This window comes from Pseudophryne corroboree, chromosome 6, assembly GCF_028390025.1.
Source record: "Pseudophryne corroboree isolate aPseCor3 chromosome 6, aPseCor3.hap2, whole genome shotgun sequence".
Taxonomy (NCBI): domain Eukaryota; kingdom Metazoa; phylum Chordata; class Amphibia; order Anura; family Myobatrachidae; genus Pseudophryne; species Pseudophryne corroboree.
The window spans coordinates 394658193-394786761 of record NC_086449.1 but is presented as its reverse complement, the minus strand read 5'-3'; the positions used below and the strand labels follow the sequence as shown (position 1 = coordinate 394786761).

General features: G+C 46.0%; 1 protein-coding gene across 1 annotated transcript; it reads left to right on the top strand.

Moving 5' to 3' along the window:
- Positions 1–40001: 40001 nt before the first annotated feature.
- On the top strand, positions 40002–118164 carry KIN (Kin17 DNA and RNA binding protein). Its single transcript, XM_063926819.1, has 13 exons — positions 40002–40220; positions 43365–43459; positions 43601–43644; positions 44499–44621; positions 45002–45183; positions 59470–59518; positions 59742–59799; positions 59880–60003; positions 84568–84618; positions 85184–85252; positions 85893–85992; positions 92113–92213; positions 117931–118164. Exons 1-13 carry the CDS (start codon positions 40107–40109, stop codon positions 117991–117993), a joined length of 1173 nt encoding a protein of 390 aa, XP_063782889.1. The 5' UTR covers positions 40002–40106; the 3' UTR covers positions 117994–118164.
- Positions 118165–128569: the final 10405 nt, after the last annotated feature.

Sequence of the window (128569 nt, the reverse complement as noted above, 5' to 3'; positions counted from 1 at the left end):
TGGCACCATGGGACCTTAATGTGGTGTTGCAGTTCCTTCAATCGGATTGGTTTGAGCCTCTACAAGAGATAGAGTTGAAGTTTCTGACTTGGAAAGTGGTGATGCTTTTGGAATTGGCATCCGCACGGCGGATGTCTGAGTTGGGGGCCTTGTCTCACAAGAGCCCTTACCTGGTCTTCCATGAAGATAGGGCAGAGTTGAGAACTCGACAACATTTTCTTCCAAAGGTGGTTACATCTGTCCACATAAACCAACCTATTGTGGTGCCAGTAGTTACTAACACGTTCACTGAGTCAAAGTCTCTAGATGTGGTAGGGCTTTGAAGATTTATGTCGCTAGAACAGCTAAGATACGGAAAACAGAGGCTCTGTTTGTCCTGTATGCTCCCAACAAGATTGGGTGTCCTGCTTCCAAGCAGACTACTGCGCGTTGGATCAGAAGTACGATTCAGCATGCTCATACTACGCCTGGATTGCCGTTACCGACGTCGGTGAAGGCCCATTCCACTAGGAAAGTGGGCTCATCCTGGGCGGCTGCCCGGGGGGTCTCGGCATTGCAACTTTTCCGAGCAGCTACTTGGTCGGGGACAAACACATTTGCAAAATTCTACAAGTTTGACACCTTGGCCGAGGAAGACCTCAAGTTCGGTCAATCGGTGCTGCAGGGTCATCCGCACTCTCCCGCCCGTACTGGAGCTTTGGTATAAACCCCATGGTCATGAAGTGGACCCCAGCATCCTCTAGGACGTATGAGAAAACAGGATTTTGACACCTACCGGTAAATCCTTTTCTCCTAGTCCGTAGAGGATGCTGGCGCCCGTCCCAGTGCATACTTTACCTGCAGTTTTTTGTTAATAGATACAGAAGTTGTGTTCTATTATTTTCAGCATGTTTGCTGTAATTGGTTCATGCCTGTTGGCGTGTGTCATGTTGAATGCCATGTTGTGCGGCATGGTTGAGGTGTGAGCTGGTATGAATCTCACCATTAGTATAAAAGTAAATCCTTTCCTCGAAATGTCCGTCTCCCTGGGCACAGTTCCTATAACTGAGGTCTGAAGGAGGGGCATAGAGGGAGGAGTCAGTTCACACCCATTGAAAAGTCTTAAGAGTGCCTATGGCTCCTGCGGTACCGTCTATACCCCATGGTCATGAAGTGGACCCCAGCATCCTCTACTGACTAGGAGAAAAGGATTTACCGGTAGGTATCAATATTCTGTTCTAAAGTAAAAAAAACTCACATACGATGTCTAATTGTGAAAAGAGGATTTTGGTACTTATCGATAAATCTATTTCTCTGAATCCACTCGGGGACACTGGAGAACTTAAACAGATGTGAAGACTGCAGGCTGGAGGTGGCACAATGAATGAATAAAAAAAAATTATTCACACCTGGCTCCTCCCCCTATCCCTCCAGTTTGAAAAATTGACGAAGAGAGGAGGGAACGTGAAAGCCTCACACTTCGTGGGAAGGAGCCCAACATATCACAACGTCAAAACAGCAACCAAGAACTGTCAAAACAGTGAAATAATATAAACTTGCTTGACCAAATTTAACAAGAACACAAAAGGCTGACAGCACCAAGGCCGTCGTCCAGTGTCCCCCGATTGAATTCAGAGAAATGGATTTATCGGTAAGTTCCAAAATCCTCTCTTCTCTCTCATCCACTCGGGGACAATGGAGAACTTAAACAGATGTGAAGACTGCAGACTGGAGGTGGCACAATGAATTAATTTTAAAAAAATATTTACACCTTGCTCCTCCCCCTATCCCTCCAGTTTGAAAAATTGACGAAGAGAGGAGGGAACATGAAAGCCTCACGCTTCGTGGGAAGGAGCCCAACATATCACAACGTCAAAACAGCAACCAAGAATTGTCAAAACAGTGAAATAATATAAACTTGCTTGACCTAATTTAACAAGAACACAAAAGGCTGACAGCCCCGAGGCGGGCGTCCAGTGTCCCCGATTGGATTCAGAGAAATGGATTTATCGATAAGTACCAAAATCCTCTTTTCTCTCTCATCCACTAGGGGACACTAGAGAACTTATACAGATGGGGACGTCCCAAAGATACTCCCATCAGCGGGAGTGCTGTCCGGAGCCTGGACAACTAAAGGACCAAAATTTGAATCTCTAGATGCAAAAGTATCAAATTTGTAAAAGCGAGTGAACGTGTGTGCTGATGACCACGTTGCAGCTCTGCAAAGTTGGGCAGCGGAAGCTCCTGTAGCCGCAGCCCAAGAAGCCCCTACTGATCTGGTGGTATGAGTACCCACTCGAAACAGAACTCTCCTACCATTTGAGATATATGCTTGCTTGATGCTCAGTCTTATCCATCTTGCTAAGGATTGTTTTGAAGCTGGCCAACCTCTACTGGGACCGTCATACAGAACAAACAAGGCCTCTGGTCTCTTAAGAGAACTAGTAATCTCATACTATATCCTGAACGTACAATTTTAAAGCTTTGACCACATCCAGTGAAACGTCCTCTAACCGCCCCTGGAATGATGGAACCACATTTGGCTGGTTTATATGAAAACCAGATACCACCTTAGGTAAGAACTCTGCCTTCATACGGAGTTCTGCACTGTCTTCATGAAAAACAAGAAAAGGGCTGTTATGTGACAGGACCCCTAATTCCGAGGCTCGTCTGGCCGATGCTAAAGCCAACAGTAAGACCATTTTCCAACACACATATTTTAGATCTACCCGCACTAGAGGTTCGAAAAGGCCAGATTTCAGGAATTCCAACACTAAATTGAGATTCCACGGAGCTGTGGGAGGATGAAAAGGAGGCTGAATTCTCAAGACTCCCTGTAAAAAGGTCTGAATCTCCTGCAGGGACGCCAGTTTTTGTTGGAAAAGAATTGAAAGCGCAGAGACCTGGACCTTCATGGATCCTAAACGTAATCCGCCATTCAACCCCGATTGGAGAAATCTCAGCAATCTAGTAGGGCAGATTTCTCCAGGGTTCGAACCCTTAGGCTGGCACCAGTCCATATAGCTCTTCCAGATCCTATGGTAGTGTGCCACCGTGACCGGTTTCCTTCCCGCTAACAAGGTAGGGATAGCTGATCTCGGGATACCCTTCTCCATTAAAATCCTGGTTTCAAGAACCACGCCGTCAAATGCAGTTGGTTCAGATCCGGATGCAGAAACAGGCCTTGTGATAGCAGATCTTCACTCTGCGGTAGCCTCCAAGGTGCGTCCACCAGAAGTTTCTTCAGATCCACATACCAACTTCTGCGAGGCCAAGATTACCCATGCTCTTTCCTGTTTCACCTTTTTTAACACTCTTGGTAGTAAGGGAAACGGTGGGAATATGTATACCAGGTCATAATTCCAGTGCACTGTCAGCACGTCCACTGCTGGATCCTGCGTCCTGGCCACATATCTTGGTAACTAATGGTTGTTCCGAGAGGCCATGAGATCTACTTGCGGTAATACCCATCTAATTACCACTGCTTCGAAGACCTGGGGGTGTAGACTCCATTCTCCTGGGTGCATATCCTGACGGCTGAGATAATCCACCTCCCAGTTGTCCACTCCTGGAATGAAGGTTGCTGACAGGACTATGTCATGTCTTTCTGTCCAGGAAAAAATCCTCGTAACTTCTCTCAAGGCCATGCAGCTCTTTGTTCCTCCCTGACGGCTTATGTATGCTGCTGCTGTTACGTTGTACGATTGCACCCTCACATGTCGATATCTTACTGGACTATCCACTTGAAGGAGTGCATTGTAGATGGCTCGTAGTTCCAGTACATTTATTGGTAAGCTGTCTCGTACGCAGACCATCTCCCTTGAAATTGATGGTTGTCTAGTACTGCACCCCATCCTGAGACTGGCATCTATTTGTAAAAATTATCCAATCCCAGATACCGAACCTTTTTCCCCTCGATAGGTACCTGTGAACTGACCTCCTTGATGTGTCGAATCTTGACCTCCGGACGAACACTCTCAATTGGATTTTGTCCAAGATAGGACCCAGGAATTTAATTCTCTGCATCGGTTGTAAATTGGATTTTTTTAAATTCACAATCCAACCATGCTGAATTAGAACTTGATGAGTGACCCGAGCATCCTTGATCAACAAGTCCTGAGACAGAGCCTTGATCAGGAGGTCATCCAGTTATGGTATTATCGTTACTCCTAACGATCTCAATTTCGCTACCATGACTGCCATGATCTTTGTGATGATTCTCGGGGCCGATGACAGGCCGAACGGCAGTTCTCTGAATTGGTAATGAGTCTTGTCCACAGCAAACCTTAAATACGCTTGGTGTGGGTACCAAATTGGGACATGGAGGTACGCATACTTTATGTCCATCGACATCATGAACTCCTGTTGTTACAGACTCGCAATAACTGACTATCGATTCCATTTTGAATCTGTAAACCATCAGGAATTGATTTAATACCTTTAAATTGAGGATTGGTCTTACTGACCCGTCTGGTTTTGGTACTACAAAAAGATTTGAATAAAAACCCGTTCCTCTCTGAGGAACCGGAACTGGTGCAATTACCTGTTAGAAGTAATTTTCGAATAGCCGTGTCAAATGCTCTCACTCTTTGAGGGCACCGAGTAAGGACTGTAGTAAAAAATTGTCTGTGAAGTTGTGTTTGAAAATCCATTCTGTAACCCTGGAAAATAATATTGTTGATCCAGACTTCTGTGGAGGTTTCGACCCAGGCTTCCTGAAACCCCAGATCGCATATATAAGAGAGCGCATAAAGGTTTTAAACAATTGTTAAAAAACTATAAAAAATATCTATTATTTCATCAACATATGCATAATATCGCTATAAAGCTGTTGAAACAATGTAGTTTTAGTACTTGCTAAAATATTGCTACAAAAGGAGTATAATTTCATGAATAAACGTGTCAGTCCATGATCTATTGACAGCTGCCACTTAATATCTAATTTGACTTCAAGATTTCTTTTGTTTTCACCTGTGTGGCTAGGATAGAACTTAATGTCCCGTACCAATATATTCTGGATTATTTGTCCACACAAGGCTGGTATTTACATATACCACTTAGACTTTAGGAATTGTAGCTTATGTTCAAATAAGAATATTAGATGCTGCAGCAATATTCTCCCTTTATCCGATTTTAATAAACAAACTTTGGACCCATTGTTGTAGACCTTTACATTAGCAGATTTAGGTTAGCGTGTGGATATATTTTCTCTCATCCACTAGCATATAAAGATGTAGCGTGTCTACCAACAAATAGAAGTGATGCCAATTAGAGCACTATGTCTCACCTCGCCGCGGCCCGGGTATTATTGTCCTTACTGGCGAAGAACGGCCCCCAACCGTGGCTGCTTGCCGCTAGATTTTCTCTGCTGCAGCCATCTGGCATCTTCTCGCTGAGGCTTGTGCAAACAGAGCGTAGTAGGTCAATATATGCGGCACCCAGCTGCGGTGGCGTGCCGCTGAAATTCCCCTACTGGAGCCGTCCGGCTTCTCCTTGCCGGCACCTATGCAACCAAGGCGTAGTGTGTCGGTAGAGTGCGGCACCCAGCGTCGGCGGCATGCCGCTGGATTTCCCCTGCTGGAGCCATCCAACGTCTCCTCACCGGAGCCCAAGCAGGCAGGGTTTGAATTTTGTGGTAGATATCAGTGATGCTAATTCACAAAACCTGCAGTGATGAGGTCTGTCCCACAGCCCAAATTAAAGGATTTGTTTCAAAGCACTATAGCAGAGTGCCCTTAACACGTTTCTCCGTTGTAATATTTTACCGGTTTCATCAGAAGGTGATGAAACCTTCCTCACCTTCTGATGAAACCGTTAAAATATAATGTAATTCCTGAAACCCCATCAACCTTGCGCCCACCTTGGGAGACCCAAGGTGAGCTGGGAGACTGTCATGCCATGGTCTTGTCGGAAGGCTTAGAGTCCTGCTTTCGGGTTATGGACTGGGAACGTCCTCTGCCTCTGTTTCCATGAGCTTGTCCACCAAAGTCTCTCCCTCTGGCACAAAATAATTAAACACTGGACCATAGTAGCTTTTTCTTACTGGTTGTGCTGTTCTAGGATACGTAGTTGGCAGAAACGTGGATTTCCCCGCCGTGGCTTGCGATATCCACTTGTCCAATTCTGGACCAAATAATACTTCCCCCACAAAGGGAATTGCTTCCACTGCCTTTTTTGAATCCGAATCCACTTGCCAATCTCTGAGCCAGAGAATCCGTCTGGCTGATATTGCCGAAATGTATGATGCTATCCTACTAGCATCCTTTGTGGCTTGGCAAATGTAAGTGGCCGACTTCCAAATATGTTCCGCTAGTCAAACTATTTCTTTCTGATTATTGTCCTCTGCAAAAGCTTGAATTATTTGTCCTGCCCAAGCGACAATAGCTTTATTGACCCATGCACCTATAATGGTAGGTCTCTGTGATGCACCTGCAGCCATGAAGATGGATTTAAGAGACGGATCCAACTTGCGATCTGATACCTCCTTAAGTGTTGTCACATTCGGTATAGGTAAGATTGTTTTTTTGACAATCTAGCAAGAGAAGCATCCACAATCAGTGGTAATTCCCATTTGGACATCACTCCCTTAGGCAAGGGGTAATTGACTGTAAACTTTGTGGGCAATTGGAAGCGTCTATCTGGCTGCTTCCATGCTTCTCCCATCTGATCCTGAAGTGTCTGTAGGAATCAGAAACACTGCCGCTGTCGGCTTCTGTGATTCAAATAGATCAAATACTTCAGGCTCGTTGATTTCCTCTTCTTTGAAATTAAGTACCTGTTTAACAGCCTCAGTAAGGGATTCTAACCCTTTTACCTCTGAATCCCCCTCCTGAGGACTTCCATCCAATATTTCCTCAACCGATTCTCTCTCCTCCTCATTTACCAAGAGACCCTCCTCCGATTTCTTCTTGCAGGACAGGAAGAGGTCTGTTTACAGATTTGCATACAGGCTTCTCCACCTGTGCTGGTGGAGTAAGCCTAATGAGGAATTCTTCCATAGTGTTCGAGAAACTGGCAGCCCATTCTAAATGTTGCTTACGGGATTCCGCCATCTCTTTAGAGATATCAGTTAGGGCATTCTTCATGACCCTGATTGACCACTGCTTCCTGGTTGAACGTCCATTCCCAAACATGGGTCGCACACCCCGGAGCTGCTCTTTTTCTCACATTTTGAACATACATATTTTTGTGGTCTTGGTTGGTGCTTTAGATGCCATATCCAACCCTCACATACACACTCCAAACAGTAGTGCTTTCGCTCTATTAGTATAAATGGAGAAAGACCGCAGGGATATGGGGAGCAATAAAATTAGGTCTTAGCCGCACAGCTACAATAGAATAAAATATTAGCAAAAGAAAAAAAAAATCTTTAAATAAAAAACTAGCCAAACGTTTACAAATCCCACACCACCAACTGTTGAGACAAGTTGATCTGTGCCAGGGTTGATACTTCTGATGCTCCCTCTTCCGCAGGACCTGTCAGCAGCGTCCCTACTAAATAATTCTTTGCAGTTTCTGAGTAGCTCCAGACCTACTCACAGATTGCGATCAGCTCAGTCCCTTTAGTTCCTGGTTTGACGTCACAAACACGCCCTGCGTTCGGCCAGCCACTCCCCCGTTTCTCCAGACACTCCCGCGTTTTTCCCTGACACGCCTGCGTTTTTTTGCAAACGCCGGGAAAACGCTCAGTTACCACCCAGAAACGCCACTTTCCTGTCAATCATTCACCGAACAGCAGTGCGACTTAAATGCGCCGCAGAATCCACAGCAAATCTGTTAAATAACTAAGTGCATGCGCCCTGTGTGCCTTGTGCATGCGCAGTTTGCAACAAATCGCAGCATAGTGAAAATCGGCAACGAGCGAACTCAGAATGACCCCCAAGGACTGATCAGCTTTCTATGGCCCTCATTCCGAGTTGTTCGCTCGTTAGCTGCTTTTAGCAGCATTGCACACGCTAAGCCACCGCCTACTGGGAGTGAATCTTAGCATAGCAGAATTGCGAACGCAAGATTAGCAGAATTGCGAATAGAAATTTCTTTGCAGTTTCTGAGTAGCTCGACACTTACTCTGCCACTGCGATCAGTTCAGTCAGTTTCGTTCCTGGTTTGACGTCACAAACACACCCAGCGTTCACCCAGACACTCCCCCGTTTCTTCAGACACTCCCGCGTTTTTCCCAGAAACGCAAGCGTTTTTTCGCACACACCCATAAAACGGCCAGTTTCCGCCCAGAAACACCCACTTCCTGGCAATCATACTCCGATCACCAGAACGATGAAATTTCTTCGTTAGGCCGTGAGTAAAAAACCAAACTCTTTTGCAAATTTACTTGGCGCAGACGCACTGCGAACGTTGCGCATGCGCAGTTTGCGACTGATCGCTCCGTTGCGAAAAAATCTTACGAGCGAACAACTCGGAATGAGGACCAATATCTTTTCATCTCACAGGTATGTGATTTCTCATTGATGATCCCTACATCTCTGTGCATTAACCCACACACACCCTCAGCTGTGTATTCAATGTATGTGATTTCTCATTGGCATCCTGAAAACTACAACTCCAATTCTGAATTCACACTAATGTATAATTTAGCAGTGTATGTAAATGTATTTGTATAATGGCCCTCATTCCGAGTCGTTCGCTCGGTAATTTTCTTCGCATCGCAGCGTTTTTCAGCTTAGTGCGCATGCGCAATGTTCGCACTGCGACTGCGCCAAGTAATTTTGCTATGAAGATAGTTTTTTTACTCACGGCTTTTTCTTCGCTCCGGCGATCGTAGTGTGATTGACAGGAAATGGGTGTTACTGGGCGGAAACACGGCGTTTTATGGGCGTGTGGATAAAAACGCTACCGTTTCCGGAAAAAACGCGGGAGTGGCTGGAGAAACGGAGGAGTGTCTGGGCGAACGCTGGGTGTGTTTATGACGTCAAACCAGGAACGACAAGCACTGAACTGATCGCAGATGCAGAGTAAGTCAGAAGCTACTCTGAAACTGCTAAGTAGTTTGTAATCGCAATATTGCGAATACATCGTTCGCAATTTTAAGAAGCTAAGATACACTCCCAGTAGGCGTAGGCTTAGCGTGAGCAACTCTGCTAAATTCGCCTTGCGAGCGATCAACTCGGAATGAGGGCCAATATTAGTACTTGCTTGTAGCTGATATTGGGCCTAATTCAGACTTGATCGCTAGCAGGCATTTTTTGCACTGCTGCACACAGATAGTCGACGCCTACAGGGGGAATGTATTTTAGCTGTGCAAGTGTGCAAACGCATGTGTAGCAGATCTAAACAAACAGATCTTATGCAGTCTCTGCACAGCCCAGGACTTACTCAGCCGCTGCGATCACTTCAGCCTGTCTGGGACCGGAATTTACGTCAGGAACCCTCCCTGCAAACACATGGACACGCCTGCGTTTTTCCAACCACTCCCAGAAAATGGTCAGTTGACACCCACAATTGGCTTCTTCCTGTCAATCTCCTTGTGAATGCCCGTGCGAATGGATTCTTCGCACAAACCCATCACTGAGCAGTAATCCGCTTTGTACCCTTGTGGCACGCCTGCGCATTGCGGTGCATACGCATGCACAGTTTAGACCTGTTCGCCCGCTGTACGAAAACGCAGTCTAGCGATCAGGTCTGAATTAGGCCCATTATCTCTTCTGAATATGTTGTTCAGTGGAGTGTAGTTTATTGAGCATACATGGACTGGTGTTTACTTAACACAGGGTAATTTTTGCCTTTGTTAATTAGACCTAGTATATGTTTGCATTGAGTTATGGGGCAGTTGTCTGAGGGGACAATTGTCTAAGTTTGGAAATATACAAAGTGAGAAAATTACAAAGTTAGGAAAATGTTAAAATAACAGTTAAACCAACAGTTGAACAAACATTGAAAAACATTGGAAACCAGGTAATTTCACCATTTAACTTGCATTTTCCTTATGCACTTACCTATCTATACTTTTATTTAAAAAAAAACACCATGTACCACAAACTGTTTTTTTTCTAATAGCGCTTCATGGTATCCTCTATAAAATGGCAACATCCTTCACTATTCCTGTAATTCATCGCCCTGTACACATTGCAGCCTCATAAATCCACTCCCCTCTTATTAACACTCATGAGCTTTTAACCTATCTGTGTACACTAACTGTAACATCCTCAACCTGTCACCATAAGAAACTATCACACACCTCCCCCAACTATACCTATCTATCTCTTCTTCTGCTCCTACTAGTTGGTGACATATCCCCAAATCCAGGTCCCATCCACATACCACACTCACATTCAGCTGATTCACAATGGAATATAAATCCAACAAACCTTATCAACATCACATGTCTCCCTCCAAGTCACTAAAATGTGCTTTATGGAATGTACGCTCTGTTTGCAACAAATTAACATCTATTCATGACCTTTTCATTTAAAAAAAATAAGATTTTACTTACCGATAAATCTATTTCTCGTAGTCCGTAGTGGATGCTGGGCCTCCGTCAGGACCATGGGGATTAGCGGCTCCGCAGGAGACAGGGCACAAAAATAAAAGCTTTAGGACTAGGTGGTGTGCACTGGCTCCTCCCCCTATGACCCTCCTCCAAGCCTCAGTTAGGATACTGTGCCCGGACGAGCGTACACAATAAGGAAGGATTTTGAATCCCGGGTAAGACTCATACCAGCCACACCAATCACACCGTACAACCTGTGATCTGAACCCAGTTAACAGTATGACAAACGTAGGAGCCTCTGAACAGACGGCTCACAACAATAACAACCCGCCCAAGATGAGCCCACCTTCCTTGTGGAATGGGCCTTGATAGATTTAGGCTGTGGCAGGCCTGCCACAGAATGTGCAAGTTGAATTGTGCTACAAATCCAACGAGCAATCGTCTGCTTAGAAGCAGGAGCACCCAGCTTGTTGGGTGCATACAGTATAAACAGCGAGTCAGATTTTCTGACTCCAGCCGTCCTTGAAATATATATTTTCAATGCCCTGACAACGTCCAGCAACTTGGAATCCTCCAAATCGCTAGTAGCCGCAGGCACCACAATAGGCTGGTTCAGGTGAAACGCTGAAACCACCTTAGGCAGAAACTGAGGACGCGTCCGCAGTTCTGCCCTGTCCGAATGGAAAATCAGATATGGGCTTTTATACGATAAAGCCGCCAATTCTGACACTCTCCTGGCTGAAGCCAGGGCCAGTAGCATGGTTACTTTCCATGTAAGATATTTCAAATCCACCGATTTGAGTGGCTCAAACCAATGGGATTTGAGAAAATCCAAAACTACATTAAGATCCCACGGAGCCACTGGGGGCACAACCGGGGGCTGTATATGTAGTACTCCTTTTACAAAAGTCTGGACTTCAGGAACTGAAGCCAATTCTTTCTGGAAGAAAATCGACAGGGCCGAAATTTGAACCTTAATGGACCCTAATTTGAGGCCCATAGACAATCCTGTTTGCAGGAAATGTAGGAATCGACCCAGTTGAAATTCCTCCGTCGGGGCCTTCCTGGCCTCACACCACGCAACATATTTTCTCCAAATGCGGTGATAATGTTGTGCAGTCACCTCCTTCCTGGCTTTTACCAGGGTAGGGATGACCTCTTCCGGAATGCCTTTTTCCCTTAGAATTCGGCGTTCAACCGCCATGCCGTCAAACGCAGCCGCGGTAAGTCTTGGAATAGACACGGTCCCTGCTGAAGCAGGTCCCGTCTTAGAGGTAGAGGCCACGGATCTTCCGTGAGCATCTCCTGAAGTTCCGGGTACCAAGTTCTTCTTGGCCAATCCGGAGCCACGAGTATCGTTCTTACTCCCCTTTGCCGTATAATTCTCAGTACTTTTGGTATGAGAGGCAGAGGAGGAAACACATACACTGACTGGAACACCCACGGTGTTACCAGAGCGTCCACAGCTATTGCCTGAGGGTCTCTTGACCTGGCGCAATACCTGTCCAGTTTTTTGTTGAGGCGGGACGCCATCATATCCACCTTTGGTTTTTCCCAACGGTTCACAATCATGTGGAAGACTTCTGGATGAAGTCCCCACTCTCCCAGGTGTAGATCGTGTCTGCTGAGGAAGTCCGCTTCCCAGTTGTCCACTCCCGGAATGAACACTGCTGACAGTGCTATCACATGATCTTCCGCCCAGCGAAGAATCCTTGCAGCTTCTGCCATTGCCCTCCTGCTTCTTGTGCCGCCCTGTCTGTTTACGTGGGCGACTGCCGTGATGTTGTCCGACTGGATCAACACCGGCTGACCCTGAAGCAGGGGTTTTGCCAGGCTTAGAGCATTGTAAATCGCTCTTAGCTCCAGTATATTTATGTGAAGAGACATCTCCAGGCTTGACCACACTCCCTGGAAGTTTCTTCCCTGTGTGACCGCTCCCCAGCCTCTCAGACTGGCATCCGTGGTCACCAGGACCCAGTCCTGTATGCCGAATCTGCGGCCCTCTAACAGATGAGCACTCTGCAACCACCACAGAAGAGACACTCTTGTCCGTGGAGACAAAGTTATCCGCTGATGCATCTGCAGATGCGATCCGGACCATTTGTCCAGCAGATCCCACTGAAAAGTTCGTGCGTGGAATCTGCCGAATGGAATCGCTTCGTAAGAAGCCACCATTTTTCCCAGGACTCTTGTGCATTGATGCACAGACACTTTTCCTGGTTTTAGGAGGTTCCTGACAAGTTCGGATAACTCCCTGGCTTTCTCCTCCGGAAGAAACACCTTTTTCTGAACCGTTCCAGAATCATTCCCAGGAACAGCAGACGTGTCGTCGGGGTCAATTGAGATTTTGGAAAATTCAGAATCCACCCGTGCTGTTGCAGCACTACTTGGGTTAGTGCTACTACGTCCTCCAGCTGTTCTCTGGACCTTGCCCTTATCAGGAGATCGTCCAAGTAAGGGATAATTAATACGCCTTTTCTTCGCAGAAGAAACATAATTTCGGCCATTACCATGGTAAAGACCCGAGGTGCCGTGGACAATCCAAACGGCAGCGTCTGAAACTGATAATGACAGTTTTGCACCACGAACCTGAGGTACCCTTGATGTGAAGGGCAAATTGGGACATGCAGGTAAGCATCCTTGATGTCCAGGGACACCATAAAGTCCCCTTCTTCCAGATTCGCTATCACTGCTCTGAGTGACTCCATCTTGAACTTGAATTTTTGTATGTACAGGTTCAAAGATTTCAGATTTAGAATAGGTCTTACCGAGCCGTCCGGCTTCGGTACCACAAATAGTGTGGAATAATACCCCTTTCCCTGTTGTAGGAGGGGTACCTTGACTATCACCTGCTGAGAATACAGCTTGTGAATGGCTTCCAATACCGTCGCCCTGTCTGAGGGAGACGTTGGCAGAGCAGACTTTAGGAACCGGCGAGGGGGAGACTTCTCGAATTCCAACCTGTAACCCTGAGATACTACCTGCAGGATCCAGGGGTCCACCTGTGAGTGAGCCCACTGTGCGCTGAAATTCTTGAGTCGACCCCCCACCGCCCCTGAGTCCGCTTGTAAAGCCCCAACGTCATGCTGAGGGCTTTGCAGAAGCCGGGGAGGGCTTCTGCTCCTGGGAGGGAGCTGCTTGGTGCACTCTCTTACCCTTTCCTTTGCCTCGGGGCAGATATGACTGTCCTTTTGCCCGCTTGTTCTTATAGGAACGAAAGGACTGCGGCTGAAAAGACGGTGTCTTTTTCTGTTGGGAGGGGACCTGAGGTAAAAAGGTGGATTTCCCGGCTGTTGCCGTGGCCACCAAATCCGATAGACCGACCCCAAATAATTCCTCCCCTTTATACGGCAATACTTCCATATGCCGTTTGGAATCCGCATCACCTGACCACTGTCGCGTCCATAAACTTCTTCTGGCAGATATGGACATCGCACTTACTCTCGATGCCAGAGTGCAAATATCCCTCTGAGCATCTCGCATATAAAGAAAAGCATCCTTTAATTGCTCTATAGTCAATAAAATACTGTCCCTATCCAGGGTATCAATATTTTCAGTCAGGGAATCCGACCAAACCACCCCAGCACTGCACATCCATGCTGAGGCGATGGCTGGTCGCAGTATAACACCAGTATGAGTGTATATACTTTTCAGGGTAGTTTCCAGCCTCCTATCAGCTGGATCCTTGAGGGCGGCCGTTTCAGGAGACGGTAACGCCACTTGTTTTGATAAGCGTGTGAGTGCCTTATCCACCCTAGGGGGTGTTTCCCAGCGCGCCCTAACCTCTGGCGGGAAAGGATATAATGCCAATAACTTCTTTGAAATTAGCAGTTTTCTATCGGGGTTAACCCACGCTTCATCACACACTTCATTCAATTCCTCTGATTCAGGAAAAACTACAGGTAGTTTTTTCAGACCCCACATAATACCCCTTTTTGTGGTACTTGCAGTATCAGAGATATGCAAAGCCTCCTTCATTGCCGTGATCATATAACGTGTGGCCCTACTGGAAAATACGTTTGTTTCTTCACCGTCGACACTAGATTCGGTGTCCGTGTCTGGGTCTGTGTCGACCGACTGAGGTAAAGGGCGTTTTACAGCCCCTGACGGTGTCTGAGACGCCTGGACAGGTACTAACTGGTTTGCCGGCCGTCTCATGTCGTCAACTGATTTTTGTAACGTGCTGACATTATCACGTAATTCCATAAACAAAGCCATCCATTCCGGTGTCGACTCCCTAGGGGGTGACATCACCATTACCGGCAATTGCTCCGCCTCCACACCAACATCGTCCTCATACATGTCGACACACACGTACCGACACACAGCAGACACACAGGGAATGCTCTTATCGAAGACAGGACCCCACTAGCCCTTTGGGGAGACAGAGGGAGAGTTTGCCAGCACACACCCAAGCGCTATAAATATATAGGAACAACCCTACAGAAGTGTTGTTTCCTTTATAGCAGCTTAATATATCAATATCGCCAAAAAAGTGCCCCCCCTCTCTGTTTTTTTACCCTGTTTCTGTAGTGCAGTGCAGGGGAGAGTCCTGGGAGCCTTCCTCGCAGCGGAGCTGTGCAGGAAAATGGCGCTGTGTGCTGAGGAGATAGGCCCCGCCCCCTATTTCGGCGGGCTCTTCTCCCGGTGTTTGTGAGACCTGGCAGGGGTTAAATACATCCATATAGCCCCAGGGGCTATATGTGATGTATTTTTAGCCAGAACAAGGTATTATCATTGCTGCCCAGGGCGCCCCCCCCCAGCGCCCTGCACCCTCAGTGACCGCTGGTGTGAAGTGTGCTGACAACAATGGCGCACAGCTGCAGTGCTGTGCGCTACCTCATGAAGACTGAAAAGTCTTCTGCCGCCGGTTTCTGGACCTCTTCACTTTTCGGCATCTGCAAGGGGGTCGGCGGCGCGGCTCCGGGACCGGACTCCATGGCTGGGCCTGTGTTCGATCCCTCTGGAGCTAATGGTGTCCAGTAGCCTAAGAAGCCAATCCATCCTGCACGCAGGTGAGTTCACTTCTTCTCCCCTAAGTCCCTCGTTGCAGTGAGCCTGTTGCCAGCAGGACTCACTGAAAATAAAAAACCTAATAACTTTTTCTAAGCAGCTCTTTAGGAGAGCCAGCTAGATTGCACCCTGCTCGGACGGGCACAAAAACCTAACTGAGGCTTGGATAAGGGTCATAGGGGGAGGAGCCAGTGCACACCACCTAGTCCTAAAGCTTTTATTTTTGTGCCCTGTCTCCTGCGGAGCCGCTAATCCCCATGGTCCTGACGGAGGCCCAGCATCCACTAGGACGTCAGAGAAAACTAAATATGTTAGCTATAACAGAAACATGACTCACACAACCAGACACGGCCTCCCCTGCAGCACTGTCACATGGTGGCCTCCACTTCACACACACACCTAGGCCTGGTAACAGTAAAGGAGGTGGGGTTGGAATATTACTGTCCAAATTTTACACACACACACACACACACACACACACACACACACACACACACACACACACACACACACCGTTTTACCACCTGTTCCTTCACTCGCATCATTTGAAGCACATTCTAATGGGATTTTCACCCCTTTCTCTCTGCGTGTTTCAGCTATCTATCGCCCACCTGGACAACCCAAAAAGTTTCTGGAAGATTTTTCTGCTTGGCTTCCTCACTTTTTATCCTCTGACATCTCCACTATCATTATAGGCGATTTTAATATCTCTATTGACAGTTCACAATCTCCCCATGCCTCCAAACTACTCTCTCTAACCTCTTCTTTTGGCCTCTCCCAATGGACTGACTCCCCCACTCATCAGGAGGGCCACTGCCTTGATCTTGTATTCACCAGACTATGCTCTGTTTCTGAACTCACTAACACTTCTTTCCCTCTCTCAGATCACAACCTTATCACCTGCATGCTCTCATCCATTACTTCAAACTCAATGTCCATGAAGTCTACCAAGCCTCCTCTAACCAGCAGAAATATTATTACTAGTAATTTTCAACAACTATCTACCTCTCTGCAACAGCTGCTCTCACAAATTTCTACATTCACCTCTCCTGAGACTGCTGTATCACACCTTAACCAAACTCTAGAAACAGCACTCTATGAAGTGGCTCAAGCTACCCATCACACTCCACATAGACTTAGATATCAACCATGGCACTCGAAATACTCAAGACACCTACAAAAACTCCCATGTAATTTAGAACGCCAGTGGCGTAAATCTCGTAGTTCAAGTGACTTTCTCACATATAAGACCGTGTACCACTCTTATCGTAATGCTCTGGATACTGCCAAACAAACATATTTCCAATTTCTCATCTCTGCTCAAGCCTCTAGCCCCAAGCGACTTTTTAATACATTTAAATCACTTCTTGTCCCTCCCTCACCCAACACACCAGCCACTATCAGCGCACAAGATCTTTCTTCCTATTTCAAGGACAAGATTGATAAGATCCGAAATGAAATGGTATGCTCTTCCACAGCCAGTGACCTGCTCAATTCCCTTCCTGAACCCTCTAACACCTTCTCATCATTTGATCCCACAAATGAAGATGAAGTATCTGCACTATTCTCATCTGCCTACTCTACTACCTCTCCCCTTGACTCTATACCCTCACAAATTAGTAAAGCTCTGTCTGCTGTGCTCATCCCAACCTTAACTAAAATCTGTAATCTCTCTCTGTCTACTGGTATCTTTCCTTCTCTGTACAAGCATGCAGTGATTACTCCCATTCTGAAAAAAACAAAATGTTGACCCTAACTCTCTCTCAAACTACCGTCCCATCTCTCAGCTTCCATGCCCCTCTAAGCTACTTGAGAGACTTGCCTACACTCACCTTATACACTTTCTTAACTCACACAGTTTACTGGACCCACATCAGTCAGGATTTCATGCCCAACACTCCACAGAGACAGCACTGACTACGGTAGTGAATGATTTGGTCACTGCTAAATCTAAAGGCCATTACTCACTACTTATTCTCCTTGATCTCTGCTGCTTTTGACACTGTTGACCACTCTCTTCTCAGACAAACACAACAATCCCTAGGTCTTCAGGACACAGCTCTTTCTTTATTCTCATCCTACCTATCTGCTCATTCCTTCAGTGTTCGGTTCTCTGATTCCACCTCCTCTTTGCTACCTCTCTCAGTTGGAGTATCGCAAGGCTCAGTCTTAGGTCCTCTGCTTTTCTCTAAACCACATCTCTTGGCAAACTAATCAACTCTTTCGGATTTCAGTACCATCTGTATGCAGATGATACTCAAATCTACCTATCCTCCCCAGATTTGTCACCATATGTATTGGGCCATATCACTGAATGCCTTTCTGCCATTTCATCTTGGATGACATCTCGCCACCTCAAACTTAATATTTCCAAAACAGAATTAATTATATTTCCACTGGCCAATAGTAGTTACCAACCTGATATATCTATCACTGTTGATAACTCAGCAATCATCCCTACCCCACAAGCTCGCTGCCTAGGTGTCATTCTTCACTCAGAACTGTCCTTTGTTCCCCACATTCAATCTGTCTCAAGATCATGTGTTACATGCATCTAAGAAATATATCCAAAATACGACCATATCTTACACAAGACACAGCAAAACCTCTAATCCATGCTCTCATTATCTCCCGCATTGATTGAGGGAAGGTCGGCCCCGATGATCTTCTCAAAGGTGGTCAGAACCGCAGAGAAGATCATCGGGGCCGACCTTCCCTCAGTCCAGGACCTGTACTTGTCCAGAGCTAAAAAGCGGGCAATGAAGATAGTAAAAGACCAGCTACACCCCGGCCACAGCATGTTTAACTTGCTTCCTTCAGGCAGGCGTTACAGGGCCGTCCCCGCCAGGTCCGCCAGAAGCCTCAAAAGTTTCTTTCCCCAATCGGTCCGCCTGCTGAACTCCTGAACATTGACTGACTAGACGTACATGTAACTCACTTGTGTTCCTACCGTATACCCTATCTGTGTGACTTTGCTTACCCCCCCACCTGCTTATCTGTTACCTACTTGGCTGTTGTAAAGCAAACCGAAGACAAATTCCTAGTATACGCAAGGATACCTGGCCAATAAACCGGATTCTGATTATTGTAATAGTCTCCTGACCGATCTTCCCAAACATAGGCTCTCACCACTACAATCCATTTTGAATGCAGCTGCGAGGCTAATCTGCCTCACTAGACGTTCATCGTCTGCAGATCTGCTCTGTCAGTCACTCCATTGGTTCCATGTGGCAGCACATACCTTCCCCGTGTTCCGCCGCCGCCGTCCCTGAGTCTAGCTGTGCCTGTAAGGGGGTGGGAGCTCTGCAGCAGTCATCCCCGCACTCCATCCGTGAGAGCCGCTGGCGCCGCCTGCTGTCTCCTGCTGCTTCAGTACAGGACTGTGGAGCGTCGCCGCAGCTGCCAGGTCACGGACCCGAGGAGAAGCTGTGAGATCCCTGGATGCTGGATTGCACCCTTCCCCCCCATGTGATTGAGACAGAGACAGACACACACATCTCCCCCCATAATGTGTAAAGAAAGGCTGAATGCTGATGTAATGTGAGGACTCTGCCTGCTTAATGTGTAAAAAGGAGGACTCTCACTGTAATGTGTTAAAAAGGGGGAGCCTGCCTAATGTGTAAAAAAAGGTGGAATCTTCTGCCTTATGTGTAAAAAGGGGACTCTGCTACTGTAATGTATAAAAAAGGGGGACTCTGTCTGCCTAATGTGTAAAAAAGGGGGACTCTGCTGCCGTAATGTGTAAAAACGGAGACTCTGCTGCCATAATGTGTAAAAGGGACTATACCTGCCATTCTGTGTAAAAGGGAGCTCTGCCTAACATAATGTGTAAAAGGGAGCTCAGAGGCCATGCCCCTTTCCCATGAAGCCATGCCCCTATATTTTTGGCACTGGCATTGACCCTGTTTTGTATATGGCGGATGCAGTTTCTTGCACACTACGCTAAAATGTCTAGTTACGGCACTGGCCAAAGGGTACATGTGGGCATTATACATAGGTGCAGCAGTATGTACTGCTAGAAATTTGGTGAGTTTTGATCAGAGATGTGCAGAAAATATAGGCAGGGGAGGTACTGCTTCACCTGTCAAACTTTAGAGTTTTGACTATAAAACTTAGAATAATACAAAAAAGATATTTCTAATATATGCTTTGTATTTTTCATATACTTTCTATTTTCAAAAGTCTGGTGTATACATCAGTATGACAGGAAAGGCTTCTGCCTCAGCTGCTTCACCTCACTGCACGCCACTGGTGTACATCCCTTAATGAGGCCCAAAGTTGCCTTGTTTTGCATGGTATTAATATTAGATTGTATCTGTTGTGAAGGTATGAGTTTACTTTTTGAGTCACAGATCAGAAATGTTGCTGCAGCACTGTCACTTGTGATGTCCAACCTCAGGATGCCGTCCAGTTAAGGCCACATCTTGACATCTATTTTTTTTTATCAATTACAAGTTTTGCCATGGGATCTAAAAAGCTTTATTTTTAAAGGTAATACATGGGACATTAAACTGCCTTCCTTGCTTAGAACTTTCTGCATCTCCAAACTGTTGATATGAGGAGGGGATGAAATAAAAAATAAGATTTTACTCACCGGTAAATCTATTTCTCGTAGTCCGTAGTGGATGCTGGGAACTCCGTAAGGACCATGGGGAATAGACGGGCTCCGCAGGAGACTGGGCACTCTAAAAGAAAGATTAGGTACTATCTGGTGTGCACTGGCTCCTCCCTCTATGCCCCTCCTCCAGACCTCAGTTAGGATACTGTGCCCGGAAGAGCTGACACAATAAGGAAGGATTTTGAATCCCGGGTAAGACTCATACCAGCCACACCAATCACACCGTATAACTCATGATACTATACCCAGTTAACAGTATGAAATATAACTGAGCCTCTCAACAGATGGCTCAACAATAACCCTTTAGTTAGGCAATAACTATATACAAGTATTGCAGACAATCCGCACTTGGGATGGGCGCCCAGCATCCACTACGGACTACGAGAAATAGATTTACCGGTGAGTAAAATCTTATTTTCTCTGACGTCCTAGTGTATGGGTGGGCAACATGCGGCCCGCGAACCGATTCTGCCTGGCCCGCTGTCCCATACCACTGTGCAATGACAAGCGGCCCGGCTGAGCCGCTTGTCATTGCGCTACGAAGCTCCGAGATGCGGCGCCGCTGAGGAAATACCCGGTCTGCTGACCGGGATTTCCTCTGTGACATCAGGCGCTGGGCGGCATAGGGGGCGGAGCCACGGCAAGAGGGCAGCGGGTAGCAGCAGCGGCTCTGCGCAGCGGATCTGGCAGAGAAGGCGGTGGATAATCTGGGCAGCAGATCTGCCACAGTGAAATAAAAACATCAAAGGTAAAGCTGCTATATGGGTCGGGGGGGGGGGGGGGGGAAGGAGGGAGGAGAGGAGGGGGAGAGAAGGAGGAGGGAGAGAGGAGAGGAGGGGGGTAGAGACTGCTGTATAGGTTCAGGGAAAGGGAAGTAGAGACTGCTTCAGGGGAGGGGGTGAAGGGGGGTAGTGACTGCTATATGGGTTCAGGGGTGGGGGAAGGGGGGTAGAGACTACTATATGGGTTTAAGGGAGAGGGGAGGTTTGAGACTGCTATGTGGGTTCAGGGAAGCGGGTGGGGGGAGCTAGTAACCAGCTGTGAATACGATTGATAACAGCATTACACAGGATGCTGTTTGTTTGTTTGTTTTCAGCAGTTTTTTATTTTTATTTTTTTATTACTGGATGTGTTTTTTAAGCCCAGTACCCACGGGCCGATTTGGGAGAGATGTGTGCTGAGCGAACCGCAGCGCGATCTGTGCTGAGCGTGCGGGGGGAGACGGGGGGGGGGGGGCGCTCACTTCACCCAGCGGGTGAAGTGAGCGACCCGCTAGATTGGCCTGCATGCAGGCCAATCTAGCAGCAGCGATAGCGATGTGCGGGGCCGCACATCGCTATCGCTGAGGGGGCTACACACGGAGCGATCATGCCGATATTCTAAGCAATCTAGTCAGATTGCTTAGAATATCGCTCCGTGAGTACCCCCCTTTAGACATTTGTATTTTGCCTGTAAAAAACTACGTATGCGGTGTAATGTATATTGTGGTGTGTGTGTTTTTATAGATATATATATATATATATATATATATATATATATATAGTACCTTATTGCCCCGGCACTCCAAATATCCACTCAGGGATATGTCTCGCTCCGGTGCCTTCCTCCGTGGAGAGCTTTGGTGAGGCCCCCCAGGATATGGCGGTCACAAACGAGGCGGCACTCAGAGGCTGTCACAAATTCTTGTAATAGTGCAAACAGAGAAATCAACGTTTCGGGGACCAGTTCCCCTTCTTCAGGATATGTGTAAACACTGCACAAAAAACATTTAAATACTTAAACGAAGTACTTACCCCCCACCTCACACCCAATCACCTGGCGTCTCCCCTGGTCTCGCCGCCGTTCTCACCGCCCGGCACCGCCGGCTGCGTCCACTTCCGCCGGAAGTGACGTTGCGGGAGTATGCCGCGTTACCATGGAGACGCTAGCTAAACTCCATAACAACAACAATACATCTGTGAACCTTGTATTACAAGCAAATGCAGTGCGGATCAAGAACTGGTTACATCTTAGTGCATATCACTATAAGGTGCTAATATCAGCTACAAACATTAAAAAAGAAACCCACGTTTAAAAACAATATTAGTGCCTTTTAAAATCCCCTACTAAAAAGTGTCAATACCACATAATAGAATTATTTCTTACTCATAATAGCGCAAGCCGCTCCTGTTCTTCCTTATCATGAACCAACTTACTAGCAAATATCTACATACTCTGCCATTGTGACATATACGGGAATTTTTGTCTTTATGTTTATGCTTGACTCCCTCACTATATTTTAACCTATTCATCTGCTGGTTCCACGGGTGCAGGGACTTTATTCACTACTAGTACCCTGACCAGCTGCGGACCTCCTACCCACTACGTAATTCCTCCCCCCTGTCCATTTTATGAACCCACTGAGATGAAAACTGTCCCACGACTAATGCTACCCAACCCCCTGGCGTCTAAAATCTACCTCCAGAGGTAGAACTAAAGAAAATTAATGAGGCCCAAATTTTCATTCAAGCCTCCAGGTTTCAGGGTTTGTAGTCTGTGAATCCACATGGACTCTAACTGTAAGAGCTTTTTACCTCTATTTCCCCCACGGGGGGATTCTGGTACGTGGTCAATAAATAGGCTTATCTTACGTACCTACCAATTTTGGCAATGAGTTTCAGCAGAAAGTGAATTTTTACAAACTGCACCGCACTTTAAAGTTAAAGGAATTTTATAGCAAACAACCTCCACAAGCCATGAAGGCCACCTTACCACAAAGAGTTTTACAATTGGGCCCCAAGTCACGGTTTGACCCGACCACACAGAATGCATCATTAAAAACATTCCACAGGATGCTGGAAACCCCTGATAAGAAGAGTGAGACACGCAGATTTCATAACCTGCAGCATGAGGAAAGAGGGGCTCTGAAGGCACTGAGTGAAAGAAAGGATATAGTGATCCGCGGAGCGGATAAGGGTGGCTCCGTGGTGATCCAAAGTACTCCTGACTACACGAATGAATGTTTGAGACTTCTCAGTGACATTAATACCTATGGTAAACTGGCAAAAGACCCTTCCCAGACTTTTAAGGCTGAACTGATTCAGCTCTTGGAGCAAGCCAAGACCGAGGGGATCATCACGGCTGATGTATTTACAAGATTGTGTCCAGATTTCCCAGTCACGCCAATTTTTTATACGATCCCCAAAATCCACAAAGACGCACAGAGGCCTCCGGGTAGACCTATCATCTCTGCCCGGGGGTCTCTGTGCGAGCCTGTGGCGATTTACCTGGATTGCTTTTTACAGCCATGTATACAGGGCACGAGCACACATCTTAAGGATTCCAGTACCCTATTAAGAAAATTTCATTCCATTGAGCTGGTACCACCTGACACAACGATGGTAACCATCGATGTTACCAGCTTATATACCTGTATCCCACACCAACAGGGGGTCAATGCAGTGAGACGGTTAATCACAGGTAACGCATTGTATACTGGGCCAGATATAGATTTCTTTATAGAGCTGCTTCAGTTCACCTTATCCCATAATTTCTTCATCTTTGATGGGCAGTTTTACATACAGCGAACGGGGTGTGCCATGGGATCTTCCGTGGCACCCTCGTTCGCTAACGCCTTCATGTGGGAGGTGGAACGTCAACTGTTTTTGGCCGAGCTAACGATATCTAACCGGTTGTTCATCTACTACCGATATATAGATGACGTATTAATCTTTTGGCGAGGCGAAGTGCAGGATTTAGTGTCCCTTATTGATAGGCACAATACATCAGACAGTCCTGCCAAATTTACGATGAGTGTGAGTCAATATGAAATGTGCTATTTAGATATCCTTATTAAGCTCCAGGAAGGCAGAATTGAAACGTGCTTATATAAGAAACCTACGGACCGTAACACGGTTTTGAGGTACGATAGTTTCCATCCAACCTCAACCATTAGGGGACTGCCTTATTCACAATTTCTGCGGGTCTGCAGGACCAACACAAATGTTGAGGTCAGAAACAAACAACTTGATGAAATGGAGGGCAGACTTCGGGACAGGGGCTTTCCCTCAAAACTGCTAAGTAAGGCCCGTCAAAAGGCCACAGCAAGAAGGAGAGAAGATACTCTCCAAACAACACCACCCAAGGATATCACCAGCAGTATCCCCTGGGTGAGTGCATATGATGTCAACAGTGGACAAGTTAAGAAAAGGATGAAAGGTTTGTGGCCGATAGTCACATCGGATCCCGATCTGACAATCTTTAAGAGTAAGCGCATTATGCCAAGCTATACCAGAGGGCGCAGTATAAAAGATCTTGTCGTCAAAACCGACATGGCCAAATTGAAAGCAGCCCCCACCCACCACTTTTTAAGTAGAAAAAACGGGTGCTTTAAATGCACGGGCTGCACGACGTGTGCGCATATGTCTCCAGGAGACAGTATTGCTCACCCGTTCTCCGGAAAAAGTTTTAAGATCAGGTGGCCCTTAACGTGTAGTACCAAGTTTGTTATATACGCTATTATATGCCCGTGTGGCCGGTACTACATAGGGAAGACCGAGTGCCAGTTTAAAGTGCGCATGGCTCAGCATAGACAAGCGATTAGGAACGCTTTGGCGACGGGCAGTGGTGAACAGCCAGTCGCCAAGCACTTTGTCGAGTTCAGACACAGCATGGCCACATTTAAACATCGAATTATTGACCACGTACCAGAATCCCCCCGTGGGGGAAATAGAGGTAAAAAGCTCTTACAGTTAGAGTCCATGTGGATTCACAGACTACAAACCCTGAAACCTGGAGGCTTGAATGAAAATTTGGGCCTCATTAATTTTCTTTAGTTCTACCTCTGGAGGTAGATTTTAGACGCCAGGGGGTTGGGTAGCATTAGTCGTGGGACAGTTTTCATCTCAGTGGGTTCATAAAATGGACAGGGGGGAGGAATTACGTAGTGGGTAGGAGGTCCGCAGCTGGTCAGGGTACTAGTAGTGAATAAAGTCCCTGCACCTGTGGAACCAGCAGATGAATAGGTTAAAATATAGTGAGGGAGTCAAGCATAAACATAAAGACAAAAATTCCCGTATATGTCACAATGGCAGAGTATGTAGATATTTGCTAGTAAGTTGGTTCATGATAAGGAAGAACAGGAGCGGCTTGCGCTATTATGAGTAAGAAATAATTCTATTATGTGGTATTGACACTTTTTAGTAGGGGATTTTAAAAGGCACTAATATTGTTTTTAAACGTGGGTTTCTTTTTTAATGTTTGTAGCTGATATTAGCACCTTATAGTGATATGCACTAAGATGTAACCAGTTCTTGATCCGCACTGCATTTGCTTGTAATACAAGGTTCACAGATGTATTGTTGTTGTTATGGAGTTTAGCTAGCGTCTCCATGGTAACGCGGCATACTCCCGCAACGTCACTTCCGGCGGAAGTGGACGCAGCCGGCGGTGCCGGGCGGTGAGAACGGCGGCGAGACCAGGGGAGACGCCAGGTGATTGGGTGTGAGGTGGGGGGTAAGTACTTCGTTTAAGTATTTAAATGTTTTTTGTGCAGTGTTTACACATATCCTGAAGAAGGGGAACTGGTCCCCGAAACGTTGATTTCTCTGTTTGCACTATTACAAGAATTTGTGACAGCCTCTGAGTGCCGCCTCGTTTGTGACCGCTATATATATATATATATATAATACTATGTTTTTATAGTTATAGTTTTTATATATATATATATATATATATATATATATATATATATAAAACTATGGGCCTAATTCAGACCTGATCGCTAGGGTGTGATTTTTGCACTGTTACGATCAGGTAGTCGCCGCCTACAGGGGGAGGGGGTAATCGCTGTGCAGGGGAGCGATCGCATGTGCAGGAGAGCTGCAGAAACAGAAGTTTGTGCAGTCTCTGCACAGCCCAGGACCTACTCTTCCAATGCGATGATCGGGGCCGGAGCTGACGTCAGAAACCCTCCCTCCAAACGCCTGGTCCCTCCTGCATTTTTCCGTGCACTCCTCTAAACCGGTCAGTTGCAACCCACAAACGGCCTCTTCCTGTCAATCACCTTGCGATCACCTGTGCGATCGCTTTGTTCGCACCATCCCATCACTGCCTGACGCTCCCCAGCGCGGCGGACCGATGTGCCTGCGCACTGCAATGCATGCGCAGTTCAGACCCGATCACCCGCTGTGCGAAAATACACAGCAGCGACCGGGTCTGAATTGGGCCCTATAACGGGTCTTATTTTGCAGCAACTGCTGACTAAGGGGCTGATTCAGACCTGATCACTGTGCTGCAAATTTTGCTGTCCTGCGTTCGGGTAGTCGCCGCCCCCAGGAGGAGTGTAAATTCACCCGTGCAAGTGTACGATCGTATGTGTACGCAGAGCTGCAAAAATCTACTTTGTGCAGTCTCTGCGCAGCCCAGGACTTACTCCTACAAATATTTGTTATTCATATTAGTCCCCACCCTTGTGTGTGGCCCTCGAACATTCACTGGAAGTGTTAAGCGGCCCCCCAGCTGAAATAATTGCCCACCCCTGTCCTAGTGGATGCTGGGAACTCCATAAGGACCATGGGGATTATACCAAAGCTCCCAAACGGGCGGGAGAGTGCGGATGACTCTGCAGCACCGAATGAGAGAACTCAAGGTCCTCCTCAGCCAGGGTATCAAATTTGTAGAATTTAGCAAACGTGTTTGCCCCTGACCAAGTAGCAGCTCGGCAAAGTTGTAAAGCCGAGACCCCTCGGGCAGCCGCCCAAGATGAGCCCACCTTCCTTGTGGAATGGGCTTTTACTGATTTAGGATGCGGCAATCCAGCCGCAGAATGCGCCAGCTGAATTGTGCTACAAATCCAGCGAGCAATAGTCTGCTTAGAAGCAGGAGCACCTATTTTGTTGGGTGCATACAGGACAAAAAGCGAGTCAGTCTTCCTGACTCCAGCCGTCCTGGAAACATAAATTTTCAAGGCCCTGACTACGTCCAGTAACTTGGAATCTTCCAAGTCCCTAGTAGCCGCAGGCACTACAATAGGTTGGTTCAAGTGAAAAGCTGATACCACCTTAGGGAGAAACTGGGGACGAGTCCTCAATTCTGCCCTATCCATATGGAAAATCAGATAAGGGCTTTTACATGACAAAGCCGCCAATTCTGACACCCGCCTGGCCGAAGCCAAGGCCAATAACATGACCACTTTCCACGTGAGATATTTCAGATCCACAGTATTAAGTGGCTCAAACCAATGTGATTTCAGAAAACTCAACACCACATTGAGATCCCAAGGTGCCACAGGAGGCACAAAAGGGGCTGAATATGAAGCACTCCTTTTACAAAAGTCTGAACTTCAGGCAGTGAAGCCAGTTCTTTCTGGAAGAAAATCGACAGAGCCGAAATTTGGACCTTAATGGAACCCAATTTTAGGCCCATAGTCACTCCCGACTGTAGGAAGTGCAGAAAACGACCCAGCTGAAATTCCTCTGTAGGGGCCTTCCTGGCCTCACACCACGCAACATATTTTCGCCAAATACGGTGATAATGGTTTGCGGTTACTTCTTTCCTGGCTTTTATCAGCGTAGGAATGACTTCCTCCGGAATGCCCTTTTCCTTTAGGATCCGGAATTCAACCGCCATGCCGGCAAACGCAGCCGCGGTAAGTCTTGGAACAGACAGGGCCCCTGCTGTAGCAGATCCTGTCTGAGCGGTAGAGGCCATGGGTCCTCTGATATCATTTCTTGAAGTTCTGGGTACCAAGCTCTTCTTGGCCAATCCGGAACCACGAGTATCGTTCTTACTCCTCGCCTTCTTATTATTCTCAGTACCTTTGGTATGAGAGGCAGAGGAGGGAACACATAAACCGACTGGTACACCCACGGTGTCACTAGAGCGTCCACAGCTATCGCCTGAGGGTCCCTTGACCTGGCGCAATATCTAGTTTTTTGTTTAGGCGGGACGCCATCATGTCCACCTGTGGCCTTTCCCAACTGTTTACCAACAGTTGGAAGACTTCTGGATGAAGTCCCCACTCTCCCGGGTGTAGGTCGTGTCTGCTGAGGAAGTCTGCTTCCCAGTTGTCCACTCCCGGAATGAACACTGCTGACAGTGCTAAGACGTGATTTTCCGCCCATCGGAGAATCCTTGTGGCTTCTGCCATCGCCATCCTGCTTCTTGTGCCGCCCTGTCGGTTTACATGGGCGACTGCCGTGATGTTGTCTGATTGGATCAGTACCGGCTGGTTTTGAAGCAGAGGCCTTGCCAGATTTAGGGCATTGTAAATGGCCCTCAGTTCCAGAATATTTATGTGTAGGGACGACTCCTGACTTGACCAAAGTCCTTGGAAATTTCTTCCCTGTGTGACTGCCCCCCCGCCTCGAAGGCTGGCATCCGTGGTTACCAGGACCCAGTCCTGTATGCCGAATCTGCGGCCCTCTTGAAGATGAGCACTCTGCAGCCACCACAGTAGAGATACCCTGGTCCTTGGAGACAGGGTTATCAGTTGATGCATCTGAAGATGCGATCCCGACCACTTGTCCAAGAGGTCCCACTGAAAGGTTCTTGCATGGAACCTGCCGAATGGAATTTTGCTTCGTAAGAAGCTACCATTTTTCCCAGGACTCGTGTGCAGTGATGCACCGATACCTGTTTTGGTTTCAGGAGGTCTCTGACTAGAGATGACAGCTCCTTGGCTTTCTCCTGCGGGAGAACACTTTTTTCTGTTCTGTGTCCAGAACCATCCCCAGGAACAGTAGGCGTGTGGTAGGAACCAGCTGTGACTTTGGAATGTATAGAATCCATCCGTGCTGTTGTAGCACTTCCCGAGATAGTGCTACTCCGACCAACAACTGCTCCTTGGACCTCGCCTTTATAAGGAGATCGTCCAAGTACGGGATAATTAAAACTCCCTTTTTTCGAAGGAGTATCATCATTTCTGCCATTACCTTGGTAAAGACCCTCGGTGCCGTGGACAGTCCAAACGGCAGTGTTTGGAATTGGTAATGGCAATCCTGTACCACAAATCTGAGGTACTCCTGGTGAGGATGGTAAATGGGGACATGTAGGTAAGCATCCTTGATGTCCAGGGATACCATGTAATCCCCCTCCTCCAGGCTTGCAATAACCGCCCTGAGCGATTCCATCTTGAACTTGAATTTTTTTATGTATGTGTTCAAGGATTTCAACTTTAAAATGGGTCTCACCGAACCGTCCGGTTTCGGTACCACAAACAGTGTGGAATAGTAACCCCGTCCTTGTTGAAGTAGGGGCACCTTGACTATCACCTGCTGGGAATACAGCTTGTGAATTGCCTCTAGCACAGCCTCCCTGCCTGAGGGAGTTGTCGGCAAGGCAGATTTGAGGAAACGGCGGGGGGGAGACGCCTCGAATTCCAGCCTGTACCCCTGAGATACTACTTGAAGGATCCAGAGATCCACCTGTGAGCGAGCCCACTGATCGCTGAAATTTTTGAGGCGGCTCCCCACCGTACCTGGCTACGCCTGTGGAGCCCCCGCGTCTTGCGGTGGACTCAGATGAAGCGGGGGAAGAATTTTGATTCTGGGAACTGGCTGACTGGTGCAGCTTTTTCCCTCTTCCCTCGTCTCTGTGCAGAAAGGAAGCGCCTTTGACCCGCTTGCTTTTCTGAAGCCGAAAGGACTGTACCTGATAATACAGTGCTTTCTTAGGCTGTGAGGAAACCTGAGGTAAAAAAATTTCTTCCCAGCTGTTGCTGTGGATACGAGGTCCCAGAGACCATCCCCAAACAATTCCTCACCCTTATAAGGCAGAATCTCCATGTGCCTTTTAAAGTCAACATCACCTGTCCACTGCCGGGTCTCTAATACCCTCCTGACAGAATGGACATTGCATTAATTCTGGACGCCAGCCGGCAAATATCCCTCTGTGCATCCCTCATATATAAGACTACGTCTTTAATATGCTCTATGTTAGCACCATATTCTCCCTGTCTAGGGTATTAATATTATCTGACAGGGTATCAGACCCTGCTGCAGCAGCACTATTCATGCTGAGGCAATTGCAGGTCTCAGTATAATACCTGAGTGTGTTATACAGACTTCAGGATAGCCTCCTGCTTTTTATCAGCAGGCTCCTTCAAAGTGGCCGTATCCTAAGACGGCAGTGCCACCTTTTATGACAAACGTGTGAGCGCCTTATCCACCCTAGGGGATATCTCCCAACGTGACCTATCCTCTGGCGGGAAAGGGTACGCCAGCAGTAATTTTTTTGAAATTACCAGTTTCTTATCGGGGGAACCCACGCTTCTTCACACACTTCATTCACTCATCTGATGGGGGAACAAAACACTGGCTGCTTTTTCTCCCCAAACATAAACCCCCTTTTATGTGGTACTTGGGTTAATGTCAGAAATGTGTAACACAATTTTTATTGCCGAGACCATGCAACGGATGTTCCTAGTGGATTGTGTATATGTCTCAACCTCGTCGACACTGGAGTCAGACTCCGTGTCGACATCTGTGTCTGCCATCTGAGGTAACGGGCGTTTTTTGAGCCCCTGATGGCCTTTGAGACGCCTGGGAAGGCGCGGGCTGAGAAGCCGGCTGTCCCACAGCTGTTACGTCATCCAGCCTTTTATGTAAGGAGTTGACACTGTCGGTTAATACCTTCCACCTATCCATCCACTCTGGTGTCGGCCCCACAGGGGGCGACATCCCATTTATCGGCATCTGCTCCGCCTCCACATAAGCCTCCTCATCAAACATGTCGACACAGCCGTACCGACACACCGCACACACACAGGGAATGCTCTGACTGAGGACAGGACCCCACACAGCCCTTTGGGGAGACAGAGAGAGAGTATGCCAGCACACACCAGAGCGCTATATAATGTAGGGATAACCACTATCACTTAGTGAATTTTCCCCAATAGCTGCTTGTATAAACAATATTGCGCCTAAATTTAGTGCCCCCCTCTCTTTTTAACCCTTTGAGCCTGAAAACTACAGGGGAGAGCCTGGGGAGCTGTCTTCCAGCTACACTGTGAAGAGAAAATGGCGCCAGTGTGCTGAGGAAGATGGCTCCGCCCCTTTTTCGGCTGACTTTTCTCCCGCTTTTTTATGGATTCTGGCAGGGGTAATTACCACATATATAGTGTTGCCATATGGGTAATTGTCTGCACTTAGTATAATATTAGGCTAATAGATGTTGTCTGAATCAAAATATAATTCATTATAAATAGGCGATGTTACCATAGTGGACAGTATACTGGATATATATATATTGTAAGGTATAACTTAAATAGGTTTGAATGTATTAGTCTTATGTTTTGAGAATTTAGTAGCATGTATTTCTGTGTGTTTTACTGCAAGATTATGGGTCATTATGTAAGAGACAGGTTTTCTCTGTGTAAGCCATATAGCCAGAATACACAATACATTGAGCATTACACAAATTCATCCCTTCCATGCCATTATTCATATCTGTATTAATCAAAGGATTAATGTCTGATCTGCTTTATACCAAGTACAATTAAATCAAAGTTTACATGATATGTAGATATATGTATACTGTATACTTGATTCACACACAGCAAATAAATAATTATAACTTGGTGGATAAAGTCAATAGGTCACCTAGCTCAGGTCTCATAATATGCAAACAGTTACTGGTATGAACAGGGTGCATTGGAATTCACAATCAAAGATCTTCATACCTTTAGAAAGTATATCAACCAGCTGGCCTATTGTCCAGTTATACTGCTGGCCAGAGGCAATGATAATATAGGATCAAACCCACTATAAACAGGTCACAATCATTTATGCTAACACCCTAGGGCCTAGGCGAAATAGATCGTTTACACATCCATACAAAGGTAGATCTCTGATGGATAAAGAAATACCAAATTTTATGATCCCAAATTCCCTACATGCTCACCACCGTGGGACGGAGTTAGCAGAGAACGTTTTATTACACTTTGGAATCTGTCAAAACCTATAATTATGTACTTCATTGGAAACTGTGGGGATATACTAGTTTTGAATTGGTAAAATATGGGATAAAAAGCAGCAGACTTTTTAGTTAGGAGTTAGAAGGAGGGAGAAGGAGGAAGGAGAAGGAGAAGGAAGGAAGTCAGTCAGGAGGAGAAGTCATGGAGAACATGCAGAAGGAATGATTCTTGGGATTGCAATCTTTAACTTGCAAGTATAAAATATGATAGTAATTGAAACTGTTTGTGAAACTTATGTCATGTTGTTTTATGTTATGTAACGAAGGAAGCATAGCATAGCTTAATATAATAATTAGTATATATATCACTACTGTGTATATCTTATTCTGTACGATTTGATCTGCCTGTAAATAAAGAATCATATAAAAAGAGCGGTAATATTCAAGCTTGAACTCTCTTTAAGGAATCTTAACTTCATAATTTCATAAGTCATATATATATAAGGACTGCATATATTTATCAGCCAATTAATTTGTAAGCCTGACATAATATATTTGCAGATATATATGATAACGCATATTAATTTAAATATATCCATATATTAATAACCATATATGTTATATTAAATATTAATATTCATAAATATGATTCCATAAATCAATATTGGCGACCACGAATGGGACTTGTTATTACTGAATCTGATTATCTGATTTATAATATTTATGAGGAGTAGCAAATGCTATAAGCTGGCTACCAAATCTGCAGAATCACGGTGGGGATGTATCTATGAAAATTTATTACCATTGTGTAATGTCAATTTTGTATTCTGTATAACCTAGGACAAATGTGTTAGTGCAATATACGTTATTCTAACTAACATAATATCTATTAGGAAGCAGCACCAATGGCTATAAGCCTGCTGGCAAAGTACAAGATCACAGTGGAATAGGTTACAAATGAGAATAAAGAATTTAAAGGCCTAGAATAGAAAATGTGCACAGTGGAAATGAGTATTTCCAAATAAATGTATAAATGTACCAGGTATTAGAGTTTAACCTTAAGACACCGGTCAATCTTAAGGAGAGGATACCTTCAGTACTAAAAACAAAGAATATATAAATTTAGCATTGTAATGTTAAATATGCAAAAAGTTGCAGCAGCATTAGGAAAAATGCGCAGAACTGCGGCTTTAGAAGCCAAACAGAAATGTAAAGAAGGATCAGGTTCACGTCTTCGTAAGGCGTGCCTGACCATTAATGCAAAAATGCATTCATTATTTAAGTCCCTTAAACAGAAAAATAAACAGAAAAAGTTTGGGGCAGAAGCAAAAAGCCTGGCAGATTGTAAGCAAACTGTCATGACCTCTCAGGAGGAGATAAAAGAAAGTACAAGGGAGAATATTGTAGATGTAGGTGAGACTCAGGACAGCATTGTCAATGTGCAGCACACAGAGTCTGCTATGGTCACACAGACCACCAGCAGAACAGCCTCTTTGGTAAATGAAGAAAGTAGCAATGTGCAGGATGTGTCTATCATCAGACAGCACATTAATGTAAAGGAGGTAGCAGCAATAGGAGATGTCCCCTATACTGTTTCTACTAAAGGGGAAGATTATTGTAACTCAGATTATGAGTATTCTGCTGAATACACTCTCAGAGTTCCCAATGTAAATGAAGAATTTGTTATGCCCTTAGGCAAAGGTGAATTGTCAGCAGATTTAAACACTGATAGCTGCAGTACAGTGCACACAGGGGTGGAGAAGTTCCCCATGGTGAAAACTCCCATGGCAACCAGAGTTGCAAACCTTGAAATGTATTCACCTGGAAACATGTTTAAAGGGAAAATCCATGAAATTAATTCAGGAATGCATGTTTACAAACAAAGTTCCCAAACTTTTGTAACCCCCACACAACACTCAGAGAAATCTAGTGATGGTGCAAATGTTTGCATGCTCTCAGAGAGACCACATGCAGAGTGTCATTCTGCAAACCACACACCAATTAACAATGACACAAAGTATCACCAGGATGAGAATCTTTTTATGCCCTGGTGCCATAACCATTTTATTACAGGTGTGGAAAGACAGAAAGCCCTGGGACCTGCAATACATATTTGGCAAAGTCTAACAAGTTTCTCTCCCCACAAGAATATTTTTCAGGAAATACAAGATGCTTCAAGACCAAGAAGCCATGCCAAGCAGCAAACGCTATGGTTGGAGACAGTCTGGGACCAGGCTGCATCACAAGGGAGTATGGTCACAAGTGAATACGGTAGTATCATTCCTTTACTTGTTAGATCCAATGTAGCCATTGTTTGCTTTGATGTTCCAACAGCCACAGTTTCCAAATTAAACCTGCATCATATCGGCAGCGACAATTGTGCTGCCATTGACACACAAGGTGACAGGAAAGATTGGCACAGGCCAGAAACAATTGTTTGTTTGTTATTCAATCTTTAAAGACACATTTGTAAATTCTGTACCTGATAACATGCAGCAGATAGGACAGAATGCATAGCACGGTATGTTAAATCACTGTATAAATATCTGTGATATTCATTGTATGTCTTTTTGTTTGATTCATAGTAATCCTGGCAACCTGTATACAGAATGGTGCAAGACTCCAAAAAGACTCTAATTTACAAGGGAAAAGGTCTTCAATAACCCTTTCATCGCTGCTGTCCAGCAAAATCTACATAGCATCCCTAAAGACTGATATATGGACAAATCCTCAAGGAGTTTTCCAGTTTCACAAGAAAGGGGAAGGTTTTCATTAACCCTTTCATCACAAGTAATCATTACTTGTCTTTCAAACTACATGTACACCCCCACAACAGTGTACAGCACATCTCATCACTGTGATTATACAGAACTGTCTCATCCCTTCATATACCTTAATCAAATATATATGTAAACATTTGTCTGATATATATATATATATATATATATATTTATATATATTTATTTTATATCATTGTATTATATACCTTGTAAATATTTTATGTTTTTTTTTTATATTACACAGTAGATACTACCTATGCTTCCTTCGTAAAAGCTTCAAAAGTAATTAAATATCTAATACTGGATGGAATTAGATTTAGTCAAAGCCATTCCTAAATGATATTTAATATCTGTTTGAAGCAAAATTGTATTCATTTATTGTATTGATAGGATGTTACTATATACACATCAAAAGCATTTTAAATAATTATTAGTCAAAATATAGGTAGGATAGAAAACGCCTTTATATGGGTTAAACTGGTATAGGGTTATTTAAGATTGAGATGTATAAATAGGTTCAAGGTAGAATAAGGAGACTTAAGACTGCATGGTAATTTATTCAGTGAGGAAATACAGAACAGAGTAGGTGTACTACTCACAGCCATTTGTGGTACTATTGCCCGAAGACAATTAAGACCTACTATTAACAAGCAAGGAAAGAAAGAAAGAAAGAAAGAAAGAAAGAAAGAAAGAAAGAAAGAAAGAAAGAAAGAAAGAAAGAAAGAAAAAAAAGACTTTCATATATGCCTGTTCTATTCAAAATCACAACCTGTTTTGTGCAAAGCAATATGGACACTGGTCACAACTGCGGCATTGGATAAACGCAAAGGAAACAGAACTGCTAAAGACTGTATAAAGACTATTACTATTACCGAGGGTCATCACAAGTACTGAGTTGCAAACTCAAGATCACAGTACGCAAAATACACAGCCCTCTGCGCCAAACAGCGAAATGGCAAGCAAAGGAGCAGCTGCTATGAAGAATTCTACTTCAACTGCCTCCATGATGCAAACGTAATACGTCTCCAATGGCAAGCAAACCACGCAGATGACATTACTCTCCCAGTAAATTGCTACAGCCAAGAACAGCAAAAATGTCCAAACGTACTGATCCAGATACAGGAAAAAGGTCTACAATTGGGCTATGGTATTCCAAATGTCTGTAGAAATTAGTTTTCCTCATGAATACTGAATAAAAATCTCAGTCTTGTCTGCTTTAGTTAAAAAGTAGAATAAGGTTAGGTAAGCTAAGAATTTTTAGAGATTTTTAAAATCATAATGGTTATTATTATTACACTTATGGTATATATTATGGTTACAACGAAAGTTATGTTTGAAGTAATATTTTGAAATGTATTTGGAAGCAATTACGCTAGTTTAATGTGTGGCCAATCACAATAATTTCTCATGGCCACAAGGGGGCGACTGTTGCCATATGGGTAATTGTCTGCACTTAGTATAATATTAGGCTAATAGATGTTGTCTGAATCAAAATATAATTCATTATAAATAGGCGATGTTACCATAGTGGACAGTATACTGTATATATATATATTGTAAGGTATAACTTAAATAGGTTTGAATGTATTAGTCTTATGTTTTGAGAATTTAGTAGCATGTATTTCTGTGTGTTTTACTGCAAGATTATGGGTCATTATGTAAGAGACAGGTTTTCTCTGTGTAAGCCATATAGCCAGAATACACAATACATTGAGCATTACACAAATTCATCCCTTCCATGCCATTATTCATATCTGTATTAATCAAAGGATTAATGTCTGATCTGCTTTATACCAAGTACAATTAAATCAAAGTTTACATGATATGTAGATATATGTATACTGTATACTTGATTCACACACAGCAAATAAATAATTATAACTTGGTGGATAAAGTCAATAGGTCACCTAGCTCAGGTCTCATAATATGCAAACAGTTACTGGTATGAACAGGGTGCATTGGAATTCACAATCAAAGATCCCCATACCTTTAGAAAGTATATCAACCAGCTGGCCTATTGTCCAGTTATACTGCTGGCCAGAGGCAATGATAATATAGGATCAAACCCACTATAAACAGGTCACAATCATTTATGCTAACACCCTAGGGCCTAGGCGAAATAGATCGTTTACACATCCATACAAAGGTAGATCTCTGATGGATAAAGAAATACCAAATTTTATGATCCCAAATTCCCTACATGCTCACCACCGTGGGACGGAGTTAGCAGAGAACGTTTTATTACACTTTGGAATCTGTCAAAACCTATAATTATGTACTTCATTGGAAACTGTGGGGATATACTAGTTTTGAATTGGTAAAATATGGGATAAAAAGCAGCAGACTTTTTAGTTAGGAGTTAGAAGGAGGGAGAAGGAGGAAGGAGAAGGAGAAGGAAGGAAGTCAGTCAGGAGGAGAAGTCATGGAGAACATGCAGAAGGAATGATTCTTGGGATTGCAATCTTTAACTTGCAAGTATAAAATATGATAGTAATTGAAACTGTTTGTGAAACTTATGTCATGTTGTTTTATGTTATGTAACGAAGGAAGCATAGCATAGCTTAATATAATAATTAGTATATATATCACTACTGTGTATATCTTATTCTGTACGATTTGATCTGCCTGTAAATAAAGAATCATATAAAAAGAGCGGTAATATTCAAGCTTGAACTCTCTTTAAGGAATCTTAACTTCATAATTTCATAAGTCATATATATATAAGGACTGCATATATTTATCAGCCAATTAATTTGTAAGCCTGACATAATATATTTGCAGATATATATGATAACGCATATTAATTTAAATATATCCATATATTAATAACCATATATGTTATATTAAATATTAATATTCATAAATATGATTCCATAAATCAATAATAGCCTCTGGGGCTATATATTGTGATTATTTTGCCAGCCAAGGTGTTTTTATTGCTGCTCAGGGCGCCCCACCCTCAGTGACCGGAGTGTGAAGTGTGTATGAGGAGCAATGGCGCACAGCTGCAGTGCTGTGCGCTACCTTGGTGAAGACTGAAGTCTTCTGCCGCCGATTTTCCGGACCATCTTCATGCTTCTGGCTCTGTAAGGCGGACGTCGGCGCGGCTCCGGGAACGAACACCAAGGACGGGTCCTGCGGTCGATCCCTCTGGAGCTAATGGTGTCCAGTAGCCTAAGAAGCCCAAGCTAGCTGCAAGCAGGTAGGTTCGCTTCTTCTCCCCTTAGTCCCTCGTTGCAGTGAGCCTGTTGCCAGCAGGTCTCACTGTAAAATAAAAAACCTAACATATACTTTCTTTCTAGGAGCTCAGGAGAGCCCCTAGTGTGCATCCAGCTCGGCCGGGCACAGAAATCCAACTGAGGTCTGGAGGAGGGGCATAGAGGGAGGAGCCAGTGCACACCAGATAGTACCTAATCTTTCTTTTAGAGTGCCCAGTCTCCTGCGGAGCCCGTCTATTCCCCATGGTCCTTACGGAGTTCCCAGCATCCACTAGGACGTCAGAGAAAAGTATTTCTCCTCAGAAGTTTGCATTGTAAAATTGTTCTCCTGTGTGACCATAAGGTTACTGAGATGGTTGAACATCAAAGGGTCTGTGACCACCACTGCATATGTGTGCGCAGATGCTGAGATTTGTAAGGCCACCGTTGAGCATCTCAGTCCATTTCCAGGTGGCCACAGCATACCTCCAAAGTGTCCCATCTGTGGGCCTTAGTGTTCCCTGCTGGGAAGAGAAGTTGGGAGGCCCCCTCTCATTCGCTAAATGCTGTGCACACGTCATCTATTCATGGGAGAGATGGACAGTGGGCATGGCCAGCAGCTTCCGAAGCACTGGACATGCTCCTACAACAGGGACGTGCGGTGAGGTAAATGGCTCAGGAAGCACTGGCTAGTACCAGAGTAATTTGAGTAGTTTTGATCAGAGATGTGCGGAAAAGATAGGCAGGGGAGGCACTGCCTCACTTACCATCGGGGACGGACTGGGGCCTCTTTCCGGCCCTGGCATACGAGAGGGGGCATGCACGTATAGCAAGGGTCGCACAGACACTGCAAATGGAGACGTGCCATATTGCTAAGCAACAGGGTACTACGGGCGGGGAACGAACCAGAAACCTGGGAGCTGCACTTGCGCGCGGCCTTCCCGGCTCTCTGTGGACCGGACCATTCCATCAGCCCATCGGCCCTGCCTGCCATAGACTTTTTACCCCAAAGTTTTGACTATAAACAACTAATTTAAATAATGCAAAAAGATATTGCTAATATATTCTTTGTATTTTTCATTTACTTTATATAGTCAAAAGTCTAACTTATACGTTAGTGGGACAGGAAAGGCTCTGCCTGACCTCACTGCCCTACAGTGATCATAAATGGAGATGTGACTCTCAGGCAAGGTATTTCCCATCAGGGCAAACGTGTGCACCTCTGGCAAGCTCAAATGTTCATCTTAAATCCAAGAGAAAGCTGGTAGGTATGGCTACAGCATTAGCATATTTTTGCATCTTCGCTGCGTACAGGATTGCAGCTATAAATGCATTAGACTTGCCATACTATTTCTTTGATTCGGGACATCTGTGATTTACACAGGCTTTGTGGATGGTTAAATTCAAGCCAGCATTTTACCTTTCAATCATTTACAGAACCCATACCCTCCAGCATTTTACATTTAAAAAAATCGGTACAAATGCGAAAAGGGGTCGTGGACACGCCCCTTTTCCTATACTTTCAATGGAAGTTTGGAGAGCCAAAATTCGGTACGGACCATAAAAAAAGAAACTGTACCTGCCAAAAAGGTACAGCTGGAGGGTATGCATAACCTGTGCAAATCAAACAGTGTTCAGGATTTAAGGGATATTACATACCCTCCAACATACACATAAAAACCGGTACAAATTAGGAAAGGGGGCGTGGCCACGAGTAAGATACTTTCAATGTAAATTTGGAGAGTCAAAAATCGGTACAATGCCCTTTTTGGTCGGTACAGACCATAAAAAAAGGTACTGTATCTGCCAAAATGTACAGTTGGAGGGTGATATATTATGGCAAGCCTAATTAGCATACACTTCTGAATCAGGCCTAAGGCTCTTTACCACATTACCTATATAGGCATAATACATAGACCTCACAGATCAATGAAGAAACGAAGAATCTTTTTAGACCGATGTAAAATAACATTAATAATAAAAATAGCAGATGCCAGTAGAAATTATATACTGCAGCGCTCTGTAACCTAATTTATATTGCCCTTTACAATGATGGCCGCCAGTATGGCAGCGCTCCACATCAATGACGCTCTTCCTGCCTGCGAGGTGACGCATGTGAGCAGCCTCTTCCGCTAGATCCTGTTGTCCGCCGGCACCGGGTGCTGCTGCTATTGCAGTCCGCCATGGGGAAGTCCGATTTCCTCAGTCCGAAGGCGATCGCCAACCGTATCAAATCGAAGGGTCTGCAGAAGCTGCGCTGGTACTGTCAGATGTGCCAGAAGCAGTGCCGGGACGAGGTGAGCAGGGGAAAGCTACAAATTTCCCAGCATGCCCTGTCAGCCTCTGACTGGGACTTGCAGTTCCACAACACTGGCGGGCCCGCAGTTATCTGTCAGCCGTGGAGGGCTACACAGAGAGAGCATGAGGCAGTGGCAGTGTAATGGGAAACACTTGCTATGTGCTGTGCTGGAGTAACCTGCTCAGCTGTCTTTATAATAACTATAATAAGTAATGTCAGTACCCTGCTTATTACCTCTTACCAAGCACTTCTGCCAGGGCCACCTTCTGTGCCAGTGTCATTGTACACAGTCCTTATGGACTGAGGGGTAGATGTGTTAACATACATGCTCCGGCTGTTAAGCGTAACGATCTGGTTCACCTCTAGTTCAACTTAACGCCAGCATGTATTAAAAACACGTTTGTCGAAGAGGGAGAGAGTTAAAGTACCTGTGTGTCGAAGTGCATTCTCACTCTTTCAGAAATCCCTTAGCGGCACCTACAGTTGTATTGGGAGAAGAAAAACTGTATTGTTCACTGTATACATGTCCATGGCTGTCGGAACGCTCAGTGCCACCGACCGTTCTTATATTTCCCCGCACATTGGCACACTATCTTAAAGATAGCATGGGTTCGTTATGATTTTCCAATGGTTGGGATCCTGGCGGTCAGCATACCAATAACGGTGTCCCGGCCACCAGAATCCTGAAAGCCCCCTAACCCTGACCTGTTCCCTACCTTACCCTCCCTTGTGGGTGCCTAACCCTCCCCGCTTGGTGCCTAACCCTAACCTCCCCTTCTATGTGACTAACCCTGAAAGAAGGATTGGGATTCCAAGCATTGGTATTTAGACGCCGGGATCCCGAGTCCTGTAGCGATTTAGACGCCAATGTTCCTGCAGCGGACGGGATTCCAGCGTCAGTGTTTCCAGCACTGGGTTTCCGTCCGTCGGGAAGCTGACTGCATCCTGATAGCAGCGCTGATAATTACAGGGGCTGCACCTTGCACACACACTACCATTGTAATACATGGGGGGAAGCAATATCCGTGCACATAATATGCGCTGATACCACTTCCCCCCTCATATCAACATGTTATACATCTACCCCTGACTTTGGGAAACTCTGAATTAGCAGGGGCTTAAGGAGAAACAATATTTATTCCACAGCACTTTACAGATAATATTTGCCCATTCATATCAGTCTCTGCCCCAGTAGAATTTACAATCTATTCAATCCAGGTAATCTCCCAGGATGTTTTCAGAGTATGGGTGGAAACCGGAGCACTCTATAAATAAATGTAATAATCCTAATATGACTTTTGGTGTAAAAATGAGTTCCATCTGATAGTGAAGCTTTGTCTTCTCTTCTCAATAAAAGGTTGTCGTCTTTCCCTCAGTTTCTATTTATTTCATGGTGAATTGGATGTAATGCGGCTAGTTTATTAGTATCAAATTGTCACTGAATTCCTGTTCTGTGGCAGGTTACTATTTGCATTTTTTTTTACCTTCCACTATGTGGCACAAATCGCTGACTTTATTTTCTAAACTTATACATAATATATAATTTGTTATATAAAATATTGTCACAAACTAATTTTGTGCATAATATTGGATGTCATTTTTATTTATCCCACACAACCTGTTCTGAAAAAAAAAGCGATGAGCCAGTGCTTGATGACCAAAGTCTTACTGCCCTATACACAAGCATTAACTTATGCAATTAAAGATAGGTGTCCATAATTGGCTTAGGCCTGCTGTGCCACCCTTTCTCTGCCCTCCAGCTGTTGAAGACCATTATGCATGAGGTGGGCAGCATGTGAGTGGTGTAGGGTTGGGCAGAAGGTTTACAGAGGAGGATGTGTAATAGTTAGCATCACTGCCTCACAGCACGGAGGTCATGGGTTCGATTCCCACCATGGCTCTGTGAGGAGTTTGTATATTCTCCCCGTACTTGCGTAGGTGTTCCTCCAGGTACTCCGGTTTCCTCCCACAATCCAAATATATACTGGTAGGTTAATTGGTTCCCTACAAAATTAACCGTAGAATGAATGTGTGTGTGTGTACATGTGGTAGGGAATATAGATTGTAAGCTCCACTGGAGCAGGGACTGATGTGAATGGCCAAGTATTCTCTGTAAAGCGCTGCGGAATATGTGTGCACTATATAAATAACTGGTAATAAATAATAAGAGGATCTCATCCTACATGTCCATTCATACCACCTGTAGTCAAGATAACCTTGTGTGTAGTCCAGAGGTTCTCAAACGCTGTGCTTAAGGCACCCCAACGGTCCAGGTTTTAAATATATCCATGGCTCAGCACAGATGGTTAAATCAACTTGACTACGGTATTCATTTATTCACCTGTGGCCAAGCATGAATAAAACCTGGACTGTTGGGCTGCCTTGAGGACCACGTTTGAAAACTTCTGGTGTAGTCAGTGAATTGCAAAGTAATCATGTATTAGTAGTTGCTGTTATAGGCCCTACACACATGCCGATAGCACTGCACGATATGAACGATCTCGTTCATTAATGAACGAGATAACGTTCATATCGTGCAGTGTGGAGTCACCAGCGATGAACGATGCGCGGCCCCGCGCTCGTTCATCGCTGGTGACATGTCGGCTGTGCATGCAGGCCAATATGGACGAGATCGTCCATATTTGCCTGCACGTCTATGGAGCCGGGTGACGGGGGGAGTGAAGAAACTTCACTAACCCCCGTCACTGCCCCTCCGCCGCCGGGTCGGCCGTATCGGCCGTCGGGCACCTCGGCGGCACATCGCCTAATGTGTAGGGCGCCTAAGAGATGTCTTGTGCAGAAGAGCTGAGAATTGGACAGTTTTGTCTCGGTTGCTCCAATGAGATGAATGAGTTGTCACATGCTCCCGGATGAGTGAAGCGCTCAGTGCTGCCACACACCGGTCATGTGACCAGTAGCAACAGGAATGCAAACTGCTGGGACACTTATTAGGATTGTATAACTATTGCATTCTGGTGCCAGAATGTACATATTAAATGTTCATTGATTTGTGTATTTATGATCGCTTATGTGACATACCTGATTAACATATTATAAATACAAAGCTCAGAATAATAATAATTTTCTCAGTAAAGGAATTAAAGACCTTGACTTATGGGTTTTTTTTTCTTCTTTTTGTAAGAATGGCTTCAAATGTCACTGCATGTCAGAGTCCCACCAGAGACAGCTGCTGCTGGCTTCTGAGAATCCACAGCAGTTTATGGATTATTTCTCTGAGTGAGTATCCACATTGGTAATATGATAATTGATAACTGGATGCTTCATATGCACAGTACAGCCTCTTGAATCTGCCTTCCCATGCCATGTAATATTTAGGCTTTATTCCGTATTTCTTTTCTTTTTTTATTCTTCCTATAGTGAATTCCGCACTGAGTTTTTGGAACTTCTGAGAAGACGGTTTGGTGAGTAGAGCTAAAGTTTTCTAAAAGTTTGTTACTTTTTAAAGTGGAAAGCTAATCTCAGTTTTGCAAAAAATGTACATTTTCAGAGATACATATGCTTCAATCTGTGGCTGTGTATGAATGTATAATCTCCAACATGTTTATACTTGGAAAAAAATGCTCTCTTTAATGTGTTTGCACAATTCGCTGAATATTACCTGCTGCTTAACATACTGGTTCCCTTACTAATAGCATTTTCTGTTAAAACAAAATTGGCTGAAGAACTTTTGGAGTCTTCTACATTTACCGCTGGCATTTCAGGCATCCAAGCTTATTAATACAATGATGCCCATTCTCCTTTACATTAAAGAAAGATGCCAATATTTATTAACATAAATAATTATTCAAGATGCTGAAAAACCAAACCCCCCCAAAAAAAAATTCAAAAAAATAATAAAATAAAATAAAAATAAAATATAATAATAAAAAAAAAATATACAAGTTCTAAATTTTAAATACACAAATGGCTGTCTCTAAAAATAAAGTCTGAAACCCTGTTTACCAGTATAGGCTTTTAATAAAAATAGGACTCTGGATACAAGTTTACTTAGGTTTACTTAGGGTTACTTAGGTTTTGTTTCCTCTTCATTACTGGACTTAAACATTTTCTAATTTCTATGGTCTTTGCATATGTCATGTTCCTTTATATTTCATTGTTTTCATTGAACATTCTTTATAAAAAAAAAAACCCCAAAAAACTGCTTCATATTTCTTTTCATTTATCAGTTAGTTCTGCTGTAATGCTTGGTGTGTTAGGATACAATGTAGTTCAAAATATATATTTTTGCTTTAAAACTATATTTCTTTGTCCCAAGGAACTAAGAGGGTGCACAATAACATTGTCTACAATGAGTACATCAGTCACAGAGAACACATACATATGAACGCTACACAGTGGGAGACGCTAACAGACTTTACAAAGTGGCTGGGCAGAGAAGGTAAGTAACTTGTACTGTCACTGTTTTTCTTTGTTTTTTACATTCAACCCGCCCCGATCTGAGAATCCCCCATGAAATATATTTATATGGTTATGTATAACAGACATATTGGTATACCTATTGAATAGGAATAATCCATAAAGGCATACTGTAGCATAGTGAGTTAAAAATTCAGAATTTGGCATATTGCCTAGTTTTTGGTTGAATATGAAGGCTTTTCTCCATTCCATGTGGAGTGTCTTCCCACTATTTGCAGAAAACGATCTAATACCACTTTGGCCCACTTCTGTGTGGGACTCTTCTCTGCTTCTTGAACTTTGCATTGCTTATCATTAAGCTGTACAGTATAATAAAGATTATTACTTTTTATGTCTCCTTAGGTATGTGTAAAGTGGATGAAACCCCAAAAGGCTGGTACGTTCAGTACATAGACCGGGATCCAGAAACCATCCAGAGGCAGCAGGAACAAGAGAAAAAGAAGAAGCAAGATCTTGATGATGAGGAAAGGACTTTCAAATTTATCGAGGAGCAAGTTAAAAGGGGCAAAGGTGAAAAAGAACAGGTGTGTTTACTCCAGCAAGATGTAATAATCTCTTACATTGTTGTAGCTTCAGGTTCAGTGCTGCACTCAACTACAATCTTCTGATACAGTATATATATATATATATTTCTCTATCGTCCTAGTGGATGCTGGGGTTCCTGAAAGGACCATGGGGAATAGCGGCTCCGCAGGAGACAGGGCACAAAAGTAAAGCTTTCCGATCAGGTGGTGTGCACTGGCTCCTCCCCCTATGACCCTCCTCCAAGCCAGTTAGATTTTTGTGCCCGGCCGAGAAGGGTGCAATCTAGGTGGCTCTCCTAAAGAGCTGCTTAGAAAAGTTTAGCTTAGGTTTTTTATTTTACAGTGAGTCCTGCTGGCAACAGGATCACTGCAACGAGGGACTTAGGGGAGAAGAAGTGAACTCACCTGCGTGCAGGATGGATTGGCTTCTTGGCTACTGGACATCAGCTCCAGAGGGACGATCACAGGTACAGCCTGGATGGTCACCGGAGCCTTGCCGCCGGCCCCCTTGCAGATGCTGAAGTAAGAAGAGGTCCAGAATCGGCGGCAGAAGACTCCTCAGTCTTCTAAAGGTAGCGCACAGCACTGCAGCTGTGCGCCATTTTCCTCTCAGCACACTTCACACGGCAGTCACTGAGGGTGCAGGGCGCTGGGAGGGGGGCGCCCTGGGAGGCAAATGAATACCTATTTTGGCTAAAAATACCTCACATATAGCCTCCGGAGGCTATATGGAGATATTTAACCCCTGCCAGAATCCGTTAAGAGCGGGAGACGAGGCCGCCGAAAAAGGGGCGGGGCCTATCTCCTCAGCACACAGCGCCATTTTCCCTCACAGAAAGGCTGGAGGGAAGGCTCCCAGGCTCTCCCCTGCACTGCACTACAGAAACAGGGTTAAAACAGAGAGGGGGGGCACTAATTTGGCGTTAGAAATATATAAAAAAGATGCTATAAGGGAAAACACTTATATAAGGTTGTCCCTATATAATTATAGCGTTTTTGGTGTGTGCTGGTAAACTCTCCCTCTGTCTCTCCAAAGGGCTAGTGGGTCCTGTCCTCTATCAGAGCATTCCCTGTGTGTGTGCTGTGTGTCGGTACGTGTGTGTCGACATGTATGAGGACGATGTTGGTGAGGAGGCGGAGCAATTGCCTGTAATGGTGATGTCACTCTCTAGGGAGTCGACACCGGAATGGATGGCTTATTTAGGGAATTACGTGATAATGTCAACACGCTGCAAGGTCGGTTGACGACATGAGACGGCCGACAAACAATTAGTACCGGTCCAGACGTCTCAAAAACACCGTCAGGGGTTTTAAAACGCCCGTTTACTTTAGTCGGTCGACACAGACACAGACAGGGACACTGAATCCAGTGTCGACGGTGAATAAACAAACGTATTCCTTATTAGGGCCACACGTTAAATTCAATGAAGGAGGTGTTTCATATTTCTGATACTACAAGTACCACAAAAGAGGGTATTATGTGGGATGTGAAAAAACTACCGTAGTTTTTCCTGAATCAGATAAATTAAATAAAGTGTGTGATGATGCGTGGGTTCCCCCCGATAGAAAATTATGGGCGGTATACCCTTTCCCGCCAGAAGTTAGGGCGCGTTGGGAAACACCCCTTAGGGTGGATAAGGCGCTCACACGCTTATCAAAACAAGTGGCGGTACCGTCTATAGATAGGGCCGTCCTCAAGGACCAGCTGACAGGAGGCTGGAAAATATCATAAAAAGTATATACACACATACTGGTGTTATACTGCGACCAGCGATCGCCTCAGCCTGGATGTGCAGAGCTGGGGTGGCTTGGTCGGATTCCCTGACTAAAAATATTGATACCCTTGACAGGGACAGTATTTTATTGACTATAGAGCATTTAAAGGATGCATTTCTATATATGCGAGATGCACAGAGGGATATTTGCACTCTGGCATCAAGAGTAAATGCGATGTCCATATCTGCCAGAAGATGTTATGGACACGACAGTGGTCAGGTGATGCAGATTCCAAACGGCACAAAGGTGTATTGCCGTATAAAGGAAGAGGAGTTATTTGGGGTCGGTCCATCGGACCTGGTGGCCACGGCAACTGCTGGAAAATCCGCCGTTTTTACCCTAAGTCACATCTCTGCAGAAAAAGACACCGTCTTTTCAGCCTCAGTCCTTTCGTCCCTATAAGATCATATCTGCCCAGGGATAGAGGAAAGGGAAGAAGACTGCAGCAGGCAGCCCATTCCCAGGAACAGAAGCGTTCCACCGCTTCTGACAAGTTCTCAGCATGGCGCTGAGACCGTACAGGACCCCTGGATCCTACAAGTAGTATCCCAGGGGTACAGATTGGAATGTCGAGACGTTTCCCCTTCGCAGGCTCCTGAAGTCTGCTTTACCAAGGTCTCCCTCCGACAAGGAGGCAGTATGGGAAAAAATTCACAAGCTGTATTCCCAGCAGGTGATAATTAAATTACCCCTCCTACTACAAGAAAAGGGGTATTATTCCACACTATATTGTGGTACTGAAGCCAGAAGGCTAGGTGAGACTTATTCTAAAAATTTTTTTGAACACTTACAAAGGTTCAAATCAAGATGGAGTCACTCAGAGCAGTGATAACGAACCAGGAAGAAGGGGACTATATAGTGTCCCGGGACATCAGGGATGCTTACCTCTATGTCCCAAATTTGCCCTTCTCACTAAGGGTACCTCAGGTTCGTGGTGCAGAACTGTCACTATCAGTTTCAGACGCTGCCGTTTGGATTGTCCACGGCACCCCGGGTCTTTACCAAGGTAATGGCCGAAATGATGATTCTTCTTCGAAGAAAAGGCGTCTTAATTATCCCTTACTTGGACGATCTCCTGATAAGGGCATAGTCCAGGGAACAGTTGGAGGTCGGAGTAGCACTATCTCGGATACTGCTACAACAGCACGGGTGGATTCTAAATATTCCAAAATCGCAGCTGATCCCGACGACACGTCTGCTGTGCCTAGGGATGATTCTGGACACAGTCCAGAAAAAGGTGTTTCTCCCGGAAGAGAAAGCCAGGGAGTTATCCGAGCTAGTCAGGAACCTCCTAAAAACAGTGCATCATTGCACAAGGGTCCTGGTAAAAATGGTGGCTTCCTACGAAGCAATTCCATTCGGCAGATTTCACGCAAGAACTTTTCAGTGGGATCTGCTGGACAAATGGTCCGGATCGCATCTTCAGATGCATCAGCGGATAACCCTATATCCAAGGACAAGGGTGTCTCTCCTGTGGTGGTTATAGAGTGCTCATCTTCTAGAGGGCCGCAGATTCGGCATTCAGGATTGGATGCTGGTGACCACGGAGCCCAGCCCGAGAGGCTGGGGAGCAGTCACACAAGGAAAAAATTTCCAGGGAGTGTGATCAAGTCTGGAGACTTTTCTCCACATAAATATACTGGAGCTAAGGGTAAATTTATAATGCTCTAAGCTTAGCAAGACCTCTGCTTCAAGGTCAGCCGGTATTGATCCAGTGGGAAAAACATCACGGCAGTCGCCCACGTAAACAGACAGGGCGACACAAGAAGCAGGAGGGCAATGGCAAAAACTGCAAGGACTTTTCGCTGGGCGGAAAATCATGTGATAGCACTGTCAGCAGTGTTTCATCCCGGGAATGGAAACTGGGAAGCAGACTTCCTCAGCAGGCACGACCTCCACCCGGGAGAGTGGAAGTTTTTTCCACATGATTGTAAACCGTTGGGAAATACCAAAGGTGGACATGATGGCGTCCCGTCTGAACAAAAAACGGGACAGGTATTGCGCCAGGTCAAGAGACCCTCAGGCAATAGCTGTGGACGTTCTGGTAACACCGTGGGTGTACCAGTCGGTGTATGTGTTCCCTCCTCTGCTTCTCATACCTAAGGTGCTGAGAATTATAAGACGTAGAGGAGTAAGAACTATACTCATGGCTCCGGATTGGCCAAGAAGGACTTGGTACCCGGAACTTCAAGAGATGCTTACAGAGGTCTTATGGCCTCTGCCGCTAAGAAGGGACTTGCTTCAGCAAGTACCATGTCTGTTCCAAGACTTACCGCAGCTGCGTTTGTCGGCATGGCGGTGGAAAGCCGGATCCTAAGGGAAAAAGGCATTCCGGAAGAGGTCATTCCTACCCTGGTCAAAGCCAGAAAGGAGGTGACCGCACAACATTATCACCACATGTGGCGAAAATATGTTGCGTGGTGTGAGGCCAGGAAGGCCCCACAAAGAAATTTCAACTCGGTCGTTTCCTGCATTTCCTGCAAACAGGAGTGTCTATGGGCCTCAAATTGGGGTCCATTAAGGTTCAAATTTCGGCCCTGTCGATTTTCTTCCAGAAAGAATTGGCTTCAGTTCCTGAAGTCCAGAAGTTTGTCAAGGGAGTATTGCATATACAACCCCCTTTTGTGCCTCCAGTGGCACTGTGGGATCTCAACGTAGTTCTGGGATTCCTCAAATCACATTGGTTTAAAACCAGTCAAATCTGTGGATTTGAAGCATCTCACATGAAAAGTGACCATGCTCTTGGCCCTGGCCTGGACCAGGCGAGTGTCAAATTGGTGGTTTTTTCTCAAAAAAGCCCATATCTGTTTGTCCATTCGGACAGGGCAGAGCTGCGGACTCGTCCCCAGTTCTCTCCCTAAGGTGGTGTCAGTGTTTCACCTGAACCAGCTTATTGTGGTGCCTTGCACCTACTAGGGACTTGGAGGACTCCAAGTTGCTAGATGTTGTCAGGGCCCTGAAAATATGTTCCAGGACGGCTGGAGTCAGGAAAACTGACTTGCTGTTATCCTGTATGCACCCAACAAACTGGGTGCTCTTGCTTCTAAGCAGACTATTGCTAGTTGGATGTGTAATACAATTCAGCTTGCACATTCTGTGGCAGGCCTGCCACAGCCAAAATATGTAAATGCCCATTCCACAAGGAAGGTGGGCTCATCTTGGGCGGCTGCCCGAGGGGTCTCGGCTTTACAACTTTGCCGAGCAGCTACTTGGTCAGGGGCAAACACGTTTGCTAAATTCTACAAATTTGATACCCTGGCTAAGGAGGACCTGGAGTTCTCTCATTCGGTGCTGCAGAGTCATCCGCACTCTCCCGCCCGTTTGGGAGCTTTGGTATAATCCCCATGGTCCTTTCAGGAACCCCAGCATCCACTAGGACGATAGAGAAAATAAGAATTTACTTACCGATAATTCTATTTCTCGGAGTCCGTAGTGGATGCTGGGCGCCCATCCCAAGTGCGGATTATCTGCAATACTTGTACATAGTTACAAAAATCGGGTTATTATTGTTGTGAGCCATCTTTTCAGAGGCTCCGCTGTTATCATACTGTTAACTGGGTTTAGATCACAAGTTGTACGGTGTGATTGGTGTGGCTGGTATGAGTCTTACCCGGGATTCAAAATTCCTCCCTTATTGTGTACGCTCGTCCGGGCACAGTACCTAACTGGCTTGGAGGAGGGTCATAGGGGGAGGAGCCAGTGCACACCACCTGATCGGAAAGCTTTACTTTTGTGCCCTGTCTCCTGCGGAGCCGCTATTCCCCATGGTCCTTTCAGGAACCCCAGCATCCACTACGGACTCCGAGAAATAGAATTATCGGTAAGTAAATTCTTATTATATTAGAAATTCTTTATTTTCAGGAAAAGGTTTGTCAGAGCAAATCAGTCACATAACAAATACAATATAAATGCAAACGTGTACTATACAGTAGAAAAAATATAAAGACTTGAGAACACATAGTACGGTCCTCCAAAGTACATATCCAGAAAAAAACAAAAAATCAATAACGTACATGCGTCTTAAGAGAACAAATAAAATAAGAAGCATCAAGTTCTAACAAATACAAAAGTAAGCAGAAAAACCATTGAGAAGTGGAAAAAAAGGAAATGAGGGGAAACAGAGAACAAAGAAGGTAGAAGAAAGAGAGGGAGAAATCCACTCGGCTGAAGGGAACCAACATGAGGGTTGTTTAATCAATAGCTGACACCACCAATATTACACAACCAATCGCAAGGAGGACAAGGAAAGAAGCAATAGGATCCCAAAATTGAACTAAAGACATGGTAAACCACGTCCTGTACTACAGATGAGGTGACTCAGGAACTATAGCCAGAAAGGACGGCGATCGTTTAAAGTCCAACCAGCTGAACCACAAAGCCACATATACCGTGTCTTTCGAGTATGGAATAATATATTTAGTCCATGGACATATAAAAATCCATGCGTAGGCACCAGTCCCACACAGTAGGGGGAGACGACGAGCGCCAACATACTGGGACAACTGCTCGCAGCATTGTTCATGTGTCTTGGTAAAGACTTCTTATATTTAGAGAGTTGTATATCAGTGTGGGAAAGTAACCAAAAATCAGGGCCCGAAGGGACAGGGAGACCCAAAACCTCAGCAGCAATTTTTTGTAGTCCCTTCCAAAAAGGGGTTATCCACGAACAGTCCTACCAAATGTGCTGCATGAACCCTAGTTCCAGGCTGCATCTCCAACACATTGGAGACACCCCAGGGCAATATTTATGTACAACAGTGGGGCAACGGTACCAACGAGATAATAGTTTAAATTGGTTCTCCACCACATCCATGCTGGTTGAGCATGCACTGGTCACTTGGTATACCTTAGTCCAGTTGACTTCCAGCCCCTTAAGTAGGAAATCCTTGTCCCATTGCTCTTGATAAGTCGGACTAGAGGGTAGGATTGCTGAGAGAAGAATTTGGTATATGGAGGAAATAGTATGAGTTGGGGATTGCGATTGCACACAAAGTTTCTCAAACATGGTCAGTTCTTTGTCCCATACACCTGATTTCCCCAAAGAGTAAATAAAGTGGCGGACCTGTACATAAAAACCAATAATCCGACTTATGTAGATCTGTGTCCGCCAACAATGTCTCAAATGATTTAAGACAACCTCCCTGTATAAAATTATAAATCCTAGTAACCCCCGCTGATTTCCAAGGAGCAGCAGCCTTCTCTACAGTACCTGGTATAAATGCGGGATTATGGGCAACAGGGATCAACTGGGCTATTGGTGACGCGATCTTCATTTTCTCTTGCAACCTCCTCCACAACAATAACGTAGGACCTACAGTTGGGTGGTCAGTAGACCTCACTTTTGATAACCAGGGTACCAGATTCAAATGGGAGTTGGTGGAGAGTGATTCAATTGAGACCCACTGTTTATCACATGAATTTCTCGTCCATTCCAATACCCTACTTAGCATAGATGCTTGGTAGTATGCCGAGAACATCGGCGATTGCCTACCCCCTTGGGATTTACGTCTAAAGAGAGTCTGATGTTTGAACCTAGGTTTCCTCCCTCCCCACATGTAATCACGTAAAGTATTGTGCAAAGCGGAGAGAAATCGTGGTGGGAGGAGTATTGGGATCGTATTGGAACAAATAAAGAAACCTAGGAAGGACATTCATTTTGACAACATTAATCCGACTCAACCATGAGATCCTCTCTGGAAACCACCGGGACAGGTTGCCCTTTATCTTCTTAAGCATTGGGGCAAAGTTTAGATCAAATAGTTTAGGAAGTTGGTTGGGAATCTGAATCCCTGAATATTGGAGATGTGAAGAGGTCCACTTAAAGGGGAATGATTTGGAAGGAATCTCAACCATCTCATCCGGTGCGGTGATGTTCAGGGCCACAGACTTGGAGTAGTTAATCTTAAAATTCGAGAGAGTATTAAAACGATGGAATATCCTCATCAAATTTGGCAGGGAGATCGTTGGATTAGTGATGGACGCCAGCAGGTCGTCAGCGAAAAGGCTCAATTTATAAACCTGCGGCCCTAATATCACGGCCGAGATATCTGAATTAGCCCTAATTGCCTTTGCCAGTGCTTCCATACAAAGGACAAAGATCACCAGCGAGAGAGGGCAGCCTTGTCTTGTACCATTCGTAATATGCACTACTTTGGACAAGATACCATTAATTCATACCTGCGCTGAGGGTGCTTTGTATAGAGCCAGTGTCCTACTCATGAAAGTCTCCCCCAAACCCAGTCTCCGCAACACTCCCTCCATAAAGTCCCAATCAATCCTGTCAAAGCGCTTTTCCGGCTTCTGTTGACAAAATGACCAAAGGGATATTATTATTAGTAGACGCGTAAGAAATCAAATCAATAACCTTAATTGTATTATCACTAGCCTCACGACCCGGAACAAAGCCTACTTGATCAGAGTGGATGAGGCCAGGGAGGAGAGGTTTCAAGCGGCCAGCTATCAACTTGGCATAAAGTTTAATGTTCACGTTTAGCAGAGAAAGAGACCTATAACTTGCCGCTATACAGGGGTCCTTACCCTCTTTGGGGATCACCGTAATATGTGCAGAGAGAGATTGGTTGGAGAACTGCACCTGGGGAGAAACCGCATTACACGCCCTCAGCAGCAGGGGGACCAATTGGTCCTGGAAAGCCTTATAGTAAGCTATAGGGAAGCCGTCGGGACCCGGACTTTTCCCTTTGGGGGAAGTCTAAATAGCCTCTCTCAGTTCATCTTCAGTGAATGGGGAATCAAGAGCCTGTGACACAGCTTCCGGAAGAGAGGGGAAATCAACATCCTCAAGGAACTGCAAGATGTCAGCCTTATGAGCCCAAGAGAGCGAGTCTGTGCAGTTCCGAGTAAGATTATAAAGTTCAGAGTAATACTCATGGAAAACGGAGGCAATCCCCTCGTTAGTAGCACGAATAGTCCCAGAGGAATCCTTCATTTTTTGTATGTACGTTAAGGTTCTCTGTGCTCGGAGGGATCTTGCCAACATCTTTCCAGGCTAAAAGAGGTATATCTGCACCTATACGCCCTATTGACCCCATCATTAAGCAAGGAATTTATGGACGTTCTGGCAGTTTGTAATTGAACAAAAACATCTGAATCTCCAGAGGTTTTATGGGCCAGCTCTAGAGTTTTGATTTTAGTCAAAAGGGCGTCTCTGCACTCTAGTTTCTGCTTCTTAAGAAACGTTCCAGATTGGATGCATCGGCCACAGAAAACACATTTGTGGGCTTCCCAGATCGTAATTGGAGAGACATCGGCCGTGACATTGGACGCCACATAATCTTCTATGAAGCTCAATAGTTGAGTTCTGCAGTGAGAGTCTGTCAGGAGTTGTTCGTTTAACCTCCAACGCCACTGCCGAGGCCTCGCGTAGGCATTGTGCAAAGTAACCGTAATAGGAGTGTGATCGGAACCCGTAATCTGTCCAATGGTTGCCTCAAGCAATACATCCAAATGGGAATGAGCAGTACACAAATAATCAATGTGAATACGACCCATGTGGGGGGGGGGGGGGATTTATAATCCCTCTCTGCAGGATGTAATAACCTCCCATGAGTCAACTAATTGAAACTCATGTAGAATTTCCCTAAATCTTCTCGCTTCCCGGTATGAGGCTCGAGGAGCCCCAGAGGACGTGTCCAAGAGCGGTTCAAGGGCCCAGTTGAAATCCCCACCAACTACCAGTATGCCCTCAATATGAGACTCAAATTCCAGGAATTTACGTAAAAATCGAGACTGACCAGTGTTAGGCACATACAAGTTGACAAAAGTATAACGTTGTGATGCAATGATTACCTTCACCAGCATACCCCTTCCATCACCAATCGAGACCTCTTGTACATCGGAAAGCTGCAGAAATTTGGAAAAGAGAATAGCTACCCCCCGAGCCTTAGCCCCGGAAAAATGATTGAAAAACCCAGTAGGGTAATAGCGAGAAGACAAATGTGGAGCATGTCCCTTTTTAAAATGAGTCTCCTGAAGAAAGAATAGATATAGCCTATCTGTGTTGTAGGGTATGTAACAAACGTGAACGTTTCTCTGGCACAATAAGACCCTTGACATTGTTTGATAATAATTTTAAGTTAGCCATTAGAAAACCATGTAAGGACGTAACACATTAAGAGGGCATCCCTCCTAGGCCGAGTGGAGAGAAAAGTAAAAAGGAGGGCAGAGAAAAGAGTAGGAGAGATAATCAGACAGGAAAGCAACCAGGAAACATAAAGAAGAACAAGCGTAGTCCGCCAAGACAGAGTCTTGGACGGAGCAGACCCTGTAGAGGGTGCTAGGAAAACCCCTAATGGGTCCATAGGCACCATATATACAACAGGGAAGAAAATTGGGGAGTTCAGGGGGGAAAACATGTGTTGCGACATCTAAGCAGACCCTAACAATAAATGGGTCTGGAGATAACCTTTAGAGAGTATATCAAGCAATACAAATATCAGTAGGTCTATGTAAGAGTGACCGACTAACTGTTAATAAACCGGGCTGTTGTCCGAACTGGGAACGATAACTATTATCCTGTGACTGCAAGGGGAGGAGGAGAGAGGGAGAGAAGAAGAGACTAAGCTATCACCGTGCAAAATGTAGTACTATAGATAGAGGTATACTAGGCAAAGACCTAATTGGAAAAAGAATGAGAGTACTAGAAACCCAAAGATAACATCCATAGAACACATCTATATGAATACAAACAGACCTCCCAATAATAGGAAGGGCGAAATACAAAAAAACAGCAAAGATACAAAGCGAAGTAGAATAAGTCCTTCTCAGAAGACATCAGAGGTTTCCTTAGCCAAAGAATTTCTTCTCCTCCTCCTACTCCTTGAGGTGTGATCCGTTTGCCATCTCTCCCGCCGAGGTTGAGGCAGTGCGGATGAGAGAGGAAGGTCCAACCAATTTGGCAGGGCAACTGGGGGAAGGCCCAAGGCTGTACAAAATGATGGGACATCCGCGGTCATCTGCACTGTGTGAGTTACGCCGTCATGAGAAACGAGAACGCTCAAGGGGTATCCCCACCGGATTTTGAGATTCTTCTTGCGTAGCTCCTCAATCGGGACGAAGCAGCCTTCGTTGTTGCAAAGTATGCCAAGAGAGGTCCTGGAATATTTGGATGGAGTTCCCATTAAAATCAATATCCCCAGCTCGGCGTGCATGTTGCACAATTCTTTCTTTAACGGTGAAGAAGTGTAAGCGACAAATAATGTCCCTGGGACGTTCCGATGGTAAGCCCTTGGGACGTAGAGCTCTGTGAGCACGATCAAACTTAATATCTTCGTTCGGGTCCGACCCCACAACTCGTTAAAATTTTTCCGTAAGGGCGTCCACTATGCCGTCCTGTGGGACGTCCTCAGGTACACCTCTGACCCTCAAGTTATTGCGACGCCCTCTATTATCCAGGTCATCGAGTTTCATTTGCATATCAATCAATAAGCCATTCTGTCGATCAATCATTGTATCAACATAAGATAATTTAGAGACAACCGCGCCCTTGTGTTCTTCAAGAGAGACCACATGGTGACCCACCTGAGTTAGGTCGGCTTGGAGAGAGTCCATCCGAATCTTGACCGCTTCCTGAATCCTCTGCTCAAGAGATTGTAAGTCATGTTGTAAGTCTCGCCTAGTAGGAAGGGTACGGAGATGGTTCAGTATTTCGGTGATCTCCAGACTCACCAATTGAGATTGTGGATGGAGAATGGACCTCCGGGGTATGGGCATCCTCCGAGATGTCGGAGGCCATTATAGGCGACGTATGCGTCAAAGGAGTAAGTGCAGTAGGCGAGGAGGTTCCGAACAGGCTTTGAAATGCAGTGGTAGATTTAGACTGGACTGGAGTGGCCGCAGAGGATGTACTAGCACGTCGCCTCGGCATATGGATAGCAGAAGAGAACTCTCACATATCACCAGATGTTATCACATTAAAGGCTTGTACAAGAGTAAAAGGATGTCACTCATCACGACCCCCCTTTCCCCCTAAATCATAGACATATTCACATAGCAGCAGGCATCTTGAGGCTCAGTGGATACACTAAGGAGCAGTTGCTCACTCGGCAGACGGGAGCATCAGAGAAGCAGGAAAGGTGTTTCAAGACAAAAGCAGTGGGGCCCCTGTGAGAGCAAAGTACCCTGCCCTGTTTCCTCAGAAAGAGCACCATACAGCAAACCACATCCAATAGCACATAGATATAGCAAGAACTGTGTGGCAGAACAAAGCTGGGCTTTCCCGCAGTAGGCACTGTGTCTATATGGTGAGCTTGCTAGTAAAAGGTAGTCCTGTGACACGCATATAAACAGGTCTCGATTTCCCAACTTGATGGCAGCAACTGGATACCACTATGCCACAGGCCCACCAAGATTGACTGCAGCAGTGGGGGCAGCTGAATCAGAGCTCTAAGGCTTAGACACTGAGACACCCGTTCCAGGAGTAACAGTACCTCATTAGTGCAGGAGGCACAGTGCTCAGCACCCACTGGAACCACTATATACTGCCGGCGGACAGCAACCTGTGGGGCTCCAGATATGTCCGCACTCCTGCTATGACATAGTTGGTGCCAGCACGTAAGAATCCCAGTGAAGCCAGGCACAGGGGCTCCAGAGGAAGCGGCAGGGATCCCATCACCTCACGGCAGCCGCCAGCGGCACCAGGACCCCAGCCGCGGCAAAAGCTATCACACTGCTCAGCCGCAGGAGGGACCTGCGCTGAGCGACAATGACTCACCGCCGGGCTGTCATTGGAGGAATCCCTGCAGAGCCGTCCGTCAAGGCAGCGGTAAGAGGAGGACGGGAGCCGCGACGGGAGAAGGACGGGAGCCGCAGTGAGAAAGGGCCAGGGCGGATAGGGACCACTTCCGGGAGATGCGTCTGACTCCAGATCCCGGGCTGTAACATGGCAGCGGAGCTCTTCCCGCCCGTGGTCAGTGCTGATTAGAAGTGCTCGTTTAGAGGAATGGTAGGACCCAGGAGATAGGTGAGTGCAGGGCTGCTCAAGGGGAATTACAGCGCTGCGTATAGAAGGGGAGGTAGCCAAGTCTGGATACCTGCGGAAATATAGCCCCCGGCTTCTGTACAGTGTGCAGGCCTCAACCCTCAAGGAGGCTGGAGGCCCCCTCCGGCTCCGAGACTATGCACACTTGGTCCTGGCAGGACAATAGGCTGGGTGTGAAGGAAGCCGGGTGTCGGCAGAAGAAGGCCAATTTAAAGCTTTAAATAAAACAATAACCCGGAGCTCTACCCAGGCACGTGTTCTCTGCTTGCCTGCTAGGCCACGCCCCCTGATACAGTATATTTAAAAATACAAATGAGTTAACATTACGGGAAGCTGACATTCTTATTTTCAAAGTGTATCTTAAAATTGTGTTACTTGTCATCCCTCCTCCCAAGCATGATTCAAGATAAAAATCTAACGTCCTCCTGCTTTACTGATGTTTCTTACTCATTGGACATGATAATTACATTATGGAGATGTCCATTCTACTAATTCTTTATTACGCCTTATTAGCAGAATGGTTTGTGTGCCTGCTTTTGTGATGATTCGATATCAACCCATACGTTAAAACTAATTTGATGGATTAAAGTGTTTTTGAAAATGTACAATTGTTGTTTTGTTTATATTTTTAACTTACATTTTAGTGACTTTATTGGTCTTTATAGTTCAATTTGAATAAATTTGAGGGTGTTTTGTGAACTTCATGTGTCATAGTCCTTGTAAACACTGGTCATAGGTTTGTCCTCTGTCTCTAAACTCCTTAACCTCACATCATCACTTGGTCTCTCCCAGTGTACCTCCTGACCCTCCCATGTGAGTGGGCCCTCACTTAATCTTGTCTTCACTCACCGTTGTGACATTTCTGACTACTCCAACTCCCCATTCCCCCTCTCTGCCATCACCTGCTCTCTTTTAACTTATCCATCTTCGCTTCTCCAGCTCTACCTTCCAATGCTACCATCACTAATTGAGGCCATCGACACAGTTTCCTTATCCTCCCTGTTCGACTCGCTTCTCTACCCTATTCTCTCTCTCATGCCCTGATCAAGCCACTTCCCTATACAATGCCTCCATTTGCTCTTGACTCTGTTGCTCCAGCGATCAGAATGATTATACAGAAATGAAGCTGGCCACACATGCTTACCTGCTCTCAGCAGTTTTAGTCAGTAGGCCATAATGTAAGTAAAGGATTATATTCCTGTGCCTTATGACATGTATATTGTGAAAATGAACTTGCGGATCAACACCTCAACCCTGGCATTCCCAATTCACCAGATATCTTCATAAATGTTCACGTACCACAGAGCGTCAGTGGAAGAAATTACTCTGTAAGGCAGACTCCCTCCATTTAAAATGATGCTTTCCTCCTACATTGTTACCCTTTCCCTCTCGAAGTAGTCGTACATCAAGAACCTCATCTCTTTGTCACTGTCATCTCCCTTCTCTGTGTGCCACGACTCCCCCTCTTCACTCTCTGCCCTTGACTTTACCACCTATTTATTTCTAATTTACAGGACACTCCTGTCTACACAGAATTAAGCAGAGAAAATGAGGAAGAGAAAGGTATGATTTTTCTATGTGGTCTATGTACATGCCTCAATGTTTCACACTTGCCAGAATTAAATGATTCTACAGAAATGAAGCTGGCCACACATGCTTACCTGCTCTCAGCAGTTTTAGTCAGAAGGCCATAATGTAAGTAAAGGATTATATTCCTGTGCCTTTTGACATGTATTGTGAAAATGAACCTGGTAATTTCCTACATTTTTCTTTTCGTTTTCTGTAGTTACATTTAATTTGGGCAAAGGTGCAAGTACATCAGTGCCAGCTTCTTCAAAGTCCGGGTGAGTTATTCTTGCAGATGCTGTGCTAATTTAAATGTGATGTACGTGGCATGCTGATTTACACTCCATTCCTCCTCTAGTTCACTTGCATCCAATGCACTAAAATCTGCTGCCATGACTGGGCCGGTAAAGAGAAAGGAACCCACTCCGAGCCAACCTAAAGAGAAGAAGAAGAAGAAATCTGCACTCGATGAAATAATGGAGGTGGGATTTAGGGGCTTTTTTAGCAAACTGTGTTAAAACTCGTGAATGTTAAAACTCATTGCAGATGTTAAATGATGCTCCAGCCAATCATCTCCTAACTGTCATGTATTTGAAAAATGACAGTTGTGAGCTGATTGGCTTGAGCACCATTTGTCATGTGCCGCAAGTTTTATCAATCGCAATTAATTTTAATACTCGATAGAAGGGCCGCTACGTAGTTAAAATAAAGTGACTCCCAGTCTATTATTTAGGCACAAGTATGTATTCGATCAATAAGTAAAATATATATTTTTTATACTTAGAACAACATGATGTACAGTACATATGACGTAATTAAAAGTACCTGAATGCACATCAATGTGTTACACAGAAATTACTTCATTTTAATATCTTTATTGGTGACGTTGCAAATGGCATTAAATGGAAAGTATGCCTTTTTGCAGATGAAACAAAGGTGTGCAAGAGGGTAGACACACCAGGAGGGGTAAAACAAATGATTGAGGATCTAGGTAGACTAGAGGAATGGTCAAGAGTGTGACAATGGCGGTTTAATGCCAAAAAAATAAAAAATCATTCACTTGGGTCTCAAAAATCCAAAGGATAAATATAATATTAATGGCACTATACTGGAAACTACTGAGGAGGAAAGGGATCTAGGAGTCACTATTTCAGGTGACTAAAAGGCAGGTAAGCAATGTAACAAAGCAGTGAGGAAGGCAAGTCAGATGCTTGGCTGCACTGGGAGAGGAATCAGCAGCAGAAAGAAAGAAGTAATAATGCCACTGTATAGGTCATCGGTACGACCTCATCTACTGTGTTCAGTTCTGGAAGGCTTATCTGCAAAAGGATATTAATACATTTGAGCAGGGATGGGGAACCTTTGGCCCTCCAGCTGTTGTTGAACTACACATCCCAGCATGCCCTGCAACAGTTTTAGTATGTGTAGTTCAACAATAGCTAGAGGGCTGAAGGTTCCCCATCCCTGCATTAGAGAATGTACAAAGAAGGGCAACTAAAATGGTGCATGGCCTACATCCTAAAACATACCCAGAAGACTAAAACATTTCAATATGTATAGTTTGGAGCAGAGAAGGGAAAGGGAGACATGATAGAAACGTTCAAATATATCAAGGGTTTTAACAAAGTCCAGGAGGGAAACATTCTCCATATGAAGAGAAGCAATAGGACACAAGGACATGCACTGAGACTGGAGGGGAGGAGGTTCATGGGAAATTTGAGGAAAAATTACTTCACAGATAGGGTAGTGCAAAAATAAAATATACAAACTCTTTATTTTTAAAATGTATATAAACAGAAAAAACCCACATTCAATAAATACATTGGAGTCAATATACATAAACACCGCTATCCATATTTATATGAAAACTAATATATCTATTTCATATTGCCCTTTATTACAACGGAAAATGTCTATTAAAGTGTCCAAGAAATCCTCATGGATAAAGCTGTTGTAAATTTATAATCGTTACTTTCCAGTAGTAGTTGATACTTAAAGTTCCTTCTTGTGGATAAACAGCAACAATTGTAACCACCGCCTCTATTTCTCTGACGTCCTAGTGGATGCTGGGAACTCCGTAAGGTCCATGGGGAATAGCGGGCTCCGAAGGAGGCTGGGCACTCTAGAAAGATTTATGACTACCTGGTGTGCACTGGCTCCTCCCACTATGACCCTCCTCCAAGCCCCAGTTAGATTTTGTGCCCGGCCGAGGTTGGATGCACACTAGGGGCTCTCCTGAGCCTTTAGAAAGAAAGTATAGAAATTAGGTTTTTTATTTTCAGTGAGACCTGCTGGCAACAGGCTCACTGCAGCGAGGGACTAAGGGGAGAAGAAGCGAACCTGCCTGCTTGCAGCCAGCTTGGGCTTCTTAGGCTACTGGACACCATTAGCTCCAGAGGGATCGACCGCAGGCCCAGCCTTGGTGTTCGGTCCCGGAGCCGCGCCGCCGTCCCCCTTACAGAGCCAGAAGCAAGAAGAGATCCGGAAAATCGGCGGCAGAAGACATCAGTCTTCACCAAGGTAGCGCACAGCACTGCAGCTGTGCGCCATTGCTCCTCACACACACTTCACACTCCGGTCACTGAGGGTGCAGGGCGCTGGGGGGGGGCGTCCTGAGAAGCAATAATAACACCTTGGCTGGCAAAAATACCACAATATATAGCCCCAGAGGCTATATATGTGGAAAATACCCCTGCCAGAATATAGGAAAAAGCGGGAGAATAGTCCGGAAAAGGGGCGGAGCTATCTCCTTCAGCACACTGGCGCCATTTTTCCCTCACAGCTCCGCTGGAAGGAAGCTCCCTGGCTCTCCCCTGCAGTCTACACTACAGAAAAGGGTAAAAAAGAGAGGGGGGGCACTAAATTTAGGCGCAGTATACATTTATATAAAAAAAGCAGCTATAGGGGACATAACTCAGTTAGTCCCTGCATTATATAGCGCTCTGGTGTGTGCTGGCATACTCTCACTGTCCCCCCAAAGGGCTTTTGTGGGTCCTGTCCTCTGTTGGAGCATTCCCTGTGTGTGTGCAGTGTGTCGGTACGGCTGTGTCGACATGTTTGATGAGGATAATGATGTGGAGACGGAGCAGATGCCTTTAGAAGGGATGTCACCCCCTGCGGGGCAGACACCTGAGTGGATGAGCTTATGGAAAGAAATGAGTGCACGTATAGACTCCTTACATAAGAAATTTGACGACCTGCCAAATGTGGGACAGCCGACTTCTCAGCTCGTGCCTGTCCAGGCGTCTCACAGGTCATCAGGGGCTCTAAAACGCCCGCTACCTCAGACCGCAGACCCAGATGTCGACACTGATACTGACACCAGTGTCGACGACGATGAGTCTAACCTGATGCCCACTAAGGCCATTCACTGCATGATTGAGGCAATGAAAGAGGTGTTACACATTTCTGATATAAATACAGGTACCACTAAAAAGGGTATTATGTTTGGGGAGAAAAAACTACCCGTAGTTTTTCCCCCATCAGATGAATTAAATGAAGTGTGTGAAGAAGCGTGGGCTTTCCCTGATAAAAAATTGGTAATTCCTAAGAAGGTACTAATGGCGTTCCCTTTCCCGCCAGAGGATAGGTCACGTTGGGAAACACCTCCTAGGGTGGATAAAGCGCTCACACGTTTGTCTAAAAAGGTGGCACTACCGTCTCCGGATACGGCCGCCCTCAAGGAACCTGCTGATAGAAAGCAGGAGGCGATCCTGAAGTCTGTATACACACACTCAGGCATTATACTTAGGCCAGCTATTGCGTCAGCATGGATGTGCAGTGCTGCCGCTGCGTGGTCAGATAAACTGTCAGAAAATATTGACACACTAGACAGACACGATCCTGCTAACCATAGACCATATCAAAGACTCAGTCTTATATATGAGAGATGCACAGAGGGAAATCTGCCGGCTGGCATCTAAAGTAAGTGCATTGTCCATTTCTCTAACGTCCTAAGTGGATGCTGGGGACTCCGTAAGGACCATGGGGAATAGCGGCTCCGCAGGAGACCGGGCACAAAAGTAAAGCTTTAGAACTACCTGGTGTGCACTGGCTCCTCCCCCTATGACCCTCCTCCAAGCCTCAGTTAGATTTTTGTGCCCGAACGAGAAGGGTGCACACTAGGTGGCTCTCCTGAGCTGCTTAGTGAAAAGTTTAGTTTTAGGTTTTTTATTTTCAGTGAGACCTGCTGGCAACAGGCTCACTGCATCGAGGGACTAAGGGGAGAAGAAGCGAACTCACCTGCGTGCAGAGTGGATTGGGCTTCTTAGGCTACTGGACATTAGCTCCAGAGGGACGATCACAGGCCCAGCCATGGATGGGTCCCAGAGCCGCGCCGCCGGCCCCCTTACAGAGCCAGAAGACAGAAGAGGTCCGGAAAATCGGCGGCAGAAGACGTCCTGTCTTCAACAAGGTAGCGCACAGCACTGCAGCTGTGCGCCATTGCTCTCAGCACACTTCACACTCCGGTCACTGAGGGTGCAGGGCGCTGGGGGGGGGGCGCCCTGAGACGCAATAAAAACACCTTGGATGGCAAAAAATGCATCACATATAGCTCCTGGGCTATATGGATGAATTTAACCCCTGCCAGAATACATAGAAAAACGGGAGATAAGGCCACCGATAAGGGGGCGGAGCCTATCTCCTCAGCACACTGGCGCCATTTTCCCTCACAGCTCCGTTGGAGGGAAGCTCCCTGGCTCTCCCCTGCAGTCACTACACTACAGAAAGGGTTAAAAAAGAGAGGGGGGGCACTAATTACGCGCAGTATTAAAGATACAGCAGCTATAAGGGGAAAAACACTTATATAAGGTTATCCCTGTGTGTGTGTATATATATATATATATATATATATATATATATATATATATATATATATATATATATATATATATATATATATATAGCGCTCTGGTGTGTGCTGGCAAACTCTCCCTCTGTCTCCCCAAAGGGCTAGTGGGGTCCTGTCCTCTATCAGAGCATTCCCTGTGTGTGTGCTGTATGTCGGTACGTTTGTGTCGACATGTATGAGGAGAAAAATGATGTGGAGACGGAGCAGATTGCCTGTAATAGTGATGTCACCCCCTAGGGGGTCGACACCTGAGTGGATGAACTGTTGGAAGGAATTACGTAACAGTGTCAGCTCTGTATAAAAGACAGTGGTTGACATGAGACAGCCGGCTACTCAGCTTGTGCCTGTCCAGACGTCTCATAGGCCGTCAGGGGCTCTAAAGCGCCCTTTACCTCAGATGGCAGATATAGACGCCGGCACGGATACTGACTCCAGTGTCGACGGTGAAGAGACAAATGTGACTTCCAGTAGGGCCACACGTTACATGATTGAGGCAATGAAAAATGTTTTACACATTTCTGATAATACGAGTACCACCAAAAAGGGGTATTATGTTCGGTGAGGAAAAACTACCTGTAGTTTTCCTGAATCTGAGAATTTAAATGAGGTGTGTGATGATGCGTGGTTTTCCCCCGATAACAACTGATAATTTCTAAAATGTTATTGGCATTATATCCTTTCCCGCCAGAGGTTAGGGGGCGTTGGGAAACACCCCCTAGGGTGGATAAAGCGCTCACACGCTTGTAAGAACAAGGGCTCTACACTCTCCTGAGATGGCCGCCCTTAAGGATCCTGCTGATAGAAAGCAGGAGGGCATCCTAAAAGGTATTTACACACATACTGGTGTTATACTGCGACCAGCAATCGCCTCAGCCTGGATGTGCAGTGCTGGGTTGGCGTGGTCGGATTCCCTGACTGAAAATATTGATACCCTAGATAGGGACAGTATATTATTGCCTATAGAGCATTTAAAAGATGCATTTCTATATATGCGTGATGCACAGCGGAATATTTGCCGACTGGCATCAAGTCTAAGTGCGTTGTCCATTTCTACCAGTAGAGGGTTATGGACACGACAGTGGTCAGGTGATGCGGATTCCAAACGGCATTTGGAAGTATTGCCTTATTAAGGGGAGGAGTTATTTGGGGTCGGTCTTTTAGACCTGGTGGCCACGGCAACAGCTGGGAAATCCACGTTTGTACCCCAGGTCGCCTCTCAACATGAGAAGACGCCGTATTATCAGGCGCAGTCTTTTCGTGGGCAAGCGGGCAAAAGGTTCCTCATTTCTGCCCCGTGACAGAGGGAGAGGAAAAAGGCTGCAGAAATCAGCCAGTTCCCAGGAACAGAAACCCTCTCCCGCCTCTGCCAAGCCCTCAGTATGACGCTGGGGCTTTACAAGCAGAATCAGGCACGGTGGGGGCCCGTCTCAATGAATTTCAGCGCGCAGTGGGCTCACTCGCAAGTAGACCCCTGGATCCTTCAGGTGATATCTCAAGGGTAAAAATTGGAATTCGAGACGTTTCCTAAAGTCGGCTTTACCGATGTCTCCTTCTGACAGGGAGACAGTTTTGGAAGCCATTCACAAGCTGTATTCCCAGCAGGTGATAATCAAGGTACCCCTCCTGCAACAGGGAACGGGGTATTATTCCACACTGTTGTGGTACCGAAGCCGGACGGCTCGGTGAGACCGATTCTAAATCTAAAATCTTTGAACACTTACATACAGAGGTTCAAATTCAAGATTGAGTCACTCAGAGCAGTGATTACGAACCTGGAAGAAGAGGACTACATGATGTCTCGGGACATCAAGGATGCTTACCTTCATGTCCCAATTTACCCTTCTCACCAAGGGTACCTCAGGTTTATGGTACAGAACTGTCACTATCGGTTTCAGACGCTGCCGTATGAATGGTCCACGGCACCCCGGGTTTTTACCAAGGTAATGGCCGAAATGATGATACTCCTTCGAAGGAAGGGAATTTTAGTTATCCCTTACTTGGACGATTCCCTGATAAGGGTAAGATCCAGGGAACAGTTGGAGGTCGGTGTAGCACTATCTCAGGTAGTGTTGCGGCAGCACGATTGGATTCTCAATATTCCAAAATCGCAGCTGATTCCGACGACTCGTCTTCTGTTCTTAGGGATGATCCTGGACACAGTTCAGAAAAAGGTGTTTCTCCCGGAGGAGAAAGTCAGGGAGTTATCCGAGCTAGTCGGGAACCTCCTATAACCGAGCCAAGTCTCAGTACATCAATGAGATGGTTCTGGGAAAAATGGTGGCTTCCTATGAAGCAATCCCATGCGGCAGATTCCACGCAAGAACTTTCCAGTGGGACCTGCTGGACAAATGGTCTGGGTCGCATCTTCAGATGCATCAGCGGATAACCCTGTCACCAAGCACAAGGGTGTCTCTCCTGTGGTGGTTGCAGAGTGCTCATCTTCTAGAGGGCCGCACATTCAGGACTGGGTCCTGGTGACCACGGGTGCCAGCCTGCGAGGCTGGGGAGCAGTCACACAGGGAAGGAATTTCCAGAGCTTATGGTCAAGCCTGGAGACATCACTTCACATAAATATCCTGAAGCTAAGGGCCATTTACAATGCTCTAAGCTCAGCAAGACCTCTGCTTCAAGGTCACCCGGAGTTGATCCATTCGGACAACATCACGGCAGTCACCCACGTAAACAGACAGGGTGACACAAGAAGCAGAAGGGCAATGGCAGAAGCTGCAAGGATTCTTCGCTGGGCGGAAAATCATGTGATAGCACTGTCAGCAGTATTCATTCCGGGAGTGGACAACTGGGAAGCAGACTTTCCTCAGCAGACACGACCTCCACCCGGGAGAGTGGGGACTTCACCCAGAAGTCTTCCACATGTTTATAAAACTCGACAAGTATTGCGCCAGGTCAAGGGACCCTCAGGCAATAGCTGTAGACGCTCTGGTAACACAGTGGGTGTACCAGTCAGTGTATGTGTTCCCTCCTCTGCCTCTCATAACCAAGGTACTGAGAATTATAAGATGGAGAGGAGTAAGCACTATATTCGTGGCTCCGGATTGGCCAAGAAGGACTTGGTAACCGGAACTTCAAGAGATGCTCACGGAGGATCCGTGGCCTCTACCTCTAAGAAGGGACCTGCTCCAGCAAGGACCCTGTCTGTTCCAAGACTTACCGCGGCTGCGTTTAACGGCAGGGCGGTTGAACGCCGGATCCTGAAGGAAAAAGGCATTCCGGATGAAGTCATCCCTATCCTGATCAAAGCCAGGAAAGATATAACCGCAAAACATTATCACCGCATTTGGCGAAAATATGTTGCGTGGTGCGAGGCCAGTAAGGCCCCGACGGAGGAATTTTCAACTAGGTCGATTCCTACATTTCCTGCAAACAGGACTGTCTATGGGCCTGAAATGGAGGTCCATTAAGGTTCAAATTTCGGCCAAGAACTAGCTTCAGTCCCTGAAGTTCAGACGTTTGTGAAAGGGGTACTGTATATACAGCCTCCTTTGTGCCTCCAGTGGCACCTTGGGATCTAAATGTAGTTTTTGGGTTCCAAAAGTCACATTGGTTTGAACCACTTAAATATGTGGAGTTAAAATATCTCACATGGAAAGTGGTCATGCTGTTGGCCCTGGCCTGGGCCAGGTGCGTGTCAGAATTGGCGGCTTTATCCTGTAAAAGCCCTCATCTGATTTTCCATTCGGACAGGGCGGAATTGAGGACTTGTCCTCAGTTTCTCCCTAAGGTGGTTTTCAGCGTTTCACCTGAATCAACCTATTGTGGTGCCTGCGGCTACTAGGGACTTGGAGGACTCCAAGTTGCTAGACGTTGTCAGAGCCCTGGAAATATAGGTTTCCAGGACGGCTGGAGTCAGAAAATCTGACTCGTTGTTTATTCTGTATGCACCCAACAAGCTGGGTGCTCCTGCTTCTAAGCAGCCAAAATCTGTAAAAGCCCATTCCACAAGGAAGGTGGGCTCATCTTGGGCGGCTGCCCGAGGGGTCTCGGCTTTACAACTTTGCCGAGCAGCTACTTGGTCAGGAGCTAATACGTTTGTAAAATTCTACAAATTTGATACCCTGGCTGAGGAGGACCTGGAGTTCTCTCATTTGGTGCTGCAGAGTCATCCGCACTCTCCCGCCCGTTTGGGAGCTTTGGTATAATCCCCATGGTCCTTACGGAGTCCCCAGCATCCACTTAGGATGTTAGAGAAAATAAGAATTTACTTACCGATAATTCTATTTCTCGTAGTCCGTAGTGGATGCTGGGCGCCCATCCCAAGTGCGGATTGTCTGCAATACTGGTACATAGTTATTGTTACCAAAAAATCGGGTTATTGCTGTAGTGAGCCATCTTCTAGAGGCTCCTCTGTTATCATGCTGTTAACTGGGTTTAGATCACAAGTTATATGGTGTGATTGGTGTGGCTGGTATGAGTCTTACCCGGGATTCAAAATCCTTCCTTATTGTGTACGCTCGTCCGGGCACAGTATCCTAACTGAGGCTTGGAGGAGGGTCATAGGGGGAGGAGCCAGTGCACACCAGGTAGTTCTAAAGCTTTACTTTTGTGCCCAGTCTCCTGCGGAGCCGCTATTCCCCATGGTCCTTACGGAGTCCCCAGCATCCACTACGGACTACGAGAAATAGAATTATCGGTAAGTAAATTCTTATTTTCTGCTAGGAGAGGCTTATGGACTCGCCAGTGGACAGGAGATGCAGATTCTAAAAGGCACATGGAAGTTTTGCCTTATAAGGGTGAGGAATTATTTGGGGATGGTCTCTCGGACCTAGTTTCCACAGCAACGTCTGGGAAGTCAGCATTTTTACCCCATGTCCCCTCACAGCCTAAGAAGGCGCCGTTTTATCAGGTTCAGTCCTTTCGGACCCAGAAAAACAAGCGTGGATAAGGCGGGTCTTTTCTGTCCAGAGGCAGAGGTAGGGGAAAAAGGCTGCAACAAACAGCAGGTTCCCAAGAGCAAAAGTCCTCCCCCGCTTCTTCTTCCAAGTCCGCCGCATGACGGTGGGGCTCCACAGGCGGAGCCAGGTACGGTGGGGGGCCGCCTCAAGAATTTCAGCTATCAGTGGGCTCGCTCACAGTTGGATCCCTGGATCCTTCAAATAGTATCTCAGGGGTACAAACTGGAATTCGAGGCGTCTCCACCCCACCGGTTCCTAAAATCTGCCTTGCCGATTGCTCCCTCAGACAGGGAGGCGGTGCTAGCGGCAATTCACAAGCTGTATTCCCAGCAGGTGATAATCAAGGTACCCCTACTTCAACAAGGCCGGGGTTACTATTCCACACTATTTGTGGTGCCGAAACCGGACGTTTCGGTGAGACCCATTTTAAATTTGAAATCCTTGAACACATACATAAAAAAATTCAAGTTCAAGATGGAATCGCTCAGGGCGGTTATTGCAAGCCTGGACGAGGGGGATTACATGGTATCCCTGGACATCAAGGATGCTTACTTGCATGTCCCCATTTACCATCCTCACCAGGAGTACCTCAGATTTGTGGTACAGGATTGCCATTACCAGTTCCAGACGCTGCCGTTTGGACTGTCCACGGCACCGAGGGTATTTATCAAGGTTATGGCGGAAATGATGATACTCCTTCGAAAAAAGGGAGTTTTAATTATCCCGTACTTGGACGATCTCCTAATAAAGGCGAGGTCCAAGGAACAGTTGTTGGTGGGAGTAGCACTATCTCAGGAAGTGCTGCACCAGCACGGCTGGATTCTGAATATCCCAAAGTCACAGCTGGTTCTGACGACACGGCTACTGTTCCTGGGTATGATTCTGGATACAGTCCAGAAAAAAGTGTTTCTCCCGGAGGAGAAAGCCAGGGAGTTGTCATCTCTAGTCAGAGACCTCCTGAAACCAAAACAGGTATCGGTGCATCACTGCACGCGGGTCCTGGGAAAGATGGTAGCTTCTTACGAAGCAATTCCCTTCGGCAGGTTCCATGCCAGAATCTTTCAGTGGGACCTATTGGACACGACCTCCACCCGGGAGAGTGGGGACTTCATCCAGAAGTTTTCCAGATGCTGGTAAACCGTTGGGAAAAACCACAGGTGGACATGATGGCGTCCCGCCTCAACAAAAAGTTAAAAAGATATTGCGCCAGGTCAAGGGACCCTCAGGCGATAGCTGTGGATGCTCTAGTGACACCGTGGGTGTACCAGTCGGTTTGTGTTCCCTCCTCTTCCTCTCATACCAAAGGTATTGAGAATAATAAGAAAGCGAGGAGTAAACACAATTCTCGTGGTTCCGGATTGGCCAAGACGAGCGTGGTACCCGGAACTTCAAGAGATGATCTCAGAGGACCCGTGGCCTCTGCCGCTCAGACAGGACCTGCTACAGCAGGGGCCCTGTCTGTTCCAAGACTTACCGCAGCTACGTTTGACGGCATGGCGGTTGAACGCCGGATCCTGAAGGAAAAGGGTATTCCGGAAGAAGTCATTCCTACGCTTATTAAAGCCAGGAAAGATGTTACGGCAAATCATTATCACCGCATATGGCGGAAATATGTTGCATGGGGCGAGGCCAAAAAGGCCACAACAGAGGAATTTCAACTAGGTCGATTTCTGCATTTCCTGCAAGCAGGAGTGAATATGGGCCTAAAACTAGGCTCCATTAAAGTACAGATCTCGGCTCTGTCGATTTTCTTTCAAAAAGAACTAGCTTCAGTACCTGAAGTTCAGACATTTGTGAAAGGAGTGCTGCATATTCAGCCCCCGTTCGTGCCTCCTGTGGCACCTTGGGATCTCAACGTGGTGTTGAGTTTCTTAAAATCACATTGGTTTGAGCCACTAAAAACCGTGGATCTAAAATATCTCACGTGGAAAGTGGTCATGTTATTGGCCTTGGCTTCAGCCAGGCGAGTGCCAGAATTGGCGGCTTTATCATGTAAAAGCCCTTATCTGATTTTCCATATGGATAGGGCAGAATTGAGGACTCGTCCCCAGTTTCTCCCTAAGGTGGTGTCAGCGTTTCACCTGAACCAGCCTATTGTGGTGCCTGCGGCTACTAGGGATTTGGAGGACTCCAAGTTGCTAGACGTTGTCAGGCCCCTGAAAATATGTTTCCAGGACGGCTGGAGTCAGAAAATCTGACTCGCTGTTTATCCTGTATGCACCCAACAAGCTGGGTGCTCCTGCTTCTAAGCAGACTATTGCTCGCTGGATTTGTAGTACAATTCAGCTTGCACATTCTGTAGCAGGCCTGCCACAGCCAAAATCTGTAAATGCCCACTCCACAAGGAAGGTGGGCTCATCTTGGGCGGCTGCCCGAGGGGTCTCGGCTTTACAACTTTGCCGAGCAGCTACTTGGTCAGGGGCAAACACGTTTGCAAAATTCTACAAATTTGATACCCTGGCTGAGGAGGACCTGGAGTTCTCTCATTCGGTGCTGCAGTCATCCGCACTCTCCCGCCCGTTTGGGAGCTTTGGTATAATCCCCATGGTCCTTACGGAGTTCCCAGCATCCACTAGGACGTCAGAGAAAATATTAATTTACTCACCGGTAATTCTATTTCTCGTAGTCCGTAGTGGATGCTGGGTGCCCATCCCAAGTGCGGATTGTCTGCAATACTTGTAAATAGTTATTGCTAACTAAAGGGTTATGGTTGAGCCATCTGTTGAGAGGCTCAGTTGTTTTCATACTGTCAAACTGGATATAGTATCACGAGTTGTACGGTGTGATTGGTGTGGCTGGTATGAGTCTTACCCGGGATTCAAAATCCTTCCTTATTGTGTCAGCTCGTCCGGGCACAGTGTCCTAACTGAGGCTTGGAGGAGGGTCATAGTGGGAGGAGCCAGTGCACACCAGGTAGTCATAAATCTTTCTAGAGTGCCCAGCCTCCTTCGGAGCCCGCTATCCCCATGGTCCTTACGGAGTTCCCAGCATCCACTACGGACTACGAGAAATAGAATTACCGGTGAGTAAATTCTTATTTTAATGTTACTGCAGTTGAAAGTTCATATATAACTCACGTGAGTATTAGAGGAAAGCAGGGGGAGAACGCCATGGTAGTTGGTAAATCACAGCGGTATGCTACGACCCCCCCTATTCGTGGCTGGATCTTAATGACACTCGCGGTTGGAATATTTTTCTCTCGGGTGGGGTAGAGACCTCCTTTGCTCAGCCTCAGATTGCTTTTTCTTCCCCACCGCTGTCTTAGCAATGGACGTCCGCCGCAGTGTAGCTTGTTGTAAACGGGCTTAAAATGTCAGCATTCAGAATGTCCGGTAAAGCACCTTCCTTACGCGTTTCTCCGCTGTTATCCAAGAGCGGTTTCGTCAGAGGATACATCAGCAGCCTAACAGGCTCTTTTTAAACTGCACCGGACCAATAGCATTACTAATTAATTAATTAAATGCATTCATGTAATGACTCCCATATGTATTAGCTTACTAATTACAAATATGAACAGCATTTCACAATCTATTATAGTTAAAAATAAAAATAAGCAACATGGTGGTTTAAGAATAACAATAGTATGTAATTATATGCAGATTATCATCTAATCCTTCTATCGATATCCTGTATCAATTATCACATATTCATAGATAGGAGACAGAAACACTAAGAATCCCCACTTTATTCATAAAAAGCCAAGCCTTTAAGGATAACCTAAATCCACATCAATACTGAAGCGGCTCTCATGGCGCAGGGGAACCATCACCTACACTCCATACAGTGAGTCCCATGTTCGAATCTGACTCGCTCAACTTATCATTAATATTATTTAGTTACTTTAAATAAATTATTCTATCGATTTTATTTATACTTTTATTTTTATTTTAACACCTGGAATAATTTATCACTTCCTTAAAACCTAGTTCTCCTATATATTATAATCATCCCATATTGTGATTCCATTGCTGCTTTAAACAACACAAAGAAACCCTTAAAAAGGTTCCAGGGTTTAAAGAAGGAGGGGAGGCGGAAGAGAAGGGGGGGAAAAAACATTGAACCAGAAAAAAGTGTGGAAGAGATGGGAAAAGAGACCTGATGTTCATCATTTCTAGTGGATTTTTCTAGAGGATTTTGAAAGAACACACACAACGCAATATGCATTTTATTCCTAAAAAGAAAGCTGTTCCCAAAATGCAACTACTTCTAATAGTTTATTTGTTTATTTAATTAAAATCTTCAGAGACCACCAATATTATTCAATTCGATGCTCTCATTCAGACCATCGGGGGTGAGGGTACCCAAAGAAAAAATCCAAAATGCCTCCCTTGTGCAAAGACGATTGAATCTGTCTCCCCCCCTCGGGGTAGGGCCCACATACTCAATCGCCTGCACCTTCAAAACTTCCACATTCCCAGCATGACAATATGTGACGTGCCTTGAAACACTATGTTTAAGGTTCTTTTTACTCACATTCCTTCTATGCTCGAGAAACCTAACATTTAAACTTCTTGTCGTTCTTTCTACATATTGTTTTCTACATATGCAGGTTATCAGGTATATCACATACGTATGCTGACAATTAATAACTGTACCTATATCAAATTTCAGATGCAAAGACATTGATTCAAAGCTGGTACTTCTGTTAATCATATGGGGGCATGTTAAACAGTTTTTCTTTCCACATTTGAAACATCCTCTTAAAGGGGTTAACCAATTTAAAGCCTGAATGCTCTCTGATCTCTGTCCCTGATAGAAACTTGGGGAAACATGATTTTTAATATTTTTGGCCTTTCGAAATACAACCTTCACTGTCTCTCCTAGGCAAGGGTTAAGTTTGGATAGTGTTAAATGGAAACAAAATTATGTTTTCTTAACATGTGATGTGGAATCACTTTACACAAACATCCCCCATCAAGGGGGGATTGAGGCATGTCGTCATTTTTTAAATCAGGATGTGGGATTGATGCCGGAACGACGTGAGTTTGTATTGGAGTCAATTGAATATATTTTAGCACATAACTATTTTTTATTTAATGCACAGTTTTTTCTTCAGATACACTGTACCGCCATGGGCACCAAGTTCGCCCCAAGTTTTGCTAATTTGTATATGGGCCTGTTTGAGGACCAATATATTTGGGGTGGTCCCTATGGGGCGAACTTGGTGCTGTATGGTCGGTACATTGATGATTTATTTATTATTTGGGATGGGGAGTCGAGTATTTCATCTTTTCTATCTTATATTAATTCTAACACTTTTGGTTTAAAATTCACGTATTCTTATCACCCTACACACATTCATTATTTGGATATTGCTCTCTCTGTCAGGGAAGAAGTTGTTACTACTAGTACCTATAGGAAGGAGGTTGATTGTAATGGTTATCTTAACTACAAGAGTTGTCACCACCAAAAATGGAAAGACAATATACCCATGGGACAATATTTAAGAATGAAAAGAAACTGCACGGGACAAGAGGATTTTCACAAGCAAGCTGAGATACTTACAGAGGCTTTTCTAGATCAAGGATATCCAGTAGAGTTGCTAGATAAATCTCTAAAAGTTGCAAATAATAGAAGTAGAGACTCCCTTCTATCTAGGGCATCTATCATTGAACTTGGGGAAAATAATGAAACTAAGGGTAAAGATCGAGATGAAAATAAAATACTCCCATTCATTACTAAATATAATAATTGCTCTAATGAGATCAAGGACGTTCTAAGAAAAAACTTTGGAATACTCAAACTAGACAAGACTCTTAACCCTTGCCTAGGAGAGACAGTGAAGGTTGTATTTCGAAAGGCCAAAAATATTAAAAATCATGTTTCCCCAAGTTTCTATCAGGGACAGAGATCAGAGAGCATTCAGGCTTTAAATTGGTTAACCCCTTTAAGAGGATGTTTCAAATGTGGAAAGAAAAACTGTTTAACATGCCCCCATATGATTAACAGAAGTACCAGCTTTGAATCAATGTCTTTGCATCTGAAATTTGATATAGGTACAGTTATTAATTGTCAGCATACGTATGTGATATACCTGATAACCTGCATATGTAGAAAACAATATGTAGGAAGAACGACAAGAAGTTTAAATGTTAGGTTTCTCGAGCATAGAAGGAATGTGAGTAAAAAGAACCTTAAACATAGTGTTTCAAGGCACGTCACATATTGTCATGCTGGGAATGTGGAAGTTTTGAAGGTGCAGGCGATTGAGTATTCTGGGCCCTACCCCGAGGGGGGGAGACAGATTCAATCGTCTTTGCACAAGGGAGGCATTTTGGATTTTTTCTTTGGGTACCCTCACCCCCGATGGTCTGAATGAGAGCATCGAATTGAATAATATTGGTGGTCTCTGAAGATTTTAATTAAATAAACAAATAAACTATTAGAAGTAGTTGCATTTTGGGAACAGCTTTCTTTTTAGGAATAAAATGCATATTGCGTTGTGTGTGTTCTTTCAAAATCCTCTAGAAAAATCCACTAGAAATGATGAACATCAGGTCTCTTTTCCCATCTCTTCCACACTTTTTTCTGGTTCAATGTTTTTTTCCCCCCTTCTCTTCCGCCTCCCCTCCTTCTTTAAACCCTGGAACCTTTTTAAGGGTTTCTTTGTGTTGTTTAAAGCAGCAATGGAATCACAATATGGGATGATTATAATATATAGGAGAACTAGGTTTTAAGGAAGTGATAAATTATTCCAGGTGTTAAAATAAAAATAAAAGTATAAATAAATCGATAGAATAATTTATTTAAAGTAACTAAATAATATTAATGATAAGTTGAGCGAGTCAGATTCGAACATGGGACTCACTGTATGGAGTGTAGGTGATGGTTCCCCTGCACCATGAGAGCTGCTTCAGTATTGATGTGGATTTAGGTTATCCTTAAAGGCTTGGCTTTTTATGAATAAAGTGGGGATTCTTAGTGTTTCTGTCTCCTATCTATGAATATGTGATAATTGATACAGGATATCGATAGAAGGATTAGATGATAATCTGCATATAATTACATACTATTGTTATTCTTAAACCACCGTGTTGCTTATTTTTATTTTAACTATAATAGATTGTGAAATGCTGTTTATATGTGTAATTTAGTAAGCTAATACATATGGGAGTCATTACATGAATGCATTTAATTAATTAATTAGTAATGCTATTGGTCCGGTGCAGTATAAAAAGAGCCTGTTAGGCTGCTGATGTATCCTCTGACGAAACCGCTCTTGGATAACAGCGGAGAAACGCGTAAGGAAGGTGCTTTACCGGACATTCTGAATGCTGACATTTTAAGCCCGTTTACAACAAGCTACACTGCGGCGGACGTCCATTGCGAAGACAGCGGTGGGGAAGAAAAAGCAATCTGAGGCTGAGCCAAGGAGGTCTCTACCCCACCCGAGAGAAAAATATTCCAACCGCGAGTGTCATTAAGATCCAGCCACGAATAGCGGGTGTCGTAGCATACCGCTGTGATTTACCAACTACCACGGCGTACTCCCCCTGCTTTCCTCTAATACTCACGTGAGTTTTATATATGAACTTTCAACTGCAGTAACATTAAATAGAGGCGGTGGTTACAATTGTTGCTATTTATCCACAAGAAGGAACTTTAAGTATCAACTACTACTGGAAAGTAACGATTATAAATTTACAACAGCTTTATCCATGAGGATTTCTTGGACACTTTAATAGACATTTTCCGTTGTAATAAAGGGCAATATGAAATAGATATATTAGTTTTCATATAGATATGGATAGCGGTGTTTATGTATATTGACTCCAATGTATTTATTGAATGTGGGTTTTTTCTGTTTATGTACATTTTAAAAATAAAGAGTTTGTATATTTTATTTTTGCGCTCCCTTGATAACAAGTGTTATTTCTAAAAATTGGTTTACTATTGGTAGAACAGTACTACCTATGGGAGCAGCAATTTACAATATACTGTGAAATTAAACAGATGCACAAGATCTAATGAAATAAGCAACAACTGGTGGAATAGTTAAGTTTTTATAGGAGCGCTGGGTTATATATATATATATATATATATATATATATATATATATATATATATATATATATATAATATTTATAGACTTTTTTAGATAGGGTAGTGGACAAGTGGAATAGCCTCCCATCAGAGGTGGTAGAGGCTAAGACAGTAGAGCAATTTAAACATGCATGGGGTAGACATAAGGATATCCTTACAAATAAATTAGGATCAAATAAGGTTTGAGATAAAAAAAATATGGGCCAAGTGGTTCTTATCTGCTGTCACATTCTATGTTTCTTATTTTTCGACTTTAAGGTAGTGAGATTGAATATCTTCACATTCATAAGCAGGCCGTATACCTCCTCCAAATAGTTTCACAATATTTTTTTGTGTTAGCGGTCTACATAGAAATAAACAAAAAAGGGAAATATATATAATCTATATCTATATCTATTATATCTATATCTATATATTATATATATATCTATATATTATATATATATATATATATATATATCTATATATATAATATATTTTAGTAAACAGTGATAAGTCAGTGCGCTACTTCTCCTTTCTTCCAAAGTCGTTATCAGTGAGTCCTTATATGAATGGAAATGTTCCATATCTGTCGTGATTACACTTTATTCCTAAGATCTTTCTATGGATGGCTGCTGATCAGTTTCTCAACATGCTGCTGGGTTAGAGGCAACAATCTGAAATCAATAGAGATGAAACAAGTGCCTCATAGTGTAATCATTTCTCGTTGTATTTGATACACAAACAACACTCATGTAGGTATTCTGCGTACCGGATAATAGAATTAGTTGGGCATATCACAATTAGCAGCCTTGGTTTACCGGGACACTCCTGATGAAGCCGTAGAGGGCTTTCCATTACACCTCCTCCTAATTTGGGCATCTGTTGTGGACCTAATTAGGATCATTTGCCAACTGAATCACTATACCTTTGGCATTGGGATAAAAAGCTAAGCTGTTTTTTTACCTTTCTTAATTTTTTGGTGTGTTATGTGCTTTATCTACAATAGTGCTGTGTATGTTAGAAATTACCATCCGCGTGTCTACGATTGGGAACGGTTGCCTTGCCCGAAGCATGGTGAGCGGACGCAGTACACTAATCGGGGTTTCATGTGCTAAAACCTACAAATTGACAGCCCAAAAACATAAATAAAATAAAAAACATGTGTGGACCTTTTGTCTACATAGACACTGTCACCCTATTATACCATAACTTTTCAAGAGACCCTGGCGAGGGCGCTCTATTTTTTCGAAATAAATGTGATTGCTACTTCTACATGAGGAGCACTGGGCCGTCAACTTGGGCAGTTGGAATATACTTTATTTCTCTATCGTCCTAAGTGGATGCTGGGGTTCCTGAAAGGACCATGGGGGATAGCGGCTCCGCAGGAGACAGGGCACAAAAGTAAAGCTTTTACAGGTCAGGTGGTGTGTACTGGCTCCTCCCCCCATGACCCTCCTCCAGACTCCAGTTAGATTTTTGTGCCCGGCCGAGAAGGGTGCAATTCTAGGTGGCTCTCATAAAGAGCTGCTTAGAGAGTTTAGCTTAGGTTTTTTATTTTACAGTGATTCCTGCTGGCAACAGGATCACTGCAACGAGGGACAGAGGGGAGAAGAAGTGAACTCACCTGCGTGCAGGATGGATTGGCTTCTTGGCTACTGGACATGAAGCTCCAGAGGGACGATCACAGGTACAGCCTGGATGGTCACCGGAGCCACGCCGCCGGCCCCCTCACAGATGCTGAAGCAAGAAGAGGTCCAGAATCGGCGGCTGAAGACTCCTGCAGTCTTCTTAAGGTAGCGCACAGCACTGCAGCTGTGCGCCATTTCCTCTCAGCACACTTCACACGGCAGTCACTGAGGGTGCAGGGCGCTGGGGGGGGGCGCCCTGGGAGGCAAATGTAAACCTTTAAAAAGGCTAAAAATACCTCACATATAGCCCCAGAGGCTATATGGAGATATTTACCCCTGCCTAAATGTACTAAATAGCGGGAGACGAGCCCGCCGGAAAAGGGGCGGGGCCTATCTCCTCAGCACACGGCGCCATTTTCTGTCACAGCTCCGCTGGTCAGGAAGGCTCCCAGGTCTCTCCCCTGCACTGCACTACAGAAACAGGGTATAACAGAGAGGGGGGGCAAAATAAATGGCAATATATTAATATAAAAGCAGCTATAAGGGAGCACTTAATCATAAGGCTATCCCTGTCATATATAGCGCTTTTTGGTGTGTGCTGGCAGACTCTCCCTCTGTCTCCCCAAAGGGCTAGTGGGTCCTGTCTTCGTATAGAGCATTCCCTGTGTGTCTGCTGTGTGTCGGTACGTGTGTGTCGACATGTATGAGGACGTTATTGGTGTGGAGGCGGAGAAATTGCCAAATATGAGGATGTCACCTTCTAGGGGGTCGACACCAGAATGGATGCCTTATTTGTGGAATTACGGGATAGCGTCAACTCGCTTAAGCAGTCGTTTGCCGACATGAGGCGGCCGGACACTCACTTAGTGCCTGTCCAGGCGCCTCAAACACCGTCAGGGGCTGTAAAACGCCCCTTGCCTCAGTCGGTCGACACAGACCCAGACACAGGCACTGATTCCGGTAGTGAAGGTGACGAATCAACCGTATTTTCCAAAAGGGCCACACGTTATATGATTTTGGCAATAAAGGAGATGTTACATTTAGCTGATACTACAGGTACCACTAAACAGGGTATTATGTGGGGTGTGAAAAAACTACCAGTAGTTTTTACCGAATCAGAAGAATTAAATGACGTGTGTGATGAAGCGTGGGGTGCCCCGATAAAAAACTGCTAATTTCAAAGAAGTTATTGGCTTTATACCCTTTCCCGCCAGAGGTTAGGGAGCGCTGGGAAACACCTCCTAGGGTGGACAAAGCGCTAACACGCTTATCAAAACAAGTGGCGTTACCCTCTCCTGAGACGGCCGCACTTAAAGATCCATCAGATAGGAGGATGGAAAATATCCAAAAAGGTGTATACACACATGCAGGTGTTATACTACGACCAGCTATTGCGACTGCCTGGATGTGCAGTGCTGGGGTAGTTTGGTCAGAGTCCCTGATCGAAAATATTGATACCCTGGACAGGGACAATATTTTACTGTCGTTAGAACAAATAAAGGATGCATTTCTTTATATGCGTGATGCACAGAGAGATATCTGCACACTGGCATCACGGGTAAGTGCTATGTCCATTTCGGCCAGAAGAGCTTTATGGACACGACAGTGGACAGGCGATGCGTAGAGGAGTTATTTGGGGTCGGTCTATCGGATTTGGTGGCCACGGCTACGGCCGGGAAATCCACCTTTCTACCTCAAGTCACTCCCCAACAGAAAAAGGCACCGACCTTTCAACCGCAGCCTTTTCGTTCCTTTAAAAATAAGAGAGCAAAGGGCTATTCATATCTGCCACGAGGCAGAGGACGAGGGAAGAGACAGCAACAGGCAGCTCCTTCCCAGGAACAGAAGCCCTCCCCGGCTTCTACAAAAGCCTCAGCATGACGCTGGGGCTTCGCAAGCGGACTCGGGGGCGGTAGGCGGTCGTCTCAAGAATTACAGCGCGCAGTGGGCTCACTCGCAGGTAAATCCCTGGATCCTGCAGATAATATCTCAGGGGTACAGGTTGAAATTAGAGACAGAGCCACCTCGCCGTTTCCTGAAGTCTGCTTTACCAACGTCCCCCTCAGAAAGGGAGACGTTTTTGGAAGCCATTCACAAGCTGTATTCTCAGCAGGTGATAGTCAAGGTACCTCTTCTACAACAAGGGAAGGGGTATTATTCCACTCTTTTTGTGGTACCGAAGCCGGATGGCTCGGTAAGGCCTATTCTAAATCTGAAGTCCTTGAACCTGTACATAAAGAAGTTCAAGTTCAAGATGGAGTCACTCAGAGCAGTGATAAGCGAACCTGGAAGAAGGGGACTTTATGGTATCCTTGGACATCAAGGATGCGTATCTCCACGTTCCAATTACCCCTCACACCAGGGGTACCTCAGGTTCATTGTACAAAACTGTCACTATCAGTTTCAGACGCTGCCGTTTGGTTTGTCCACGGCACCTCGGGTCTTTACAAAGGTAATGGCCGAGATAATATTTCTTCTTCGAAGAAAAGGCGTATTAATTATCCCATACTTGGACGATCTCCTAATAAGGGCAAGGTCCAGAGAACAGCTAGAGATGGGTTTAGCACTATCTCAAGAGGTGCTAAAGCAGCACGGATGGATTCTGAATATTCCAAAATCCCAATTAATGCCGACAACTCGTCTGCTGTTCCTGGGGATGATTCTGGACACAGTTCAGAAAAGGTTTTTCTTCCCGAAGAAAAAGCCAAGGAGTTATCTGACCTGGTCAGGAACCTCCTAAAACCAGGAAAGGTGTCTGTACATCAATGCACAAGAGTCCTGGGAAAAAATGGTAGCTTCTTACGAAGCAATCCCTTTCGGCAGATTCCATGCAAAGGGATCTGTTGGACAAATGGTCAGTGTCGCATCTTCAGATGCACCTGCGGATAACCCTGTCGCCGAGGACAAGGGTATCCTTTCTGTGGTGGTTGCAGGAGGCTCATCTATTGGAGGGCCGCAGATTCGGCATGCAGGATTGGATCCTGGTGACCACGGGTGCCAGCCAGAGAGGCTGGGGAGCAGTCACACAGGGAAGAAATTTCCAGGGAGTGTGGTCGAGCCTGAAAAAGTCTCTTCACATAAGCATTCTGGAACTAAGAGCAATCTACAATGCTCTAAGCCAGGCGGAACCTCTGCTTCAAGGAAGACCGGTGTTGATCCAGTCGGACAACATCACGGCAGTCGCCCATGTAAACAGACAGGGCGGCACAAGAAGCAGGAGGGCAATGGCAGAAGCTGCCAGGATCCTTCGCTGGGCGGAGAATCACGTGATAGCACTGTCAGCAGTATTCATCCCGGGCGTGGACAACTGGGAAGCAGACTTCCTCAGCAGACACGACCTTCACCCGGGAGAGTGGAGACTTCATCCAGAAGTTTTCCACATGCTATTAAACCGTTGGGTAAAACCAATGGTGGACATGATGGCGTCTCGCCTCAACAAAACACTGGACAGGTATTGCGCCAGGTCAAGAGATCCGCAGGCAATAGCTGTGGACGCGCTGGTAACACCTTGGGTGTACCAGTCGGTATATGTGTTTCCTCCTCTGCCTCTCATACCAAAGGTATTGAGGATTATACGGCAAAGTGGAGTAAGACTAGTGGCTCCGGATTGGCCAAGAAGGACTTGGTACCCGGAACTTCAAGAGATGGTCACGGACGATCCGTGGCCTCTACTTCTGAGAAGGGACCTGCTTCAGCAGGGTACTTGTCTTTTTCAGGACTTACCGCGGCTGCGTTTGACGGCATGGCGTTTGAATGCCAGATCCTAAAAGGAAAAGGCATTCCAGAAGAAGTCATTCCTACCTTGATAAAGGCAAGGAAGGAAGTCACCGCGAAGCTTTATCGCCGTATTTGGCGAAAATATGTTGCGTGGTGCGAGCAGCGGAGTGCTCCGATGGAGGAATTTCAACTGGGTCGTTTTCCTACATTTCCTGCAATCAGGATTGTCTATGGGTCTCAAATTGGGATCTATTAAGGTTCAAATTTCGGCCCTATCAATATTCTTCCAAAAAGAATTGGCCTCAGTCCCTGAGGTCCAGATTTTTATCACAGGAGTACTGCATATACAGCCTCCTGTGGTGCCTAAGGTGGCACCGTGGGATCTAAATGTAGTTTTAGATTTCCTCAAATCAAATTGGTTTGAACCACTAAAGAAGGTGGATTTGAAATATCTCACATGGAAAGTGACTATGTTACTGGCCCTGGCTTCGGCCGGGAGAGTATCTGAACTGGCGGCTTTGTTTTATAAAAGCCCTTATTTAATTTTCCATTCGACATAGGGCAGAGCTGCGGACGCGTCCGCATTTTCTCCCTAAGGTGGTATCAGCGTTTCACCTGAACCAGCCTATTGTAGTGCCTGCGGCTACAGACGACTTGAAGGACTCCAAGTTGTTGGACGTTGTCAGAGCCTTAAAAATATACATTTAAAGGACGGCTGGAGTCAGAAAATCTGACTCGCTGTTTATACTGTATGCACCCAACAAGTTGGGTGCACCTGCTTCTAAGCAGTCGATTGCTCGTTGGATTTGTAACAAAATTCAACTTGTACATTCTGTGGCAGGCCTGCCACAGCCTAAATCTGTTAAGGCCCATTCCGCAAGGAAGGTGGGCTCATCTTGGGCGGCTGCCCGAGGGGTCTCGGCATTACTACTCTGCCGAGCAGCTACGTGGTCAGGGGAGAACACGTTTGTAAATTTTTACAAATTTGATACCCTGGCAAAGGAGGACCTGGAGTTCTCTCATTCGGTGCTGCAGAGTCATCCGCACTCTCCCGCCCGTTTGGGAGCTTTGGTATAATCCCCATGGTCCTTTCAGGAACCCCAGCATCCACTTAGGACGATAGAGAAAATAAGAATTTACTTACCGATAATTCTATTTCTCGGAGTCCGTAGTGGATGCTGGGCGCCCATCCCAAGTGCGGATTATCTGCAATACTTGTACATAGTTATTGTTAACTAATTCGGGTTATTGTTTAGGAAGCCATCTTTCAGAGGCTCCTCTGTTATCATACTGTTAACTGGGTTTAGATCACAAGTTGTACGGTGTGATTGGTGTGGCTGGTATGAGTCTTACCCGGGATTCAAAATCCTCCCTTATTGTGTACGCTCGTCCGGGCACAGTACCTAACTGGAGTCTGGAGGAGGGTCATGGGGGGAGGAGCCAGTACACACCACCTGACCTGTAAAAGCTTTACTTTTGTGCCCTGTCTCCTGCGGAGCCGCTATCCCCCATGGTCCTTTCAGGAACCCCAGCATCCACTACGGACTCCGAGAAATAGAATTATCGGTAAGTAAATTCTTATTATTGTGAGGGCCCACCTACCTTTGGAACATAGATAGATAGATAGATTTATTTAATCTCCTTAAAGAACCACTAAACTTCAATACAAACTGGCTTAAAATGCAAGTTGTGGCCACAACTATTAATGTTAATGGTCCATGAGCTAAACAGTATAGACGCTCTTTCTGAAAGTTATTTGAGATCTAGTATTGCGAGTGCGGATGTGATCTATTAAAAAGAAGTATAATGTAGAATTTTTTAAAAAAACACATAAGTAGGTAATTAACTTCTTTCCTTTATTTTGTTTATTATTTGTCTGAAATGTTTCCCTAGTGGCTTTTGTTTGTTTTGTAGATGGAGGCACAGAAAAAGAAAACGGAGCGCACAGACTATTGGTTGCAGCCTGTGAGTTACCACATGATTCACGTGTTTAAGTACAAGATAGTTTGGGAGACCAGCACCACGTAACAGCATGCACCACCTTTCAATACAGTATATCTGCAGTTTTAAAGAAACACATTATATACTTTTCTTAAAAAGTTGAGCTGAAATGTCCATAAGAAACTGCATTAATATTTCAAAAGAAAATGCATTTTTTAGTGTAAATCTGTTATATAGTAGTCTTTTATGTGCCCATACCAGTAATGTCTGGACAAAGATAACTCTGTTGAGATCGCAATGGTTCCAACAGTCTGTTATTCTTTGGAAGGACCACATGATAGATCTACATGGGGTAAAAGTTTTAAATAGGGGTTTTCTAAAGCCATACTTGCTAAGATCCAGACATTCTGCTTTATTACCAAACAGACAGAGCTGTGCTTGGCTTGTAAAAAAATGTGGGATGGTCACACATCGGAAGCCCATTGGAGCTATCATGTAGTGACCACACTGCTAAAAACATGAATAACAATAACTTTCCTATGCCAAAGATATCTGTTTTTATATATAATTTAAATTATTTTTTTTTTAGGAGATTGTTGTGAAAATTGTAACCAAGAAGTTGGGGGACAAATATTATAAGAAAAAAGCTGTGATAAAGGTACCTATTGTTGATGTTATTTATTGATTTAGCTTCTAGTTACTCTGTACTGACAACTTGATCTTAGCTCAATATAGTGAGGAAATATAGAGAATACAAACAGTAACTTTGTACTTTGAGAAAAGGAGTAACGATATCCATGCTTCTTAAAGAATAATAGTGATAAACCAGTGATATGTGCAAGGTGATAAAGGCAGCAGCCAATCAGATCCTAACTGTTAATTTACATATTGGAGCTAATTGGCTGGTGCCTTTATCACCTTGCACATATCACTGGTTTATCACTTCCTTATGCCTTCTCCAGGATAATACATCTGCCCCAATGACAGCTATACATCCCAAGGTGCAAAATGGTGCTATAGATTGTAATAAAGTTTATATGATATATTAACAAGCATATAACAGGAGGTTAAAGGTGAAGAATCGGGTAGAATTAATTTTAGTGTTAGAGATGCGCAATGACTTGCTGAAGGTTAGGCGGATCAGCTGGGTAGACTGTATATTCCCTCAGGTAGTGTACAGGTAGCAACATATCTTATGGTCGACTGTATATCTCCTATTAGTAGTGTACATGTAGCAACATATCTTATGGTTGGCTGCAAAGACAGCACAAAACGATCCCATGTTACTTTTGTTTTAGGAGGTAGTTGACCGATACACCGCAATTGTGAAACTTGTTGATTCAGGTGATAAACTGAAGTTGGATCAGACGCATCTAGAAACTGTTATCCCAGCACCAGGTAAAACTGTTTCTATTACATGTGGTTATTTGAAAAAGTGTTCCTTGTATAAAAGACTTCTAATCTGTTGTAATTGCTGTAATGTCACATGCTTAGGGACGTCTGTTTGATTGTACATTTCAGTAAATGACGGAAAAAAAAACCCACGTACAGTACAGTACAGTACAGTACAAGAAGTTTAAACCAGGTATACCAGAATCCTAGTTTCTCTGACGTCCTAGTGGATGCTGGGAACTCCGTAAGGACCATGGGGAATAGCGGGCTCCGAAGGAGGCTGGGCACTCTAGAAAGATCTTAGACTACCTGGTGTGCACTGGCTCCTCCCACTATGACCCTCCTCCAAGCCTCAGTTAGATTTCGTGCCCGGCCGAGGTTGGATGCACACTAGGGGCTCTCCTGAGCTCTTAGAAAGTAATAGTCTTAGATTTTTTTTATTTTCAGTGAGACCTGCTGGCAACAGGCTCACTGCAGCGAGGGACTAAGGGGAGAAGAAGCGAACTCGCCTGCTTGCAGCCGGATTGGGCTTCTTAGGCTACTGGACACCATTAGCTCCAGAGGGATCGACCGCAGGCCCAGCCTTGATGTTCGGTCCCGGAGCCGCGCCGCCGTCCCCCTTACAGAGCCAGAAGCAAGAAGATGGTCCGGAAAATCGGCGGCATGAAGACTCTGTCTTCACCAAGGTAGCGCACAGCACTGCAGCTGTGCGCCATTGCTCCTCTCACACACTTCACACTCCGGTCACTGAGGGTGCAGGGCGCTGGGGGGGGGGGGCGCCCTGAGGCAGCAATAAAAACACCTTGGCTGGCTAAAATACCTCAATATATAGCCCCAGGGGCTATATATGAGGTAAATACCCCTGCCAGAATTCCATAAAAAGCGGGAGAATAGGCCACAAAAAAGGGGCGGAGCCTATCTCCTCAGCACACTGGCGCCATTTTTCCCTCACAGCTCGGCTGGAAGGAAGCTCCCTGGCTCTTCCCTGCAATCTACAGTACCAGTAAGAGGGAAAAGAGAGGGGGGGCATTAAATTTGGCAATATATATATATATATTTTATTGAAAAGCAGCTATTAGGGACATAACTCAGTTAGTCCCTATATATATATATATATATATAGCGCTCTGGTGTGTGCTGGCATACTCTTACTCTGTCCCCCCAAAGGGCTTTTTGTGGGTCCTGTCCTCTGTTTGAGCATTCCCTGTGTGTTTGGAGTGTGTCGGTACGGCTGTGTCGACATGTTTGAGGAGGATAATGATGTGGAGGGGGAGCAGATGCCTTTAGCAGGGATGTCACCCCCTGGGGGGCAGACACCTGAGTGGATGAGTTTATGGCAGGAAATGAGTGCACGTATAGACTCCTTACATAAAAAATTTGACGACATGCCGACTGTGGGACAGCCGAGTCTTCAGCTCGTGCCTGTCCAGGTGTCTCAAAAGTCATCAGGGGCTCTGAAACGCCCGCTATCTCAGATGGCACAAGTAGATGTCGACACGGATACTGACACCAGTGTCGACGACGATGAGTCAAATTTAATGCCCGTTAAGGCCATTCACTGCATGATTGAGGCAATGAAAGAGGTGTTAAATATTTCTGATTTACATCCAGGTACCACAAAAAAGGGTATTATGTTTGGGGAGAAAAAACTACCTGTAGTTTTTCCCCCGTCAGATTAATTAAATGAAGTGTGTGAAGAAGCGTGGGCTTCCCCTGATAAGAAATTGGTAATTCCTAAGAAGATACTAATGGCGTTCCCTTTCCCGCAAGAGGATAGGTTACGTTGGGAAACACCCCCTAGGGTGGATAAAGCGCTCACACGTTTGTCTAAAAAGGTGGCACTACCGTCCCAGGATACGGCCGCCCTTAAGGAACCTGCTGATAGAAAGCAGGAGGCGATCCTGAAGTCTGTATATACACACTCCGGCATTATACTTAGACCAGCTATTGCGTCAGCATGGATGTGCAGTGCTGCCGCTGCGTGGTCAGATAAACTGTCAGAAAATATTGACACATTAGACAGAGACACGATTCTGCTAACAATTGACCATATCAAAGACTCAGTCTTATACATGAGAGATGCACAGAGGGAAATCTGCCGGCTGGCATCTAAAGTAAGTGCATTATCCATCTCTGCTAGGAGATGCTTATGGACTCTCCAGTGGACTGGAGATGCAGAATCCAAAAGGCACATGGAAGTTTTGCCTTATAAAGGGGAGGAATTATTTGGGGATGGTCTCTCCGACCTAGTTTCCACAGCAACGTCTGGGAAGTCAGCATTTTTACCCCATGTCCCCTCACAGCCTAAGAAGGCGCCATTTTATCAGGTTCAGTCCTTTCGGACCCAGAAAAACAAGCGGGGAAAAGGAGGGTCTTTTCTGTCTAGAGGCAGAGGTAGGGGAAAAAGGCTGCAGCAAACAGCAGGTTCCCAGGAACAAAAGTCCTCCCCCGCTTCCTCTTCCAAGTCCGCCGCATGACGGTGGGGCTCCACAGGCGGAGCCAGGTACGGTGGGGGCCCGCCTCATGAATTTCAGCGATCAGTGGGCTCGCTCACAGGTGGATCCCTGGATCCTTCAAATAGTATCTCAGGGATACAAGCTGGAATTCGAGGCGGCTCCACCCCACCGGTTCCTAAAATCTGCCTTGCCGATTGCTCCCTCAGACAGGAAGGCGGTGCTAGCAGCGATTCACAAGCTGTATTCCCAGCAGGTGATAATCAGGGTACCCCTACTTCAACAAGGCCGGGGTTACTATTCCACACTATTTGTGGTGCCGAAACCGGACGGTTCGGTGAGACCCATTTTAAATTTGAAATCCTTGAACACATACATAAAAAAATTCAAGTTCAAGATGGAATCGCTCAGGGCGGTTATTGCAAGCCTGGACGAGGGGGATTACATGGTATCCCTGGACATCAAGGATGCTTACCTGCATGTCCCCATTTACCATCCTCACCAGGAGTACCTCAGATTTGTGGTACAGGATTGCCATTACCAATTCCAGACGCTGCCGTTTGGACTCTCCACGGCACCGAGGGTATTTACCAAGGTTATGGCGGAAATGATGATACTCCTTCGAAAAAAGGGAGTTTTAATTATCCCATACTTGGACGATCTCCTAATAAAGGCACGATCCAAGGAACAGTTGTTAGTGGGAGTAGCACTATCTCAGGAAGTGCTGCGCCAGCACGGCTGGATTCTGAATATCCCAAAGTCACTACTGGTCCCCACGACACGTCTAATGTTCCTGGGAATGATTCTGGACACAGTCCAGAAAAGAGTGTTTCTCCCGGAGGAGAAAGCCAGGGAGTTGTCTTCTCTAGTCAGAGACCTCCTAAAACCAAAACAGGTATCGGTGCATCACTGCACGCGGGTCCTGGGAAAGATGGTAGCTTCTTACAAAGCAATTCCATTCGGCAGGTTCCTTGCCAGAATTTTTCAGTGGGACCTATTGGACAAGTGGTCCGGATCGCATCTTCAGATGCATCGCTTGATAACCCTGTCCCCAAGAACCAGGGTGTCTCTTCTGTGGTGGCTGCAGAGTGCTCATCTTCTGGAGGGCCGCAGATTCGGCATACAGGACTGGGTCCTGGTGACCACGGATGCCAGCCTACGAGGCTGGGGGGCAGTCACAAAGGGAAGAAACTTCCAAGGACTATGGTCAAGTCAGGAGACTGCCCTTCACATAAATATTCTGGAACTAAGGGCCATTTACAATGCCCTAAGTCAAGCAAAATCCCTGCTCCTACACCAGCCGGTGCTGATCCAGTCAGACAACATCACGGCAGTCGCCCATGTGAATCGACAGGGCGGCACAAGAAGCAGGATGGCAATGGCAGAAGCCACAAGAATTCTCCGATGGGCGGAGAATCATGTACTAGCACTGTCAGCAGTGTTCATCCCGGGAGTGGACAACTGGGAAGCAGACTTTCTCAGCAGGCACGACCTCCACCCGGGAGAGTGGGGACTTCATCCAGAAGTCTTCCAAATGATTGTAAATCAATGGGGTCGTCCACAGGTGGACATGATGGCGTCCCGCCTAAACAAAAAACTAGAGAGGTATTGCACCAGGTCAAGAGACCCTCAGGCGATAGCTGTGGACGCTCTAGTGACACCGTGGGTGTACCGGTCAGTTTATGTGTTCCCTCCTCTACCTCTCATACCAAAGGTATTGAGAATAATAAGAAAGCGAGGAGTAAACACAATTCTCGTGGTTCCGGATTGGCCAAGAAGAGCGTGGTACCCGGAACTTCAAGAGATGATCTCAGAGGACCCGTGGTCTCTGCCGCTCAGACAAGACCTGCTACAGCAGGGGCCCTGTCTGTTCCAAGACTTACCGCGGCTGCGTTTGACGGCATGGCGGTTGAACGCTGGATCCTGAAGGAAAAGGGCATTCCGGAGGAAGTCATTCCTACGCTTATTAAAGCCAGGAAAGAGGTCACAGCAACTCATTATCACCACATATGGCGGAAGTATGTTGCATGGTGTGAGGCCGAAAAGGCCCCAACGGAGGAATTTCAACTAGGTCGATTTCTGCATTTCCTGCAAGCAGGAGTAAATATGGGCCTAAAACTGGGCTCCATTAAGGTACAGATCTCGGCTCTGTCGATTTTCTTTCAAAAAGAACTAGCTTCAGTACCTGAAGTTCAGACATTTGTTAAAGGAGTGCTGCATATTCAGCCCCCGTTTGTGCCCCCTGTGGCACCTTGGGATCTCAACGTGGTGTTGAGTTTCTTAAAATCACATTGGTTTGAACCACTAAAAACCGTGGATCTGAAATATCTCACGTGGAAGGTGGTTATGTTATTGGCCTTGGCTTCTGCCAGGCGAGTATCAGAATTGGCGGCTTTGTCCTGTAAAAGCCCTTATCTGATTTTCCATATGGATAGGGCAGAATTGAGGACTAGGCCCCAGTTTCTCCCAAAGGTGGTGTCAGCGTTTCACCTGAACCAGCCTATTGTGGTGCCTGCGGCTACTAGGGACTTGGAGGACTCCAAGTTGCTAGATGTTGTCAGGGCACTGAAAATATATGTTTCCAGAACGGCTACAGTCAGAAAATCTGACTCGCTGTTTATCCTATATGCACCCAACAAGCTGGGTGCTCCTGCTTCTAAGCAGACTATTGCTCGTTGGATTTGTAATACAATTCAGCTTGCACATTCTGTGGCAGGCCTGCCACAGCCAAAATCTGTCAATGCCCATTCCACAAGGAAGGTGGGCTCATCTTGGGCGGCTGCCCGAGGGGTCTCGGCTTTACAACTTTGCCGAGCTGCTACTTGGTCAGGGGCAAACACATTTGCAAAATTCTATAAATTTGATACCCTGGCTGAGGAGGACCTGGAGTTCTCTCATTCGGTGTTGCAGAGTCATCCGCACTCTCCCGCCCGTTTGGGAGCTTTGGTATAATCCCCATGGTCCTTACGGAGTTCCCAGCATCCACTAGGACGTCAGAGAAAATAAGAATTTACTCACCGGTAATTCTATTTCTCGTAGTCCGTAGTGGATGCTGGGCGCCCATCCCAAGTGCGGTTTATCTGCAATACTTGTACATAGTTACTGTTAACTAAATCGGGTTATTGTGGAGCCATCCGTTGAGAGGCTCTGTTGTTTCATACTGTTAACTGGGTTTCATATCACGAGTTGTACGGTGTGATTGGTGTGGCTGGTATGAGTCTTACCCGGGATTCAAAATCCTTCCTTATTGTGTACGCTCGTCCGGGCACAGTATCCTAACTGAGGCTTGGAGGAGGGTCATAGTGGGAGGAGCCAGTGCACACCAGGTAGTCTAAGATCTTTCTAGAGTGCCCAGCCTCCTTCGGAGCCCGCTATTCCCCATGGTCCTTACGGAGTTCCCAGCATCCACTACGGACTACGAGAAATAGAATTACCGGTGAGTAAATTCTTATTTTTATGAAACATGCTGTTAGTATGTCAGCCATATTTCAGTTTCATTATGTTGTATGTAGTTGTGTTTCTACTCGGCAAGACATTACATTGCTAGGCATTACTTAAACCAGACTGCTCATCTCTAAATCCTTCCCTGCCGATTGTTTTCCACTGATCCTATTGTCATTGCCCTTCCCAAAGAAATGAAAAGAATAGTGTGTAACCATTTTTCATTTACCAGGGAAGAAAGTTCTGGTTTTAAATGGACGATATAAAGGAATCTTTGGCATCCTGGATTGTATAAATGAGAAAAGTTTTTCTGCTACAATAATAATTGACTCAGTAAGTATAGATTTCCCCCCCTAGTGGCTGTAAATTTAATCAGTAATAAAAATCCATTAACAAAAAAGGAATACATTTGTCAATTAGACTTTTCTCTTACATCCTAGAGGATGCTGGGGACTCCAAAAGAACCATGGGGTATAGACGGGATCCGCAGGAGCTTGGGCACACTAAAAAGACTTTGACTGGGTGTGAACTGGCTCCTCCCTCTATGCCCCTCCTCCAGACCTCAGTTAGACTTTGTGCCCAGGAGTGACTGGACACACACTAGGGGAGCTCTACAGAGTTTCTCTGGAAAGACTTTTGTTAGGTTTTTTATTTTCAGGGAGACCTGCTGGCTACAGGCTCCCTGCATCGTGGGAGTGAGGGGAGAGAAGCAGACCTACTTCTTCTTAGTTCAAGGGCTCTGCTTCTTAGGCTACTGGACAACATTAGCTCCAGAGGGTTCGATCACTTGGTTCGCCTAGCTGCTTGTTCCCGGAGCCGCGCCGTAACCCCCCTCACAGAAGCCAGAAGAAAGAAGCCGGGTGAGTATTAGAAGAACCGAAGACTGCAGAGACGGCAGAAGACTTTAGTAACGGAAGGTACAGTGCAGCGGTACCGCTGCGCTCCATGCTCCTGGGAATGACGGCCTCAACGCGTTTCAGATAATACTTTATCCTTTTTCAAGAGATTGAGGCCGTCATTCCCAGGAGCCACAGAAGCCACTTCAGGGGGAGTCTGAGCCGCATCTAACATCTGTTACCCCGGCGCCGATCGTGGACTGCAGCACGCACGGAAACCGGGCCAAGTGTGCTCTTTTTACCATCCTGTTAGTGACTGAGAAGGTGTACCTGGACTTTTAACCACATTTTATGTTAAAATAAATCTTTTATCTTTGGATCCACACGGTCCTGTCTACTTTATAAGAGGAACCGGGACATAAATAAACCTTTTGGAGCATGCGAGATCGAAGTAAAATGTAAGTTCGGTGTGTCGTTTAAACCATATTGCATATAAGTGGTGATAAAGCTAAATTTCTCTAACGTCCTAAGTGGATGCTGGGGACTCCGTCAGGACCATGGGGAATAGCGGCTCCGCAGGAGACAGGGCACAAAAATAAAGCTTTAGGATTAGGTGGTGTGTGTACTGGCTCCTCCCCCTATGACCCTCCTCCAAGCCTCAGTTAGATTTTTGTGCCCGTCCGAGCAGGGTGCAATCTAGGTGGCTCTCCTAAAGAGCTGCTTAGAAAAAGTTTTTAAGGTTTTTTATTTTCAGTGAGTCCTGCTGGCAACAGGCTCACTGCATCGAGGGACTTAGGGGAGAGAATTTCAACTCACCTGCGTGCAGGATGGATTGGATTCTTAGGCTACTGGACACCATTAGCTCCAGAGGGAGTCGGAACACAGGTCTCACCCTGGGGTTCGTCCCGGAGCCGCGCCGCCGACCCCCCTTACAGATGCTGAAGATTGAAGGTCTGGAAACAGGCGGCAGAAGGCTCTTCAGTCTTCATGAAGGTAGCGCACAGCACTGCAGCTGTGCGCCATTGTTGTCACACACTTCACAGCAAGCGGTCACGGAGGGTGCAGGGCGCTGCTGGGGGCGCCCTGGGCAGCAATATTTAATACCTTTATGGCAAAAGAATACATCACATATAGCCATTGAGGCTATATGTATGTATTTAACCCATGCCAGATATCTAAAACTCCGGGAGAAAAGCCCGCCGAAAAAGGGGGCGGGGCTTATTCTCCTCAGCACACAGCGCCATTTTCCTGCTCAGCTCCGCTGTGAGGAAGGCTCCCAGGACTCTCCCCTGCACTGCACTACAGAAACAGGGTAAAACAGAGAGGGGGGGCATTTTTTGGCGATATTTTGATATATTTAAGCTGCTATAAGGAACAACACTTATATAAGGTTGTTCCCATATATATTATAGCGCTTGGGTGTGTGCTGGCAAACTCTCCCTCTGTCTCCCCAAAGGGCTAGTGGGGTCCTGTCTTCGATAAGAGCATTCCCTGTGTGTCTGCTGTGTGTCGGTACGTGTGTGTCGACATGTATGAGGACGATGTTGGTGTGGAGGCAGAGCAATTGCCGATAAAGGTGATGTCACCCCCCAGGGAGTCGACACCGGAATGGATGGCTTTGTTTATGGAATTACGTGATAATGTCAGCACATTACAAAAATCAGTTGACGACATGAGACGGCCGGCAAACCAGTTAGTACCTGCCCAGGCGTCTCAGACACCGTCAGGGGCTGTAAAGCGCCCTTTACCTCAGTCGGTCGACACAGACCCAGACACAGACACTGAATCTAGTGTCGACGGTGATGAAACAAACGTATTTTCAAGTAGGGCCACACGTTATATGATCACGGCAATGAAGGAGGCTTTGCATATCTCTGATACTGCAAGTACCACAAAAAGGGGTATTATGTGGGGGGTGAAAAAACTACCTGTAGTTTTTCCTGAATCAGAGGAATTAAATGATGTATGTGATGAAGCGTGGGTTAACCCAGATAGAAAAGTGCTAATTTCAAAAAAGTTATTAGCATTATACCCTTTCCCGCCAGAGGTTAGGGCGCGCTGGGAAACACCCCCTAGGGTCGATAAGGCGCTCACACGCTTATCAAAACAAGTGGCGTTACCGTCTCCTGATACGGCCGCCCTCAGGGATCCAGCTGATAGGAGACTGGAAACTACCCTAAAAAGTATATACACACATACTGGTGTTATACTGCGACCAGCCATCGCCTCAGCCTGGATGTGCAGTGCTTGGGTCGTCTGGTTGGATTCCCTGACTGAAAATATTGATACCCTGGATAGGGACAGTATTTTATTGACTATAGAGCAATTAAAGGATGCTTTCCTTTATATGCGAGATGCTCAGAGAGATATTTGCACTCTGGCATCGAGAGTAAATGCGATGTCCATATCTGCCAGAAGGAGTTTATGGACGCGACAGTGGTCAGGTGATGCGGATTCCAAACGACATATGGAAGTATTGCCGTATAAAGGGGAGGAATTATTTGGCATCGGTCTATCGGATCTGGTGGCCACGGCAACTGCCGGAAAATCCACCTTTTTACCTCAGACCCCCTCCCAACAGAAAAAGACACCGTCTTTTCAGCCGCAGTCCTTTCGGTCCTATAAGAACAAGCGGACAAAAGGACAGTCATATCTGCCTCGGGGCAGAGGAAGGGGTAAGAGAGGGCAGCAAGCAGCCCCTGCCCAGGAACAGAAGCCCTCCCAGGGTTCTGCAAAGCCCTCAGCATGACGCTGGGGACTTACAAGCGGACTCAGGAGCGGTGGGGGGTCGACTCAAGAATTTCAGCGCACAGTGGGCTTGCTCACAGGTGGACCCCTGGATTCTGCAGGTAGTATCTCAGGGTTACAGGTTGGAATTCGAGAAGTCTCCCCCTCGCCGGTTCCTAAAGTCTGCTTTGCCAACGTCTCCCTCAGACAGGGCGACAGTATTGGAAGCCATTCACAAGCTGTTTTCTCAGCAGGTGATAGTCAAGGTACCCCTCCTACAACAGGGAAAGGGGTATTACTCCACGCTATTTGTGGTACCGAAGCCGGACGGCTCGGTAAGACCTATTCTAAATCTGAAATCTTTGAACCTGTACATACAAAAATTCAAGTTCAAGATGGAGTCACTCAGAGCAGTGATAGCGAATCTGGAAGAAGGGGACTTTATGGTGTCCCTGGACATAAAGGATGCTTACCTGCATGTCCCAATTTGCCCTTCACATCAAGGGTACCTCAGGTTCGTGGTGCAAAACTGTCATTATCAGTTTCAGACGCTGCCGTTTGGATTGTCCACGGCACCTCGGGTCTTTACCAAGGTAATGGCCGAAATGATGATTCTTCTGCGAAGAAGAGGCGTATTAATTATCCCTTACTTGGACGATCTCCTGATAAGGGCAAGGTCCAGAGAACAGCTGGAGGACGGAGTAGCACTAACCCAACTAGTGCTGCAACAACACGGGTGGATTCTGAATTTTCCAAAATCTCAGTTGACCCCGACGACACGTCTGCTGTTCCTGGGAATGATTCTGGACACGGTTCAGAAAAAGGTGTTTCTTCCGGAGGAGAAAGCCAGGGAGTTATCCGAACTTGTCAGGAACCTCCTAAAACCAGGGAAAGTGTCTGTGCATCAATGCACAAGAGTCCTGGGAAAGATGGTGGCTTCTTACGAAGCGATTCCACGCACGAACTTTTCAGTGGGATCTGCTGGACAAATGGTCCGGATCACATCTGCAGATGCATCAGCGGATAACCTTATCGCCACGGACAAGGGTGTCTCTTCTGTGGTGGTTGCAGAGTGCTCATCTGTTAGAGGGCCGCAGATTCGGCATACAGGACTGGGTCCTGGTGACCACGGATGCCAGTCTGAGAGGCTGGGGAGCGGTCACACAGGGAAGAAACTTCCAGGGAGTATGGTCAAGCCTGGAGATGTCTCTTCACATAAATATACTGGAGCTAAGAGTGATTTACAATGCTCTAAGTCTGGCAAAACCCCTGCTTCAGGGTCTGCCGGTGTTGATCCAGTCGGACAACATCACGGCAGTCGCCCACGTAAACAGACAGGGCGGCACAAGAAGCAGGACAGCAATGGCAGAAGCTGCAAGGATTCTTCGCTGGGCGGAAGATCATGTGATAGCACTGTCAGCAGTATTCATTCCGGGAGTGGACAACTGGGAAGCAGACTTCCTCAGCAGACACGATCTACACCCGGGAGAGTGGGGACTTCATCCAGAAGTTTTCCACATGATTGTGAACCGTTGGGAAAAACCAATGGTGGATATGATGGCGTCCCGCCTCAACAAAAAACTGGACAGGTATTGCGCCAGGTCAAGAGACCCTCAGGCAATAGCTGTGGACGCTCTGGTAACACCGTGGGTGTTCCAGTCAGTGTATGTGTTCCCTCCTCTGCCTCTCATACCAAAAGTACTGAGAATTATACGGCAAAAGGGAGTAAGAACGATACTAGTGGCTCCGGATTGTCCAAGAAGGACTTGGTACCCGGAACTTCAAGAGATGCTCACGGAGGATCCGTGGCCTCTACCTCTAAGACGGGACCTACTTCAGCAGGGACCGTGTCTATTCCAAGACTTACCGCGGCTGCGTTTGACGGCATGGCGGTTGAACGCCGAATTCTAAGGGAAAAAGGCATTCCGGAAGAGGTCATTCCTACACTGGTAAAAGCCAGGAAGGAGGTGACTTCACAACATTATCACCGCATTTGGAGAAAATATGTTGCGTGGTGTGAGGCCAGGAAGGCCCCCACGGAGGAATTTCAACTGGGTCGATTCCTACATTTCCTGCAAACAGGATTGTCTATGGGCCTCAAATTGGGGTCCATTAAGGTTCAAATTTCGGCCCTGTCGATTTTCTTCCAGAAAGAATTGGCTTCAGTTCCTGAAGTCCAGACTTTTGTAAAAGGAGTACTACATATACAGCCCCCGGTTGTGCCCCCAGTGGCACCGTGGGATCTTAATGTAGTCTTGGATTTTCTCAAATCCCATTGGTTTGAGCCGCTCAAATCGGTGGAGTTGAAGTATCTTACATGGAAAGTAACCATGCTACTGGCCCTGGCTTCAGCCAGGAGAGTATCAGAATTGGCGGCTTTATCATATAAGAGCCCATATCTGATTTTCCATAAGGACAGGGCAGAACTGCGGACGCGTCCTCATTTTCTGCCTAAGGTGGTGTCAGCGTTTCACCTGAACCAGCCTATTGTGGTGCCTGCGGCTACTAACGATTTGGAGGATTCCAAGTTGTTGGACGTGGTCCGGGCATTGAAAATATATATTTCAAGAACGGCGGGAGTCAGAAAGTCTGACTTACTGTATATATTGTATGCACCCAACAAGATGGGTGCTCCTGCTTCTAAGCAGACGATTGCTCGTTGGATTTGTAGCACAATTCAACTTGCACATTCTGTGGCAGGCTTGCCACAACCTAAATCTGTCAAGGCCCATTCCACAAGGAAAGTGGGCTCATCCTGGGCGGCTGCCCGGGGGGTCTCGGCATTACAACTCTGCCGAGCTGCTACTTGGTCAGGGACAAACACATTTGCAAAATTCTACAAATTTGATACCCTGGCTGAGGAGGACCTTGAGTTCTCTCATTCGGTGCTGCAGAGTCATCCGCACTCTCCCGCCCGTTTGGGAGCTTTGGTATAATCCCCATGGTCCTGACGGAGTCCCCAGCATCCACTTAGGACGTTAGAGAAAATAAGAATTTACTTACCGATAATTCTATTTCTCGTAGTCCGTAGTGGATGCTGGGCGCCCATCCCAAGTGCGGATTGTCTGCAATACTTGTACATAGTTATTGTTACAAACAAATTCGGGTTGTTATTGTTGTGAGCCGTCTGTTCAGAGGCTCCTACGTTTGTCATACTGTTAACTGGGTTCAGATCACAAGTTATACGGTGTGATTGGTGTGGCTGGTATGAGTCTTACCCGGGATTCAATATCCTTACTTATTGTGTACGCTCGTCCGGGCACAGTATCCTAACTGAGGCTTGGAGGAGGGTCATAGGGGGAGGAGCCAGTACACACCACCTAATCCTAAAGCTTTATTTTTGTGCCCTGTCTCCTGCGGAGCCGCTATTCCCCATGGTCCTGACGGAGTCCCCAGCATCCACTACGGACTACGAGAAATAGAATTATCGGTAAGTAAATTCTTATTATTTATCTTATAACATTCACAATAGATGGGTAAGAGACACAGTACGCAATTGGTGTATGGGGTACCGTAAGGGTACGCACTTAGCGTAGCATACGCTCGGCCGTGATCGAGACGCACATGCGACACGCTCGCTCACAGCTTAATGCGTGGTGTCAAGCACGCTATAGGCGGGCGACTACCGTAATGCTACGCTACCAGCGTAGCGGACGCTCGAGTCCACGAGGAGAACACGAGCGGCGCAGACGCTCACGGGATGACAATCAGTAAACCTTGAATGTAACACACAGAAAGGATACTCTTATACTGTAAACCTTGTACTGAAATACTGTAGCGATGTAACGCTGCTTAACCTTGTTAATGCTAAAGCTGCTTGAGCGTTTGAGACGCTCCTATTACCTTCTGCAATATAATAAACACACGATACCTTGCTAAGGTTCCAACACCTTTACTAACAAGCTTTTAGTTATATCGAAAAGGGGAAACAGTTTACAAGTCATACACTACATGCTAACATATAATTCTAACAGAATATCTAGACAGAAATATACAATAGCGTCACAATCTTATACAATAACGGAGAGAGAGTATGGCCAATACTAACAGGGAACAAGTTGATTACAGAGAATTACTTACACACACTGGGAACGATCGCTGCGCAGCTTCTGGTACCAGCTCCAAGTTAGTCAATATGAAAACCGTTTGTGGAGAGTGAGAGAACTGCCCAGGCTGGCTGATCTTATATACACTGAGTACAGTACACTACAAAGGGACCTATAATCTCATTGTTCATTGGACACAGGAATGTCTCCTCGCATCATAACAAAAGGTCATAGGTTAGTTTGAACAGGTGGGCTGCGACTATATCAAACTGCTCAGGTGGGAGGGAATCTGGAGATTCCCGCCGCATGGGTAATGAATCGCAAATATAGTAAATGTCCAGAAAATACTAATGGCCATAACTATACGCAGGAGCGACTAATCTTTACCTAACCAGCACCGGATTGTTTCTAATAAAATGTTCTTTAGTTAGGTACCAGACACAGCTGTTCAAACCCTGTCTGACCCTTCGTACCATACAAAGAGGAATTCCTCTGTCCAGCGACCATTTGCTTTAAACAAACTTACAGTCATTATTAAGGGGAACATTATCTATAAAACATACTATTTGGTTTTATTATTTGACGATTGAGTCGCCCGCTAGACGCACACAAACTCTACCGTAAATGCACATACCACGCGCTCGAGCGCATGGGCGAGGCGCCATCACGCGGCTGCGAGTATCCGCACGCACGGGAGAGAATGTGCACGTGCAGCAGGCACGCGCATGGGGTGGATATATGGCAACGTGTAGCATGATATTTTTCCGACTTTGACAGTCCACCATTTGGCAGTCATCAATAACTGCCACTTCCTAAAACAGTTCAAAAAAGAAAAATATGTCATAGAGTAAATACCATCTTATGATTGGTTAAAGGGAGGAGAGGATCAGGTGGGAAAAAGGTATGACCTAGTGAGATAGTAGAAGCATGTGTGTATGAATCCATGTTTGAGGGGTCATGTATCATCGTGCCGTACGTGTTTTAGATCAAGCTTCGAGGTATTGCAAAGTATTCATTTGAATTCCTTCTTATCCCGTATTACGGGTCTGTGGATGGGCTGTCAAACTTTACCGAGCTCTTTTCGGCTTTTAGTTGTAACAAAATGGGGGAGCACATTTTAGTTGATGATACATGAATGGGGGGATATGTGAGTGCTGATATCTGTGCCTATATTCCCTATTGACTATGTGTGTCATTACCTGAAGGTTGTAGAAATGAAGGTAAGAAGCAATTATGGTAAATGCAGTCATAAACTATGTGAGTTTAACATACATTTGCTGATTGAGGTCTTGTCTTGTGTCTTGTCTCGATGTACATGTTGACTGTAGTCTCCTGATGCTTTTGCTATAAATGACGGCAAAAGTTTTTCCATTATCCAGAAAGTTAGTCACTAAAATATTTGGGCTATCGTAAAATTTAAAGTCACTAGGGAAAATGGGGCTTGTAGCATAGTTCATCAATGGTCTGTATAAAAGAGGTTGTCAAATTCTTCTTCCAAGCGGATGTCTTTGTACCTTGGAGGAAAACAAAGGAGAAACGGGTGAAAGAAACGGACCGTGGAATCACATTTTCATCACAACATTGTCTCTATCGTTGGGTCATACATCAAATTAGTTGTTGTTAGTACAGTGTCTTCGCTCCTTAGACTCATCACCCTGGTATTACTTTTACGCTTCGCTAAAACCCGAACGCATCTAAATATCAGGCCAACCAATATGACGACTCCCAGAATACACAAAAGAAAATTTCCCTACATCCATAATAATACCTTGGGCCCATTCTCCTAAGCCCGAGAACCAATTTCGTGGGTTCAACCATGACACCCAACTGGTCAGCTCATTACCCACAGCAGCGAGTGTGAGATTGTGTTTCCTTCGAAACTCCCACTTTAATTGTAAAATGTCATCCATCTTTTGGTCTATGACCTCGGCTGGGTCCTCCGTGCTGTTTGTAATGTACGTGCAGCACTTTATTCCATATTGAGTTGCTAGGGTAACACAATACCCGCCTGTCACAGCTGTGAGGTAATTGAGAATCATCCTATGCTGAACCAGTTCTGTTTTGTAGGCTTGTAACTCTTTCCCAGTGTACCTGAATGTGTCGTCATACATTTCGGTGATATTGTCTAATAAATTTGCAAGCGCAGATATATATTTGTAATTTATCACTCCTCTGGCGGTACGAGTGATATCTAACGCGAGTAGGAATTGAATCCCGGTGGATTCATGGATCAGGTCAGAGGCTGAATGCTCTGTCCTCTCTATCAGGTGCCGTTTAACGACGTGCTCGTAATGAGTGTGAGTATAAGGAGCTTGGGCACTGCGGTGAATATCTTTCATTTTGTTATGGGTTACAGTCATTACTTCAGGCAGTACTTTTCCAATATAGCACAATCCCTCTGAGTTTGGGGCAAGCCACTTATACGCCTTCCTCCCGCATATGAAATATGCATCATCGGGGAGAACATATGGGACGGAGTATGACATTATCATGTTACAAATTTTCCATGTGAAATCTCCTAACCCTAATTCTCCCATCTGTTTAGTACACGTATCAGTTTGTACGATCTGTGCACAGTATCCTGGCGATACTTCTCCAACTCGCATGGTCTTACTTCCTAAGGTGTACCTATACCGGAAAAATTTCCTATGGTCGGCTATCTGGCGTATAAGTTCTGTGTCTATGGGCATTCTGTCGGGTCTGTATGAAAAGGTCATGGTTTGATTACTCCATGACACTTCCCAATTTCCCGGCTTTCGGGGATTGGAAATGTTAAAGCACACTAAGGACCTATCCACATGATATTGGTGGAGCTTCAAACTAGGAGGACTAGAGATATTAAACCTCTTGTCCACCTGCCTCCCACCACTTAGCTCAAGTACCTCTCCTACAGTTAAAGGGAATGGTACTAGTCCTGATTTGCTATGGCCTTGAGGTACTTGAGAGCATACCCAACAGTCTGTCTGATTTAACTCTTAACCCACTAAGGAGTGGTAGTCACTCAATGGATGCCGGTCCATGTGGACATTAAAACTGGATTGACATTTCTTGATGCATCCATCCTCAACTATATTGTCACAATATGCAGTTCTCTTTAGCTAACAATCCTTCACAATGTCTACAAATAACATGGCTGCTAGATCGTTTTCTGGTACTCGCCTTTGCTTGGTGATTGTGTTGCTCTTGGAAATTTACGCCTGCATCCTGGTCATCAGAACCCATTCCAGATCCTTTCTCGACCTCCATGGTACTCTCACCGAAACAGACTGCTCTGGTCAACATCATGGTCAACAGGAAAACACGGACTGCAGTCTCTTGGGGCGAGCCCATCTTACAGGAGGAGAAAGAGAAATTTGTAATGGGGGCACAAAAAAATACTTTGAGGGGAAAGAAAAAATGTTATGATGCTTTTGTCCTCTAGTCTTGTTGTTGTTCTTGCTCTGCTGTCATCTCAAAGGTGCTGTCTCTCAGTCTTCCAAACGAACATTCTGGTGATACCATATTCCTTCCAAATCTGCGATCTTTCTGTAAGGAGCAAAAATCTTGCATTACCATTTGTCCCACCTGATGTGTGACATACCATCTTTAAAGCATGAGAACATGAGAAAGAAGAGGGGGGAAAAAAAAAAAAAACGAGAGAGAGAACAATTCATCACATTTTGCATTAAACAACAAACAAAAAACATTGTCAGATCTTCCGTTCACCATCAGGCTGTCACACCAACACATCCACTGGTGTCCTTGCAAAGTCCCCTCCCCACCAGTATTTCCACACCCCACCCTTTTGTGCCTGGCCAGGACACACCGATGTCGGTAGGTCACACTGGGGTTAGGTAGACTTCTGCAAGGACCAAATAGCTATGTGATGTTTGAGTTCTGCCAATGAATGTCAGAGATGGGGAAAAAAGAAACATTTACAAATAAATTACAACGTTTACCCGGCCGTTCCTGTGTTTACAAGGAACTGACCTCCCAATATCATTAACTGTAACCTCAGGCTTACTATCAGTCCTAATGATCACCTTTCCCGACTGCATATTACAGGTGCGGCCCAAACTCCTTCCTATGTGATCCCTGATTACAATTTTGTGTGTCATGACTCTGCTCATGTCTTTGTCTAGGGGGTTTATATACCTTCTGTGGTTCTTTAAACCTACAATCTCGTGCATAATGACCTTCCTTCTGGCAATTATAACACCTTATCACCTTTGACTTACCCACAGGGATCTGAGGCCTCTTACCTCTCTGTGCTTCCCTGTGCTTGCTGATGTTTTGCTCATGCCCAACAGCGGACTTTCTTAATGCAGCCACCGAGATATTTCTCCAGTTTGGGTTGGTGGTCTGTACCCTTGTTCTCAACACTTCCTTTAAACCATTCATTAATACCTTAACCGCTATCTCTCTATGCGGTGCATTTGTTTTGATGTCCGTGATCCCAGTGTCTCTAGCCATTACTTGCAGTGCTCGATTGAAGTAATCAGAAGTACTTTCCCCTTCTCCTTGTCTTATGGAGAGGATTTTGTCCCACTTGACAATGGCTGGGAAATATACTCCTAACTGCCGGTTGATCTGCTTAATACATTCCTGATTGTGTTCCTCCGTACGAGGTACCTCTGTGTCTAATTTACAATCAGTAATAAATTTCGCAGGGTCAACACTGGAGGGCAAACATGCCCTCAGCACTGTCCGCCAATCTTTGTTGGTGGGTTCTGTGGAGTTTCCTAGTTCTTTAATGAACCTTTGACATGCAACTATATCTTTCCTAGGATCAGGAAATTCAGACATAATTGACCTCAATTCCATCCGGGACCAGGGACGGCGCATTGCACTGTCCCTGACGGGAATGGTTCCCTGAGCGTCAGTCTTCCCATTGGGGACTGTGATCACCCTGACAGGATTAAACTCAATTACATCATCTTGTGTTGGTTCTACAATATGAGGTACATTTGTTTGTGCGTGATATATAACACCGTACGTACCTGTGGACACGACCTCACTTGACCCTCCGTTAGGGGGTTTGATTATTGCCTTTACCGAATTGGTCGCGTCCACCTGGATGTCTTGTGTGATGGCTGCTGGAAAAGGTGCCGACATCGTGCTGGGCTCACTTTCTTGCTGGTAATCCGGAGGGAAGTTTAACATGGAGTGCAACTTGCACGGGTTAACAGTTGTACATTTAACAGTTTTACTTTTATAATTGTTACATTTGTTACACTTATCCTTATCATCTATAATACAGTTGCTAAGTGCATTTTTATCATACACCAGTGTGCCATTCTCTGTAACCACCTTCTCTCCCGTTGCCATATTTTTCTTACCACAGTGAGAGTCAGCTGTGTAAGCTAATCCTCCTTGTATTTCACCTTCCCGTTGCCATAACTGTAAATAATCATAATGTTTGATCCGTCTCTTTGCAGATTTAATGAGACATATCCTTCTCCTTAGATTCTGTAACACCTCGGGACTAAAACTGCCTACCCATGGGAACTTTTCCCCATCGTGCACAGTCATTCTTTCCCATTCATCGCACAAAACTTCTGTGTGTGAACCGTATTTCTCACACATTACATACCTTGCCGACCCGATTGGTCGGTTTACTAAGTCAACCCGAACCGAGGTTGATCGCCCCCTACCTGAACAACTGGCCCCCATCTTTGCAGGTGTTGCTTTCACTACCTCTGACCTTCAAATCAGGGTCTTCAGCGAACCCTTACAAAAACCAAGATGTCCGGGGTAGGCCGGCGGCGGAAGTTTACCGAGTACCTCCACTCACTCCTCGCCCACGTTAGCCAGTACTGCAATCACTGACTCAGAGCTGCTGTACCCAACCTAGGGCCCCTATGAACCTTTATTTACTGGGGTGTGTTGGACCTACCAGTCCCCAGCAAGTATCGGTTGTTAGAGAATTCCCGAGTGACCAGCAAACCTCCCTTAAAATAAAAAAATTACACAAATCACGTTAGAATGTACAAATAGCGTTTATGACCCCTCTAGCGTATGCAAATGGTACTGGGTCAAGTTACTAACTAATGCACACAATTACGTGCGGTACAATCGTTCTGCACATAAGCAACTAATCTTATGTGCGGAGCGACCAGTGGAATCGAAAATTGTGGCTGCGAATTCCTTCAGCCTGAGCTTAATGGCCTATATGGGTACCGCACCAACCCTTCCTGGTGTTGTGCTCCTTTATCTATAGCGGACTTCCTAGTCTGCTGTACCTAGACCTCCTGGTCTGTTTCTGGCTACAGTGGACCTCCTAATCTGCTATACTCTAATGCTCTTATTTTAATATGTTTAACAAGGGATGCCTCCCAAGCCACCACGCGCCGTCACTTTCACGGGTGTTCCTCACGAGAACTCGATGATTTCCTGTGGTTCAACCCCAAAAATTAGAAACTTATATTTCTCTGACGTCCTAGTGGATGCTGGGAACTCCGAAAGGACCATGGGGAATAGCGGCTCCGCAGGAGACTGGGCACAAAAGTAAAAGCTTTAGGACTACCTGGTGTGCACTGGCTCCTCCCCCTATGACCCTCCTCCAAGCCTCAGTTAGATTTTTGTGCCCGAACGAGAAGGGTGCACACTAGGTGGCTCTCCTGAGCTGCTTAGTGAAAAAGTTTAAGTATAGGTTTTTTATTTTCAGTGAATCCTGCTGGCAACAGGTTCACTGCACCGAGGGACTAAGGGGAGAAGAAGCGAACTCACCTGCGTGCAGAGTGGATTGGGCTTCTTAGGCTACTGGACATTAGCTCCAGAGGGACGATCACAGGCCCAGCCATGGATGGGTCCCAGAGCCGCGCCGCCAGCCCCCTTACAGAGCCAGAAGACAGAAGAGGTCCGGGAAATCGGCGGCAGAAGACGTCCTGTCTTCAATAAGGTAGCGCACAGCACCGCAGCTGTGCGCCATTGCTCTCAGCACACTTCACACTCCGGTCACTGAGGGTGCAGGGCGCTGGGGGGGGGCGCCCTGAGACGCAATAAAAACACCTTAGATGGCAAAAACAATACATCACATATAGCTCCTGGGCTATATGGATGCATTTAACCCCTGCCAGTTTTTCCTTAAAAAAGCGGGAGAAAGGCCGCCGAGAAGGGGGCGGAGCCTATCTCCTCAGCACACAAGCGCCATTTTCCCTCACAGCTCCGCTGGAAGGACGTCTCCCTGACTCTCCCCTGCAGTCCTGCACTACAGAAACAGGGTAAAACAAGAGAGGGGGGGGCACTAATTTGGCAGATAAATCAACACAGCAGCTATATAAGGGAAAAACACTTATATAAGGTTATCCCTGTATATATATATATATATATATATATATATATATATATATATATATATATATATATATATATATATATATATAGCGCTCTGGTGTGTGCTGGCAAACTCTCCCTCTGTCTCCCCAAAGGGCTAGTGGGGTCCTGTCCTCTCTCAGAGCATTCCCGCTGTGTGTCGGTACGTTGTGTCGACATGTATGAGGAGGAATATGGTATGGAGGCGGAGCAATTGCCTGTAATAGTGATGTCACCCCCTAGGGAGTCGACACCTGACTGGATGGTCTTATGGAAGGAATTACGTGATAGCGTCAGCACTTTACAAAAGACTGTTGACGACATGAGACAGCCGGCTAATCAGTTATTACCTGTACAGGCGTCTCAAACACCGTCAGGGGCTCTAAAGCGCCCGTTACCTCAGATGGTCGACACAGACCCAGACACGGACACTGACTCCAGTGTCGACGGTGAGGAAACAAACGTATTTTCCAGTAGGGCCACACTACATGATCACAGCAATGAAGGAGGTTTTGAACATTTCTGATACTACAAGTACCACAAAAAAGGGTATTATGTGGGGTGTGAAAAAACTACCCGTAGTTTTTCCTGAATCAGATGAATTAAATGAGGTGTGTGATGAAGCGTGGGTTTCCCCCGATAAAAAACTGCTAATTTCTAAAAAATTATTGGCATTATACCCTTTCCCGCCAGAGGTTAGGGCGCGTTGGGAAACACCCCCTAGGGTAGATAAGGCGCTCACACGCTTATCAAAACAAGTGGCGTTACCGTCTCCTGATACGGCCGCCCTCAAGAAGCCAGCTGATAGGAAGCTGGAAAATATCCTAAAAAGTATATACACACATACTGGTATTATACTGCGACCAGCAATCGCCTCAGCCTGGATGTGCAGTGCTGGGGTGGCGTGGTCGGATTCCCTGACTGAAAATATTGATACCCTGGACAGGGACAGTATATTATTGACTATAGAGCATTTAAAGGATGCATTTCTATATATGCGAGATGCACAGAGGGATATTTGCACTCTGGCATCAAGAGTAAGTGCGCTGTCCATTTCTGCCAGAAGAGGGTTATGGACGCGACAGTGGTCAGGTGATGCGGATTCCAAACGGCATATGGAAGTATTGCCGTATAAAGGGGAGGAGTTATTTGGGGTCGGTCTATCGGACCTGGTGGCCACGGCAACGGCTGGGAAATCCACCTTTTTACCCCAGGTCACCTCTCAGCAGAAAAAGACACCGTCTTTTCAGGCTCAGTCCTTTCGTCCCCATAAGGGCAAGCGGGCAAAAGGCCACTCATATCTGCCCCGGGGCAGAGGAAGGGGAAAAAGACTGCAGCAGGCAGCCTCTTCCCAGGAACAGAAGCCCTCCCCCGCTTCTGCCAAGTCCTCAGCATGACGCTGGGGCCTTACAAGCGGACTCAGGCACGGTGGGGGCCCGTCTCAAGAATTTCAGCGCGCAGTGGGCTCACTCGCAAGTGGACCCCTGGATCCTGCAGGTAGTATCTCAGGGGTACAAATTGGAATTCGAGACGTCTCCCCCTCGCCGGTTCCTGAAGTCTGCTTTACCAACGTCTCCCTCCGACAGGGAGGCGGTATTGGAAGCCATTCACAAGCTGTATTCCCAGCAGGTGATAATCAAGGTACCCCTCCTACAACAGGGAAAGGGGTATTATTCCACGCTGTTTGTGGTACCGAAGCCGGACGGCTCGGTGAGACCTATTTTAAATCTGAAATCCTTGAACACTTACATACAAAGGTTCAAATTCAAGATGGAGTCACTCAGAGCAGTGATAGCGAACCTGGAAGAAGGGGACTATATGGTGTCTCTGGACATCAAGGATGCTTACCTCCATGTTCCAATTTGCCCTTCTCACCAAGGGTACCTCAGGTTTGTGGTACAGAACTGTCACTATCAGTTTCAGACGCTGCCGTTTGGATTGTCCACGGCACCCCGGGTCTTTACCAAGGTAATGGCCGAAATGATGATTCTTCTTCGAAGAAAAGGCGTCTTAATTATCCCTTACTTGGACGATCTCCTGATAAGGGCAAGGTCCAGGGAACAGTTAGAGGTCGGAGTAGCACTATCTCAAGTAGTACTACGACAGCACGGGTGGATTCTAAAAAATCGCAGCTGATTCCGACGACACGTCTGCTGTTCCTAGGGATGATTCTGGACACAGTCCAGAAAAAGATGTTTCTCCCGGAGGAGAAAGCCAGGGAGTTATCCGAGCTAGTCAGGAACCTCCTAAAACCAGGCCAAGTGTCAGTGCATCAATGCACAAGGGTCCTGGGAAAAATGGTGGCTTCTTACGAAGCGATTCCATTCGGCAGATTCCACGCAAGAACTTTTCAGTGGGATCTGCTGGACAAATGGTCCGGATCGCATCTTCAGATGCATCAGCGGATAACCCTGTCTCCAAGGACAAGGGTGTCTCTCCTGTGGTGGTTGCAGAGTGCTCATCTTCTAGAGGGCCGCAGATTCGGCATTCAGGACTGGGTCCTGGTGACCACGGATGCCAGCCTGAGAGGCTGGGGAGCAGTCACACAGGGAAGAAATTTCCAGGGCTTGTGGTCAAGCATGGAAACGTCATTTCACATAAATATCCTGGAACTAAGGGCCATTTACAATGCCCTAAGTCAAGCAAGGCCTCTGCTTCAGGGTCAGCCGGTGTTGATCCAGTCGGACAACATCACGGCAGTCGCCCACGTAAACAGACAGGGCGGCACAAGAAGCAGGAGGGCAATGGCAGAAGTTGCAAGGATTCTTCGCTGGGCGGAAAATCATGTGATAGCACTGTCAGCAGTGTTCATTCCGGGAGTGGACAACTGGGAAGCAGACTTCCTCAGCAGACACGACCTCCACCCGGGGGAGTGGGGACTTCACCCAGAAGTCTTCCACATGATTGTGAACCGTTGGGAAAAACCAAAGGTGGACATGATGGCGTCCCGCCTCAACAAAAAATTAGACAGATATTGCGCCAGGTCAAGGGACCCTCAGGCAATAGCTGTGGACGCTCTGGTAACACCGTGGGTGTACCAGTCAGTGTATGTGTTCCCTCCTCTGCCTCTCATACCCAAGGTACTGAGAATCATAAGAAGGAGAGGAGTAAGGACTATACTCGTGGCTCCGGATTGTCCAAGAAGGACTTGGTACCCGGAACTTCAAGAGATGCTCACGGAGGACCCGTGGCCTCTACCTCTAAGAAAGGACCTGCTCCAGCAGGTACCCTGTCTGTTCCAAGACTTACTGCGGCTGCGTTTGACGGCATGGCGGTTGAACGCCGGATCCTGAAGGAAAAAGGCATTCCGGATGAAGTCATCCCTACCCTGATCAAAGCCAGGAAGGATGTAACCGTGCAACATTATCACCGTATTTGGCGTAAATATGTTGCGTGGTGTGAGGCCAGGAAGGCCCCTACAGAGGAATTTCAACTGGGTCGTTTCCTGCATTTCCTGCAAACAGGACTGTCTATGGGCCTAAAATTAGGGTCCATTAAGGTTCAAATTTCGGCCCTGTCGATTTTCTTCCAGAAAGAACTAGCTTCAGTTCCTGAAGTTCAGACGTTTGTCAAGGGGGTACTGCATATACAGCCTCCTTTTGTGCCTCCAGTGGCACCTTGGGATCTCAATGTAGTTTTGGGGTTCCTAAAATCACATTGGTTTGAACCACTCACCACTGTGGACTTAAAATATCTCACATGGAAAGTGGTAATGCTGTTAGCCCTGGCTTCAGCCAGGCGTGTCTCAGAATTGGCGGCTTTATCCTATAAAAGCCCTTACCTAATTTTTCATATGGACAGGGCAGAATTGAGGACTCGTCCTCAATTTCTCCCTAAGGTGGTTTCAGCGTTTCACTTAAACCAGCCTATTGTGGTACCTGCGGCTACTAGGGACTTGGAGGACTCCAAGTTGCTGGACGTAGTCAGGGCCCTGAAAATATATGTTTCCAGGACGGCTGGAGTCAGAAAATCTGACTCGCTGTTTATCCTGTATGCACCCAACAAGCTGGGTGCTCCTGCTTCTAAGCAGACTATTGCTCGTTGGATTTGTAGTACAATTCAGCTTGCACATTCTGTGGCAGGCCTGCCACAGCCAAAATCGGTAAAAGCCCATTCCACAAGGAAAGTGGGCTCATCTTGGGCGGCTGCCCGAGGGGTCTCGGCTTTACAACTTTGCCGAGCAGCTACTTGGTCAGGGGCAAACACGTTTGCTAAATTCTACAAATTTGATACCCTGGCTGAGGAGGACCTGGAGTTCTCTCATTCGGTGCTGCAGAGTCATCCGCACTCTCCCGCCCGTTTGGGAGCTTTGGTATAATCCCCATGGTCCTTTCGGAGTTCCCAGCATCCACTAGGACGTCAGAGAAAATAAGAATTTACTTACCGATAATTCTATTTCTCATAGTCCGTAGTGGATGCTGGGCGCCCATCCCAAGTGCGGATTGTCTGCAATACTTGTACATAGTTATTGTTACAAAAATCGGGTTATTATTGTTGTGAGCCATCTTTTCAGAGGCTCCTCTGTTATCATGCTGTTAACTGGGTTCAGATCACAAGTTGTACGGTGTGATTGGTGTGGCTGGTATGAGTCTTACCCGGGATTCAAAATCCTTCCTTATTGTGTACGCTCGTCCGGGCACAGTATCCTAACTGAGGCTTGGAGGAGGGTCATAGGGGGAGGAGCCAGTGCACACCAGGTAGTCCTAAAGCTTTTACTTTTGTGCCCAGTCTCCTGCGGAGCCGCTATTCCCCATGGTCCTTTCGGAGTTCCCAGCATCCACTACGGACTATGAGAAATAGAATTATCGGTAAGTAAATTCTTATTATATGTATAAACACTCTTTCACCTCATATACTCTTTACTTTCGTTTCTGCGCAGAAATCCCTTTCATTCAGTATCGCAGGCTAATCCCGAGGAGTTACAACTAGAGAAGGATCTATTAGCTTAAAATTTTGGACACTGAGATCGATTTGCGCTATTATCGCGTTGCCTCCTTATCGCCTAACTAAAACAATACTATCGTGTGATTTGTATTATGTGGGCGTACCCAGACGCTCCGTTGCGTAATATACGCTCCGTGCGTCGGCCTTTGCGTCGCGTACGCTAGTCCCGCCCTTTGTTAGAGACACGTGTACGCAAGCCAGGTATATCCACAGAAATACAATTGACACGTTTATATCAATGTAGATGTTCTTTAACTGTATTCATCTACCGACCACCACACCGAACTTCCTTGTATCTTAGGCAAGCCGTGCGCGTGTTTTACAAATTACTCCTTAACGTATTAATATTACTTTTAACTACCAATAGCAACACATCTTTCTCAGCACGTTATCAATTGTGAAATGGCAAACAGGAAAGTGATATGTGAAAATACACAAATGAAAAGAAATACAGGTGTGTGCGTACGCAAAACAGAAATAAACAGTTTTAAAAGACAATAGCGTATTGTTCTTACCTCCGGTTCCGGATTCCACCAGCACTCCTTCAACGTAGCGAAACAGACGCTTATCTAGCCAGCACTACTGTATCCCGATACGAAGGGATACTGCCTTCCCGCCCTTGCTGACAGATAAAGTCTGTGTTCGCTAGTGCGGATATGTGGAGGACGGACGAGCCGCCAATTGATAAGGCTATCTGGTTATCTTATAACATTCACAATAGATGGGTAAGAGACACAGTACGCAATTGGCGTATGGGGTACCGTAAGGGTACGCACTTAGCGTAGCATACGCTCAGCTGTGATCGAGATGCACATGCGACACGCTCGCTCACAGCTTAATGCGTGGTGTCAAGCACGCTATAGGCGGGCGACTACCGTAATGCTACGCTACCAGCGTAGCGGATGCTCGAGTCCACGAGGAGAACACGAGCGGTGCAGACGCTCACGGGATGACAATCAGTAAACCTTGAATGTAACACACAGAAAGGATACTCTTATACTGTAAACCTTGTACTGAAATACTGTAGCGATGTAACGCTGCTTAACCTTGTTAATGCTAAAGCTGCTTGAGCGTTTGAGACGCTCCTATTACCTTCTGCAATATAATAAACACACGATACCTTGCTAAGGTTCCAACACCTTTACTAACAAGCTTTTAGTTATATCGAAAAGGGGAAACAGTTTACAAGTCATACACTACATGCTAACATATAATTCTAACAGAATATCTAGACAGAAATATACAATAGCGTCACAATCTTATACAATAACGGAGAGAGAGTATGGCCAATACTAACAGGGAACAAGTTGATTACAGAGAATTACTTACACACACTGGGAACGATCGCTGCGCAGCTTCTGGTACCAGCTCCAAGTTAGTCAATATGAAAACCGTTTGTGGAGAGTGAGAGAGCTGCCCAGGCTGGCTGATCTTATATACACTGAGTACAGTACACTACAAAGGGACCCTTAATCTCATTGTTCATTGGACACAGGAATGTCTCCTCGCATCATAACATAAGGTCATAGGTTAGTTTGAACAGGTGGGCTGCGACTATATCAAACTGCTCAGGTGCGAGGGAATCTGGAGATTCCCGCCGCATGGGTAATGAATCGCAAATATAGTAAATGTCCAGAAAATACTAATGGCCATAACTATACGCAGGAGCGACTAATCTTTACCTAACCAGCACCGGATTGTTTCTAATAAAATGTTCTTTAGTTAGGTACCAGACACAGCTGTTCAAACCCTGTCTGACCCTTCGTACCATACAAAGAGGAATTCCTCTGTCCAGCGACCATTTACTTTAAACAAACTTACAGTCATTATTAAGGGGAACATTATCTATAAAACATACTATTTGGTTTTATTATTTAACGATTGAGTCGCCCGCTAGACGCACACAAACTCTACCGTAAATGCACATACCACGCGCTCGAGCGCATGGCCGAGGCGCCATCACGCGGCTGCGAGTATCCGCACGCACGGGAGAGAATGTGCACGTGCAGCAGGCACGCGCATGGGGTGGATATATGGCAACGTGTAGCATGATATTTTTCCGACTTTGACAGTGGGCTTCGTGGAAAAGATACCTTTCTGTGACTACGGGTGAGAACACTAAAGTAAGTTTCCGCCCACGGGGCAAGCCACAGAGGGGAATCAAGCCGAAGGATGTTTGTCCATGAACCTGGCTCGTGATTTTATTATTAGCAATATATTGGCTGGAAAGTGTGATGAGGATTTAATAGTGCATATACAATATCTATTGGGTCTAAGTTTCTGGTGAAATCATATGACACTGAAAGGTTCATATTATATCCTAATAGCACGGGCGGTTTTAATATACCCGCAACTAATTGTGTGTATATAAAGGATTGTATTCAGCGCAGGCCACCTAAACCTCTTTTCTTTTATAGGAGATACAGAGAGTGTTTCTTCCAGAGATCAAAGCTCTGGAAATCCAGACCATGGTCAGGGAGTTTCTGAGGCCGACGAGTGTGTCGATTCATCAATGCACTCTGGTACTAGGGAAGATGGTTGCGGCTTACGAAGCCATTCCGTTTGGCAGGTTTCATGCCCGGGTGTTTCAGTGGGATCTGCTAAAAAAAAATGGTCCGGGTCTCACCTGCACATGCACCGGAAAATAAGTCTATCTTCCAGGGCCAGGATTTCGCTCCTGTGGTGGCTGCAAGGCTCTCACAGAGGGGCACCGATTCGGAATCCAGGACTGGGTCCTGCTGACAACAGATGCAAGTCTCCGAGGCTGGGGCGCAGTCACGCAAGGAAGTAATTTCCAGGGAAAATGGTCAAGCCAGGAAAATGGTCAAGCCAGGAATCTTGTCTCCACATAAATGCTCTCGAGTTGCGAGCCATTTACAACGGCCTGCTGCAAGCACAGAACCTTCTTCAAGGTCTCCCTGTCCTGATCCAGTCGGACAACATAACAGCGGTGGCGTACGTAAACCGCCAAGGTGGAACAAGGAGCAGGGTGGCTATGGACGAGGCCACAAGAATCCTACGCTGGACGGAACAGCACGTGAGCGCTCTGTCAGCAGTCTTCCTCCCGGGAGTGGACAACTGGGAAGCAGACTTCCTCAGCATGCACTATCTACATCCGGGAGAGTGGGCTCTTCATCAAGAGGTATTTGCAGAAGTGACAAAGCGTTGCGGACTTCCTCTGATAGACATGATGGCGTCTTGCCTCAACATGAAGCTTCCGAGGTACTGTTCCAGGTCAAGGGACCCCCAAGCCAGTGCAGTGGACGCCCTGGTGACTCTGTGGGTGTTTCAGTCAGTGTATGTGTTCCCTCCGCTTCCTCTCATTCTGAAGGTGCTAAGGATCGTTCAACGAACAAGGGTTCAGGCGATACTCGTCGATTTAGATTGGCCACGGAGGGCCTGGTATCCGGATCTTCAAGAATTATTAGTGGAAGATCCCTTGCCGCTTCCTCTAAGAGAGGACCTGTTGTTGCAGGGGCCCTGTGTGTTTCCGGACTTACCGCGGATGCGTTTGACGGCGTGGAAGTTGAGCGCCAAATCTTAGCTCGGAAGGGTATTCCCGGGGAGGTCATCCCCACTCTCCTTAAAGCTAGGAAGGAGGTTACGGCAAAACATTATCATCGTATTTGGAGGAAATATGTGTCATGGTGTGAGACCAAAGCTGGTTCGGTTTGGGTTGGTTTCTCCATTTTTACAGGCAGGCGTAGATGCAGGCCTGAAATTGGGTTCCATAAAAGTGCAGATTTCGCCTTTATCTATTTTCTTTCAGACAGAATTGGCCGTCCTTCCCGAGGTTCAGACTTTTGTGAAGGGAGTGCTGCATATCCACCCTCCATTTGTGCCGCCGGTGGCGGCGTGGGATCTTGAAGTGGTCTTGCAGTTCCTTATGTCTCACTTGTTTGAACCTTTGCGTAAGGTTGAGTTAAAGTTTCTCACTTGGAAAGTGGTCATGCTTTTGGCTTTGGCATCGGCTAGGCGAGTGTCAGAGTTGGCGGCCTTGTCTTGCAAGAGCCCTTATTTGATCTTCCATTCGGATAGAGCGGAATTGAGGACTCGTCAGCAGTTTCTGCCGAAGGTGGTTTCTTTGTTTCACATTAACCAACCTATTGTGGTGCCTGTGGCTACAGATGCTGTGGCGGTTCCAAGGTCTCTTGATGTTGTCAGAGCTTTGAAAATTTACGTCGCCAGAACGGCGCTTACCAGAAAAACAGAGGCTTTGTTTGTCATGTATGCTTCCAACAAGATTGGAAATCCTGCTTCTAAGCAAACTATTGCACGCTGGATTTGTAATACGATTCAGCAAGCTCATTCTTCGGCTGGGCTACCTTTGCTGAAGTCAGTAAAGGCCCATTCTACCAGGAAGGTGGGCTCATCTTGGGAGGCTGCTCGAGGGGTCTCGGCGCTTCAGCTTTGCCGAGCAGCTACGTGGTCGGGTTCAAACACCTTTGCTAAGTTTTATAAGTTTGATACCCTGGCTGATGAGGACCTCATGTTTACTCAATAGGTGCTGCAGAGTCGTCCGCACTCTCCCGCCCGTTCTGGAGCTTTGGTATAGACCCCATGGTCCCTTTGGAGTCCCCAGCATCCTCTAGGACGTAAGAGAAAATAGGATTTTAGTACCTACCGGTAAATCCTTTTCTCTTAGTCCGTAGAGGATGCTGGGCGCCCATCCCAGTGCGGACTATTACTTGCAGTTGTGTTATGACTGGTTGTATTTGTTTACACAGGGGTTGTGTATTAGTTTTATTCAGCTTGTTGCTGTTGTTAATTCGTACGGTTATCTGGTTTCATGCGACTCCAGTTGTACGGTATGTTTGTGGTGTGGGCTGGTATGTTTCTCGCCCTTAGTTTAAACAAAAATCCTTTCCTCGAAATGTCCGTCTCTCCTGGGCACAGTTCCTATAACTGAGGTCTGGAGGAGGGGCATAGAGGGAGGAGCCAGTTCACACCCAGTCAAAGTCTTTTTAGTGTGCCCAAGCTCCTGTGGATCCCATCTATATCCCCTGGTCCTTTTTGGAGTCCCCAGCATCCTCTACGGACTAGGAGAAAAGTATTTACCGGTAGGTATTAAAATCCTATTTTTACACAGGTATTGTCTATTTACTAAGGATCTGGTCATGTGAAAAGATTTCACTTCTGGAGTGAGGGGCTATTCTGTCCGTTTCTGACCGGGATGTAATGAAGTCCAAATTTGCCAGCCAAAAGTGGACTTTTGGCTGGCAAATGAGTAGATATAGAATCAGCCTATATCTAGTCAGAATATAGAGCTTTTACATGTACCAGATCATGTTCACGTCATACATAACCAAATATCACCAGCTCCTTTGTCAGTCACAAGAGTGATTGCAGGGATTGCATCTCTCCAGGGAGACCACCTCAGTGGAGGTCTGGTTAGTAGATCAGGGATCTGTGTGGAATAGGTGGGTTTTGAGAGGGGTGGTCTTCAGTTTGCTGGCTGCCGGAATCCCGACAGCCAGCATACCGACATCTTTTCTCCCTCTTGGGGGTCCACGACCCCCCTGGAGGGAGAATAGATAACGCAGCGAGTCCACAAGGGTCTCATTTGCGCTTGCCCAGCTCTCTGTATGCTGGCGGTTGGGATCCCAGCGCCGGTATGCCGGCCGCCGGCATACCCTACTACACCCTTTTGAAAGAGCAATTGATATTTTGATTAGGGCTACTTACTATGTAATATAAATCTAGTCTGTGCCATAACTGCTTTTGCTGGTGTAGTCCACATGTCATAGAACCTTTGTGTCATCTCTGCTTGTGGTCATGTTAATATGAAGGATGATAGGGTATGACTGAAAAAAGCAAAATATTCCTTCAACAAAGTATCTCTTTGACATGACCGTATTCATGTTATACTGTAGAAAGGTGACCCGAGAAGTACAAATTATAAGTACACTAGGAAAAGCTCCCTTAAAAGTATAAATGGCTATGCTTAGAGTAATTTCCTCTACATAGAGAGATTCCCCTTTTAGAAATGGGGAGGTAGGTGGTAATGTCAGGATATGAGGAGAGAAGGAAGGAGACAGACTGATAGTGGATGGGGCATGTGATGTAACGCTGCTAATTATTACATACATTATATACCTGTATATGTAATACATCAGACTTGGTGTGTCACAGTAGCAGATTGTGTTCAGTGAATTTCACATTTCCAGGTTACTGTGTAATGTTTTTGGTCTGTCGTCTTTACAGGGTCCATTGAAAGGGCAGAAGGTGGAAGGTCTCCCTTATGAGGATTTTTCCAAGGCAGCATGATTGCAATGTGCAGCGCCCATCAATAATCTGCTGGAAAGATTCAAAACTCTACTGTGTCAGGGTTTTCATTGACTGTAAATGTTTATATTTAACTCACTGAGGAGGATTCACTGCAAGTCCCAGCTTGGATGTTTCTACATTTTTATTAAAATATATTCCTTTCCCAAATAATGGAAGTTAATTTTTTGGTGTCTGGATATCCTACAATAAAATAGTTTGATACGAAATAACCTTTAGAATTTTCCAGCATTTTCCAAGCATTGAGTGAAAAGCTTTACTGCCGTTGGCTAAGAATTTTGGTTAGAGCTGGCACATGATGGAATACATATGGGTGACCAGCTGGCAGGATGCAGGCTGTTACTATACCGACAGCGGCATCCCGTCGGCCGGAATACCGGCAGCGAGTCCCATCGCAGGCTCGCCACGTTTCAGGCCCAGTGGCGAGCTTCACTCGCCACAAGATATATACCCACTCGGGTGGTGACGTGAACCCACGACTCGTGTGGGAATACTGGGCTGTGGTCGGCATTCCGACTGCCGGCATTTCCCCACCTGTTGGGATTTCGGCATCGGGATCCTGAACACCGGGATCCCGACATGCGGTACATTAACCACATCTCCCCATGGTATTTAAGAAGGGCATGTTCAGGAATGTACAATTTAAAGCATACATGACATCTAGTTTCCTGTTTCTGACACATGAACTTACTTACAACATGGAATGTTCCTCTAATATGGGGGAGCAGCCTTTTTACCAGTGAGGATATCCATTTAACTCTATCTCTATACGAATATCAGATATATGTAGGGCCAAATGTTATAGGCTCCGAGTTCCTGGAAGTGCGAGACTTTATACTATTCTGCCCGTTGTTTTTTTGTTTTGTTTATTTTGTTTAAAGAAGCAATCATTTACAAGGCAAAATCGGGCTACTGTGGGGGTCATTCCGACCCGATCGCACGCTGCAGTTTTTTGCAGCTGTGCAATCTGGTCCGAAATGCGCTGCAGCCGCGGCACTGCCCGGCGACGGGGAACGCCAGGCAGCGATTGTTCTAATGAAGATTTGGATCGCAAGGTGACTGACAGCAGGAAGGCGTTTCGGGGTGGCAACTGACCGTTTTCTGGGAGTGGAGAGGAAAACGCAGGCGTGCCCAGGCATTTGCAGGGCGGGTGTCTGACGTCAATTCTGGGACCTGACCGGCTTAAGTGATCGCAGTGGCTGAGTATGTTCAGAGCTACTCAGAAACTGCACAAAATGTTTTTGTACAGCTCCCCTGCACAAGCGTTCACACACTTGCACAGCTAAAATACACTCCCCCATAGGTGGCGACTATCTGATCGCACGGGCTGCAAAAAGTTGCAGCGTGCGAACAACTCTGAATGACCCCCTGTGTTCATTCTAGCACCCTCCGCCTGTCACAACCTGTGCAGCTCCTCTTTTCTGCCTGGTGTGTCGCTCTCTGGTTTGGTGCGTCACTTTGGTCTGTATGTCAGTGCTGACACCCCCAGCAGGAAAGAGGAACTGCACGGGTTCTGACAGGTGCAGGGTGCTAGAATGAACACACACAAAGGCTTTAAACCAGGGGTGTCAAAGACAAGGCCCGCGGGCCAAATCCGGCCCGCCAGACCTCGTCTGATGGCCCGCGGTGCCGCCGCCATGAAACCCCCTTCTCCCGAGTGCCCAGCTCGGGGGGGCGGGGTTTCGCGGAATGACGCGATTGCGTCGTGACGTCACGGCGCAAACGCGTCATTCAACGAAACCCCGTCGGAGGAGGGAGAAGGGAGCCGCGCAGACGAGGAGGGAGAGGCGGCTGAAGAGCGGCGAGAACCGCTTCAAATGTAAGTCAGCCCCTCTCCCTTCCTCTCTCTCTCTCTCTCTCTCTCCCTCCTTCCACCACCTGCCGCAATGTGTAAAATGGGGACCTGTGCCTGCCACAATGTGTAAAATGGGGACCTGTGCCTGCCACAATGTGTAAAATGGGGACCTGTGCCTGCCACAATGTGTAAAATGGGGACCTGTACCTGCCGCTATGTGTAAAATGGGGACCTGTGCCTGCCACAATGTGTAAAATGGGGACCTGTGCCTGCCACAATGTGTAAAATGGGGACCTGTACCTGCCGCTATGTGTAAAATGGGGACCTGTGCCTGCCACAATGTGTAAAATGGGGACCTGTGCCTGCCACAATGTGTAAAATGGGGACCTGTGCCTGCCACAATGTGTAAAATGGGGACCTGTGCCTGCCACAATGTGTAAAATGGGGACCTGTGCCTGCCACAATGTGTAAAATGGGGACCTGTACCTGCCGCTATGTGTAAAATGGGGACCTGTGCCTGCCATAATGTGTAAAATGGGGACCTGTGCCTGCCACAATGTGTAAAATGGGGACCTGTGCCTGCCACAATGTGTAAAATGGGGACCTGTGCCTGCCACAATGTGTAAAATGGGGACCTGTACCTGCCGCTATGTGTAAAATGGGGACCTGTGCCTGCCACAATGTGTAAAATGGGGACCTGTACCTGCCGCTATGTGTAAAATGGGGACCTGTGCCTGCCGCAATGTGTAAAATGGGGACCTGTGCCTGCCGCAATGTGTAAAATGGGGACCTGTGCACTATAAAAGGGGGCACATGGCTGGGCACTATAAAAGGGGGCACATGGCTGGGCACTTTAAAAGGGGGCAGATGGCTGGGCACATATAAGGCAGGTGGAGCGGTAAATTTTGGATAGACCTACAGATACAACCGGCCCTTTGATGGGGACCAAACTGCTGATGCGGCCCCCGATGAATTTGAGTTTGACACCCCTGCTTTAAACCATCATTGTTTATTCTATATTTAATATAAATAAGACTTTGCATTTGATTTTTTTTTTTATTCAACAGAATATTTGAAATAATAAAACAAACGAAAATGGTATGGACAAAAATGATGAAACCCGTATCCTAATATTTTTTTGTGCACACACCGTAGCAAAAAGTCTCCCAACTCCATGTACATCGGCATAGCGTGCTGTTCTGAGTCAGGCCCTTAATTAGAACCTCAGTCATTTTAAGTATACCATCTGTGCGCAAGCATGGACAGCCTTAAAACCTGGACAGTTAAGGTAGGACTTGAGGGCTGCGTTTAGGAAAACCTGCCGTAGGCCATGTGCTTTTCTACATAATATGAGATGGATTAGACTTTTCTCTGACGTCCTAGTGGATGCTGGGAACTCCGTAAGGACCATGGGGAATAGACGGGCTCCGCAGGAGACTGGGCACTCTAAAAGAAAGATTAGGTACTATCTGGTGTGCACTGGCTCCTCCCTCTATGCCCCTCCTCCAGACCTCAGTTAGATTTCTGTGCCCGGCCGAGCTGGATGCACACTAGGGGCTCTCCTGAGCTCCTAGAAAGAAAGTATATGTTAGGTTTTTTATTTTACAGTGAGACCTGCTGGCAACAGGCTCACTGCAACGAGGGACTAAGGGGAGAAGAAGCGAACCTACCTGCTTGCAGCTAGCTTGGGCTTCTTAGGCTACTGGACACCATTAGCTCCAGAGGGATCGACCGCAGGACCCGTCCTTGGTGTTCGTTCCCGGAGCCGCGCCGCCGTCCCCCTTACAGAGCCAGAAGCATGAAGATGGTCCGGAAAATCGGCGGCAGAAGACTTCAGTCTTCACCAAGGTAGCGCACAGCACTGCAGCTGTGCGCCATTGCTCCTCATACACACTTCACACTCCGGTCACTGAGGGTGCAGGGCGCTGGGGGGGGGGGGCGCCCTGAGCAGCAATAAAAACACCTTGGCTGGCAAAATAATCACAATATATAGCCCCAGAGGCTATATATGTGATAATTACCCCTGCCAGAATCCATAAAAAAGCGGGAGAAAAGTCCACGAAAAAGGGGCGGAGCCATCTCCCTCTGCACACTGGCGCCATTTTCTCTTCACAGTGTAGCTGGAAGACAGCTCCCCAGGCTCTCCCCTGTAGTTTTCAGGCTCAAAGGGTTAAAAAGAGAGGGGGGGCACTAAATTTAGGTGCAATATTGTTTATACAAGCAGCTATTGGGGAAAATTCACTCAGTGATAGTGTTTATCCCTACATTATATAGCGCTCTGGTGTGTGCTGGCATACTCTCTCTCTGTCTCCCCAAAGCCCTGTGTGGGGTCCTGTCCTCAGTCAGAGCATTCCCTGTGTGTGTGCGGTGTGTCGGTACGGCTGTGTCGACATGTTTGATGAGGCTTCTGTGGAGGCGGAGCAGATGCCGATAAATGGGATGTCGCCCCCTGTGGGCCGACACCAGAGTGGATGGATAGGTGGAAGGTATTAACCGACAGTGTCAACTCCTTACATAAAAGGCTGGATGACGTAACAGCTATGGGACAGCCGGCTTCTCAGCCCGCGCCTGCCCAGGCGTCTCAAAGGCCATCAGGGGCTCAAAAACGCCCGCTCCCTCAGATGGCAGACACAGATGTTGACACGGAGTCTGACTCCAGTGTCGACGAGGTTGAGACATATACACAATCCACTAGGAACATCCGTTACATGATCCCGGCAATAAAAAATGTGTTACACATTTCTGACATTAACCCAAGTACCACTAAAAAAGGGTTTTATGTTTGGGGAGAAAAAGCAGGCAGTGTTTTGTTCCCCCATCAAATGAGTGAATGAAGTGTGAAAAAGCGTGGGTTCCCCCGATAAGAAACTGGTAATTTCTAAAAAGTTACTGATGGCGTACCTTTTCCCGCCAGAGGATAAGTTACGCTGGGAGATATCCCCTAGGGTGGATAAGGCGCTCACACGTTTGTCAAAAAAGGTGGCACTGCCGTCTTAGGATATGGCCACTTTGAAGGTACCTGCTGATAAAAAGCAGGAGGCTATCCTGAAGTCTGTATTTACACACTCGGGTACTAGACTGAGACCTGCAGATAGTGCTGCTGCAGCGTGGTCTGTAACCCTGTCAAACAGGGATACTATTTTGCGAACATAAGACGTTGTCTTATATATGAGGGATGCACAGAGGGATATTTTGCCGGCTGGCATCCAGAATTAATGCAATGTCCATTCTGTCAGGAGGGTATTAGAGACCCGACACTGGACAGGTGATGCTGACTTTAAAAGGCACATAGAGCCTTATAAGGGTGAGGAATTGTTTGGGGATGGTCTCTGGGACCTCGTATCCACAGCAACAGCTGGGAAGAAATTTTTTTACCTCAGGTTTCCTCACAGCCTAAGAAAGCACTGTATTATCAGGTACAGTCCTTTCGGCTTCAGAAAAGTAAGCGGGTCAAAGGCGCTTCCTTTCTGCACAGAGACGAGGGAAGAGGGAAAAAGCTGCACCAGTCAGCCAGTTCCCAGAATCAAAATTCTTCCACCGCTTCCTCTGAGTCCACCGCATGACGCGAGGGCTCCACAGGCGTAGCCAGGTACGGTGGGGGGCCGCCTCAAAAATTTCAGCGATCAGTGGGCTCGCTCACAGGTGGATCCCTGGATCCTTCAAGTAGTATCTCAGGGGTACAGGCTGGAATTCGAGGCGTCTCCCCCCAGCCGTTTCCTCAAATCTGCCTTGCCGACAACTCCCTCAGGCTGGGAGGCTGTGCTAGAGGCAATTCACAAGCTGTATTCCCAGCAGGTGATAGTCAAGGTGCCCCTACTTCAACAAGGACGGGGTTACTATTCCACACTGTTTGTGGTACCGAAACCGGACGGTTCGGTGAGACCCATTTTAAATTTGAAGTCCTTGAACACATACATAAAAAAAAAAAAAAAATTCAAGTTCAAGATGGAATTGCTCAGGGCGGTTATTGCAAGCCTGGAGGAGGGGGATTACATGGTATCCCTGGACATCAAGGATGCTTACCTACATGTCCCCATCTACCATCCTCACCAGGAGTACCTCAGATTTGTGGTACAGGATTGCCATTACCAATTCCAAACACTGCCGTTTGGACTGTCCACGGCACCGAGGGTCTTTACCAAGGTAATGGCAGAAATGATGATACTCCTTCGAAAAAAGGGAGTTTTTAATTATCCTGTACTTGGACGATCTCCTTATAAAGGCGAGGTCCATGGAGCAGTTGTTGGTCGGAGTAGCACTATCTCGGGAAGTGCTACAACAGCACGGATGGATTCTATACATTCCAAAGTCACAACTGGTTCCTACCACACGCCTGCTGTTCCTGGGGATGGTTCTGGACACAGAACAGAAAAAAAGTGTTTCTCCCGCAGGAGAAAGCCAAGGAGCTGTCATCTCTAGTCAGAGACCTCCTGAAACCAAAACAGGTATCGGTGCATCACTGCACACGAGTCCTGGGAAAAATGGTAGCTTCTTACGAAGCAAAATTCCATTTGGCAGGTTCCATGCAAGAACCTTTTCATGGGACCTCTTGGACAAGTGGTCGGAATCGCATCTTCAGATGCATCGGCTGATAACCCTGTCTCCAAGGACCAGGGTATCTCTACTGTGGTGGCTGCAGAGTGCTCATCTTCAAGAGGGCCGCAGATTCGGCATACAGGACTGGGTCCTGGTAACCACGGATGCCAGCCTTCGAGGCTGGGGGGCAGTCACACAGGGAAGAAATTTTCCAAGGACTTTGGTCAAGTCAGGAGTCATCCCTACACATAAATATTCAGGAACTGAGGGTCATTTACAATGCCCTAAGTCTGGCAAGGCCTCTGCTTCAAAACCAGCCGGTACTGATCCAGTCAGACAACATCACGGCAGTCGCCCATGTAAACCGACAGGGCGGCACAAGAAGCAGGATGGCGATGGCAGAAGCCACAAGGATTCTCCGATGGGCAGAAAATCACGTCTTAGCACTGTCAGCAGTGTTCATTCCGGGAGTGGACAACTGGGAAGCAGACTTCCTCAGCAGACACGACCGACACCCGGGAGAGTGGGGACTTCATCCAGAAGTCTTCCAACTGTTGGTAAACCGTTGGGAAAGGCCACAGGTGGACATGATGGCGCCCCGCCTAAACAAAAAACTAGATATTGCGCCAGGTCAAGGGACCCTCAGGCAATAGCTGTGGACGCTCTAGTGACACCGTGGGTGTACCAGTCGGTTTATGTATTCCCTCCTCTGCCTCTCATACCAAAGGTACTGAGAATAGTAAGAAAACGAGGAGTAAGAACGATACTCGTGGTTCCGGATGGGCCAAGAAGAGCTTGGTACCCAGAACTTCAAGAAATAATATCAGAGGACCCATGGCCTCTACCGCTCAGACAGGATCTGCTACAGCAGGGGCCCTGTCTGTTCCAAGACTTACCGCGGCTGCGTTGGACGGCATGTCGGTTGACTTCCGGATCCTAAAGCAAAAGGGCATTCCGGAGGAAGTCATTCCTACGCTGATAAAAGCCAGGAAAGAAGTAACCGCAAACCATCATCACCGTATTTGGCGAAAATATGTTGCGTGGTGTGAGGCCAGGAAGGCCCCAACAGAGGAATTTCAGCTCGGTCGTTTTCTGCACTTCCTACAGTCAGGAGTGACTATGGGCCTAAAATTGGGTTCCATTAAGGTCCAGATTTCGGCTCTGTCGATTTTCTTCCAGAAAGAACTGGCTTCACTGCCTGGAGTTCAGACATTTGTAAAGGGAGTGCTACATATTCAGCCCCTTTTTTGTGCCTTCTGTGGCACCTTGGGATCTCAACGTGGTGTTGAGTTTCTTAAAATCACATTGGTTTGAGCCACTTAAAGCTGTGGATTTGAAATATCTCACGTGGAAAGTGGTCATGTTATTGGCCTTGGCTTCGGCCAGGCGTGTGTCAGAATTGGCGGCTTTGTCATGTTAAAGCCCTTATCTGATTTTCCATATGGATAGGGCAGAATTGAGGACTCGTCCCCAGTTTCTCCCTAAGGTGGTATCAGCTTTTCACTTGAACCAACCTATTGTAGTGCCTGCGGCTACTAGGGACTTGGAAGATTCCAAGTTACTGGACGTAGTCAGGGCCTTAAAAATTTATATTTCCAGGACGGCTGGAGTCAGGAAAACTGACTCGTTTTTTATCCTGTAGGCACCCAACAAAATAGGTGCTCCTGCTTCTAAGCAGACTATTGCTCGCTGGATTTGTAGCACAATTCAGCTGGAGCATTCTGCGGCTGGATTGCCGCATCCTAAGTCAGTAACAGCCCATTCCACGAGGAAGGTGGACTCATCTTGGGCGGCTGCCCGAGGGGTCTCGGCTTTACAACTTTGCTGAGCTGCAACTTGGTCAGGGGCAAACAAATTTGATACCCTGGCTGAGGAGGACCTTGAGTTCTCTCATTCGGTGCTGCAGAGTTATCTGCACTCTCCCGCCCGTTTGGGAGCTTTGGTATAATCCCCATGGTCCTTACGGAGTTCCCAGCATCCACTAGGACGTCAGAGAAAATAAGATTTTACTCACCGGTAAATCTATTTCTCGTAGTCCGTAGTGGATGCTGGGCGCCCATCCCAAGTGCGGATTGTCTGCAATACTTGTATATAGTTATTGCCTAACTAAAGGGTTATTGTTGAGCCATCTGTTGAGAGGCTCAGTTATATTTCATACTGTTAACTGGGTATAGTATCACGAGTTATACGGTGTGATTGGTGTGGCTGGTATGAGTCTTACCCGGGATTCAAAATCCTTCCTTATTGTGTCAGCTCTTCCGGGCACAGTATCCTAACTGAGGTCTGGAGGAGGGGCATAGAGGGAGGAGCCAGTGCACACCAGATAGTACCTAATCTTTATTTTAGAGTGCCCAGTCTCCTGCGGAGCCCGTCTATTCCCCATGGTCCTTACGGAGTTCCCAGCATCCACTACGGACTACGAGAAATAGATTTACCGGTGAGTAAAATCTTATTTTTTTAATTTATTTTTTATATTTTGTATTGTTTATATAAATGCACTTCAGGTCCGTAGAGAAACCTGTGTGTACAGGTAGCATTTTCACATATGGGATTATTGATCTCTGTGTTACCACCATGTAATGAAGAAGAATGGAAAGTGCCATGGGCAGTTTCCAGTTATCTGTGTGTATCAGTTCACAGTGAAAGGGTTGGACATGAATCAAGATCTGGGGGGAAATAGATCTGTAGTCCAGGTCTGTTGATGCTTATGCTTGATGGAAACAGATGTGTATATTTTCTCTTACGTCCTAGAGGATGCTGGGGTCCATATTAGTACCATGGGGTATAGACGGGTCCACCAGGAGCTATGGGCACTTTAAGACTTTGATAGTGTGGGCTGGCTCCTCCCTCTATGCCCCTCCTACCAGACTCTGTTTAGAAAATGTTTTCAAAAAGGGGGAAGGTTTATCCTGCACCGGCCTGTTTTTTAGATATGTATGAGATAATGATACTTAAACCAAAAATCGGACAATAATATTAAATAAACATTATTCCCATCTGTCCATATGGCGGTGCGCCCAGAGTCAAAGAGAAGGCAAAATGTAACAAAAGGAGAAAAAAGTATGACTCTTGTTTGGGCGCACTCTTGTTGTATCGTGTTGTCTATTGATTAGTGATGTGTATAAAAATATAGTCAAATCTTTATTTCTCTGACGTCCTAGTGGATGCTGGGACTCCGTAAGGACCATGGGGAATAGCGGCTCTGCAGGAGACAGGGCACAAGAATAAAAGCTTTAGGATCAGGTGGTGTGCACTGGCTCCTCCCCCTATGACCCTCCTCCAAGCCTCAGTTAGATTTTTGTGCCCGAACGAGAAGGGTGCAGGCTAGGTGGCTCTCCTGAGCTGCTTAGAATAAAAGTGTATTTTAGGTTTTTTATTTTCAGTGAGTCCTGCTGGCAACAGGCTCACTGCATCGTGGGACTAAGGGGAGAAGAAGCGAACTCACCTGCGTGCAGAGTGGATTGGGCTTCATAGGCTACTGGACATTAGCTCCAGAGGGACGATCACAGGTTCAGCCTGGATGGGTCCCGGAGCCGCGCCGCCGGCCCCCTTACAGAGCCAGAAGAGCGAAGAGGTCCGGTGAAATCGGCGGCAGAAGACGGTCCTGTCTTCAGACTAAGGTAGCGCACAGCACCGCAGCTGTGCGCCATTGCTCTCAGCACACTTCACACTCCGGTCACTGAGGGTGCAGGGCGCTGGGGGGGGAGCGCCCTGAGACGCAATATAAACAGATAATACCTTAGGTTGGCAAAAGAATACATCACATATAGCTCCTGGGCTATATGGATGTATTTTAACCCCTGCCATTTTTACAGAAAAGAGCGGGAGATAAGGACGTCGTGAAGGGGCGGAGCCTATCTCCTCAGCACACAAGCGCCATTTTCCCTCACAGCTCCGCTGGAAGGACGGCTCCCTGACTCTCCCCTGCAGACCTGCTACAGAATCAGGGTAAAAAAGAGAAGGGGGGGCACTATTGGCAGCTAAAAATAATATAAACAGCAGCTATAAGGGAATAACACTTATATAAGGTTATCCCTGTATATATATATAGCGCTTGGTGTGTGCTGGCAGACTCTCCCTCTGTCTCTCCAAAGGGCTAGTGGGGTCCTGTCCTCTATCAGAGCATTCCCGGTGTGTGTGCTGTGTGTCGGTACGTGTGTGTCGACATGTATGAGGAGGAAAATGATGTGGAGGCGGAGCAATTGCCTGAGTTAGTGATGTCACCCC

Excerpts from the sequence above, each read along its gene's own strand:
- KIN (XM_063926819.1), top strand. The coding sequence starts at position 40,107 with ATGGGGAAGTCCGATTTCCTCAGTCCGAAGGCGATCGCCAACCGTATC. Across the intron at positions 59,800-59,879 it reads CCAGCTTCTTCAAAGTCCGG|TTCACTTGCATCCAATGCAC; the intron begins GTGAGTTATTCT and ends TTCCTCCTCTAG. Across the intron at positions 85,993-92,112 it reads AACTGTTATCCCAGCACCAG|GGAAGAAAGTTCTGGTTTTA; the intron begins GTAAAACTGTTT and ends TTCATTTACCAG.